At 36.3% G+C, this 144179-nt stretch overlaps 5 protein-coding genes across 11 annotated transcripts in view; 4 read left to right on the top strand and 1 right to left on the bottom strand.

Moving 5' to 3' along the window:
- The window catches only part of LOC128017328 (insulin-like growth factor 1 receptor), an 87355-nt gene extending 14933 nt beyond the window's left edge, over positions 1-72422 (top strand). The window contains exons 4-22 of one of the 3 annotated variants that reach the window (XM_052602672.1): positions 42088-42391; positions 46572-46711; positions 46807-46951; positions 51517-51725; positions 51830-51956; positions 52069-52322; positions 53204-53371; positions 53786-53990; positions 57488-57768; positions 57856-57989; positions 58572-58737; positions 58831-58930; positions 59115-59179; positions 59257-59486; positions 59606-59713; positions 59959-60118; positions 61036-61165; positions 63145-63279; positions 70829-72422. In XM_052602672.1, coding sequence (XP_052458632.1) covers positions 42088-42391; positions 46572-46711; positions 46807-46951; positions 51517-51725; positions 51830-51956; positions 52069-52322; positions 53204-53371; positions 53786-53990; positions 57488-57768; positions 57856-57989; positions 58572-58737; positions 58831-58930; positions 59115-59179; positions 59257-59486; positions 59606-59713; positions 59959-60118; positions 61036-61165; positions 63145-63279; positions 70829-71297 — 3530 coding nt within the window. In that variant the 3' untranslated portion in view covers positions 71298-72422. Of the gene's footprint in view, positions 1-42087; positions 42392-46571; positions 46712-46806; positions 46952-51516; positions 51726-51829; positions 51957-52068; positions 52323-53203; positions 53372-53785; positions 53991-57487; positions 57769-57855; positions 57990-58571; positions 58738-58830; positions 58931-59114; positions 59180-59256; positions 59487-59605; positions 59714-59958; positions 60119-61035; positions 61170-63144; positions 63280-70828 lie in introns of those variants that run through there. The other 2 variants (XM_052602673.1, XM_052602674.1) reach the window with 2 other exon arrangements.
- A 3124-nt stretch (positions 72423-75546) lies between these two features.
- Positions 75547-83776, top strand: LOC128017326 (leucine-rich repeat-containing protein 28). Of its 3 annotated transcripts, none has more exons than XM_052602670.1 (10): positions 75547-75655; positions 76124-76353; positions 76458-76498; positions 76773-76810; positions 76901-77038; positions 77979-78185; positions 78920-79022; positions 80065-80240; positions 80329-80488; positions 82546-83776. In XM_052602670.1, the coding sequence occupies exons 2-10, from the start codon at positions 76186-76188 to the stop codon at positions 82613-82615; spliced, it is 1101 nt and encodes a 366-aa protein (XP_052458630.1). In that variant the 5' UTR covers positions 75547-75655; positions 76124-76185; the 3' UTR covers positions 82616-83776. The 3 variants fall into 3 exon arrangements, with proteins under 3 accessions (XP_052458630.1, XP_052458629.1, XP_052458631.1); XM_052602669.1 differs by having other exon boundaries at positions 75555-75703; XM_052602671.1 differs by lacking the exon at positions 75547-75655 and having other exon boundaries at positions 76210-76353; positions 76462-76498.
- Positions 83777-85040: 1264 nt separating this feature from the next.
- LOC128017325 (myocyte-specific enhancer factor 2A) lies at positions 85041-108145 on the top strand. Of its 2 annotated transcripts, XM_052602667.1 has the most exons (11): positions 85041-85222; positions 93448-93632; positions 96858-97061; positions 99302-99436; positions 99708-99885; positions 103173-103223; positions 104029-104171; positions 104286-104312; positions 105147-105264; positions 105374-105500; positions 106407-108145. In XM_052602667.1, the coding sequence occupies exons 2-11, from the start codon at positions 93579-93581 to the stop codon at positions 106744-106746; spliced, it is 1377 nt and encodes a 458-aa protein (XP_052458627.1). In that variant the 5' UTR covers positions 85041-85222; positions 93448-93578; the 3' UTR covers positions 106747-108145. The 2 variants fall into 2 exon arrangements, with proteins under 2 accessions (XP_052458627.1, XP_052458628.1); XM_052602668.1 differs by lacking the exon at positions 104286-104312 and having other exon boundaries at positions 85043-85222.
- Positions 108146-109127: 982 nt separating this feature from the next.
- On the top strand, positions 109128-131445 carry LOC128017324 (multiple C2 and transmembrane domain-containing protein 2-like). Of its 2 annotated transcripts, XM_052602665.1 has the most exons (23): positions 109128-109318; positions 113469-113997; positions 115140-115202; positions 116034-116154; positions 121320-121462; positions 121561-121637; positions 121715-121826; positions 121933-121965; positions 123593-123760; positions 123917-124047; positions 125940-126126; positions 126282-126375; positions 126477-126579; positions 127281-127383; positions 127471-127572; positions 127926-128000; positions 128093-128212; positions 129024-129137; positions 129396-129437; positions 129535-129644; positions 129781-129890; positions 130021-130118; positions 130626-131445. In XM_052602665.1, the coding sequence occupies exons 2-23, from the start codon at positions 113554-113556 to the stop codon at positions 130692-130694; spliced, it is 2619 nt and encodes an 872-aa protein (XP_052458625.1). In that variant the 5' UTR covers positions 109128-109318; positions 113469-113553; the 3' UTR covers positions 130695-131445. The 2 variants fall into 2 exon arrangements, with proteins under 2 accessions (XP_052458625.1, XP_052458626.1); XM_052602666.1 differs by lacking the exon at positions 121933-121965.
- Positions 131446-137758: 6313 nt separating this feature from the next.
- LOC128017323 (reticulocalbin-1-like) lies at positions 137759-143633 on the bottom strand. Its single transcript, XM_052602664.1, has 6 exons — positions 143176-143633; positions 141737-141930; positions 141473-141651; positions 141279-141339; positions 140909-141108; positions 137759-139875 (listed from the first exon to the last, which is right to left on the bottom strand). The coding sequence occupies exons 1-6, from the start codon at positions 143394-143396 to the stop codon at positions 139768-139770; spliced, it is 963 nt and encodes a 320-aa protein (XP_052458624.1). The 5' UTR covers positions 143397-143633; the 3' UTR covers positions 137759-139767.
- Positions 143634-144179: the final 546 nt, after the last annotated feature.

Genomic DNA, 144179 nt, shown 5'->3' with positions numbered 1-144179 from the left:
AGATTCTAGGATTTTGCCCAAACACGTTAGGAATGAACTAACCTTTGGGCATAGACAATAGCTTCAGGGAAGACTTATCTTTCCTTTTGTTTGTCGCATGCCTTTTGTTTAGGATAGTGGCTGCTAGTGCTTAATAAAAGCCTATTGCACAATTTTTGTGCTTTTAAAATGCTTTTAAACACAGCATTGTTGCCAAAATATAGTGGAATTGCAAGATAAATAGAATATTCATCATAAAAAAAACCCTAAAACTAATAAAGGGCCGGAGCCATTTCTAAAGACTAGAATTTTATAGATGCTTGGAAGTGAACTTTTCTTTTTACTACAGCATAATTGGGTGGATCAGATTAGTACATCCTCTCCACCACATGAACAAGTGCAGGAAGAGGAGCAAACAGAGATCATTTGCATCCGTCTGTTTGTTCCTCTTGTGCGACTGAAGCATATGAAGGGGAAATGAGGCCTTGCGTGGAGAGAGTTTCCTGCAGATTTACAGGGGAGCAGTGATCCATCCCACACACTCAGTGTCTCATTCACAGAAACACTAGCTTGATGCTTCTTCCTGTTTCATACGCTGGATGGGTTGTAGATTACCCACAGTCAGAGTGTGATTCCAGCACCAGTGAGGTTTCACTTTTAGTTAAATTGCCTTAAAAGCTGCTGCTTTAATAGATGAATCCTCCTTTCTTTGGGTGATTTCAGATGGAATTATGTTGCCACGATTGATGAGGCATGTCAAAATATTTCTGTTCTGTTATTTTGTGCTTATTCTTGTCTGTAAGACGTTCATCTTTGCTTGTGAGTCTTGACGCTGATATGTTTGCCGTCTTGGAGCAGACAGTTAGATTCAATTCAGGGCCTCATTCCGCTTGTCAGCGCTGTCCCTAATGGCCACAGGTAGCTGGGAGCACCCTGTCGAGCTGTCTTCCTGTCTGTCTCTTCTGGAACACCCAGCCGTACTTGTCCGTAAGCTATAACGAATGATTTACAGCTTGTCACTCATTAAAGGTCGCCGGATATTTCTGTGCTGTAATTGTATGCAAGCCGCTAAAAGAAACCAACTCTGAATCTGAATAACTTGTTTTTGACCGTCTCTAATGGAGATTCATTAGACCATGTTTAAATAAAGCAATAATGATTGTACAAACAGTGATTTTTACCACAGTTTTTTTGTTTTTTAGGTATACCACATTTTATTAAAGGACGGCTGCAGCAGCAGCAGTAGGATATAACTCCTCTAAGTTCCATTATTGATCCTTTTAATCATTATAGGGTGAAATATTGGGGAAAAACACATTAAAACATTGTTTTAAAACATTGAATAACCAGTCATGCTACATGGATTTAAGTCTCACAAGGCTTGAGTACAACATAATGAAGTAACAATTTGTGGTCAATGTAGTCAGAGATTAGAAATGAGTGGCTACGTTTACATGCACACTTTTTGGTTCAGTCGGACTGAATTCAATACAATTGATTAATCTTATTGTAGTGTTTACATGCTAAATAAAGTTATCCGGTTGATGTGCGCGTTTATATGTCACAAGCTTCAAATCGGAATAGATTTTAGTTATAAAAGATCTTAGATATTTTAAAGTCATGACTCATATTTATGTTGAGGTGAAGCTAGTTCTAGAACATTACACATCATGTTTTGTAGCTGAAAACCTTTAACAAACAATAAAAAATGACTAAACTAACCTTCAAATACAAACAAACAAAAGTACAGATTAAAAAACAGAAAAAATAAATAAAAAAGTGAACAAACGCGCTCTGATGGCACAGACGTTGTCGGGACTCACCAATAACGGCGTGCTAAGCGATTAAGTTTTGTGAAGCGCTTCGTGTTTTCATTTCACCACTGAATGGGATCCTCATCTGGTGGAATACATGGCTCCAGCATAGGGGTGTCACGATTTCGATTTTAAATCGAAATCGATCGAAATTAAGTCACAGTCTCGAACTTCGAATTAAAAAATGGAATCGTCGATGCTGCCACGCCCCCATGTTGTATGACGGCAAATCAATGACAAAAATAACCGAGCATTCAACTGATGCTGGCGCGCGCGCTATATGGCTTCCGCGAGAGGAAAACTGAATCGGATGCGAAGAAACGGGAGCCCGCGAGCTATTTTCAAACTCTCGCGCGCGCGTGACATGTACTCTGCGCGCAATAAAAGCCCTCGCACGCGCATGCTCATTCCCTACATCCTCGCGCTCGATCATCTCACAATTTTATTTTTGTCAGTCGTGGGCGGGGCTTGCTGTTTTAGTTGTTATCTCAAATGTCATTGGTAATTCCCCTTTTCCTAAAGTCAGTATTCGACGCCTGTTAGAAAATGATTAATAATTCACTTGACTTGACCCATGACTTCATCAGTGGACCAGATACATGCGAGTAATCATTTCTTTTGCTTGTTTAATTTATTTTTGTCTTTAATGTAATTTAATGCATTGTTTATAGAGTAGATCTTTTGTAGATACTTGATTAACTGGAATTCTTCTGATTGCTAGTGATTGCAGTCTTGTAATAAGAGATACACATATTTTACAGACTGTAATGATATACATATACAATATACATGTGTGTGTGTGTGTGTATATATATATATATATATATATATATATATATATAAATCTAAATGAATGACAGTGAAGTGTTTAACAAGTGTTTTATCTTTAATCTTTTAAATAGATACATCGTAATATTTGAAGGTTAGTTTAGTCATTTTTTATTGTTTTTGTTTGTTTTGTTATGAACTTGAATGTCATCTTTTGTGACTGCACTTACAAAAGAGAAACTGGATGGCAGTTTATTTTAAGTTTTCAATTGACTAAAGATATAAGTTGTTACATTATGTTGTTAATAAAAGTTTTAAATTTGACAGTGTAATGTGGTACATTGCAAACAAAGGTCAGATATTATATTACATAAAAGTCTAGTTTGAAAAATGACAATCTGTGCTTTAAAGAGAATAAATGTAAAAATCGAGAATCGAATCGAACCGTGACCTTAGAATCGAAAATGCAATCGAATCGAGGATTTGGAGAATCGTGACACCCCTACTCCAGCAAGAACTGTTCCCACTCGTCTCGGCTGGACTCTCTATAATCACTAGGGATGCACCGAAATGAAAATTCTTGGCCGAAACCGAAAACCGAAAAAGAGAAAACCAAGGCCGAAAACCGAAACCGAAACACCGAAAGAAATTATGTCAATTATTAGTACCATTGCATTTATTGCTATGACCGTGTACTAACTTTACTAAAATTAAGACATTGCAATTGCATAAATTAATATTAAAGTTTCAAAGATAATTACAATTACATAACTTATTTAAAAAAAAAAAAACATAAAAATACATAATTACAAATGATGCAAATATTTATTAAGCACATTGCAACAATGCACAGTATAAAATAAAATTCAAACTAAAAATTTATCCCACTCATGTGTATATTTAATAATAATGTACAGGCCTACTGGCTTGCAGAAAGGTTTTAAAATGAACAGTTCTCTCATAAAAACAAAGTGCATTTAGGTGAAGTGCATTTGAAATTTTTCTATGTAGGACTAGAAAGTGCATTACTTCTCCAGTTGGCAAGAGGGTTGTCACTTCTGGGGATGGGGACTTCAGACAGTTAACCATCTAGCTGTTGAGCAGTTGAGCTTGTCATCTGCCTGACATTTGAGAAATATTTGAGAGAGTGTATTTAAATAGGGCCAGGGCATAAATAAACATTTTTATCAAATTAAAGCAGAAATCTAGCAGAAATATGGCTACAATCTGATATTATGTATGTATGTTTGTGTGTGTGTGTGTGTATATATAGTAGCCTAAGAACAAAATAGCCAACGTATTATTATTATTTGAGGCACTTTCTTGCAGAATTCCACTGAACATATCAGACAACGATGGTGCATGCCACTCATCTGGTGCAGAGACCAGTCTTTTTTTCTGCGCTCTGATCAGTCTCCTGCGCTTGGCGCTTCTCCGTCTCCACACGGGTTCTCCGCATACAGCGGATCATTTCTTGTGCGCGCTGCCTTATTTCCGCATCCAAGTAACGTTAATGGTCTTTATAACGCGGATCAAGCACATTCGCGATGAAGTGCAGAGGATCCGAAAAGAACTCAGTGAGACGTGTGCTAACAGACTCTATAAGACTGTACTTAATCTCTTTGTTAGGAGACGCTTTAGTGCTCCGAATAAAGGAATAGGAAGAGAGAGAATGTTCTCACTAGTGTTAAGTGAATGTCGCGTGGAGCTCGTTGTCTGCGCTATGCAGGTGCACGTGCAGGTCGCGGTTTCTGTTTGCGTCATCACAACATTTCGGCCCTGTTGTTTCGGTGATAAAAGTCTATCGGCCGAAAACCAAAAAGGCAATTTTCGGCCGAAAATTTTCGGTGGCCAAAATTTCGGTGCATCCCTAATAATCACCGCTGAAGAACTGGCTCAGCCTGTTCCGATGAGTGGGCATTGCATCCTCTTCATCGTTGGAGGCAGCGGCTGCATCCGCACCAACTCGCATCAAGGAAAATGTTCTGATAATCAAAATTCAAAAAATATTTTTTTTCTTACTTCTCTCATGTTTTCATCGAGAAACCTGAGATGGGAGGGTCTAGGGCAGACGTGAGAAGAGGAGTTTTCACTGCATTCTCCAAGTTAACGGTGTTTATTCGTTGCTTGAGAGATGCCGCAACAATGTTCTTGAATTCGGTCACTTTCTGTGATTCTCCACGGCATATTTGAAGCACTGTAGAAGACCGCAGTTCTTAGGGGACGTTCACATATTGCGTCTTTTGCTCGCTTAAGTTTGTTATTTCCAATGTAGTCACGCGGTATGCACGCTCATAATGGAAGCGACGCGGTCAAGCCTAGATGAAGGAACAGCTGATCATAGATGGATTGCCATTTTGAAATAAATTTAGTAGCAGAGCTACTGAAAGTGATTTTTTTGTGCTGCAAATCCATTTATCCTTTGCTGAACTTTTTTTTTTTTTTGCGAAATTCGAATATCATTTTTATTTTTCGAATAATTAGAGCAGAACGAATATTCTAATGTTCGACTATCTGTGCACACCCCTAGATTAAACCGTGCCAAAACGGCATTTATTGTTTGAATACTGCAATACAATGGACATAAATTGAAACCTGAGACTTTGTTTCATATTAAAAGTACCAAAGCACAATGCTTATTGCAATTTATTGGATGGGAAGTGCCCTTCAATGTTCCGTCCATTTACTGAAATCAGAGTAGACTAATCGATTCTTGGGATTTAAGAATCGATATTCCATAAAAAAGAGAATCGGTTAATATCAAGATATCAATATTTTTTTACCCAGCCCTAGTTTGTATGCACTTGTGCTCACAGCCGCATGTAGATCGCCGATCAGGGCCGATCATGCAAAAAATCGGCCGATACCGATACCTGGCCGATCGATCGGTGCATCTGGCATTCATGCTGTTTTTATTTTTTAATCACTAGCAAACCTTCCAATAAGGAGTCATTTGTTTGCTAATTCGGTTACATTGGTTTTGCTATATGTTTTTGATTCACTAAAGAACCAACTCCTGTGTCCTTTGTTTGGGATTTTGACTATGCCAGTTGAATTTATTTATTTTCATAATGAATCTTCTCATAAGGAGTCATTTGGGGAATCAGACACTGGTCATGCTGAATTTTTTTTTTTTGGTTAGCTGAAAAATAACCGTTTCATTGTATTTCTGTTTTTCCATGTTGTTTTCTCCTCATCGTTTTTGGAATCCCATTTGTGAGCGATAGCAATATGATAATCATAACATATTCTTCCACCAAGCAATATCGATTTTTAACATAAACTTGTACTCTTGTAGATTTGGGGCATTAATAAAGCATTCACTTTTAAATCTGCTATCAAATGTAGCTCATCCAGTCAGATTTTACAGTTGGAATTATCAGTTTTATATGCAAATTTCATTTCTGTTTCTTTAATCGCTTCCATCTTCCATTAAGGTTTTCTTACAGCTTTCCCAAATCTCTGTTATGCATAGGAAGCACAACCTGGCAATTAAGGCATTATGTAATTAAGAAACTGACTTGGGAAGTAGGTGAGAGGGTGGAGGAGCTGCTCCCTGCCAGGTAAATGGCCTAATGTCTGAGTCGAGATATTCCTCACATCAAAGCAAGTAATCATGGCGCTAAGACGGATATCTGAGCAGATATGGCTGCTGTCTTGCTCTAATAATGTCAGAGATTAAAAGAGGATAAGTATGAAGTGTTTCACGGTTTCATCATCAGATAATGTGGACTTAGTACGGGTTATATATAGCTGAGTAGAGCACACGATGTACCTTAACACTTATTAAAGACTGTTCCATATGAAACGAACTAGCAAGGGCAAATAGCACAGCTTACATAGGGTCACCAAATGCTAATTATTAATTGAGTATTGGTTTTAAGATTTAAATTATATATATATATATATTTTTTTTTACTTCTTGTTGATTTTCTCCTTGTATTTTTTTTAGTGCCTACTAGGGATGCGGTGACTATTGATTTCACAATTTTAAATGATTCTTGTTTTGATGAACCAGTATTGATTTTTAAAGTGCCCCATTACGCGATTTCACATATGTCCTTTCATGCAGTGTGTAATGTAGCTGTGTGTGAATGTAAACCATCTGCAAAGTTGTAAAGTCGAAAGTGCATGATAAATAAAGTTATTGTCTCCCAAAAGAAAGAATCCACTCCAAACAGTCTAAACGAGTTATCAATAATTAAGAAACAACTTGTCATGGGGTAATACATTCGCATATTGCCTGCCTATGTTCTACATTGGCCGGCAGCAAAAAGCTTGACCTGCCCTTGACACTGTAGCTTGTTTATGTGGTTAACATCATGTCGAGAAGACGCCGTGTCCTACGCTGTGAAAGTACATTTGTTTTCACTTCAGATCAGGCTGCAAAGAATCAGAGGTTAAAATTTTTTTTTTTTTGTGTTGACGCTGATACAAATTTATCATCAAAATGAAATTAATTAAAACTACCAATTTAATCAATCTTTTAAAATATTCTAAAATGACAGCAAATATAATAATAAGTGGTTGACGATAAATTTTTTTTTTGACAGCCGATGCCGATATCTAGAAAATTCATATTAAATATTAATATTTAAGAATTTTTTGATAATTTGTCAATGGATTTAAAAATAAATGTGTAAAATAAATACTTTAGATAACAAAGTATTTTTCATAAATAAATATTTAATAAATATAATTAAAAAGGAAGTAAACACTTTAACCAACAGTGCACTCAATATTCTGGTAAGTTTGTTTGCATTGGGAATCATATTTTTCAAATAAAGCAAGGGTAACACTCATTTTACATGTATAACACAGAGAAAATGACATGAATATGACAGTGGGCAAAAGCTTATCGGCTGATGCCGATATTTGAAAAATGCAAAATACCACACATCCTCTATCAGTACCTGAAGATGTGGAAGAACTCCTTTTTTCACCTGTGGAGGTAAGCAGCACCCTCGCTGACCCCTCACTCAGTATTGTTGTCTATCCAGATCATGAGTGTGTTTACTGAGTGTGTCTTTGTTTAATAGCTCAGCACCTCTCTGCTCACTCGACTGAGTTGTGGACGCAGTTGATGGAAAGTTACCGAGTTCACTGTTGCGTGCTAGTCTCTCTTTCATCTCTACAACCGGTTTGAAACTCTAGTCTCTTAACCTTGTGCCCTCAGGGCATCAATTAAACCAATGAAGACAAGAAGGGACTTTTTATGCCCCTGTTGAAGTCAGCATGAAAACAGCATTGACCCCTATTTACATTAAACAAAGTCCACTTCCGTCTAGCTCCATATCTGAAATGACATTCCTTTTAACCTTTTAGGTAGATGTCATCTATATGCCACGGTTGGCTGATGGTTGTGATATTTTACAGGGAGATAAAAAAAAAATTCCCATTGAGATAAAAATAAAAATTATTTAATTTTTTGGAATTTCAAAATGGCTTTTTTTTTAATTAAGCTTATTTTAAGTAAAACAAATACATAGTGAGTTGAGTTTTTTTTCTTCTTCTCAGTTTTATTTTCCAAATATTGTTTTCCCAAAACCACTAAAAGAACTGTTAATGTAACCATTAAAGGAAAAAGTTTGCTCCAAAATTCATTTTCTTTCATTAGATTAATTATTTATTGTAATAAAAATAATCGTTAGAGTAGTCGACTAATCGAAAAAATAATCGTTAGATTAGTGGACAGAAAAAATAATCGTTAGTTGCAGCTCTAGTCGTGTTGAACAAACACAGGCCACGTGCAGCTGTAGCAGAATATATACGGCCCATATGATGCTCTGTGTGCTCTCTTCCTCTAACTTCTTCCTCTGCAGCTCTCACAGCTGCTTCTGAGCAGGTGCTAAAGTTCCCAGACTGTTCTCTGGCATGGAAGAATTCCTGGTCGCTCTGACGTGGCAAGATATCACAGAGGCTCGGCATAACAGCGTGTACTGCATGCAGCAATAAATCACGACTTATGTGCTATTGTTTTTGCTCTCCATTGTTTTCACCTTGTGGGAGTCTAGATTTGTGTTTGCATTTACATTTGTTCATTGACCACCGCAACCAAGGTCTGATTATTCATGTCTGGCCAAACAATTCAATGCTTGTTTTTTATTGCTTCGCATCTGATGTTCTTTCATAGACATTTGAGATGGCCACTAGGTGTTTGTATTAGATAGTTAGTGAATATTCAGAGAGGGAATGTGAAACGGGGTACATTTTCGCCTTTCCTTAAACTTAAATATCACTCAAGTTCACCCAAAATCATATTATTTTCTCATAAGCCGCGTTTCCACCAAAATTACCCAGAACAATTGTACCAGAAACTTTTTTTTTGCAGGAACACTTTTCCCCCCCAGACCTGTTGCTTTCTATATTTCCACTGCGGTCTAAAGTACCATACAGATTAGGCAAATTGTCTAATAGTCTGTACAAAGTGCAAATTTCTGACTTGCATCCTCGGTAGTTCGGACTTTGTGAATTCGACGGGACGAAGACGAAGTCTGCAAACAGCAGCGTACTTGATAATGGCATTCAGCTCGCCTGGGCTACTGTAATTTTCCTCACTGTATATTTACAATAAATTTAAAATTGATACCAGACACCACTGCCTCCTTTTATTTTCATTTAACATATTAATAGATTAATTGAATAAAGACCAAAGATTAGTTGTTAGATTTACCCAAAATAAATTATATTTTATGTTTAACCACTAAAGGATCAATCATCAAGTTTAGCGCCCAAGCCCCGAAAGTTCCATACTTTAAAATAAAGCAGGGACTTTCTGAGGGGCAATTTTTTACCCGGAACTTTATTTAGCGTTCCTGCTGTGGAAAAACATGGAGTACCAGCCCAAAGTCCCTAGCTCCTGGGTAAAGTTCCAGCGGTGGAAGCGCGACTGTAGTGTACTTTGCCTCATGTTGCTCCAAAACAGTTTGGGTTTCTTTTTGTCTTGGAACTCAAAAGAGAATATTTTGAGTAATGTCTCTGTGTACACGTCTGACACATATTTGGTTACCAGTGTATAGGATTACATCACTTGTTCACCAATAAATGCTCTGCAGTGAATGGATGCCTTCAGAATGAGAGTCCAAACAGCTGATAAAAACATCACAATAATCCACTTGTAATCCTCGGCAGCCCAGTCCATCAATTAATATTTTCTGAAGCAAAAAGTTGCATGTTTGTTATAATAATATTAATAATAATAAATATATATATATATATATATTTTTTTTTACTCACTGTATAACCCTATACACAGAGTACGCAGTTTGCGTAGGGCACCAACTCCCAGGGGGTCGGCATACCAGTTGCTCCAAAAAAACATACGCCATTTGGCCTATCCGTGCTCGCGACCACTCACACCTCATGTCTGCAACTGAATGTTCATAATTGATGGATGGACATCTATGCCTGGTTAAAAGACATCAGCAATTCGGCGCAGAGAAAGGAAAACTGAAGAAAGTCAAGAAAAACAAAAACAAAACAGAAATAAAGTTGGCTTGACATTGTACGTTCGATATTCGCAAATGTCTCTAAAGTTACATGCAATATTGGTATACACTTTTCTAATGTCAATAGCATTTGAGGAGAATGACTTACAGTCATAAAACAACTGTAATTGTTCATCTAGGTGTCATCTGTAATGCATACCTTTTACTTTTATTAAAACAAAATATAAATCAGGCAACCTTTTCACAACCGAATGGTCTGAAACGCAAATTTGAAGCTCATTAGCATTTGAGGAGAAAGACTTAGTCATAAAAACAACTGCAATGTGTTCATATAGGCGTCACCTACAATGCACACCTTATAATATTTATTTAAATAAATTGTAAATCATTTAGGTAAATACGAGGCCCGTGTATCACTTTCAGGCATATCCCTGTGAAAGTTAATAACAAGTTTTAATGTCGGAAATAATTTCACCAACACCAACGCATCTAATATTCTCTCTGACTTTCCAGGTTGCCTTACGAAATTTAGCCATGGTTTTAACAATAATAACACCTAAAATCATGGTTCTTGTAGCCATAGTAACTCCAAATTAACTGTGTTTTTCAAATAATAATTTACAAAGAAGTATTAATATACTGTAGTAATATTTGTATACTGTAGTTTGTTGTTGCTATAAAAAAAGCCCTAAGCCATCAATAGCCTTGACTTAAAACGCATTATAGAAAAACATTGAGGTAATAATGATTGGTTAATAACACTGTTAAAATAAATAATGTTGGCTAATACAAAATAAACAATTTATGTACATAAAATGTTATTACAAATGCTGGCAAAGGGAGCCAAAGGCCTGGTAATTGCTGCTGTTACACTTATAGGACAATCAAATCCTTGTTTAGGCTGTTGGCCAAACATTTAATGCAAATATTCACTTAATCTTTTATTTCACTCAATCATTTTTGGCAACCTTTTTTTTATTTTTTATAGATGACACCGCCTCTATAATTTCTTCAACAAACAACATGTGGACATCACAACCCAAAATAAACCATGGTTTTATCATAGTACATCTACTTAATTTTATTTTGCATGAATGCTTGAGACTATAAAATAAATTAGAGTCATCATAAAGGTAAATGTAGAGAGCTACAATTATAGTTTGTGAATAATACAATCAAGCACCGTTTAACAGTGAAATTTTGATGTGAGAGGACAACAGTGGGATTGACTTTTTCATTGGAGGAAGCATTATTGTGGTTTATGGACTGGTATTTTGGATAGAATCAACGGTTTAAAGTTAAAATGCCTTAATGATTGATTTGTTTCTCACAAACATGCAGATTTTCACTTCACAACATAATGATTGATGGTTTGGATTGCTTGTGGATTATTGTGATGTTTTTATCAGCTATTTGGGCTCTCATTCTGACGGCACCCATTCACTGCAGACACTCTGGTGAGCAAGTGATGCAATGCTCTCCAAATCTCTTCTGATTAAGAAATAAACCCATCTATTTCTTGTATGGCCGGAGGGTGAGTAAGTTTTGAGTAGTTTTTCGTTTTTGAAAGAACTATTCCTTAACTAAGGTCTACATAAAATAAAATAAAAAATGACCCTATTTGTTGCCTTTGATTTTCTTGTTGCATTGATTTAATGAAAATGTAATTACTTAATCTATCTCTAAACTGACCTTCTTTTCTGAAGACATCGCTAAACCTTTTATTTTCTAGCCCGTTGCCTTTTATCTTGTTAAATATCCTGTAGCTTTGGAAAAACATCACATTATGTAAGGTGAATGTTTGCGAACATATTTCATGTTAAAATGTCTTAAGTGGTAGGTTGAAAGTGTAAAGGAGTAAATCTGTGTGCGTGGAGCTGGAAGTCCCCTCTTTCAGATGGTGAGGAGGTGGTACGTGGGACGGCATGATTAGCACTCGGCCGTTGAGTGACGAAACCGAGCACAATGTTTTACTGGACTGCTCGATGCAAGAGTAAACAAACTCGGGGGATTTAGTGGGGGCCGTAGTGCTGTGCCCACACCAGACAGATGACCGGTGAAACTCACTCATAGATGACCTCTTCCAGTAAACACATTTGAGTTTGCAGCTGTGGCTGGAAAAAAAAAAAAGTTATTGAGAATTACAAACATTACAGAGATGGATTGGAGGACGGTTCATCTTGTTGCTGTTGTGAATTTTACTTGGATGGAAATGGAAAATTGAGCTATTAAAGATGAAGCACAAGGGAAGGAGTATAAACCCTGTGCTGCCCTAGAGCTGATGCTGCTCCATTTTGTAAACACGTTCTTGGGAATGGCCAGAGATTCTAGTGTGGTATCAGTGGGTTTTTAGTACATCCAAGTAATTTCCCTGAGACTTTCAATTACACATCAGGCTTCTGAGTGTATTGCTTTGTTTTGTATATCTCTGTTTAAAAGATCACTTCATAGGAGCTGGTTTAAATGCACCGAATGTACAGTATATAAAACATCTACTTTTGTTCAGGTGCCCAAACTGAGAAAAAAGATGTTCTGTATGGCCAGAAAGTAAGATGAAATTCTCATTCTTGAATCTGAATTTTAATGTGAATTAGGGTAGCAAACAGGATGCAAAATTGCAATTTAAATCCAAGGAATTAAAAAGAAGTAGCAAAACAAAATAATATAATATATCTAACTAGAAAAACTAAATGTGGCCCTGGACCACAAAACCAGTCTTAAGTTAAAATTTGTGGAAATTGAGAATAAAACGTCACCTGGAAGTTGAATAAATGAGCTTTTCATTGATGTATGGTTCGTTAGGACAGGACAAAATTTGGCTGAGAAGATACAGCTATTTGAAAACCTGAAATTAGAGGATGCAAAAAAAGTTTTGATATATTTACGGTAGGAAATTTACAAAATATCTTCATGGAACATTAAGTTACTGATTGAGTTACTGATTGTATTACAAGGTAGTTTCAGAATGAAAAAAAAAATGAACATCCATGTGCGCAATCTTGTAAGTAGTAACCTCTTTTGGTTTTGGATCCAGTTTCTTTTATGAATAATATTCCTGTATGTCATATCTAATCATTTGACCTTCAGCCCAAATTCTCAGTAAACTACATTTGTAGAGTATTTCATTTGTGTTATGGTAGTACAAGAGGCTCCTAGCGCAGTGTTCCCCACTGGGACCTCATTTGAGGAATTCCTGGAATTGACTTGTGTTTGTGTAACCGGATCCATCAGCTGAGTGACAGATGATGGTCTTTATTCACTGAACTCATGTTATATGTCCTTAAATAAAGAAGCGCTTGACAGAATCTTGTAGGAGTTACTCATATTGTGGCACAGTTTTAACATGTAAGAGTTTGTACTTGATGCCCTTGAAGAAGCTATATGAGCCTTATATTATAATCCCAGAAACCCATTGTGTGCCTCATGTTTTCCGACAGCGGATGCTATAAGTCCCACAGAAAGCACCTGTCCACTGTACCCTGCTCCGGGCTGCTTTCCCATGAGAATAATGCCTATTAAAAATAGCATGTTGTCTGTTTTTAGCACCTCATATTTCTCCCCTGCAGCCATCTTGCACATTCTTTGGTTTTGCTACTTAAAAACGAACAGAATGTACTCTTGGCTGTGTGTCATTTACAGTACGTTTGTTTCAGTACATTGCAATGTGCCTTCCTCTCCTTCTGAAGGTAGTAAAGATGAATCCTTCTCGCTTCCTATCCTGTGCTGATAGTTTCTTCCTGTTCTGCTCCTGGATAAAACCTTGCATAGCACTTTAAGTTGGATTTATAGCTCTTGCCCATTCTGTAATTACCATCATGAAGCTCTCATGCTCTTTATTAAAACCCCTGTCTGAGGCTCGGGATGCCTCAGGGAAACACTTAGATTTAAGTGAAGATCCCTTTGAAGTATTTCAGGAGAACAGGGTTTATTTTCTGCTTTCTACTTACACCTGTGACTTACTGCCATCATCTGGGTTTCTACTGGTTGTCCTCAGGTTTTGATAGGTGTGTTTCAAGGTGTGTGTGTGTGTGTGTGTGTGTATATGTATATATATGTATATATATATATTTTATGGCTCTTGCTGATTTCTAGAGTGCATGGATGTCCGTTACTGATAAAATATTCAGTTTAATGATATGAAAATAAAACACATTTTAGATGTAGACTTGTTTAATATTTTTAAATACTGGTTTGTGTTAAAAATATTTTTTTGTATTTATCATAATTTGCTTTATAATGCAAAATATATTGATGTGTATAACAGCATCATATTGGTTATTGACTGATGCCTGTAATTTATTTTTATGTATTTTTTTAAATTATTTTCTTTATTTAATTTAATTGGAATTAATTTAATTGTAAAATAATGCCAATATTCAGCATCCAAACAATCCTTAGATATTAAAGTAATATAGGTTTAGAAAAAAGCCATTTTAAATAAATGAAAAATAAACAAACAAATAAATAAAACATTCTCAACAGCTCAGCTGCTCTGATATCTAGACTTCAGGGAAGCCTGTTGCTGAAATCGTGTTGATACAAATATTTCAACATAATGGTGTGAAAATAAAATTTAAAATTGCATTATTCAGTTTAATTAAGACTTATTTACTATTTTTAATATTGAGTTTTAGTAATTGTATTATTTTTGTAGGTATGCACAAATAAATATCAGCACTGTATTGGTTACTGGCTGATTAGTTTACTTTATTCATTCATTCATTCATTCATTCATTCATTCATTCACTTACTTTTATTAATATATCATTTTTATTTTTTATTTTATTTTAATTTAATTATTTTTGTTGGAAAATAATGCCAGCATTCAGCATCTGAGACATCCTTTTAATGTGATTGTAAGCACTTTTTTCTAATTTAACCTGTTAACTGTCACTCACGTTTTTGAAGATAGACTTGAATGTGCATGATACAAACCTAAATTTTTATAATTCATGACTGAAAACATTTTGTAACATGATTTTGATGAACCATTTACATGGTAATGCAATGTCTGATTTTAAAATGGGTTTTGAAGGATGAATTTTGAGATTTTATGTTTTCAAGTGATATATAACTTCTGATGATTTCTAAAAAGTGATAGAGAAAAAGGCAACGAGGAAGTCTTTTTTTTAAACAAAGGTCAAAGCTCCTTTTGTAATGTAGATTTCTGAGGGTGCACTCTTGTCATAAATTCATCTATTACTTTTCCTACATAATGTTTAACAAACAATATTGGTAAAATATATATTTGGGAGTCTTAGACCTTTCCAACGATATATAGTTTGTCAAGATTAGATTAGATTTGATTGTAATATAGTATAGTCAACGTAGGTGTCCCGTATTCGGGACGGGGTGACATTTAACAGGTTAAAGGAATTTTTGTCCATATTTGATATCGTAGATAATTTTTTCATGCCTAATAATTCACTTTATTATTTTAGTTTTCCTGTATTTTAATTATTTTTTTCGAGTAGTGTAGGTTGCTAAAATCATCCATTTATCACTTATTAGCCAGAAAAAAAATGCATACAGATTAAAAACATTATATGCAAAAATAATATGTAAACTAAATCTTTTTGTGTGCAACGGGTTTATAAATAATAGCTTCCGAAGTGAACTCTCATCAAGTTCCAGATGGAAGTGTCTTTTTTTTTGGCTTTGGTGAGGAAACAAAACAAAAGTTTTTGCAGTTTAACAGTTTAAAGTTTGTTTCTTTTATAGTTGAAGAAGTGAAAGGCATGAATGGCGACCAGGACAGACGTGTGTCTCTCCAGTGTGTCTCGACATGGCCTTTTTGTCCTCATAAAGATCTCAAAATCACATTCCTAACACATTACGGCCCTCCTCTCCCCTCCCCGTTCTGTTGGATGCTCCTAACACAGGCTTGTCTTTCTCCTGTGTCCGCTCACTGGCCTCATACAGGTATGAGCTGTTTGTAGTCGCCCTGAGGAATTTGCTAGGAGTGTGTAGTCTTGGGTTTGCCAGAGAGTGGGTGGAGGGTAGAGGTTATTTGGGTGCTTTGCCGTCTCCTTCCATTCCTCTACCCAGAAGCCCCTCACCTTGCTGCTGTGGCCTAGTTTGTCAGCACACAGGCCGAGCTGTGCGGCTTCAGCATGGAGTTCCCACAAAGACCCTGGAACTCCACTCGTTTTCCGGTCTTTTGAAAAAGCTTTTTGTGTTGGTCCTGTTCTGCCGGCCTTCTCGGTAGCCTCGCCTCGCCATCAAAACACACACACACACATACAAGTGTGGCCTCATGTCTGTGCCCCTCACCATAATTAGCAGCTAAAATATTTATGCTGCTGCATGAAAGCGCCCATGTGTGTGAATTTGTGAGTCTGTGCTCTGTACACATAGCGAAACTCTCATAACTCCTCAGGCATGCTCAAACACAACCGAAAGTCATGGGAAGTTTGTGGAAGCTTTAGTTAAAAGCGTCATCTTAAACGTGCAGGGTCAACAGGAAGGATGACCCGCTGGTGCGCAATGCATACGGTTCCCTTGGCTTTTCTTCATGTTAGTACTAGTAGCGTAAGGAATAGGCCTATGACATGAAAATTGCAAATCAGTTTTTAATGTGTTGTCCATTATTGTCCAGCTATAACAAGTTTATGAGTGTCTCGGAGTTCCTGGTTAATTACATTAATTGTATAATTCCTTGGTAGTATTACAAATTTTCTTCTAAAAGAAAACAAAACATTTGATAAAAAATAATAATAATAGAAAAATTATATATATATGTGTGTGTGTGTGTGTGTGTGTGTGTATTAGAAGTGTTATATTTACATTAAATGCATAATAAAGAAATGTGTAAAAAAAATATAAAATATGAAACTGCATGAGAATGCATGTTTGAAATTATTTAGCCTATTTTTTAAATTAAATGTTATAGTATTTTTATGTGAATATTATATTTAAAAAAATGTATGTGTATATTTAAATTATTACATTGTAATATTTTTTTGCACATTTTTTTTTGATAACGTGTATTTGTAAAATCATCAATTTAGATTATTTGTGTTTTGATCTCGAGCAAAGACATCCTATAAACTCACATTAAAGATTTAGGTATGTTCTACTTTGAGACAATATTTCAAAATATGTGCATTTATTATATTAGGTTTCTGATTTTAAATGTATACTTAAATATTGTATTGAATTAAAAAAATAGAAAATGTATATGATCATAAATTTATGAAAGAAATTAATTACATATATTAAAATAGTATTCTTTATTTTTATTAGTATTGTAATATATATATATATATTTGCCTAAAATGAGAAAGTATGAATATACATATTCAATAATTACACATTTAAATTCAAAATTATTTTCTTTTTATTTATTTTTTTTACCCAAGAAACCACCCTAAACAGCCTAGCAACCACTCATAACACTTTATCATCATCATAGCAACACCCTAGAAACCACCCCATAGTGGCGCAGAAATTGCATGATTCATGTGTCTTCAGTCGTAGTTGCATAATTTTCTTTCTTCGATCTGAAAAGGCTTTCTGGTTTTCGTATCCCACTGTCACATCTGTTTCCTGTAGGCCTTGTAAAATGTGGAGCTGATTTGGTACCATTTTACAGGTTTTGTCCTTCCTGAAATGAGGTGTAACATAAGGCCCATGCTGTTATCAAAGCATCATTGTTGAATAAGATGGAGAGGCCTTGAAAAGATTTTTAAAGGGATATGAGATTTAGGCATTCTAGGGTTTTATAATGCCGTATTCCCAGAAAAGAACATCCCCTAAACGACTGCGGGATCATTCTGTGTTTGCTTCCCCCTCCGCTCTGTCCATATATTTGACTTCAGCAGCTGTAGCGTAACAGACATTTTATGAATGAAAAGGGGGTCAGACGTGGAGTTCCAGCTTGTCACTGCAGTCGGAGTCAAAACTGATTGCCAGTCAGTACTGCTTTGCCATAATTTCTCCAGCAAATTTATCTATGAATATCTGGAGTTCCTGTTTAATAATAACTGTAAAATTCCCAGCTAATATTGCATGTCATGGAATGATGGAAAAAAAAGTATATACGGGAAAATAATAATAAAATATATCTTTAATATATAAAATAAGATATGTAATAAATATATATATTTATATTACAGACACGCACATATATAGAAGAAGAAAAGGGGATCAAACGTAAAGTTACAGTCACTGCACGTGATTTCTCTTTATGGGGAGCAATCTTTTTTGTTGTTTTCTCTATGGGAGTTTTAGTCTGCGTTTAGCGTGTAGGTAATATCCGCGTTGCTGTTCTTCAGCACAGTCGGTCTGTTGGGAGTTCATACCCTTTATCAAATCAAAATGCCATTTGAGGTTTTTTGAGAAATGTGTTTGTGTTATCCAGTGTGCTTTTCTTGCTCGTGGCATTATCAGGTTTTATTTTGAAACAGTGGAACTTGAGCTAATGCCAAGCGGAACAGAAATGTTTCCAATTTTGATCAATAAGGTTAAAAAAGGCCACAGAAGTCAATAGTCTGCTGTATTACAGACTGTGGCAATGGCATGCAAACGAATAATGCAGTTTGTCAGATCTATGCTGCATGGGTTAGTGGATGTGGTTGAGTAGGCCTGGGCGATATATCTAACGATATGATCATGCGAACCTAGTCTGTAAATCTGGTTCAGGCTAAATCACCATCACCTGATTTTAAATGGAGCAGTTTAATCAGTTTAAAATAAGTTTAAATATCAAGTTTTCAGTACATGAAAACTTTTTGGTTTTATTTTATACTACGGATATGGTGGTATCAAATTTTCATGTTGCGATAATTTGCCTATGCTTTTATCACGGTATGCGGAATTATCACGGTATTGAAATTTAGTTTAAAAAAGTGGAGTATAAAAGGTTTAGTAACTTTTGTCTTTATTATCTTTTTAGCGTTATCTTTATTAACAAACCGCATATTTGAAGTCTAAACAAGTACATTCTCGCCTGTAGTGGATTTGGGCATCTGCCATGACACTCGCTGTGAGAAAAACTGCAACAGAGTGATAGAAATAGTGAAACGGTTGGAGTTCTGTTATCACTAGAATATCACACTGCTGGAAAAGGCTCTCAGCCAATCAGATTTAATGACCAGAAAGAACTCTGTCTGTCTGTCTGTCTTGTGAAAATGTTTTCTGCCTTTTAGCAAATGCATTCAGACAGTAAACTTCAAATGATCCTCAAAAGCCCCATGTTTGGTGGCAACAGTGTGGCATTTAGTGTAACAGGAAGTGCTCCGTCTGCTCACCCTGTTGCATCTGTCCCTGTGGTGACAGCATGTGCTTCAACTGTAGTTTGTGTCGTGGATACCACGTCAGTGTGTCCCACTGCTCCGATCTGTCCGCGTGCCAAAAATGAGAATATTAATGACAGCAACGGGTGGTGTTGCGTGTGTTTTTACAAACAGCTTTTGGGGGATGACGACATCCATTCCTAATGCTCACCCCGGTGATCCACTCCTCACTGAGTCATTCTGTGTGCAATAGGAAGATTTTCAGATGAGCCACAGGCTATTGAACAGAGCTCTAGCGTTCCCAGATAGCTCAGAGACAAAAAAATTCCAGGATATTCATGATGAGAACATTAATAGCTTTATTAGTCAATAAAAGTTTTTAATTTTCCAGCTGTTGCTGCTCTACACTTGCTCTGCTATGGCTCTAATTGAGGCCAGATATCACTTTTTAAAGCTAACTGGATCTGATGTGCAAACCACGCGCATGTTGAGCATATGCATGTAGAAAAGGTAATAAATTAAATGTGCTTCGTTATTTTATATTATATATTAGATTTTTGTGTGTGTGTGTGTGTGTATGTGTATATATATATATATATATATATATATATATATATATATATATATATATATATATAATATAATATAATATAATATAATATAGTGTGTGTGTGTGTGTATATATTAGGGATGCACTGATACCACTTTTTTGGAGTACGAGTACTTGCATTTCAGTACTCACCGATACAGAGTACTTAATAAAAAAAACATGATTTCAATTTACAGGTAACAGCTTTAGTCATATAAATTTAACAAAAAAACAAGGGACTAGTTTGGAATTAAGAACATTTATTTAAAATGAAAAGCATGTTGTATGCAAAATATTACAGAATGAATAATTATAAAAAAAAAAAATTAAACGGTGACCGTGCAACTCAAGTATTTTTTTCAGTTTGTTGTAAACTCTGCTGCTTTGGACAACACAAGGGGCATTAATAAACATCTTTGCTATTTAGTGCACAATATTTGAATCAACTAACAACATCCACCAACATAGAACTGCGGCAGATAGTGCAACTGAGGTAGGTATTAACATCAAGTCTAAGACGACTCACTTAATGGAGCCTATTTAGAAGTGAGAAGTGAGTGGCAGGGTTTTTTTTAAGAAAAGTAGCTTTTCTGCAGTCTCAGCACTGTAGGATTCACTGAGGATTCATCAAACACAAAAATAAAACACAATAGCCATTTCCGAATTTGTCTGTTGTTGTGGACTTTCTCCGGCACCGTGCTGGATTTCCGGCGTGCAGCGTTTACAAAAAAAAAAAAATCTTGTTGATATCACTTTTGAGTCCATGCGTTCACCTACCAATGGTATGACATTAACTAACATTAGTAGTCAGTCAGAATGTTTTGCTTTTATTAACACGAGACGCACATAACAACTGCAGAGTCGCAGCCCTGATGAATGGAGGAACGCGACAAAAAGCTGTGAGCCGAAATGGTCAAATATATCCATCTAGCGCGTATTTACACAGGAGCTTTGTAAACAGTATGTATTTTAACAGTGGTGTTCAATAAAATCATGTAATTTCTTGGTTTTGATGTTTTATCTGAGCCAATTATTATTGCCTCATTGTTAGTTTATATATAAATAGTAATTTATATATACATTTTCTCTCGTCTTGCAAGAGTTTGCTGCAGCGTGGGTTGTGTTGGTTTAGAAGCGTGGGTAAACTCTTTGTACTCATTGTCATGTTGGGATTTTAGGTGCTTGATTAAATTACTTTAATCAAGCACCTAATTACTTGATTAAATTGTTAAATGCGCTACCTTTTGAGCCACCTCTGGACAATTCCGCTGAGCACAATTTGCAGTCCGCCTTTGTTTTGTCGTCTTCATTCACTTTGAAATAGTTTCACACGTCTGACATGTTGTCTCGCCTCGCCTTCTCCCCGCTCTGAGCTGCAGCCGGGGCGGGGCCTGGGGACGGGCACTCGGCGCCTTTGATTTACCCCTTACACGCCGCTCAAACAAAGACATTTCTCAGACCGTGGTATCGGTCCCCGGTATCGGGGGACTTTTAACGAGTACGAGTACTTTAGAAAATGTGGTATCGAGGCCGATACCAGATACCGGTATCGGTATCGGTGCATCCCCAATATATATGTATGTATGTATGTATATGTAGTCCAATAACTGTTGTCATTCATAATTTTTTATTATTAATTTGTGTATACTTATTTGTTGCTTTTTTAGCATTTTTTAATTCTCCATAATAGCATGGATATTCGAAAATGGTTGAAAATGGCCTAATTATTAACATTAAAAATATATTTATATCATGGGCTGTTATTTTGTCTTGCACCTTGCATTTGTCAAATTTGTCTGGCTTAAAAAGGATAGCCGTGTTACAGTAAATGAAGAATCCGCTACGCTTGTCCTAAGCAATAGTTAATCATGGTTTTGACTATGGGCTTTGTTCATATTTGGAAGCTGAGGTCACTGAAGTATTGCACTGGCCTTTAGTTTTTACTCAGTTTGATATCTTATCAGCTCACGCTCACATTACTGTGTCTATTCTGCCAATTCCCCTTGAGTGATAAAGAAAGCGACTCGTGTGAAAGAGACTGATTCAGTCAGTGCCTGTTAGGCCTGCTTTATTATTTCTGCAGCAGTCGGCAATATAAAAAATGTAAAGGTTATTGCCTGCTTTTGGATAATGTATTATCTGAGCTGTAAAATTATCATAATATTTATCATTAGCAAAAATCTTTATTTGAGAAGCAGAATTGTCATTGTTTTAATGGTAATTTTTGTAGAATTTTAAAGTCAAAATATTATAGTTTTGTAAAAGCACATAAATTCCTCTGTTAAAACTGTTAAAAATTCAGTCATTTTTGAGGATTTAAAAGCAGAAATGGGAAGATTATCATTTTATAGCACTTACACTTATAAGAACTTTTATGTTAAGACTTTGCTATTATTTGATCTGTAAAATTGTCTTTATTATTTTTACTGTAATTTTTTAAGGATTTAAAAGCAGAAATGGCAAAATTATTATACAATAAAGTGTTTACATAAACATTTCTGTTAAATCCTTTGTGTTTAAGCTGTAAAATAGTTTTCTAGGCATTTTTGGAAAACTTAATGCAGAGATTTTTATTAAAAAAACATTTACATTAATCTGCAAAATGTGTAAAATTATTTAATTGTTCTTATAATCTTTTATAAGTATTGGGATGTTTTAGACGTTGCATCGTCAAGGCATTGAAATTTTTAATTAGTCAAGACTACACACAGTTATCTTGTTTTCTCCCATATTAAAATATTGCCACCAATATTTTTAAGTCTTACATCTTCTATTGAAACTACAATTAATGCAAATTAAACACTACAACCTGTTAACAACACTTTTTTTCTTTAAAAAGAAAAGGGTGTCAAGTCAAAATGTTTTTGTGGAAATCAACAACTCAATTTGAACTAATCCTGGAATATTCCTTTAAGATTTGCCCAAGACTTTTAGATTATTATTGACCAAGCTGACGTTTATGAGCTATGTTTTGTTGCAGGAGAGTTCAAAGTCTGTCGGAAACTGGGTCCATTGATATAATGCAGTGAGTAGAAAGTGTTGCACAGGTGAGTTCCCACAGTTATCAGAGATGTAGGTATCAAATACTAGAGGCTGGTGACCGTAATCTGGTTACTGTAGCTGAAATATAATAGAACACCTTAGATTTCTTCTGTTCTTTGTGCTGTACTGTTCACCTCTGGGAGAAAGTCCAAAACTGATAGAGTGATCCTTCTATTCCCTTTTTGTCTCGGAAAGGTTAGTCATTTAATCTCGGAACGCCTTCTTTTTTCTGGCAGTGTAAGGTGTTCTGTTTTCCCTCAAGCATGTCTCTCAACAGAATCAACAAAGGCATGACGGTATAAAGCCTAGGAATGCATTTGAATGTGTTGCCGGTGGGTCCCAGGAGCTCCTAGATTTATTCACTCTGAAACATGAATGAAACGACGGCGGCTTTGTTGTCCCAGAAGTCCATCGATGCTTTGTAGTCATGTCCCAACAAGTAGTCACCGAGTTTTTGGTTGTTTCCTTTCTTGGAAGTCAGTGTGAAAAGCTTATTTGTTGATCAGATAAGCTTGGCTTGTATAGGACTGCTGACACTACCGTGCGCTTTTCTTTGTCTGTGACTTTAGGTTGGGGATGGTTGTTGTAGGAAATTTGAACGCTGTCAAATGTTGCTTTGCCAGCATGTGTTTTAGCATAGGGGTGAGAGAGGAAACTTTAAACAGAGAGAGGTATAGTTGTGGGACGTCAGCACGCCGGTGCTTTGACAAATCCCCAGAAGTCTTGCAAACATCGCAGTCCCCAATGAACGGCTGGAGACATGCTGAGGACGAAAACAAATCAATCCTCTGGGAAATTAAAGCACCATGTTCACACCTGCTGAGTCTGCTTAGTATCAAGCCTCAGACATCAGGGCATTTCTCCGTCACATCTTGAGAGCCCGTGCTACTGTCTAGTCAATGCATTGGGTATCAGGAGGTTTAAGGCTGGGTTTAAATGTACTTTTTTTTTTTTTTTTTTTTTTTTTGAGTTACAGGCTTTTGATTAAGGTTTGGTTTAATGCAAATCAAATATGTTTGGGCAATTGTATAAAAATTTAATTTCATATTAAATAGTATTTCATTTAGAATATAAATTTTGCATAAATATAAAATATTTTCATATAAAAAAATGTTATTAGTTTTTCAGCTACCGTATTTTCTGGACTGTAAGTCGCACCTTTTTTCATAGTTTGTCTGGTCCTGCGACTTATAGTCAGGTACGACTTATTTATCAAAGTTAATTTGACATGAACCGAGAGAAATGAACCAAGAGAAATTAACCAATAGGAAAGATCTACAGCCACGAGAGGTAGACGGTAATGTTTTCTCTTGGTTCTAAATAAATGCGACTTATAGTCCAGTGCAACTTATGTATGTTTTTTTTCCTCATCATGACGTATTTTTGGACTGATGCGACTTATACTCAGGTGCGACTTAGAGTCCGAAAATTGACGATGGTCATTTTTCAAATCGTCATATCGTCAGCCCGTAAGATCTACAATACACCATATTATCGTTCATGGGTGGAGCAAGAGAGAGACTATTTGTTCTTGTCATAGCAGAACTGTTTGGTTTACACCGTGCAGGTGTGCGAGAGAGAGTGTAACAGTAGACATATTCGAACCGAACCCTTTTTAGTGTGGGTCTTTCGGTTCGGTACGCATGTGTACCATACAGTTTATATAAGAATGCACTTGGGGTTTTTTCTCAGTAAATTCAAATAATAAATGCCATTTTGACAATCTTTGATGTGGCATGACAGATCGCTGTATAAACGCCTTGGAGAGCCACTTCTGGGACGGTTCAGAAAGGTGATGGTATAATCCCAACACAAGAATGAGTAGAGCGGCTGCATTCAGCTCCGGTTCCTGTGTCTGAGCTGTGATACCCCACAGATAAGGTAGAGTGGAGCGTGGAGTAGAGTCATTCCTTCCTTTCTCCGTACTATTAGTTTTAACATGAATAAAATTGCTCAATCATTTTGTTCTCCTTTGTACTTTTGTTATTTTTATTAAGGATGGGTGCTTTTTATTTAACTTCTCTTGGACTGAAGCACTGTAGCACCCGCCGAGTGCCATTAAAGAGCTTGAAAGATCAAAGACAATTTTTTTTTTATATATAACTCTGACTGGATTTTTTTCTGAAAGAAGAAAGTCACATAAACCTAGGATGACTTGAGGGTGAGTATTTTACGGGCTCATTTTCAATTTTTGGGTGAACTAACCTTTTTAAGATCCTTGTAATCCTTTTTCTGTTGTAACAGCCGAGGCAATTCTGTCCTTCTCGTTTACTCATAGCATTACACACTCATCATCTCGCTATCTAATGTGTTCTATCCTGTCTTGCTGTCTGGTGAAGTACAGTAAGAGCCTGTTCTGCATGTCTTTGTCCATTAGCTATCACTTAACGAGGCAGAGCAGAGGGCCAGCGCCACACCGCTGCTCTCGAAACTTGTTGGAATAGAGCAAGCATTGTCTTGTCTACTTTATTCAACCCCCGCTGACCACCCCTCCCTCCGCAGACATCATTTCACTCCTTCATAGTCTACCCGGCCAAGCTAATCCTCCAGGCCCAAAGCAGACTGCCTTACTCAGTGAGTGCAGGAACAGGACACCTGTCTGGTACAGGGATCAATCCCTATGATTCAGCCCTGCCTAAGCCTGCTGCTGTTTACTGACTGCCGCTCCATCCCTCATTATTATTCCCGTCCTCCACACGCCTGCCACGTTTGGCACCTACTAAACTCCCATCGCTGCTGCTGCTGCTAAACAAGCTGGGGAAGTGTGTCACTACCTGATTGCCATCAAGTGGAAATACCGAATAAGACTATAATCTAGTACATCTGATTCTGCTGGTGCTTCAAATGACCAAGTGGAAAGACTAGGGCTTGGCTTGATGGGTTAAGCCCACTGGCGTTGTTCATTACATCATGAATCAGTATCCAGATTTATCGTTGCACTATTTATACCGAAAACCTCAATCCCGTTTGAGCCTCTGTTTATTATTTTCATGTCTTGTGGTTTGTGATAACCATAAATCGTTGATAAAGTTCTATAATCATAATTTTAAATAGTCTTATGTTTATTTATTTATTATTATTATTGTTTCTTTTTATATATAAATAATAATATAAATTTAACCCCTGCTTTATATCCCTAGTTAGAAAACAGTCCCTCACTCCCTAGTCCAGCTCCATTTACAAATGCTACACAATCGATTTCTTATTGGTAGGCTGTCATGGTCAAATATGCCCATGCTTTAGGCTATAATAAGAACTTGCTTGAAATAGTGTGTCACTTACTGAATGTTACATCCACATCTGCTAGTGTTTCAGGGAATGACCAGCTCAATATAAGATGGATATAGCTCAAGTTTATTTAGAGAGTATTCGCTGTGGGCTGGAGTGCCACTGAGTCTTTTCCACATCATCCGATCCAACTTTTCCATCAAGCAAGTTTACACTTTTTATTGGTGTTACTGGAAATAGGTGCTAGAGAAATATTAGCACAGGAAGGTTGAACTCTGTAAGCCTAAATATACGTTTTTAATTGTTTAAATGAGTTATGTGCTACAGTATATAAAGCTGAAATGGATTGGTCAGTCCTCTCAGGACAGTTCTGTTAGTGGTGTGACTGTAATAGGGTGTAGTCCGGCTTCTTTTGGTTTGTTCCTCCAGGGTCTTGACACCCTCCAGTCTCCCAGCGTCTGGAGCAGAGCCCTGATCTCTCACCTTTCACTGACGACACTACTGGATGGGATTTCATGTTTTTGTGTAGTGCCCCTTTCCGAGGGCCCCACCGTCTACTGACCCTGTGTTTGACGTGAAAACTAGCCTTACAGTAGAGCACCAATCTTAGCGCTTTTCTCATGTAGCATGTCAAAGTGATGTTTTTAGTACTTCAGCTTTTTATTTTGGTGGAATTACTGCAAAATGGTAGCTGCTAGTGGTGGGTGATATAAGAAAAAAATATGTATAATAATTTCAGTTGCAAAAAAAATAATATCAAATACACGTTGCAAAATTGATTAAAAAAACTATAGAAACTGAAATTCCTCCGGACAGTATCCAAAATAATAAATGATAATTATATCTCTAAATTAATATCTTTTAGTGAGTTGAGCGTGAGTGTGTGCAACCTGGACGCGTGTCAGTGAATGGTGAGTTCTTTTTTTCATAAATAAAATAAATACAATTTCCTGTCAGAAAAACAGCATGAAAAGGTCTCATGTCTGTTCCATGTGTATCATCTGCAGTGAGCTTTTTTGAGGCTTTACACGTGCGCAGAAAGCCAATTTAACATTTTCTGACGTTTTTGTGTGGATGAGACACTTTTGGAAAACGCTTAAAAACGCTAATGTAGACGGAGAGCGTTTTAAAACAAAAACACCGCTTTCAAATGTATCCGGATTAAAGTAGACGTAGCCTTAGATGCAGATTCGAAGATTAAGAGGAAAAAGCTTGTCGCATACGCCAAACATATTGTGGGCTGAATGGCAATTGCATAACAGATATTAATGTCTTGTATTTAAAACAAGTCGCAGATAATAACTAGGAGAGGCAGCAAAGACCCTTCACCAAATAACAGTTCTAGAAGCTTAGGCGAGTAAAAAAACCTGTCACCACAGGATGGCCTGTACTGCCAGCACCTTTGGCCTCTGTAGAGCATGAAGACAGGGGAAAGCAAAGCAGAGGTGACTCTACAAGCCAAGCCAGCTCTCCGCTGCCAGCTAGCCGGGCATATCCGAAACATCGCAGGACCTCAAACGCCCATGAGTGTGCTGAGCCCTGTTTAACGAGGCTAAAAGACACCCACCAGTCCTTCCAGATTCAAACCGCAGACTTGTGACGGGAATAAACTTTTTTAAAAAGAGTTTCTTATTCCTGTCATTCAGATGCTGTCATTGATTTATGAGAACAGTGCCGTTGGGCTGCGGCCCCGCTTTGAGTCCTGTTTTATTACACGTACAGCACTTTGCGCAAGTTTCTTTAGAGGATTTTAAAAGTTCACAATGTTTGCGTTCTTTTTCTTTTCTTTCTTCACCCCAAACTTTTTTGGGGTGGATCACAGGCGTCAAACCATCGACATTAGTACCTTCAGGCTGTCTGGATGAGGACTCTGTTATTAGCGCTATTTGAGTCAATCTTAGTGAATACTATTCATGAAAAGGCCCCCAGAGCAAGGCAAAAACAGCCGCTCTTTTGCAAGGCTCGTGAGGAAAAAATGGCCCCTGAACACTTCATGTATTTAGGTCTAGAAATCTGGAAATTGTTAGCCAATGTTATGGTAGACTGTTACCTAGCCAACTCTCTGATTTGTAATAACCGTTCAGCCCTCCGGATCTGCAAGCTGGGATTGAGTACAGTAAATGTGAAGGTTTCAAGCTTATTAAAATGGTTTTACGGGGCCTATTATGTGAGAGCAGACAGGTCTGAGGCACTCTCTTATTCTCAGGTAAAACGGCTGTTAACTGGTTTCGCCAGATTTGAGTGGGAGCCTAATAAGGACGTTAGGGAAAATGTCAGCGTTAGTCAGCGACTTCTGACAGGCGAGAGCTCTGGACGGTTTCTCCTACTAAAGTCGAATTGATTTCGATTTCAAGTCGTTTGTGTAGTTTATTTGTTTGTCCAGCTTCAGCCGTCCCTATTTATTGCTATTCTGTTATAATGTCATCTGATCATTTTACTGCATTCACGTCACATTGGAATAACCATAACAAATTTTTGATAAGAAATTTGCAAGCCACTGTGGTCCAACAATATTGGACCCCATTGACTTTAACTGTGTGAAAACATTATTTATTTATTTTTAAATAAAATATATAATAAAAACAGTGATATTGTGAAATAGTATTTGAATTTAAAATAACTGTTTTCTATTTGAATATATTTTAAAATATAATTTATTTCTGTGATCAAAGCTGAATTTTCAGCATCATTACTCCAGTCTTCAGTGTCACATGATCCTTCAGAAGTCATTCTAATACCATGATTTGCTGTATAAGAAACTTTTATTCTCAATGTTGAAAGGCTGTGCTGCTGCTTTTTTTTTTTTTTTCTTTTTTTTTTGTGGAAACTCGTGTTTTTCCAGAATTCTTTAATGAATTAATGAAGTTCAAAAGTAATGTTTTCTAACACATTAAATGTATTTACAATGGCTTTTGGTAAGTTTAATACATCCTCTCTGATTCTATAGTGTGAGGCTGACGGATCTTGTTTTGATCAAGCCCAAGCGTGTTGCGGGTGATGTTTGCCATCTGATATGATAGTGAAACTCTATCAGGTAGCTCTCGCGAGAGCGAGAGAGAGCGCGAGAGACAGAGCGAGAGAGAGCGAGGGCGAGAGAGAGAGAGAGAGAGAGCGAGCGCCCCGGCCGTACGCTCACCGTCCTCAAACAACTTCAAACAACAAAAAGTCTTGTTCACTCTCCCTCGTGCATATTAATCAATTGACACGATGGTGTCGATATCGCAATACATTTTGCAGAAAAATTAAATATTGCAATTTTTTCCCAATATTATGCAGCCCTAATATATACCATATTTTCCATAAAATAAGTCGTACCTGACTATTCTAGTCACACCAGGTCAACATTGCGTTCAAAGAGGATAAATGCTGATGAGTTGCATCAATGTATAAGTCACATTTTATTATAACATTGATAATATGAAATACTGGTAAATAAAACAAAACATTTACAAATGTTATAAATACTAAGAAAAAAAATCTTTTAGTTCCATAACTTTACAAAAATCCTTCAAATTGAGCAATATTCAGAACAAGAATTAAAAATATATAAGTATAAAATAATTATAGTGGCATTAATTATAAAACCAATTATTCCAGGATAAACATCAAGCCCAAACAAATTAATTTAAAGCAAAACTGAAATACCAGCTTGTGAGAACTAAAAATAAACTTGAGTGCCTCTCTCATTCGCCACAAATCCAGATGTGTGTGTTTTGCACATGACATTAATTGCATTATGTAAGTCAACTTTGGAATATGATGTGTTAAGATTATGATGGATCACAGAAAAAACGAAGATTTACAGTATATTACAATAGCAAACAGTTATTTTAATTGGTTATCCTAATTGAATTTAAAGGTAATACTTTGCAGCTGATGCATTGGAAGCAGTAGCTGTGAAATAACACATGAACAGCTACCCATTAGGCGCATGCAACTCAAATGATTCTAGTGAATTAATAGATATTCATCTTGATAAATGATAGAGATGTTCCGATACCATTTTTCTCTTCCCGATACCGATTCCGATACCTGGGCTCAGGGTATCGGCCGATACCGAGTACTGATCCGATACCTGGGTGTATATCTGTATATACAGCTGTATATACTACTAGCCCTGTGTAAATTGCTAGAATTTTTTTATGGTGTGCTTCAGACAGATCCCTCAATAAAACATGAACAAATACATGGTGAACTACTGTATTTATTACAGTATTTTTATTATCTAACATGAATTTGACAGTATTATTTATTTTCTTATGCAAAAAAGAACTTCAAATGCAGCCAAAAATCTAACACCGCAAACTAAAAAAGGTATTTAAGTTTTACAATATAACTGTATAAAAAAACTGCAACAAATAAGTCTAGGAATATAAAAAAAGATCTATTAATCAGATAATCTCTAACAAGTAAAAAACAAGTAAAAAACAAGCAACCATCTAGGCATAATTATTATTATTATAGAGATGTATTATTATTACTGTAGGCTACAACAGTAGCTTTATATATTGTCAATTTACTCATGTAAACCAAACATTTATTTTAATGGGCTGCCATGAAGATCTTTGAGTGTCTGTGTTTATGATATGACAGTATTCTCAAATGAAACGGTAAATTCTCATGAAGTGACGGTTTATGCGTTCGTGTCCTCATGACACACAGCAGAGACTACAAAACAGCGAGCTCTCGCGCATCTGTGCCAGTCACCCACAGAGATGTAGATTTTGCGGGAGTAATATTTAAATAGTATTTTGCAGTTTAATATTCACAGACACTAGTATATATTCGGCTACTGTCTGGAGCCCTGCGTTTTGACTTACACGGAAGCGACTGAACGCAGTTGCCGGTACTGAATATACTCGAGAGTCTGTAACTACCGGTACTACAGAGACATACTGCTAACCACTGATCTATAATATAGTAGCGGCTTCACTGTGTTTTGGCAGTTTAGAATGTGATGAGTGATCCAGTCATATATAGATAAGGGCTGCTAACGCGTTTTCATTTCTTCTTCGCTGCTCTAAACAGGGGTTGCTTGTGGCAACACAGCACAACTTCCTGTGTTTTCAATGCATTTTGAGCAGCGAAGAAGAACCGTGCAGCGGTTAGGCAAAGCTTGCGGTCATAACTAGGTCTTTTTTAAGAAAATGGTATCGGATCGGTATATGGGTTCATGTACTCGCCGATGCCGATGCCAGAATTTGTTGTGGTATCGGAGATATTTCCGATACTAGTATCGGAATCGGAACAACTCTAATAAATGAAGAAGCTTTTCATCTTCTGTGTTTAGTTTACTACTTCTGGCCAGCTGCCATGGTGAAGCAACAGTTTTATATCTAGTTAAACATTTGGTTAAATGGAACAAATGTTTGAAGGGGAACACATTTGCCCTCTTAAGTACCAAGGTTGGCCACATTGATGCGCAAACACATTTTAGGTTCAACGAGGGCATGCACGCAAAGCACTGGCTGTGCATTTGCATGCCTGTGAAGGGTACGTTTCTGACCTTACTGATCTCAGTATCTCAGTAGTTTTGTTTGAGCAGAGCTCTGGTTTATGCTAAATCCCGCATCTCAAAGTCAGCTCATGCAATAAAACTGCACATGCACACATCAGTGATGTTCTCCAGGAAGGAGCATAATTTCATCCTCCATAAATTTTCATCACTACCGCATTTTAGACTACATGTGACCTTGAGGTATTAGATTAGATGTCTTTGAGACGTAATAATTCTTGAGACTTGGGAGCCGTACACTTCTATTGTTCTCCGACCCACTGGGGAACAAAAGGAATATTTCAGGGTGGATGTTGCACATTATTCTTCTGCGCGTTATCTGCTGCTGTCGTCGCGCAGGCTCTCACTCTATTGGAGAGCGAGAGGGAACGCACTGTTCCAGCGCATGCAACCTGGTTTTCTCAGACATGCTGGTTTGTGGCAGCCAAGATCAGCAGTGATGAAAAGACCTGAGATGAACTTGGAGAGTTTCCTGAATTAATAAGGAAGAGAGGCTGAGGTGACTAAAAATAAAAACGCCTGAGGCATCCTTTCTGTGTCTGGACTGTCAGCGCCATGATGGGGAATGCAGGGAAGGGCCGGGGCGGATATCTGAGTGGTCTTCTTTGAGAGCTGGCCTAATGTAACAGGGTTCGGCATTGTCCCTCCACCGCTGATATGGAGCAATCTTTCACATGTCAATGAAACTTTTATAAACGGCTTTTTTGTTTGTGAGATGCAAAAAATGTTAGGTAGAAATAGTGGTCGACCGATATGTGTCTTTAGACAGCCGATGCCGATATCTGGGAAAATAGAGGGGCCGATATAAAGCTGATATGATTATTTTTAATTTTATATTTGAGAAATTTGAAATCATTTGACAATGGATAAAAAAAATAAATTTGTAAAAGAATCATGTATTTTCACAAATAAAAGAAAAGTAAACACTGTTACCAGCAGGGGGACTCAGTATTCAGTAAAGTTTGTGTGCATTGGGAATCATATTTTTCAAATAAAGCCAGGGTAATCATCATTTTACATACAGCACACAGTGAAAATGACATGAATATGACAGTGGGCAAATGCATAAAGCGCAATATCATTTGAAATCCCAAGTTTATAGTTTAAAGCCAAAAAAGTCATATCAGCCGATATATCAACCGTGATCTGCCGTAGAGTCAATTGGTTGTTCTAGGAGATAGCGGGTTAACTCCGTGTCAGTGCGCGCTCTGATCGGTAAAGGGGCAGAGATTTCAGACCTCCGTTTATTAAGGAGATCTGTCACAAAACTCGTCATCCGCGCTAAAGTTTTTTGAGCAAATTTCAAAGCCGCACCCGCCCGCAATCCGCTGATTGTTTTGTGGTCTATGGACGATGCAATGCTTTGCTGATGCGAGCCGCAAAAATTCGAACGAAAAAAACGAAATTCGTTTTTAAGAAAGGTTTTCTACAAAGCAAAATTTAATGAAGTGGTAAATATCATGTCTGACGATTTACAAAACTTTATTAAGTGGTAAAAACCATGTCTCCCAATATATCGCGCATCTTATGATCCTATGAGCCGGTCTCACGGTTATATACTAACCGTCACACCCCTATATATAGATATATATTTTCATGACTATGAAAATTCATTTATTTTTGCTTAATACACATTTTGTCACCCGTATTTATTTATTTATGGAATACACTAATATTTGGCCATTTAATTGAATTTTGTTTTAATTTACTTTATTTTTTATTGTGCCACATATTTATTCAACAAATAATTTTTTTAACTATAATTGTTTTATTTTTTATTATTTTTAAGTTCTAAAAATATTTATTGGGATCAGTAATATTTTACCAAGGTTTGGAATGGCACAAGGGTTAGCAAATTATCTGAACTATCCACTCAATGTCTTTTGCATCTTCAGCATAATGCAACAAAACCGTGTAGATCAGGGGGCTCCAAATTAAAGCACACCTGAACCACCCAATCAAGGTCTTACTATAAGCTTCCAGGCAGGTGTGTTGAGGCAAGTTGGAGCTAAACTCTGCAGGACAGCGGCCCTCCAGGACCAAATTTGGAGACCTCTGATGTAGATTATGGTTTGGCCGGACAGCAAGATGTCTTGGGTTTGACAGATGTCTGCGTTTATGTGGTGAATGCAGTGCAGATGGCTTTAGCAGGACTAGCAAAAAAAAAAAAAAAAAACGTATATATGTCAACATAAATCTAAACACTGGCTGCTTTTTTACCCATTTTGCTATTCATTGTACTGTATTTTATTCAGTATTTAATTGAATTTGATAATATTTTAGCAAATACAACAATTTTACAACCTGTATTTATTTCTTAATATATATATATTTTTTACATGTTTTGAAATGTTCTAAAAATATTTATTCAGATCTGTTTAGTCATATTTTCCACTTTTCCTGTGAATATATACAAAACAGCGTGTGTTGTTGACATGGAAAACTGCACAGCTGGCTCTTTCCACAACTGCAAATCAACTTTGTTGACCAGCATGTTAGGAATCACTCCGGCTCGCTAAACGTCCCTGCAGCTGGATGCACAGAAACTATGTGAATGAACACGCTTCTGAGATTCAGATTAAGTATATCAAAAACCATGCTCAAATTGCAGTTAGCTGCTTCTTCTTTTTACTTTGTTTCTTTGGAATCACTGTTGTTGTATTCATTATGCAACTTGATACATTTATTATAGTACAAACGATTTCTGCTTCAAATAAATTATTTTCATCAGAGAATCCTAAAAAAAAATTTGTTTTGGTTTTCACTTCAATATGAAAGCAGCACAAATGTTCTCAATGATTTCTGAAGGATTACGTGATGCTGAAGAAGACTGGAGTTATGATGCTGAAAAATCAGCTTTGCATCACAGGAGTAAAATACAGTTTAAAATAAATAAAAAATAGAAAACTATGATAGTGATTAATTCAGTACAGGAAAAATATTGGTTTAGTCAAACTATTTCACACAGTCTTTATGTATAATAGTATAAAGAACTAGAAACTGATAAAGAACTGCATTAGCAACTGAAAAGCTGTTGGCTAAAGTAACTAAAAGAGCAGATCCATGAATTATTATGAATTGTGCCGTTGAGAAAACAACATGCGCTTTATAAAATAAAGTGTAAATTATCTTTTAATAATTATGCACATCCAAAAAGCACCGACTATCCTATTTTAAAAAAGTACTTCAGAGCCTGAACGTGTTGTTTTAAAGGATGCATATATAGAGCTGTCCTCTTTAACGTCCCTGACAAAGGCGCTCAGTCAAGGGTGTCTGGTCATGGTTTGTTTTTTTCCGTGTTTAGATTAACTGAGATTCCAGCATGGTGGCCTTGTGAATACTCCACCGTTAGTGTCCTTTAGCTGAAGATGGGCTACCTCAGTCAGCCAAAATGAGCTGGGTTGACTTCATTATGACCTGATGATAGCTGAAATGGTGCTTTGTGGTAACTGCAAGCAAAACAGATGGATTCAGACCTCAGTTTTCTGCGAGTTTTTAATGTTTTAAAGTAGTAGTTCAACCAATAATTGCAATTCTGTAATCATTTACTTACCCTCAAATTGACGGTAGCCATTGACCTTCGTAGTATTTTTACGGCAACTGTTTTTATTACCAACATTCTTCAGAATATATGTTGTGTTAAACAGAAGAAAGAAACTCGTACAGGTTTGGAACAACATGAGGGTGAGTAGATAATGACAGAATTTTTATATTTTAGGTGAACTGTCCCTTTAACTTAAATTTGGTTGTTTAAATGTGAACGGCCGACTCTCTTGTCAAGAATTTGCTCTTTGAACGCTGCTTGTGATCAAGAATAACTCTGTCAGATACACATTAAACTGCAGACAAGGTTTAACGTGCGTTCCCACAAAAGCGTTATCATTTAACTCTTATCAGAAGGTTTCTTTTTTTTTTTTTTTTTACACAAGCGTCCTCCAGGACGACTGTTGCATGTAAACTACACCTCGAGTGTGTTATTGCATCCAGCTTTTCTTCTCCCCTTGGCCTTGCTCGACCCTCTTTGAAAGTTTATCCGAAGACCCTCCCTAAAAACCGTCAGTCTTTTGCCGCTGTGGAAAGATAAAATTAAAATAAATAGTCTTTCTGTGGCTTTTTTGAGATATGTGATTCGTCTACCCGTGGTCTTCCAGGTTGTAGTAAGGAAAGATCGGGCAGCTGAGTTTCTCTGATCTAAATGTAGGACATTCTTGTGCTAAAGCTGGTGTTTTTCTTGCTGGTGCTCTGACCTGAATCAGTTTTTCCTCTCCCCTGTTACAATGCGCTCTTATTTAGAATGATAGCAGAGGACTCTGGTCGAATTATGCGTAGTCTCGGTCAGATAGAAGACACGGACTGGATTTGTTTGTATAGTGGGGCTGGATTTCACACTTAACGCATGCACTGTATATGCCATATATAAAAAGAGCTGACCTAGGGCTGTGCAAAGAATCGAATGAGATTTTCATGCACATCTCATCAGTAAAGACGCTCCTTTTATTAGAAGTATTATCTCCAGCACATGTGTTCAGATGAGGGTTGCCACGTTTTCATAACATATCCTGCCCTGTTGCTTCTCAAAACTAGTCCAAAACTAATCGCGATTCCAGGAGGTTCCCAGATAAAAAAAAAAAATTGCTCCCCGGGGTTAAAATATAAGTTTTTTTTTTGGCATGGTTGTCTTGGTAAAATTCACATTTTAGGGGCTAAATATCACGTTATTGGTATTGGGGTTGCTTCGAACTGCGGAGATGAAAAACAACCGCAGACTTGGCAACACTGGTTCAGGTGGAGCGGCAGTTACTACACAGAGCCGTAGTCTACAGACAACTAACACAAAATCGCTTTCAAAATCGACAAAGAATCGCCACCGATTTTAAAATCGATTTTGTGTAGATTGTCAGTGAATTACGGCTCTGTGTAGTAAATGCCAACCAATGTTGCCAAGTCTGTGGTTGTTTTTCATGTCGGCGGGTCGAAGCGACAATACCAATAACGTGATATTTAGCCCCTAAAATGCGAATTTTACCAAGGCAACCATGCCATAAAACTTACACCGGAAAGCAATTTTTATCGGGGAACCTCCTGGAAACGCGATTGGGTTAGTTTTGGGCTAGTTTTGAGAAGGAACTGGGCAGGATTTGTGTAAAAACCTGGCAACCATGATCTGAACGCAAGTGCTGGAGATATACTTCTAATTACAGGAGCGTCTTTACTGATGAGATGTGCATGAAAATCCCTTTTTTTGCACAGCCCTAAGCTGACCACAGGAAAACTCAAATGTTTTTTTTATCTGTTTCTGTGTCTGGTAGATCACAAATTCACTTTTTTCATTCAGTGGCAATAGTTGAACCATTTAACTATTTTTCAGGGGCATATAATTAACATATTGGATTTAGTTTATGTGGAAGGGTGGCAATAATTTTATCTATCTATATTTTTTCCCCCAATGTATTTATTTATTTATTTTATTTTTGAGGGAGCATTTATTAACTTATGCTACTATTTATTTAATTTTAGTTTATTATAGATTATTTAGAAGGGTGACAATAATTCACTCCAAAAATTGTTTTCAGTGGCATTTATTAACATTTATGTTGAATTTTCCCCCTTTTGATTGTTTGTTTGTCTATTTATTTATTTATTATTTGTTTTGTTTTTTTTATCTTTTTTTTATTCTGAAGGTTTGCAATTAGGGCTGGGATAAACGATTAATCTATCGATTATTTTTTCGATGCATCAATTAATCTAACTATTATTTTTTCCAGACCGATTCGATTTCCTTAACATTGCAATATATGTTTATTGCTCTTAAAATTACAATATAAAATACTGACTAAGAATGCATCACTTTGCACTTATAGAGATATATAAGAGATATAGAGATAGCATTCAATAAAACCTTGAAGCCTTGAAAACACATAGCTTACTGAAACAAGCTTACTGAACACATAGGGTCTAGCTTACTGAAAAAAACACGACCTGTTTTTTACTGAAAATAAAAACAGGTCGACGAATCGATGCACATATTTTGTATATACAGTATTGTTCAAAATAATAGCAGTACAATGTGACTAACCAGAATAATCAAGGTTTTTCGTATATTTTTTTATTGCTACGTGGCAAACAAGTTACCAGTAGGTTCAGTAGATTCTCAGAAAACAAATGAGACCCAGCATTCATGATATGCACGCGCTTAAGGCTGTGCAATTGGGCAATTAGTTGAATTAGTTGAAAGGGGTGTGTTCAAAAAAATAGCAGTGTGGCATTCAATCACTGAGGTCATCAATTTTGTGAAGAAACAGGTGTGAATCAGGTGGCCCCTATTTAAGCATGAAGCCAACACTTGTTGAACATGCATTTGAAAGCTGAGGAAAATGGGTCGTTCAAGACATTGTTCAGAAGAACAGCGTACTTTGATTAAAAAGTTGATTAGAGAGGGGAAAACCTATAAAGAGGTGCAAAAAAGGATAGGCTGTTCAGCTAAAATGATCTCCAATGCCTTAAAATGGAGAGCAAAACCAGAGAGACGTGGAAGAAAACGGAAGACAACCATCAAAATGGATAGAAGAATAACCAGAATGGCAAAGGCTCAGCCAATGATCACCTCCAGGATGATCAAAGACAGTCTGGAGTTACCTGTAAGTACTGTGACAGTTAGAAGACGTCTGTGTGAAGCTAATCTATTTTCAAGAATCCCCCGCAAAGTCCCTCTGTTAAAAAAAAGGCATGTGCAGAAGAGGTTACAATTTGCCAAAGAACACATCAACTGGCCTAAAGAGAAATGGAGGAACATTTTGTGGACTAATGAGAGTAAAATTGTTCTTTTTGGGTCCAAGGGCCACAGGCAGTTTGTGAGACGACCCCCAAACTCTGAATTCAAGCCACAGTACACAGTGAAGCATGGAGGTGCAAGCATCATGATATGGGCATGTTTCTCCTACTATGGTGTTGGGCCTATTTATCGCATACCAGGGATCATGGATCAGTTTGCATATGTTAAAATACTTGAAGAGGTCATGTTGCCCTATGCTGAAGAGGACATGCCCTTGAAATGGTTGTTTCAACAAGACAAGACTGTGGTGAAGTATGTTCCTATACATCACCGCCTTTGTGAACCTTTGTATTCTTGGGGCTGTTTGCATTAACGTTTCTTGAAGCTGGAAAGACGCTGCGGAGGTCGAGAGGAGATAGACAGTAACAGGGCAAGGACGTGTTATCACCTGACCCAGAGCTGCTTGGGCTTAAACTGCTTGGGCTTAAGCTTGGCTGTTAACCTCACAGGAAATTAACTAAATTTATTTGAGCCTGCATTTTACTTCCTGATTGTTGTAAACTAGTTAAAAAATTAGTCTTGCAAGGAGGATCTGAAAGCAGTATGAAAAGCAGATCCCATCACCTGTGTATCATTTTACACCCCACCCCCACCCCCCCTCAAAGTTCTCTTATTTTTTTATTGCAGTCACGCAATAGAAAAACTAAAGAGGTCTGGCTCAAAATTAAAATGCGATTCCGTCCGCGTTTTCTGCATCACGGAAATCATAGGGCCCTACAATTATCCCTGCAATGTATACTCCCACACTTGAACTGCTCCGGTTATAGAACACTGAAGTGATTATATAATAAAAGAGCAGCGCCGAGTCGAGGAGGACTCAACGGTATCAAACACACTCCGGGCGCATCGCGTTCAACTTGAGCAGCGCTCTAAAACAGTTTATTTATTCACTCCAGCAAGGACGAAACGCGGAAAACTATTGCCATAGATTTTTCCCGATAACCGATTGATCCAGCAATCAACTATCGGTGCCGATTAATCAGCTAAACCGAGAAATCGGTCGACCTCTAATATTTATATAATTCATATTATTTAAAATTGTATATTATATAATAAGCCTTTCGCCGAGCCCCACCCCCCTTAGTAACTGTTGCTACCTCCGACAAACAAATGGTCAAACACGACCAGCGCGACATATTGCCATGTCGGGAAGAGGTATACCAGTGCGTGTCAGTGACCTTTTTTGGAGCAATACCTCCGCGATATCATCCAGATTGAGGCAAAAGGGGTTACAGTATGCAGTGGAGGGATACAGTCAAAATATTAAAATACGCAATTAAGGAGACACGACTACTATCAAGGCTAATGTTTACCGGTCTCAAGCGAAATCTGAGAAACCCCATGACCTGTACCTCAAATGCAACCAGCACCGCCTTGTGGACCAGTCATGCCGGTCATTCTCTCTCATATGTTATGGTCTATTATTGTCTATTGCGAGTAGCGATTTTGTTCAAATACAAGGGTATTTTAGCTAGCTAAACCTACATGTGTGTCAAAGCCATTCAAAGCTAACTAACATTTCTCTGTTGTTTTGCGAATCAGGATCAGAATGTTTTATTTCCATTGTTAATGAACAGAATTCACAAATAGAGAATTGCTTTGGCTTAAAAGGTGCATAACAGATAAAATAATAAAATGAAATGCATAAAATAGAATATAAGGCTATATTAAATATAATATATAAATATAATATTAAATTATGAATTATTATTAAATTATTATTATTCTGCTTTACAATAATCCTTAAAAGAAAGCAAGAAAAGGGGTATTTTTATTTTATTTATTATTATTATTATTATTATTATTATTATTATTATTATTATTATTATTATTATAATTATTATTATTATTTGTGGGCAAATATTCAGACATTTCTTTGTGAAAAATCACTTATAAGCAGTAATGCAAACAAAAGCAAATCCTTCAGAAATGTGACCCTGGACCACAAAAACAGATATTTTTAGCAATAGCCAAAAAAAAATTATCCATTTTTATTTTATGCCAAAAGTCATTAGGTTATTAAGTAAAGATCATGTTCAATGAAGATATTTTGTAAATTTTCTACTGTAAATATATCAAAACCTAATTTTTGATTAGGTATATGCATTGCTAAGAATTTTCTCAGTATTTTGATGTTTGTGCACCCTCAGATTCCAGATTTTCAAATAGTTGTATCTCAAACAAATATTGTCCGATCCTAACAAACCATACATCAATGGAAAGCTCATTTAAAAACAGATAAAATAATAAAATGAAATGCATAAAATAGAATATAAGGCATTCAGATATCCATTTTATTTTATTATCTGTAATGTTCGACGCATTTAACTGGGAGTGGGGCCATCCACACTGTTTTATCCATTGTAGCCACCGCTCACGTTGTGTTTTCGGCTTTGGGAATGGAAAGAACACAACTCCTCCAGACAATCTCTCGGGGTATCTAGTGTCCTATTTACAAACGCTGTGGGCGCACCGCTTCACCATCTTGCTTGGAGTCAATGTTTGTCGGAGCTGCTCACATAGTAACGGTTGCTATGATGTGTGATTGGACAATAGCCGTTCTTGGGGAGGGGCCGGCGAAAGGCTAATTGTTTATTTTATTTTTTCCATTGTTGTAGTATTTGTAGTACAATATGATTAATGCTGTCCTGTCGTATTCATAATATTACATTTTAAATGCTACCATTTTTGATGTTACAAATTTTATAATAAAATAATATATATCAAAATAAATGTCATATTTAAAATGGTATATTACATAATTTTTTTATTGTGTTCTTAACTTTGTTACACATTACGATTAATTTAAAATGTATTCCTAATTTTTTTTTTAAGTTACATTGCTTAACAGTCATAAAAAAGTATTTTAAATCAAATATTAAATTATGAATTATTATTAAATTATTATTATTCTGCTTTACAATAATCCTTAAAAGAAAGCAAGAAAAGGGGTATTTTTATTTTATTTATTATTATTATTATTATTATTATAATTATTATTATTATTATTATTTGTGGGCAAATATTCAGACATTTCTTTGTGAAAAATCACTTATAAGCAGTAATGCAAACAAAAGCAAATCCTTCAGAAATGTGACCCTGGACCACAAAAACAGATATTTTTAGCAATAGCCAAAAAAAAATTATCCATTTTTATTTTATGCCAAAAGTCATTAGGTTATTAAGTAAAGATCATGTTCAATGAAGATATTTTGTAAATTTTCTACTGTAAATATATCAAAACCTAATTTTTGATTAGGTATATGCATTGCTAAGAATTTTCTCAGTATTTTGATGTTTGTGCACCCTCAGATTCCAGATTTTCAAATAGTTGTATCTCAAACAAATATTGTCCGATCCTAACAAACCATACATCAATGGAAAGCTCATTTATTCAGCTTTCATGGTATGTATACATCTTAATTTCCAGAAAGTTTTGTGGTCCAGGGTCAAATATTACAACTATCTGTGAACCCATTTCTTCCTTGGTGAAACTCTTTAGCCTAAGGATGTTTCCATTAAATATTTTTCTGCTGAAATACACTTAAAAACAGTTTTTGGTTTAGCATAGTTTTCTTGAAACAAACCCTGAAAATGTTTCACGTCAGCATTCCCCCTCCTGTGTTTTCCCTCCAGTTTGTCCGAAGTGGTGCGGACAGCGGGCGTGTACAAACTCAGGCGAGTGCTGCCACCCCCAGTGTTTGGGCAGCTGCACTGTGCCGGACAACGACAGGGCCTGTGCCGCCTGCCAGCACTACTATCACGAGGGCCGCTGCGTGGAGGACTGTCCATCCGACACGTACAAGTTTGAGGGCTGGCGCTGCATCACCAAGGACCTCTGCTCCAAAGTCCACCTGCCTGATTACGACCGTTTCGTGATCCATGGAGGAGAGTGTATGTCTGACTGTCCACCCGGATTCACACGTGATGAGAACCAGAGGTACAAACTATTAAACTTCTTTTTTTTTTTTTTTTATTGTGTGTTTCATGAATGGTAATATTTAAATCCCTGGTTTCACAGACAAGGCTTAAACCTAATCCCAGGCTAAATGCATGTCTGGACTATTTTAAACTGAAAGATACTTAAACTGATTGATCTTAAAATATGTCAGTGCCATTATTTTGTCTCAAGATGCAAACCAGTAATGTTTATTTCTAAGGCACATTTATAAAAAGTACTTAAAGGTCCTAATTGAACTATGGCCTAATCCTGGTTTAATCTAAACCCTGTCTGTGAAACCAGGCTTTAGTGAAAATTTGTGGATAAAACAGTGAAGATTCGATGTACATTTGTTTGTTTTTATTCCTGTTTTTAGATAATATTTTTTTTTTGTTCAGTTGCATTTTCATCTATTTTAGTTTGTTAAATTATGTAACATCTGTTAGAGATTGATTTGCATAAATATTTTCCCCACTGTGTGTGTGTGTGTGTGTGTGTGTGTGTGTGCGCGTGTCTACAACTCGTTTATTACTATCACTGTCTTTGTCCATTAAGCTACATTGTATTTTATTTATAATGATTTTCTATAGGAGGAAAACGTTTAATGTGTAATTTAACACACTGCGTTCTGTACTCGTCTGCTTGCCTGTACGGAGTTGATCCTTTTAAAATCACTTAATGCATTTCATAATACACGTTCATATTTGCTGGTCTGTATATACGTTGAGACAGCAACAAGACATATCGGCTAAGCCTACTGAATTGTCTTTATCATCTTAGTCTGTTATTAGGCCACATTAAGCGTTTTGTTGTATGGGAGGACTAAGTTTGCGCATTGTGTTCACAGCCATCTGCTTGCCTTGTAGTACAGTAAATAATAACTATATATCGAATTTGGTCGTTTAATTGAACTTAATGTATCTTAATACATTATGCCATATTAAGTGTTTGTTTTTTCTACAGGAGGAAAACGCTTAACGAAAGACTTTTTGTATAGTAGTAGGCCTACTAATTTAGTTTTAATCATTTAATCACCTCCACAGCGTCTTGTCTCCATTGGCAACACGCACGATTTGTGTCGATAGCAAGTGACGTCACAGATAGCGGAGAGTGCAAGTAGCGATTGCAAGTGACATTGTAATTTAGTTTCTTTTTTCTTGTCTTCACCACCTGGCTACTGTTGTAAAATGTTGAGAGATTCAAACAAAAAGTTATCAACAAATAGAAGAAAATAAATAAAAATAAAGACTGCAAGTGACGATGCTAGCAGAAGCACAAGTGTCTGAGAGTGCAAGTGCAAGTCTGGAGCCAGACCCTTCTCTTATTTTCTGATACCGTATTTTCCAGACTATAAGTCATACTTGTTTTCATAGTTTGGCTGGTCCTGCGACTTAGAGCGCCCTCTCGCGGCTGTAGACGGTAATGTTTTCTCTTGGTTCTAAATAAATGCGACTTAGTCCAGTGCAACTTATGTTTTTTTGCTCATCATGATGTATTTTTGGACTGATGTGACTTATACTCAGGTGCGACTTATAGTCCGAAAAATACGGTACTTATATCCTGTCATGTTTTTATTTTTTCGTAATAGTGCTATTGTTTTATTTGTTTGAAATTCAATTATATTTTACAGTGTTTCATTATTTATGTCATTGGTTTCACTCTGTATTTTAAAGTTGTGTGTTATCTGACAAATAGACTTTTTTGTATGGAGCCAGAAGAATCTCAATAAAGATAAATGCACACACTACATTCACATATGCACACACAGGATCCATACATGCACACACATAATTCATAAATACACACACAGGATACACAAATGCACACAAAATTCACAAATGCACACACAAAATTTAAAAAGCACAGAAGATTCACAAATGCATACAAAATTCAGAAATGCACACAAAATTCAGAAATACACACACAATTCAGAAATGCAAACAACATTTACAAATGCACTCAAGATTCACAAATGCACAGGACAAGATTCAGAAATGTATTTCTGATGCACACACACATATATCTTGATTTACAAACTGCTTGCGGTCTGTGAACTTCACTGCATTTGTGTGTGAATTTTGAGACTCCCTTGACTTGGCTCGACACACAAATGCCTTTTTTTAAACAGGGAATGATCTGCAACCAATCAGATATCTCCCTTGTTTTAGCCAATCACAAGAATGCACCCCACGTGGGGGATTGTTTACTTATAAGCCAATCAGCTAACAACTCACTTTCCTCAGCGAACGACTCACTTACCTCACACAGCCGGCGACTCACTTTGCGCAGCCAGCGACCCACTTTGCGCAGCGAGCGACTCACTTTCCTCACGAGTCACGCAGCGAACGACTCACTTTCCTCACCCAGCGAGCGACTCACTTTCCTCACGAGTCATGCAGTGAACGACTCACTTTCCTCACCCAGCGAGCGACTCACTTTCCTCACGAGTCACGCAGCGAACGACTCACTTTCCTCACGAGTCACGCAGCGAACGACTCACTTTCCTCACCCAGCGAGCGACTCACTTTCCTCAGCGAACGATTCACTTTCCTCAGGAGTCACGCAGCGAACGACTCACTTTCCTCACCCAGCGAACGATTCACTTTCCTCAGGAGTCACGCAGCGAACGACTCACTTTCCTCACCCAGCGAGCGACTCACTTTCCTCAGCGAACGATTCCTCAAGCAGCGAAGTTGAGCGAACGATTCACTTTCCTCACGCAGCGATCAACTCACTTTCCCAAGCGAACGACAGCCGCAGACCCACTTTTCGCAGCCAGAGAGCCACTTTCCTCTCGCAGCGGACCACTGACTCTCTCTTCATGTAGGGTCTGAATATTATAATTAAAGTGACTTCTATATTGCATCCAAAAGAATATTTAGATATATTTAAATATTCAAAAAGGTTTAAACATTTTTTTTTTTTACTTTCATTAAAATATTTCAATAAAATGAAATAATTGCCTATTGCAAATTTATGAATCCATGGTTAACTTTTTTTTCTGCAGTCACTGGGCTATATGTATTGAGACATTTTTTAATTTATATTTTGTAAAAAATAATAAAAAATAAACCTGAATTGTAATCTAAACATCTGTATTTTCATACAATTTAATACAATTGCTGTGTGAACACGTTCATGTGATTGGCTTATAAGTAAACAATCCCCCCACATGGGGTGCATTCTTGTGATTGGCTAAAAGAAGGCAGATATCTGATTGGTTGCTGATCATTCCCTGTTTAAAAAAAAAAGCATTTGTGTGTTGAGCCAAGTCAGGGGAGTCTCAAAATTCACACACAAATGCAGTGAAGTTCACAGACCGCAAGCAGTTTGTAAATCAAGATATATGTGTGTGTGCATCAGAAATACATTTCTGAATCTTGTCCTGTGCATTTGTGAATCTTGTTCTGTGCATTTGTGAATCTTGAGTGCATTTGTAAAGGTTGTTTGCATTTCTGAATTGTGTGTGTATTTCTGATTTTTGTGTGCATTTCTGAATTTTGTATGCATTTGTGAATCTTCTGTGCTTTTTAAATTTTGTGTGTGCATTTGTGAATTTTGTGTGCATTTGTGTATCCTGTGTGTGTATTTATGAATTATGTGTGTGCATCTATGAATCCTGTGTGTGCATATGTGACTGTAGTGTGTGCATTTATCTTTATTGAGACTCTTCTGGCTCCATATTTTTGGCATCTACATCCACAGAATTTCTTGTGAAAATCCTGTCAGTTGCACAGTTCAACACATCCTCTATCCCTTGTGTTAAACTATATTACTCGTCTATTTCACAGCTCTCTGAATACTTTACAAGTAAACCCACTCAGTTTAAAATAAAATGAGATATATTTAATGATAATGGCCTTTACTTTACTTATAAGGCCGTAGTACTCTATTTTTTAATTCACAGAAATCTGACAAAAGTGTTCAGATCCTTAACTGCAAAACAATCAGACTAACCCTATGAAAACTCACAAATCCCACTTCTGATGAACTCCGATCAAACCAATCATGTTCCTTTGTTATAAAGAGCAAAAAAAAAAAAAAACACAAAGTTGCACTCATACTCTAGCTTTCACCAAGCTGAAGGTCACATGATAAGGTGAAAGTGAGATAATTGGTTCTTCTGTGTTGGTTTTTGTGGCGTCGCATCCTGATCTTCCTTTTATCCCTGTGTGTGTAGCAGCATGTTCTGCACTGCCTGTGACGGCCTGTGTGACAAGATCTGTGATGAAAAGGTCATCGACTCGGTGGACGCGGCTCAGTCCCTCAAGGGCTGCACTGTTATCAAAGGGAACCTGCACATCAACATCCGCCGTGGCAGTGAGTACCTGCAGCACAGCAGTTCCTCAATCAGCACTGGAGCGATTGGTTCACACCTTCTCACTGACACACTCTCTTTACCTCCATCTCTCTAGCTAACATAGCATCAGAGTTGGAGAACTTCCTGGGACTCATCAAGACAGTGACAGGATACATTAAGATCCGTTCATCACACGCCCTGAGCTCTCTCTCCTTCCTCAAGAGCCTGAGACACATCCATGGAGAGGAACTATGGGAGGAGTAAGATTTGAATTTGACTCTTTGCACCATGTCTTAACAGTTTGTCTGGCCACGTTTAACACAAAGCTGCTCAAAATCAGAGCCAATCAGATGATATATGATGCTTAATGAATTCCGAATTTAACCCATGGAATCTGTATTATGAGTTGATTTTCAGTAATATTTGTTAAAATATGTGAATTTTCCATGTTAGATTTCCATATTTTATGACCTGAGAAGTAAATTGAGTATATTGAGTCTATATCTGAAAAAAGTATTTTATATATTTCTTTATTAATTTGTAAATAATAATAATAATAATAATAATAATTGTTGTAATAACTGTTGTAATAATAATAATATATTGTTATATATTTTATATCATATGAATATAACAACAAATATTAATTTATAACAACAATAATAATTAAGATTATCATTCTATCTTTATAATAATGTTATTGTTATAAACTGATCAAAAAAATAAAGGGAACACTTGTGAGTTACATTGTGTTGCCTTTATTTTTTTGAGCAGTATATGTTTATTTAAATAACAATTATTATTATTATTTTATAATGTTATTATATAATGTTACTATATAATGTCAATAGCAAAAAAATTTTATATATATATATATTTTTATTTTTTTACGTAATTTTTAGTTCATCAGTGCACTTCAATTGTTATTGTAATTAGATTTATGTGGTTATATATATTATTAATATATAACAATAACAAAAATATTGTTTTTTAATTTGTAATTTAAATAATTGTATTAATCAATACACTTCAGTTATTACCATTACTGTATATCAGTGATGTTAATGTATAACTATTTTTAATTTTACAACATATTATTTAAAGCCCCTCAATACACTTCTTCTTTTTTTTTTTTTTTGTAGTGTATTATTATTTTTATGATATTGTCTTTTTGAATGTGGAAAACAGGATTAAAAGGTAATAATCTTAATTGATCACATGCCTGTTGTTGGTTATAAGGGTGTGTGAATCAGAGAAAGTACATACAGAATTAACGTCAAACTTTTCCTTAAACGGAATGGGTCCTGTGCGTCATAGAGGAAATGTGTTATTTAATTAAATCCCTGTTTGTTTACTGTTATCCCATTTTCAGGACAGATCAAAACAGGCCTCTCTGTGCCATGTTGTTACGAAAGACTAAAGTGAGCTCAGGGAATGCTTTTGGAGACAAATATAAACAAACAAACCCTCCATCTACATATTCCACATTTATAAGTCCTTTCCGTTAACATTCCCTTAAACATGAATCACCAAACAAACGTCAAGGCTGTTATATACCTGTCTGATAAATACAACAAGTAGAACATTTGTTTTATACAGACTATCTTTAAGCCATTAAATGTAGGTGTGGGTGTAAAGTGACAAGACATGCATCAGACTAACGCTTTCAGTGTGCTGTAGGTTTAAGAGAAACACTTGCTCTTAATGCATGTGAAGTGCTTACATTCCAAACGCAGCTTTTACTGAAGCTGTTTATCTTTCATGATAATTTACGTCACTCCCAGTGAATCATCAGCGTATATATCAAGTAATGGCACAAATGTACTGCAGCTTCATAACCACAGAGTTCAGGTATTTATGAAAGTGACAGTTGCACTGAACATCTGAATTCACTCAAATTTCTGTAAATTTACATTTTGTGTACGTCACAATAATAATAATAATAGATTTTATTTGTAATACGCCTTTCTTAATACTCAAAGCGCTACAACATATACAAACAAAAAAGAACAAGTCAACCAAGACTACACATATCAAAAATAAAATCATTGTAATAGTCATAAATTAAAAGCTTCAGTAAAAAGGTATGTCTTAAGAAGTTTCTTAAAACAATCCAAGGGAAGCAGCATTCCTAATAAACACTGGTAATGCATTCCATAAATAAGGCACTTTATAGGGAAAAGCCCTCCCCACCATGGTTTTTAATTTACAATGAGGCTGATACAAGGAAGCAGAGTGGAGAGAGTGAGAAGGTGTGGAAAGAGTTACCAAGTCACAAATGTAATCTGGAGCCATCCCATGTACTGCTTTATATATTAAAATCAGAGTTTTAAAATCAATGCATGATTGAACCAGGAGCCAATGAAGTTGCTGGAGCACTGGGGTAATAATATGGCGTGAGGATGTATAAGTCAAAACCCTGAGTTTTAAATATACTGTAGTCTCTTAACAGAACTTGCTGGTAAGCCCCCGAAGAGAGAATTGCAATAATCGAGCCGATATGTGATGAAGGCAAAAATTAGCCTCTCAGCATCAGGCCTAGAAAGAAAGGGTCTAATGTGAGCAATGTTATGAAGATGGAAGAAAGCAACTTTAGTTATGTTTTTGAAGAGAGATGAGCATCTGAGCATTAAAAAAATCACACCCAAATTACAGACCTGAGCAGAAGAAATATTTAGGTATTATCAACTGAAAGTTTCAAATTACTGAACTATAATTATTGAGTGCTTATATAAATCTGGGTATCATTCATATAACGATTCCCCAGGTCATACTTTTGAATAATCTGTCCAAGAGGGAGCATGTAAATACTAAATAGAACAGGTCCCAAAACTGACCCCTGAGGGACACCCTAACACAAAGGCCTAGTCTGAGATCTATTAGTACCCAGTTAAACAAATTGAGATCGCTCTGAAAGATATGATTTAAACCAATTCAACACATTTCCAGATAGACCAATCCATCTATGTAGTCTGTCCACTAATATGCTATGACATATTGTATCGAATGCAACACTAAGATCTAACAGAACTAAAATGCCACAAGCCCAAGAATCAGCTATAACGAGGTCATTCAAGACACTAACTAAAGCAGTCTCCGTGCTATGTCCAGACCTAAACCCATATTGAAAAGTCTCTAGTAGGCTATTCATATAAAGATGAGTTTGGAGTTGGCTAACAACCACCCGCTCAAGAATTTGTCCGATAATTGGACTTCTCAGCAATATCCCTCCCAGGCTTTTTTAGATACTGGTGTAACTGCAGCCACTTTTAAAGCAGGAGAAACAATCCCTTCACAGATTGTGAGACATTTACAGTAGCGGTGATGTGGGGTACAATAACAGAAAAACAGTTTTTCAATACAGTAGTAGATAAAGTATCCAGTATACAAGTAGTTGAACAAGTAGAAAACAAGTTGATAAATAAAATCAGAATCAACAACATTGCAACTTGAGAAACCATATTCAGAGACATTTGGAAGATGCTACTCAACAAATTCAGAAGCAAGATCACTGGCAATTATAGATTTTCTCGATTTTAGGTGAAAAGTAATTGAGAAACTCATTATACTGCTAAATCGTGGAACAGTTAATGTTAACTGGAGGTTTAATAAGATAATTAACTGCTCTAAAGAGAACTCTGGGATTAGATTCGTCACTGCAAATAATTGTAGAATAATATGCCATTTCTGCAGCTTTGAGAGTATTGTGGTATTCAATCTGATGCTGATACAAAAGTATTTTATAAACTGTTCGACTTTGTTTTTTTTTTTTTGTTTTTTTTTTTTTTTTTTTGCATCTCCACTCTGCCTGCCTTTAGCTTTCATACAATACTAGCTAATGAAGAGATGAAGGTGTGTGTACTGACTATGCTCAAAAGGTAATTGGTACTGAAAATGAATACTGATTAAAAGACAGGGTTCCCGAAACATTAAAATATCAGGCAATTTTGGAAGTTGTGATTTCTAGGCCTGTAAAAGTCATGTAAATTAATGCTTAAGAAAAACTAAAGGAAGAGTTCAATAATATTTTTTTCAGGTTCTATAAATAATAGAATTTTATATTGTTTCAGATGATAATATTTTAGATTTTTTTTAATGATCATTTCTAAAATCAAATTTCTATATAAAATATATATAATGATTGAACCAACACAAAGAAATCTGTGTGTGTAAAGAGAGTGAACTTGCACAAAGCAATTTACAGCATATTAAAATATTTTAAAGCTCGGCGAGAATTAAGGTCATGGAATGTAATATTTATTTAATATTTTTTAAATGAGATTTTTTTTTCTTATATTCTTATTTTCTCATATCTTATCCTTTATTTATATTTTATTATTAAAATAGTTTTTTTATTTCTGTGTTCTAATGTTAATTTTATTTATATGTTTTTGTTTTAGTACTTTCAGTTATGTTATGTTTTAGTACTTTACGTTATGTTAAGTTATGTTATGTTTTAGTACTTTAAGTTAAACAACGGAAATGAGAAATTATTTCAATTAAAGTTTATTTTATTTGAAATAATGATTTTTTTTTTTTGCTTTTAGTTAACTAAAATAACCCTACTTGTCATCTCTGTCAGATGCTTATACGCCTCCAGTTGGTAATATTTTGATGATGAGTAAGAAGTGTTGCTGTGATTTGCTATATCAGTCATTAAGTTTCAGCCACACACAACATTAGTTTAGTGGATTCAATCCTGGATTTAAATGCATTCGTATTTAACAAACTGCAGTGTGTAGGCAGACTACTGTTGAATTATATTTTATCTGTTTTTTGTTTAGTCTTTTTGGTCACTTATTCATTGTTATTATGTTGTTTTCAGCATGTATGCTTTTGCTGCCTTGGATAACCAGCATCTCCAGCTTTTGTGGGACTGGTCCCAGCACAATCTCACCATAAGTGCTGGAAAACTCTATTTCCGCTTGAATCCCAAACTCTGCATGTCCGAGATCCGCAGAATGTGGGAGAAAACCGGAATTAAGGAGAAGTTTTTGGAAGGAGATTTCCGCAACAATGGAGACCGTGCAAGCTGTAAATATGATTTGTTCTCAATTGATGAAATTAAAAATAAGTATAGACTGTATGTACATATTAATGTTTCATTTTAATTTTTGTAAATGCGTTTTTTTTTTTAGGTGAGAGTGAAATCCTTAAGTTCATATCGAATACCACCAGTAGTAATAGAATTAAGTTGACGTGGGGTGGTTTTCGACCACCCAATTCCAGAGACCTTGTCAGTTTTATTGTATACTACAAAGAAGCGTAAGTGTTGCTTTTTATTCAATCTTTTTTTGTCTGTCTTTTGAGCAGCCTTTCTCGGTACCATTAAAATGTTCAAGCAGCTTTTGTAAATAGCCTTTATGGTCTCTCATAGGCCTTTCCAGAACCTGACAGAGTTCGATGGTCAGGACGGTTGTGGATCGGACAGCTGGAACATGGTTGACGTTGACTTACAGGAGGACCAAACCCAGAACCCAGGTGTTACACTGTCCATGCTGAAGCCCTGGACTCAGTATGCTATCTTTGTCAAAGCTGTAACGCTAGTTGTGGAGGACAGGGACAGGGACAAGGACAGACAGCGTCTTGGGGCGAAAAGTGAAGTGGTGTACATTCGGACTAAACCATCAGGTAAGGAACTAGGTTCAGGTCCGCCATGAATTTAATTGAAGTCGTTTTTTGCATGTTTCCTAGTCTGTGCACTTATTCTTTTGTTCATTAAAATAGAGAAAAAAAAAAAAAAACTTTTAATAAGCATATCAAATTGATCAAAAGGGACAGTAAAGACTTTTACGCTGTTAAAAAAAGGTTTCCACAAAAATATTACGCACCACAACAAACAACAAACAAAATATTTCTATTGTAGCAATTCAGCATATAAGAATGATTTCTGGAGGATCATGTGACATTGAAGTCTGGAGTAATGATGCTGAAAATTCTGCTTTGCATCACAGGAAAAAATTACATTTTAAAATATATTACTATTAAAAACTGTTATTTAAATGTATTTAAATATTTCACAATATTACATACTGAAAATGTATGTACGGTATACTGTCCATGTCCAGAAAGGTAATAAAAACATCTTCAAAGTAGTCCATGTGACATCAGAGGGTCAGTTAGAATTTGTTGAAGCTTCCAAAATACATTTTGGTCCAAAAATAACGACTTTATTCAGCATTGTCTTCTCTTCTGGGTCAATTTTTGGGTGAACTAACCCTTTAAAGAAAATCAAACCATCCACATCCCTAGCGTACACACATTATGCAGTTTAAACAGTGTTTTAAGAAAATTTCAATAATTTTAGTTGCTGATTAAGAATAGGATTTTTAGCAGTGTCAATTTATTCCATGTAGGGTGGATTTAAATCTAGACAAGTAACTCGGTGGTTGTAGTCTTAAACCCCAGAAGGGATGATTCATGGTTTTCCACAGGTTTCTCCAAAGGGAATTACTCTGAAGTAAACATTTGTGGTTGCTTAAAGAATAACTTTTTTTCTTCTTCTACTCCAGCACCCTCAACGCCGTTAGACATTCGTGCATACTCTAATTCTTCATCAAAGCTGGTGGTGCGGTGGTCTCCACCTGTGTCCCCCAATGGAAACCACACCTACTACCTGCTCCGCTGGAAGCAGCAGGGCGAGGACCGTGAGCTCTACCATCACAACTACTGCTCCAAAGGTCTGGTCTACATTACACCCTTAAACTGAGCACCATTTGCCCAACAGCAATTCACACATTTATCCATGAAACGGATAATAAGCATATTATTGCAAACATCTGAAGCATCCAGTGTGTAGTGGAACTAGATTCAATTCTGTTTGAATACTCTTAGTATTCAATGTCAGAATGCAAAGAGCTTTGCCATAATCAAATAATGTGCAGCATATTCAAGCCATTCAACTCTGTCTGAATAATATTAGAGCTGCTCTCAAAACCTCCCATTACTCATACTTAAATATAATTTGCTTGCTTTCTTGCTTTTCTGCAGCACTTTCCTAATTTACATTTTGAGCATATTGAAATAATACCAGATTTGATCACTAAAGGTCACTACAGGAAAAGTGTAACCATGTTTATGTTGTTTCTTGACAGAACTGAAGATCCCAGTCAGGATTTCAGCTGGTGGTTTGACAGAAATCGAGGACACCAAACCCACCAATCCTGAAACAGGGGGGCGGGACAAAGCCCCCTGTTGTAAATGTCCTAAAACAGAGGAGGATCTGAAGCGAATCGAGGAGGACATCTACTACCGCAAAGCCTTTGAGAACTTCCTCCATAATGCCATATTCACCCCCAGGTAAACTTAAGAGTTTTATTAGGAATATGATTATTACTCTCTCCATAAAGATCATAACAAATTGTCTTCTTTTTTTTTTTTACATTACCGTTTGTGGTCGTAAGAATTTTTAGATTTATTTTTATTTATCTTTTCGAAAAATCAGCAAATATTTGATCAAATATACAGTAAAACATTAATGTTGTGAAATATTATTACAATAAAATATCTGTTATTACAATATTCTTTTTCATCACACACTATATTGATTTTATTTTTTATGAAAAATATAAAGGATATACAAAAAGGAAAGAGAAATCGAATCAAATCAAATTATTTATCATAATCAAATTCATATTTTTTATTCAATAATACTTTATTATTTTTTGTTTTTGAATTATTTAATATATTTTTAGATTTATTTATAAAAATTCAAGTCATTATTTCTAACTAATTTTAATTTATTCCTTTTTCTTTTTTTTCAATGTTTGTTTGTATTACTGATTAAAAAATAATATATATCTGCAAATAATCAGTTATCATTATCAGCGCTATCCAGTATCGGTTCAATCAGTTTAAAGTGTCCTTGGTCAAACAAAGTAAAATAAAAAATAAAACATTTAAATTAAAAGTTGTACTGACCATAAAAGATGACTTTCATGATACTTTTACTATAAATTGTCATCGTACAGAAAAAGGCTCAGTAAAGAGTCTACACATAAAAATCCCAGCCTGCAGGTTTGGAATGACATAAGCATGACCTAGAGTATTAAATTAAATTGGCAACAACTTCAAAATGAATGTCAGAGTTGAAGCCCTCGTTCCTATCCATGTTTTGATGCATCAGCCAGTACAAAACATCCATTTAACTTCAAATTAAAAGCTTCAGTTATCAATAAATCCATGTTAACCTTTCATGATCTCAAAGATGAAGATTGAAAGGGACCCTTGATGTCTCTGGATGGTAGCATTTGTAATGGTTCTTTCGTTTCTTGTTCGAGAGGTTGTTTTGGAACCTTTTCAGCGTTCCCTCAGTGATTGTTTCCCTCTGTCCCTGCTGTTAGTAATCATGTGGTACGGGCTCTTGGTTCTGGATCCAAATAGCACAGGAGATGTTAAATTTTCTCTCTGATCTCAAAGGTGTAACACATTAAGTGTTCTGTGCTAAAATGAGGACCGGCATCTGTATCCTATTATCATCCATCATCATGTGTCCCGCCGACAGCGCCAAAATCGCTGTATACCTGAGCGGGCTTCTATTGAAATCAATGCATCGGTGAATTCAAGATTCAGGCAATGCAGGACATCAAAACGGCATCTGTATGCGTTATTTGGGACTAGATTACCCTGCTGTGTCTGCTCCGTTTTTTTCCTCCGCATGTTTGTCATTGCTTGGCTTACGAGGAAAGCAGCGGGGCAAGAACTATGTCAGACAGCTGAGAAGTAGCCTATGTCTGTACCCGGGCCAGCACAACCAGTTTTTATTGAAAACCGAGATATTGAGGGAAGTGCCTAGAGTTCCCCCGAAGTTCAGGATTTGGAGAGAGCGGGAGGAAGGGGGAACGAGAAGGAGAGGAAATCATATCCATTCAGTTGCCGTTCCCCCCTCAAACCGCTCGGCTGCCAGGAAATGCACAGTAATGCCATCTGGAATACCAATGAAATAAAGGGAAGTTCCCCTCCAGCCGGAGAGCACACAGATCAATGAATGCCGCTCTGCACGGAAGAAGATTGAGAGAGAATGAAAAAGAGATGTGGGAACAGAAGGCACAGAAAAGAAGAGGGAAAGTCACTGGTTTAGAGAAATGAAATGTCCAGAATGGCTTGCTAGCATATGACTTGTGCTGTTTTTAGTGACATTTTTACAAAAAAGGGGTTTGGTAATAATTTAGGTTTAGGGATTTCATTTGAAACTTTCTGAAAGACACTGAAAAATCATGTGGCTTTTTAAAAAAAAAAAAAAATTTTTTTTTTATATACATCAACAATGCATTAAATTAATCAATATTGACAGTAAGGGTATTAATAGCTTTACAAAAAAAAAAAAGGATTTAAATTGGATGCTGTTCTTATAAGTGTTAGAAATAAAATGTCTTAAAAATACATTAATCTTTTTGAATATATTTTAAAATGTAATTTATTCTTGCGATGCAATGCTGAATTTTCAGCATCATTACTCCAGTCTTCAGTGTCTTTCAGAAATCATTTTAATATGCACATTCGCTGCTTTCTTAATATTATCAATGCTAAAATTATTATTTTTGGCCTTTATTTGAAATGGAAATCTTTTGTAAAAAATAAAAGTAGCTTTTTGTATATTTAATGCATCCTTGCTGATTAAAAATAATGTATATAAAAATACTGATCTCTTTGAAAAAGTTCATCTGTATTGTAGCATGCAATAGGTTTGTATTCCATTCTTAACTTAGCCAGCGATTAGACAAGGTTGTGTTTGGGCCAGCATATCCAGTCATATACAGAGGGATGCATAGCTTCATATCACGTCTCTCTGGCCACATGCTCTCAGGCAAACTCAACCCATCTGTGGTGGAAGGATGTGTGTCTAGCAGGCAGAGGAAGGACTTGCAGCTTGTAGGGAGTTGAGGGACAAAATGCTCCAGCGTGTGAGTGTTAGCAGGCCGAGGAATAGAGACCAGCTGTGGTGTGTGTGTGTGTGTGGATGGATTCAAGGGGATGGAGTCAATGCCAGATCATCTGAGGACAGGATCCGTGATTGCTTTGGCAAGTACGAGAGTAACTTGCTCTCATGGGAGAACAGCCATGTGGTTGTTACCTCACACGTTCATAAATGGGGTTAAAAATGGTCTCCCCAATATTAAGGAAAAAAAGCTCCCTTCATGTGTCTGAACTGCTGTCGATTAGCACAGAAAATAAACTGCATTTAAAGCTAAAGTTGTCATACACAGTTGCCCCGAAAAGACATGTATAATATTAGAAGAGATCCTGAGAAATGATGCCGACCAATATTGATTCTAAATGATGATTATGTATAAACGAAAATGGATTTTATATACCATGTATTTTACAAGTTAACTGTTTTCTTTCCTCTCCTCTGTATATGTTTTAGCAATGAAAATGATTGTTTCATACAATCTAGGCAGATAGATAATAATAAAATACCTATTCTTTACTTATTTTTTCAGGTTACGTGCATATTAATGCATTTACAATGGAAGACTTTGGTGAAAGGAATTGCACTGGAATTAATGTTTAAACAGACACCGTTTCAAAATTCTAGCTGCAAAATGTAATAGTGCTTTAACTTATACATTCAACTTTCATTGAAAAAAAAAGCTAATTTTACAAACTAGGGCAAGTCACAGTTAATATCTGTGTTCAGTATTATCAGAGGTCAGTAGTGCTGATACTAAAAAATCCTTTATTATTATAATTTTTAAATGAATATTTCTGTAAATGTTTTAAATAAAGAGTTTCAGTTTCTGCACGTCCAGAAGTTGAGCTTAAAGTTGCAGTGTTACTCTTCTCTTTGGTTCCAGACCTCCCGACAGGCGACGGCGGGATCTGTTTGGTGTGGCCAACGCTACTTCCATCCACACTCTGTTGGCGGGAAACTGGAACCTGACAGAGGGTAACTTCTCTCATGACGAGTTGCCTAGACAGGAATTTTCCTTTATAGAGAAGAAGGTGAAGGAACGTAGCGCTGACATCAGTGGCTTGCAGCCCTTCACCGTTTACCGCATCGACGTGCACGCCTGCAACAAAGAGGTTTGGCATTGCAGCGCAGCCGCGTTTATCTTTTCCCGCACCAAAGCGGCAGGTAAGAGCAGGACATCAACATGCAATCGAAGGTGAGGCACTGTTTTCAAATACGTCATTGACAAATCTGATTTCTTTTTTCTTGTAGACAGAGCAGATGACATTCCTGGTCCTGTGACTTGGGAAGGTCTGGAGGGTTCAGTGTTTCTGAAGTGGCCTGAACCGCAGAAACCCAATGGCCTGATCCTGCTGTATGAGATACAGTATCGTCTCGGAACAGAGGTGACCGTTGTATTCACTCGTGTCATAATAAGTTTTTTTTTTAAGTTTGATTCATTGGTTCAAAAATTTCAAGTTGTGTAACAGTCAAGACTTTCAGGGGGAAAAAATTACCTTTATTTATTCATTGTTTGTTATTATTTAAATATTTTTTTAATAATGCTTTCTTTTCTTTTTCCTTAAAATTGTCCTTCTTTTTAATCCAACAGGACTTTTGGTAACACTTTAGTATAGGGTCCAATTCACACTAATAACTAGTTGCTTATTTGCATGTTTATTATTAGCTTATTGGATGTTTATCAATGCTTATAAAGTACATATAATGCATGATATCCATAATCCTACCCAATACCCTAAACTTAACAACTACCTTACAAACTATTAATAAGCAGCAAATAAGGAGTTAATTGAGGCTAAATTCATAGTTAATGGTTAGTTAACAGTGAGAATTGGACCCTAAAATAAAGTGTGACCGGACTTTTTTTTTCTTCATTCACAATTTCAGGGTAGTTATACCACATTGCTGACATTTTACCATAGCATTACATTTACAAGTATGTGTTTGTATTTCTTTTTCTACCACAGCCTGAGAAGCATGAGTGTGTATCCCGTCAACACTATAGAGAGCACAAAGGGGTGAAACTCTCCAACTTGGGACCTGGGAACTATTCTGCCCGTGTACGGGCTACGTCTCTGGCTGGAAACGGGTCATGGACAGACCCGATAACTTTCTATGTGATTCAAGTTGATCGTAAGTTTACTCAGAATTTCATCCCTTTCAACTTTTAAAAAGTGAGAGTTATAGATTATTGAGTTTCACACTTTCTCTTCTTATACGCTCAAGAATCAGGTTATGAGCACTACCTGTACTTCATGATCATCCCGATTTTCCTGATTTTTGCCATCATCGCTGGAGTGGCTTTCACCTATCTGAACAAGAGACGGTACCAGTTTTAACACACCTACACTCCATATAGGCTTCTGTAGACAAAACAATTTTCGGAGACACTCCATATACCGTAATAAAAAAATAAAAAGCAGGGACTTACCTTGAAATACTTCATGCTTGTTCTCTATTAAATATCTTAGTGCTGTTTATGATTAACAAATGCTATCTGGAATCCACAGAAACAGCGACAGGCTTGGAAACCTTTACACGTCTGTTAACCCAGAGTACTTCAGCGCAGCAGAAAGTGAGTATTCATTCAAGGGCAATATCGACTCAACATCATTTTTCATGAATAATTGTACCTCTTGTATTTGTTTACAGTGTATGTGCCGGATGAATGGGAAGTGGAGCGAGAGAAAATCACAATGTGCCGAGAGCTTGGACAAGGATCCTTTGGTATGGTGTATGAGGGCATCGCCAAAGGTGTTGTGAAAGATGAGCCGGAAACCAGGGTGGCTATTAAAACGGTCAACGAATCGGCTAGCTTGCACGAGCGCATCGAGTTCCTCAATGAAGCTTCTGTGATGAAGGAGTTCAACTGTCACCATGTGGTTAGTCGGAGAATGCATGGCAGATCTCACCTGATGCTTTAAAGATTGGCAGCATTGGTGTAAACTAATGTCGACTTTTAGCTGGTGGCTTCCTCTGATGTGGTTTGCTATTGGTTTAGGTGCGTCTGCTGGGCGTAGTTTCGCAGGGTCAGCCCACCCTGGTGATCATGGAGCTGATGACACGAGGAGATCTGAAGAGTTACTTGCGCTCACTTCGATCCGCTAAGGTGAATAAAGTTATGCACGATACATCTTCATGTCACTGATTTTGTTACTGCTATTCTAAATTCCTGAAAGCTAAGAATTGCCACCTGTTTAGTAGTGTAGTTGAATTTTGAGTCATAATTGAGCAATTTCCATTCATCAGAATTAGTCATCTGCGTTTGCAATGCCTCAGCATGAAATGCACAAGACTCACTGGGTTTTGGAGTAGAGCTGCAGTATCATTCTCCTCTTCCTCTTGCGTCCTCAGAACATCTCCAGCTTGCCTTTGCCACCATTGAAGAAGATGATTCAGATGGCTGGAGAGATCGCGGACGGCATGGCTTACCTCAACGCCAACAAATTTGTTCACAGAGACTTGGCAGCAAGGAATTGCATGGTGGCGGAGGATTTTGCTGTCAAAATTGGTGGTATGTGATGAAATGTATTCACTTTTATTGGCTTGTATTTGATATGTGAAATGCTTTAAAATAGGGACTAGTTATCTAACTTTTTGTTAATCTAGTTTTTTCAGGTGTATTATTTTTTAGTATCGGTGCTTTAAACAATCAATTTTGCGATAATAGGGTTTTAACCTATTTTAGTCATAAATTATCATCAATTGGTAACATTTCACAGTAAATATTGATAGTTATTAAATGTAAAAAGATTGCATTGACAAATTGCATATTTTGCACTGTTGCTCATTGTTTCGTAACAAAATTAGATACTAAAATTAAGGAGTGTGCTATATCAACACTATTAGTTAGTGTCTAGTTTTTATGTATAATAATAATATTAATAAAAAATGCTGAATGAATTGGAAATCTCTTTGTAAATGAATGTTATTCATCTGATTGTGAATGATTCATACATGCATTCAGTTCGTGCAATTTTTAATCAAAATCTCATAACCGGATCTTCTGGATAAACAATACTCCAGTCATTTTTCTGCTTAAATTCTATTGATTGCTATTGCAATCGACTGCAAGCTCCTGGATCTGTTGTTAGTACAGAAGAAAATCTCTGTTGCTGCATTGCGACTTTAAGATTTGTGTTAATTTAACCATTGTGTACTGTAGCAATAAATTAAAGGGTTTGTAGTAAATTATGGCAAACATTATGCATCTTTCATACTTTCAATAACATTTATTTTGCATTATATTCCATTAATTGTGCTTATGTTCACTTTGACTTTTTAGTGTTTAGTGTCTGTGCATCCCCAATTTTAATTCCATAATTAACAAGTAATGAATTGCTAGTATATGTTCTTTATTTTGTTTGGCTAAATCTTAAGTAAAGCTGTAGACATTTAGTAACTTCACATCATTTATCCTCAAATCTGTAGACTTTGGCATGACACGGGACATTTATGAGACTGATTACTACAGAAAAGGAGGCAAGGGACTGCTGCCTGTGCGCTGGATGTCTCCAGAGTCTCTCAAAGATGGAGTTTTCACCACCATGTCTGATGTCTGGTAAGCTTTCATGTGTTCAATAGAGAATCAGTTACAGTCATAGAGATATTAACGGAGATGTATAGTGAACCGTGTATCAGGGTACATCAGTCTAGACTTTGTAGCTGTAGAACGACATCTGCATTTGAGCAAAGACCGCCACTTTAGTGGTCACTTCAGTTTCTCCACTAGCTGAATGAGAAATGAAAAACACACTCGCACAGCTCAACACACATTTTCCATTACATGGTGCATACGTTAATGCGGTAAGCAATGAGGAGAAACATCTTTCCATATATTTCAGAAGAAGCTGGCAATCAAGCCTCATCGGCCCTCATGCTAGTCTCATTTCAATGAAAGCCTTGGGGAGTCTAGACCGCACTTTTCCGGAAACGGCAACAGCTGCGGCTGATATGAGCGGCATTCCAGAGTCTCAAGGAATCTTTAGTCCATTCGTCCTCCCGTGTCGTAATAAGTAGCTTTTTGAGCTCGCTGGGAGGTTTGCGCTTAAATCTTTTGTTAAGGATCAGAATCAAGTACTCCCTGTTCAGGAAGAGGATTGAACTTAATTACAATGCGCTCAAGTTTCCTTCCAGGTGTCCGGAGAGTCTGCCCTAACAGTTCATCTTTCTGTCCAGGGTCACCGTCAGGCCTTGATTATATGGAATGTCTGGTTAACTTCACAAAAGGATCAGATATAGAATTAGTGTTTTGCCAATAATTACAAATTTACAAATAAAAAATTCAAAGGCTGTTTAGATCAGAATCAGAATATCATGTCTGTTTATTAAAGTCTAAGTGTGCAATTTGTGGCACCAAACGGATGTAAATGAATAATTTCAGACAAATTTCTTGAACGTTCTTCTATTTGTCAGACAAACAGACCATCCAAATTCATGTCACTGGTTAAAGTGCAGAGGATGTAAGTACTGTACATATTGACTCAAAATTATATACCTTTTTATATATTTAAAATATTTATATTTATTTAGCAGCGTCATGTTTCTTTTGTGCACATGCATTGCAATTTTGCTTTGCCTTTTATTTTGTGATTTTATTTCGTTTTACTTCGTTTTGGAGCTCCAGCATCCCCTTAATGCTATGTAGGATAAGCGGTTTGGACTATGCATTGATGATTTTTTTTTAAAGGAAATTATATTGCTGTAAATGCATTATTAAATATTAATAGTATGGATAACAAAAAAATCCAAATAACCTTACTCAATATTTGAGTGGACTAAAAATATAGTCGTTAGCTAGCGACATGTTAATGTTATATTGCAATTAGTTGTGAATGTTTAATAAGCCTAGTGTGAAATCTTGTTCGTTTTTAGCACATCACATTTATGCTTCGTGTAAAAGGTGACCCCAGAATATATAGTGACGCTCAGTGAGAAAGTGAATTGCGCAAGTTCAGTACAATTAAATGTATAATTTTATCAAATACTTTATAAATTCCGTTGATTAATGTCCAGTGTGTAGCACTGAGCTGCTGTCTAATGTAAAGCGTTTTTAAATCTATGTAGGCAGTAATAAAACACAAAGCAGCTCATTAGGTTTTGGAACAGAGCCTTTGATTATTTTTATGCCGGCTTTGAAGCTCTTTTGTATCTTATTTAGATGTACAACACTTACTCGCAGGAAAATAATACAAGTAAGCCCCGAAAGAAAAAGCATTACTTGAAGGTATTTCTGTTATGTGCTTAATAGCTTTATTATCAAAAGACCACGGCACGTTATATTGTATAATTTGTCTGAGCTGCTGACTCATTATAATGACAACTTGCTCCCATTTGAAAGTTTTAGGTACACACATCACTCATTGTCAGTGAAAACATTGATATATCTTGAAAAAAACTCTTCAGGGAGCAGTTCTTTTGCGAGTGGGGAGCTTTCAACTGAACTCACTCAGAATTGAAACAGAAGATCGTCATCTTGTCGACACTTTGGTCGCTATCAATGTCGATTTATTCAAGCGTTTCTCATCTGTTGTCTTACAGGTCTTTTGGGGTGGTGTTGTGGGAAATCGCCACCCTGGCCGAGCAACCCTATCAGGGCATGTCCAATGAGCAGGTACTGCGATTTGTTATGGAGGGAGGACTGCTAGACAAACCTGACAACTGCCCTGACATGCTGTAAGTCATCTTATTCACACCTTTCACTCACTTTGTTGTTCCAAGTGCAGTGTTTAGAAACATTTCCAAACTGTTGTTTTCCATCCAGTGAAAGTAAATCGTGTCCAGAGCTGTCAGGCTCCGAAAATGAAAAAAAAAAACATTAAAATGGTCCATAGAAAAGTCTTGTGAAGCTTTATGATACTTTAGTGTGTTACATACCAAAATTCAATGTTACTTTTGCGTGCCATCTGTGCAGGATTGGTTTCATTGGTTCACAAACAAACCTGGTGCAACATCTTGATGTGGATATTTTGAAAGTTCTTTATATGAATATTCATGTTAGGTTTGGAAGGACATGATGCTGAATAAATGATGACAGAATTGACATTTTTGGGTGGACTTTGCCTTTTAAAAAGTAGAAAGTCTGCCACCTACTGTATAATTCAGGTTGTAATATCAAAAAGCTGAAAACAAGGATAGACATTAAAAATCTGGATTCGCTTGAGAATTAATGGTATTTACCCAAAACGTTTTTGACTTTGGCCATTATTTGTTTTGGATTTTAAATCTACCGAGTCTAACCCTCTACCTCTGCGGGCTGGGTCTAAATTTAAGTATAATTTGTTTATTTGTTAGAGTCTCCAAGCTATGGGTTTTCTTTGGCGCGGTTTGAGTTAGGTTGTGTCTGACTTCAGGTCTGTGTTTTATCTGAAGTGTGAGAGCTGGCAGTGACATCCAAGCACTCAATGCACTACAGGTATTCCACATTTTTAATAATATAACATTATACCAGGAGGGAGAGAGGTGGGTGTGTGTGTCTTGAGATGAAAGGGGTACAAAGACTGTGCTGGATGATGACATCACTGAAACAACAGTGAACCGACTTTAACAGAAAAACTGACTATTTTCTATTGTCCTTTTTGCGTTATCAGCAAACTTTTTTTTCTGTTTAACAATGTAAAGCTGTTTTGACACTATCTGTATTGTATAAAGTGCTATATATATTGCGGAAGAACATCGTAGCCGGAACTACTTCTCTCTGTTTATGTCTATGAAGAATCACAAAGGTACTGGGTTACTCCGCCGCGGTGCCCCCGAAGCAATCTAAAATAGTCCTAATATAAACACTTATTATAGGTGCACCCTAGTGATTCAGGACAAGCCAAAAACATGGTTTGGAAAATGGATTCATGGTGTACTTGCTTATTATATACATTTTTCTACATTTTGAACACAAACAAAGTTACGGACCGCAGCTCTGATTGGTTGTTTCTTACCGGGAGCGATGGAGTTTCTGCAAATGGCAATAGGACCACTGGGAGGAGCCAGAGGAGCTGGATTTTTTCACAGATTATCTGTCAAAAAGTTCCCTACAGCACCTTTAATGGCTGTATGTGTAAACCATATTTTATTTTTATTTTAATAATTTTTTCAGCCACAGCTTGTTTTTCATCTATTAAATGACTGTTTATCACTTTTCAGCTTAGTTGGATAAAACAGAAAATTAGTTCCATATAGAAAATAAATAAATAAAATATTTTTAATTATATAATTTATTTACAAAAAACATTTTTAATTATATAATAATTAGATTTTTTTTACAAAATCAATAAAAAAAGGAAGCCATTTTTTTTCTTAACTTATTGGTGAAACAAATGAACAATGATGTTTTGTTTCAGGACAAATGGTAGTTTGTGTTTTCTTAGTCCACTGTCCATTGACGGGAATTGCACAATGGTTTGCATTGGCCTGTGCCTTTTTTTCATTGCAAGGATGTCTGGTTCAGGGTCTTTGTTGTGGTTAGTCACCATTTTGCACCTTTTACCACTTTCTTTTTTAGAGAAGTGCTGGGAAGGATGAAGTGGTCTTTAAGGCAGCCAGAACAGGAGTGGAGGAGGGCATGTGGGAGGGATTTGGGCTGGTACTTGCTGCTTTATTACTGCGGCTGCTTCTGTCTTGTGTTTTAATGAGCCAGTGCCTGACTGCAGAGACTATAGCCCCTTTCACACTGCCATTCCGGCAAATACAGGGGTAAAGTGTTCCTGTAATTGTTCCCTGGTCGCTAGATTTGGCACTTTCACACTGCCAGTGATGACCCGGTATATGTGCGTGCTTTCTCGCACAACCCTTGAAGATCCCGTAACGACACGTGACATCAGCGCGTGACATGTAATGTACGAGTCGACAACGCTTGGCACGTTATACTTTAACTGAAGCAAGCAAACGATCTCGGCATCAGCGCGGAAAGTGAAGAACTAACTGATCTCTGCTTCATTACAGTTTGCACATATGTTTTCGTCGCGAATGTTGACCTTCCTTCAAGATTTTTTACCTTTCCGGCTGGTAAAAGAGTCGCGCGATAATGCGCGTCATCACTTCGATACGGAATTAGATCTGGCTTTTGTTCACACAGCGCTCGTTCCGGATCGATTACCGCAATGTTATTAGGTCCCCGACCCGGGTTCAATTCGGTAATCAATTCCGGGACGTGGTTGCTTTCACACAGAAGGCGACCAGGCAATGTTACGGGAATATTGCGGGTCTGACGTGCAGTGTGAAAGGGGCTTAACAGTGCCAACGGAAGTCCAGCTGTTTGATTAAAACCGGAAATTATGTGCAACTTACCAAGGAAGCCATGCATTATTATTTTTTCCCCTTCTTGTTTTCTCATTATCACGACTTTAATTTTCTCGTGATATTGACACAAACAGTTGTTTTCTCATCACAACTTAATTTTCTCGTGATCTCGACATAACCAGAGTTGTTTTCTTGTTATAACAACTTAATTTTCTCGTGATATCGACATAACCAGAGTTGTTTGTAGAACTACTTTTGTTATGTCGAGATCACGAGAAAACAACTTTAGTTATGTCCAGATCACGAGAAAATTATGTTGTTATAAAGCGAAAACAACTCTCGTTATGTCGAGATCAAAAGGTAATGCAGTCAATATAACGAGAAAACTACTCTCGTTATGTCGAGATCACGAGATAATGAAGTCATTATAACGAGAAAACTACTCTCGTTATGTCGAGATTACGAGATAATGAAGTCATTATAACGAGAAAACTACTCTCATTATGTCGAGATTACGAGATAATGAAGTCATTATAACGAGAAAACTACTCTTATGTCGAGATTATGAGATAATGAAGTCATTATAACTAGAAAACTACTCTCGTTATGTCAAGATCACGAGATAATGAAGTCATTATAACTAGAAAACTACTCTCTTTATGTCGAGATTATGAGATAATGAAGTCATTATAACTAGAAAACTACTCTCATTATGTCGAGATCACGAGATAATGAAGTCATTATAACTAGAAAACTACTCTCTTTATGTCGAGATTATGAGATAATGAAGTCATTATAACTAGAAAACTACTCTCATTATGTCGAGATCACGAGATAATGAAGTCATTATAACTAGAAAACTACTCTCTTTATGTCGAGATTATGAGATAATGAAGTCATTATAACTAGAAAACTACTCTCTTTATGTCGAGATTATGAGATAATGAAGTCATTATAACTAGAAAACTACTCTCGTTATGTCGAGATCACAAGATAATGAAGTCATTATAACGAGAAAAACTACTCTCGTTATGTCGAGATCACGAGATAATGAAGTCATTATAACTAGAAAACTACTCTCTTTATGTCGAGATTATGAGATAATGAAGTCATTATAACTAGAAAACTACTCTCGTTATGTCGAGATCACAAGATAATGAAGTCATTATAACGAGAAAACTACTCTCTTTATGTCGAGATTATGAGATAATGAAGTCATTATAACTAGAAAACTACTCGTTATGTCGAGATTACGAGATAATGAAGTCAATATAACGAGAAAACTACTCTCGTTATGTCGAGATCACAAGATAATGAAGTCATTATAACGAGAAAAACTACTCTCGTTATGTCGAGATCACGAGATAATGAAGTCATTATAACTAGAAAACTACTCTCTTTATGTCGAGATTATGAGATAATGAAGTCATTATAACTAGAAAACTACTCTCGTTATGTCGAGATCACAAGATAATGAAGTCATTATAACGAGAAAACTACTCTCTTTATGTCGAGATTATGAGATAATGAAGTCATTATAACTAGAAAACTACTCGTTATGTCGAGATTACGAGATAATGAAGTCATTATAACTAGAAAACTACTCTCGTTATGTCGAGATCACAAGATAATGAAGTCATTATAACGAGAAAAACTACTCTCGTTATGTCGAGATCACGAGATAATGAAGTCATTATAACTAGAAAACTACTCTCTTTATGTCGAGATTATGAGATAATGAAGTCATTATAACTAGAAAACTACTCTCGTTATGTCGAGATCACAAGATAATGAAGTCATTATAACGAGAAAACTACTCTCTTTATGTCGAGATTATGAGATAATGAAGTCATTATAACTAGAAAACTACTCGTTATGTCGAGATTACGAGATAATGAAGTCAATATAACGAAAAACTACTCTTGTTATGTCGAGATCACGAGATAATGAAGTCATTATAACGAGAAAACTACTCTCGTTATGTCAAGATTACGAGATAATGAAGTCATTATAACTAGAAAACTACTCTCGTTATGTCAAGATTACGAGATAATGAAGTCATTATAACCAGAAAACTACTCTCGTTATGTCAAGATCACGAGATAATGAAGTCATTATAACGAGAAAACTACTCTTGTTATGTCAAGATTACGAGATAATGAAGTCATTATAACGAGAAAAACTACTCTCGTTATGTCAAGATCACGAGATAATGAAGTCATTATAACGAGAAAAACTACTCTCGTTATGTCAAGATTACGAGATAATGAAGTCATTATAATGAGAAAACTACTCTCGTTATGTCAAGATCACGAGATAATGAAGTCATTATAACGAGAAAAACTACTCTCGTTATGTCGAGATCACGAGATAATGAAGTCATTATAACGAGAAAAACTACTCTCGTTATGTCGAGATTACGAGATAATGAAGTCATTATAACGAGAAAAACTACTCTCGTTATGTCGAGATCACGAGATAATGAAATCATTATCATGAGAAAACTACTCTTGTTATGTCGAGATTATGAGATAATGAAGTCATTAAAAACAGAAACCTACACTCGTTATGTTGAGATCATGAGATAATGAAGTCATTATAACGAGAAAAAAGTTGTGACAGAGACAACAAGAAGGGGGAAAAACATAACTTAGAACTTCCGTAGCTTACCAATTAGAAGTGGCAAATTAAAGTGGATCTTGAAATACTTTATAACTTTTTATAAAAATTAAAGAACCTGCTTTGTTGCACAGGACTGTTGCTAGTATTAATGCTATTTTGAGTTAATATTTAACTGTCCAGAGATTGTTAATGAAATTGTTTTGCACGCCAAATCAAAGTCTGTCATCTATGATTTTAATTTTTTGTTTTCATGATGAGAATCAAAAAAGAAATTAACACATGGAAAGGATCAAGGTTAAAAAAAAAGTTTGCATACCTTAAGAAAGCTTGATGATATTCATCAATAATGTTCATTATTCAGAAATATTTATTTATATGAAATGTTTCTTTGAAAAATAAAGATAAAAAGGTAATACTTAATAATAATTACTCAACTTTTCTTGAGTATATTTTTTGTTATAGCTGTAATATAATCATATTACAATTTCTAAAATACCTAAATAAATAAAAAATAAAAATGTTTATAATTAACATGAATTAAATTACTTAAAACTTCTCACTTGCATGTTGAATTAAATTTTTCAACATCGTGATCCATATTTTTCCGAAAATCCATATTTGTCCGAAAATCCATATTTTGTTCTTCCAAAGGTTAAGTCAAGTTCATATCGCACTTTTAACACTGGAGGTGCTAAAATCAGCCTGAACCTCCCCATCAATGGAAACGTCATCTAGTGCCATGCAGGAAAAACAAGCTGGAGGCTCAGAGGGCAGTGAGTCCAGTCTCTCTGTCTCACAGCTGGAGAGCCAAAAGCCTCAGAGTGTGTGTGTGTGTGTGTGTGTGAGAGAGAGAGAGACACGGTGAAAATACCACACTTGGATTTGCTGGTGTGAATGTTTATGTATGTGGTGCTCGGGTTTTTGTGACTGTCAGCTGATGTTTGCGCTAGCTGTGTGTGGGTGTGTAGCCGGCGCTGGTGTTTGTAAGACTAATGGTGTGTGTTACTCGACTAGTGTGTGAGCTGGCACAGGCATCCCAGTATTTATTTCAGCAGACTCCTCTGGTATTCTTAGCGTGTTTGTGTATAATTAAAACGGTGAACTGGAATGCTCTAGTGTCAGTTAGATCATACGCTTTTATTTATTTATTTATTTATTTATTTATTTTCCCCCTCACTGGCGCTCTCTGGCCTCCTTTACAACTCTCTCCAGCTCTGCAGTTTGATTTCATCACAGTTGTGTGTTTGCTGTGCAGTAAAGAGGTCACCGCATTCACCATGAGCTCACTGCAGCTGTGTTTGGGACGTAACCCCTGATAGCATGCATGTTTGTGTTACGGATTGGTCACACTGCCACCTGTTGTTCAGAGCTACGGCAAGTAGGCGTAGGAGGTTTGAACAAGATCTTAGGAGAAATTAGATCTTATAGTTTCAGTATATGTGACTATAATGTTAAATAGCACAATATTCAATATATAGAGTGACTATGATTAAATGATGAAGTATTTATAAATAATTTGTACATTTTTCATTTCAAGACTTTGTCTTTTAACAATGCAAATCAATAAGATAGATTTATTGATAGTTTTTTATATCAAGTAGTCTACACATGAAGATTGTAATGCTATTTTGATAAAGTATAGATATATACAGTACTATTTATAACTTTAAAATTAATAAACAAAATGGTTAATTGTGTGTGTGTGTGTGTGTGGAGTGACTTAAATTATTTAAAATGAAAAGGACTTTTTTTTTTAATGACACCAACCAAAAAGTTAAATTATTGATAATGTGTATTATAAAGAGTGCACAGTATAATTTTTTTTATGAAGTAATATATTTTGTTATTAATATTTTAATAAATACATAAAATTCATAATAAAAGGACATGTATATTTAAAAAATTATAATAATAATTAAATAAAGATTTACAAATTTAACTGACGCAATCCAGAATTAAGATTATTAATTTGTTATATGTAATAAATACTTTAATTATTGCATTATGTATGTTATGTTGATTATGATAATTACATATTAGAAATGTATTTTATAATAAATTGATTGAACAAATTTAATAAATATATATATATACAGAATATAATAATTTAACACTATTAATACAATACTATTAATAGGTGTGTGTGTGTGTGTGCGTGTGTGTGTGTGTGTGTGTGTGTCTTTTTTGTCATATTTATCTGTTGTCAGAAACTTTGTAACTGACTTTTAACTCTTCGTTTTATCAGACAAACATAATCTTAAAATGGCCAAATAGCATTCATTCGTGTGGACTGGACAACAACTAGATTTGATGTTTCTCAAGGGTCGTGTCGCTGAACTTCTCTTTGTGTGCTCTTGTGCTCTTTCAGGTTTGAACTGATGCGCATGTGCTGGCAATACAACCCCAAAATGCGGCCGTCCTTCCTGGAGATCATCAGCAGCATCAAGGACGACCTGGAAGAGGGTTTCAAGGAGACAAGCTTCTTCTACAGCGAGGAGAACAAACCCCCGGACACCGAAGAGCTGGACATGGAGAATGTGGGAACCATGGAGAACGTTCCTCTGGAGCCGTCCTCCAGCCTGCAGCCCCTCGCACCCTCTCTGGCCTCCCCTCAACAGTGCGCCCCTGCGTCCCAAGGCTCCTCCACCCCAGCCGGCCCGTCCTCACCGCCTTCCTCCCCCAGCTCCACGGACAAGCACCCGCTCCCCACGTCTGCGGCAAACGGGCCCTCAATGGTTCTCCAGAGCCCATTTGACGAGACCCAGCCTTACGCTCACATGAACGGTGGACGTAAGAACGAGCGTGCCTTGCCTCTGCCCCAGTCGTCGGCTTGCTGATCGGCGGCCCGGTCCCGTTTCAGGACATGTCCCTGTCTGTCAAGCCACTGTGTGGTCTCCTGAGAAGAAATATTAAAATAAAGAGACAAGGAGAGATGAAATGGTACAAACTGAGAGTCCAGGCAATCAATCTTTTCAGTCATACCTCAACGAACAAAGTTTGGATTTCTTTGTTTTTTGTGCATTTCGATTGAATCGTTGAATTGATTGACATGAACTCATTTGTTATTTCCTTAGACTGGATGACTGACTGAAAAACCATGACCTTCACTCTCGCACTCGATAGGCTGACTGTTTTTTGTTACGTTTTGTTACTTTTCTAAACTTCCAAAACTGGTTTGAAGGTCTATCAGAGCCAGTAGTGGTACGGTGGCATTATTACGACACGCTCTGCATATCTCGAAGCCAATCCAACAGCGAAGCACTTGCTCTTGTCTTTGTTTCCAAAGACGTGCGTCTAAATTAGAGAAAGATGTGTAAGGTTTTTCTTTTGCTTTTCTTAGAAGTTTGTTTCCCCGACCTGGGGATGGAAATCCGTGCGTTTTCTGCAAATCTTCAGGCTGTGCAACGTAGTGAAGAAGAAATTCTTTAATCTGCCAGATGTCTGTCTGTCTTTTCTTTTCTTTTTATTAATGTTGCCAAATTGTCATTTAGTTCTCCGTGCATCCATATTTCCCTGGTGATCCAAACCAACTTAAAGGAATAATTCAGATTTTCATTTTTGGATGGAATTATTCATTTAAAATCACCAAGATTCATTTAAATTCATCAAGAGTCCCACTTTTCTTTCGTCTTGCTTAGGGTTTGACGTATTTAGGATGAAATAAGGCAAGAGTCGAGCAACAGATGCAGCAGATATTACATTGCAAAGAAACTTTGGATAAAAAAAGAAGCTCAAGAGGTTTTAAGTAGTGGCTTTTTTTTTTTTGAGCAATTCTTTCTCTTGGTGGTTCAGTCGTACGTCGGACCACAGAGCATGTGCATCGTTTGTCGGTCACTTTTGTACCTTTTTTACAGTTCAGATTGATCATCTACATGTCTGTGCTAAAAAAAAAGCTGCTATTTTATTATTGTTTTTCTTTTGTGGTTGTAATATATATATATATATATATATATATATATATATATATATATATATATATATATATATATATATATATATATATATATATATATATATATATAAATATATATATATATATAAATATATAAATGTAAAAAGTTTTTCAGGTGTAATCCTTTGCCTTTCCACTAGAGTCCATTTTATGATGCTTATAGTTCTGCAAAACGAGACAAAAAATGTTCACTCTAAGAGTTAAAAAGATGTTTAATTCCTTCTGTTTTGATAGCATATCTCTCTTTAAAAGCTAAAGAATGGCAGATGAACACACTACCTTGTGTCTTCATGCCATTAACGGCGGCACCCACTGTGTCTCTCTTCACATTAATGCGCAACAAATACTCTCAGGTCAGCCTCCTAAAGGATTCGATCTCAGACCCCGATGTGTTCTTGTCTCGCTGTTCATTCCTCTTTAATCAACAAAACAAAGACTGAAAATGTGGCAAACTTTGAATTGATTTCAGTGCTTAAAGATCGACTCGTCTCATACTTTGGATTGATTGTTCAGCCTTATTTGTGACAGATCCTGCCGCCCTTCGAAGGCCCTGATCTTCAAAACTCTGCGTTTCCTTCCTTCCGAGCAGAGCCTTATAAACGATTCTACAGATACGATTGGGCATATCTCTATGCAGAAGCTGTGTTTGTAACATAGAACACTTATATGGATTTGAGATAAAGGTTTGACTATGAGTGCCAGTTTTTGGGACTTTTTTTTTTTTCACCCTGGCCTTATTATTTAAGTTATTACTCATTATTTATTTTGTCTATCTCCTTTTTTGTCTATATCCCCCACCACCACACCCAACCCCTGATTACATTTTAGATATTTTTATATGCTTTTTTCCATGGGGACTTTTTTTTCAGACATTTTATCTACCTCACTCTTTTTTTATGTACCTATATATAAAGTACATCTGACCTTTTTTCATGAAAAGGACAATATTATGCTCTCTGTATCTGGGTGAAACCTCACATAAATGCTACAAACCACAATCTCGGAGTGGAGAAATTACCGAGTTACAGACATTTTTTTATGACTAGCTGCTTTCTTTCCTATCGGATCTTGCCTAGATTTTGTTTATTATTTATTTTCTGAGATCAAAAAGGTCTGACAGTTGACTTCAAATGTGCTGGAATGTTGTTGATGTTTAATTTACCCATCTTTTAACTCGTGGGCAAAGATGGATTAGTTAGAATGGATTATTTTGTAATTTTTTCCAGTATATACTGGTTCTGCTCTCCTCTCCCTTTCATGTTTCTGAATTTCACGGTTGGCATTGTTCTGTTTTATCTTTTCATTACACATTCATTGGTGTGTTAAACTTGCATCAGAAAAACCAAATGTTAATCGAAGCAAAAACACTTTGGATATGAAGCGATTTACTTGAGTTTCGGCTGTTGTCAGGTGCATCCAATTTACATAATCATAAGTTTTTTTCCTGGTTTATATCAATATATATTTTTTTAATTATTAAAAAAACACCATGTGGAACGAACCATTTCAGTGCGATTTAAATAAAACTAAGCAGATGTGATATATAGTTGAAGAAATGTTAGCTGGTATTTACATATTTCATTCACAGCAGTTTGATGAAATATTGTTCATGCAGATATTGAGCCGATTAAACTGAAATAGTATCCAGATGCAAGATATTCTTGTAAATATCCTGAATTTTTTCGAATGACTTTATAAGGGAAATGTGAGTTTTTAGGGGGGAAAAATATCAAGCAATGATCATACAGTGCCACCAATGTTATGTTGGTCTTTTTTTTCTGCGTTTTTCGTAGTTTTTGTTAATCAGTGATTGTGCGAGACACCATCCTAATGCTCTCCTCTGACCGTCTCCGCTTACAGAGCCGCAACACGCGACCAATGGCTGATTTCTCGATTACAGATCTGTTGACTATGGGCTAGATCTTCTCAGGGCTGAAGGTTTTGAGTGGCCGTCAGAAGGACAGGAAGTGACCTGTTCCTCGGCGCTCACTGTACCCTGCTGCTGAAAACTGCTGCTCTCCATCATCTCACCAGATGCTCGTTCTGAAGTCCAGACGCGTGGTGTTGCTCTGAGAGTTACGTGAGGGTTGAGAGGGGAGCATTGGAGGTGTTTCGAGATCTGATGGCGCCATCTAGAACGTGAAGAAGGATTGTGTCATGTCTCAAGCTATTTCCTTTCACTCCTTGATGCTGGGGAGCGCAATGTTTGGTTGTTCGGTTGAGATGTGTTCGATATGTATGTGTTCGTGTCTAAAGAGGGTTGCAGATCCAAAATGGGAGGGGAGAATGGAGAACGTTTTGTGGTCCAAGTCTGTTCAAACCTGGCTGTTCTGATTAAAAAAGGCACTTATTAACTTTATTTGTGTGGTTTTCTTTTGTGTACATTTGAAAAAGGAAAAAATTAATAACGAAAGGAAGATGGAGGGATTATCATAATGGAATTATGATGGCATATTGTCAAGAGAAAATAAATATAAATAAGATATTATTGATAATAAGTACAGATAAATCATTTTGTGATTCGATTTGCATATTAAGTAGTAGGTTCGGATTATTAATCGTGAAGCAGTACTGTAAACTCAATTTTAGCTTTATAGTTAATGCATAAGAGAGCATGTTAATACATATTATAATTACATTTGAATTAAATGCATATTTTCACCTACCGATCTATTTTTGCATTTCAGTGAATTAATAAATTCATAAAATGAACATGGTTCAAGGCATTTTGTACGGTGTTTATGCATATCAGGAAGGACTGCTATATGTGCGGTATTGTAAGTGACGTCATGCATGAGCAAAATTAAATCATGCATTATTAATTCATTTTTCAATATAGCAGCAGTAGCTTTTAACAGATAAACACAATGAATTATGAGTCATTTAATGTGGTGTTTCCAGTATTTTTTCAGTGAACTTCTGAAAGCATCAAATGTGTCCAAAAGCATATTTGTATTTATTTTTAAAAAGATAAATAAAACGTAAATTGAAATTATATTATATCATATTAACGTTAGATTAGATTATTTATTAGTTATAGAACAGTGAAATGAGACGGTTCCGATTTTTTTTTTCTTTTGTTGAAATAAAAAAAACTACATTACCCATGATGCTCTCTGTCTGTATCCAGTGACGCGTTTGTTTGCAGACGGAAGAGCAGTTCGGTACACAAACAACTCATAAATAACCGCAGTGGTTTTCAACAGGGAATTATTCACATCTCATCCACGACAGGGATGCTGTGTAAGCTGCCCATTCATTCATGACATCCATCATCGTGTTTTTTATTGCGTAAGTCAGCTTTATTGCTCGCTGATTCTAAAAAGGAACACTTTGAGCTGCCGAGGAGCTGATGTTAGTCGATGATTAGATGTGTGTAACGTTAGAGACTTAATTTACATGTACGCTCGTCATTTGTTTATCAGACTGAATGACATTACAGCATCATCTTTATTTAGCATCTGACATTAAATAATTCTTTAATGCTGGTAGTAAACATGAGTTCATGAGTAACGTTAAGTTCAAGTGTTGCTGTCATTCTGTACAATACATCTCGCCTTTGTTTTTTATTGTTTTTATTATATTATTTTTTAATATTGTCCTTTATATTTTTATATCAGTTACTCTGTATATTTTGTCGTAATTCTTAATAAATACATGTATTTATATATCAATGAAATAAAAAAAAATGTCTAAAAAAATTTCTTTCAGGATGGAAAAGTAGAAGCTGAAAGAGGGCAAACTCTCTCAGCCAAAGACGGTTCTTGCAGCACATGGCGTCTGAACTCCATGAAGCCATTTTTATGGCCAAGCAAGAGCGACACAAGAATCTTTTCCTGAACTACAGAAACCTCAACAGTTTCCCCGTGGAGCTCCTCAGAGATGAAGGGATGCAGTTCCTGGAGCGTCTCTTTATGAAGAGAAACTCCCTCACTGCACTTGTAAGATCTTAGTCCCAGTGATGTTGGTTTTCATATCTGACTTAGCCCTGTATTGAAATATTATGAAAATATTTTGCATCCTCATACTGTTTTCCTCCTGTCAGCCAGACAGTCTGGCTCAGAAACTTCCCAACCTGATCGAACTGTGAGTATTAGTCATTGTTATACTGAATTTTTGGTCTTCTAACAGTGTTGTGTTAGTTATCGGTTCTGTTCTACTGTAATATTACTGTTGTCCAGTAGAGGTCCATCAATCTTTGGGACGTTTTCTTACCCACCCATAATTAATAGCTGTGTGATGTAAATGGGCCAAATCTGAGTTTTGTAAAATCTATTAATTTGTGCTACATTTGTATGACATCTGATGAAAAACAAGGTTATGACACATACTCCTGCCATCTTTCTTTCGTTTCATGTAGATATCTGCACTCAAACAATATTGCGATAATTCCTCAAGGTAATTTTATCTCATGATCACATTGTATATAGCAATATTTGGATGCCAGGTACTTTATGCATTACATGATACATTATGGTGTTTTTCCAGCAATTGGCAACCTTGTGAAGCTGCAGTCACTGGACCTGAGTGACAACGCTCTTCAAGTCATCTGTCCGGAGATTGGTCAGCTGCGCTCATTACGACATCTTCGATTGGCCAACAATCAACTGAAGTTTCTCCCGCAAGGTTATGCGCGAACATTTATCAGCATGACTCTAAAAAAACTGAGAATGGTTGCATTGCTGCTACTCAAAATAGTGATTCTCAATTCTGATGTGCACAGGAAAGTCTGATAATAAAGAATGAATTGCTGTTATATTTGGTTTTATTGCTTTTACGTGCTTAAGATCAATAAAAATAATAGTTCACTGCAAATAAATGCATGCTGCATGCATCAATTAAAATAGAACATGATTTAGATGTACATGCATTTATGAACTTATTTAACCTGAAATATTCCAAACGTTGAAGGAAGTCTGTGTGATTCGAACTGAATTATTTGCAGTAGATTGTGAAAATTGAGAGCGGAGTATAAATACAGTGCTGCCTTCCTGCCTTCTGTAACTTTTTTTTTTTATCCATGTGTAATTAAGCAGCTTTAACCGCATCAAACTATTTCAAATAGTATAAGGAGACTTTTAAACCTTGGTACACACTGCAGTAATTAACTTCATTTAGCAGAGAAACTTTGATTTTTGTGTTCAATGTGACACTTAAATGCTTCTAAGGAGTAAAACTTTATAAAGAGACTGTGGGAAAATGATTAAGCTTCTTTGACCCTCTCTTTAAATGCTTCGCTTCAAAACACACACATTGTTTTACATCAGTCTTTTTATTGCTTTTTCCCAATTTAATTAGGCAGTGTTTCATCTGAAGCCGAGACTGTTCGCGGCTTAACTTTATCATATGTCAATTATTCCAATTGTTCCAACAGTTTCAAGAGTATTTTAACTAGTGAAATGCATTGCAATGCATTAATACAAATATGGTTTCTTTTTAATGTCTTATGGTGTATATGCTCCTGTTTTTGCCAGCAGAGGGCATAACAAGAGTCTCTAGTGTTATAATATCCTGCTTTCACCTGATTGAAACTTTAACAGAGATGTATATGTGCTTGTATTGGTAGAGCTGGGAGATCTCGGAGAGCTGGAGACTCTGGACGTGTCCATGAACCTCCTGAGGACTCTTCCGGAGCGTCTGCACCGGTGTCTGTCCCTGCAGTGCCTGACGGCAGACCGCAACCAGCTGCACTGCCTTCCTCGCCAGCTCTGTCTGCTGCCCGACCTCAACGAGCTCTCCATGGCTGCCAACTGCCTGACATCACTGCCCCTGGGTGAGAAGATACGATCAAGATTACATTACATTCACAATTACACAGAAGGACGACATTTGGGGGTCAGTAAGATTTTTGTGTGTTTTGATATAAATTAATACTTTTATTCTACACAAATTCATTCAGTTGAAAGACATCTATAATGTTATAAATAAATATGTTTTTTCTATTCGTTAAAGAATCCTGAAAAAAACATTCAAAACTGGTAATAATAAGAAATGTTTCTTGAGCAAATCAGCGTATTAGACTGATTTCTGAAGGATCATGTGACACTGAAGACTGGAGGAATGATGCTGAAAATACAGCTTTGCATCGCAGTAATAAATTAAATTTTTTAAATATATTGATTATAAAAAAAGATATTTTAAAATCTAATAATATTTAACTACATTACTGTTTTTAGTGTATTTTTCATTAAATAAATGCAGCCTTGGAGAGCATAAAAATGCTACTGATCCCAGACTTTTGAAAGGGAATGTAAGCATCATAATTAATTTGTTGTCTAGTTATGCTCAGCCCAAATATAGTCCATGCCAGTTCTGTGAAACCATATGATGTTTTTTGTGAGGAACAAACCAGAAGTTATTAATATTGAGAACTACAGTTGAGGGAAGTATTCTGTTCCTTGTGCACATCTATTATATCACTTTAGATGACTTGGAATATATTGCACGAGGACCAGGTGAATTATTTGATGTTGTTGCCAATATACTGAGGTTGTATGTTTTTGTCAGATCTGGGGCGCTCCATGGAGCTGCAGTTTGTCTTTGTGGACAACAACGCTCATCTGAAGGGGCTCCCGTCGTATCTTTATAACAAAGTCATCGGCTGCAGTGGGTGAGTGAGTTTTCTCCACACTTTTGTTTTAAAAATATTTCTCTAATTAATCATGATAAATCACATCTAGCATTTTAAGATGTGTGATCATACATTTATTTTCTTTTGAATCTTTATGTGGAAATGCTAATGGTTGAAAGTTAATGTTGAAACAACACAAGCAAATGATCAATTTAACATTGTTTTTATTTGTCATTTAGTAACAATTACAGAATATTATTTAAGTGAACCTTAAACAACATTCACATAAACCAGTTAAAATAAATCTGTGCCTTTTATATAGTGTTTGGTGATGTTTTCATATGTTTTTTCTAATGAAAAATGTCAGTTCCTTTTCCCCCATTTCAAAGTTTAAATTGCAAAATTTAAAATGTTATTGTTATTTTTCTCAGATCATATATAGCCCAGAAATAAAGAATCAAATTGATTCAATAAAAGACAATTAGAGTTGATCTAATTAAATTATATATATATTTATACACACACAAATACATAATGTGTCAGTATGGGCATTTAAATCTGAAATAGTTAATTTAACATAATAATGAATCAGCGTGCAGCAATCATTGAGATTCCTGTGAGCGTCTGGACAAACGGTGCCACACAAACTCATGGAAAATGTGTGTAGAGTGAGTCTTTGGTCAGACTTTCCATCCATTTCTCAAAGTAAACAACATTGATTTTTTTTTTTCACACATGTGACTCTGCAAGAACGTACTTTCCTCAGACGAGCAACAAAACTCTTGATTATCTCTTAAAGACCCAACTAGTTTTATAAACTGTAAACTTCAACTGGACTTGTTAACTTTTAAAATGTTCTGCTGCTTTGGCTGCATATTTTCCCGAGAGCAATTCGCCGATCCCAAACAGATTCTGGGTGGATAAAATGCAAGACTATCCGGCATTATAAATCAATTACAAAAAGTATGACAGTTGCTGATTTGCCAGTGTGTATATATAGCTTTTCATGGTGGTTGATGTGGTTGTTTCCTGGCTTTTTCAACCTGTTCACTTGATGTTATGAATCTGTCTGCATGCACAGATGTGGTCTAGCTGTGCAGATCTCTGACGTGAAGCAGCTCAGTCTGACGCTGGGAGATGTGACTGTTCCTCTGCCCTCTGAAGTGAAGGCCATCGGCTCTGACACTGACCATGTGTTGCCTCTGGAAGAGCTGGCGTGCAGAGTACTACATGCAGCCTACAACAGGACCAGTAAGGGTAAGAGTCGCAAACAAACCGACAAAGCATCAGGTTCCTTCACCTTCACCAGCCTAAATCTTCTCACGTTCTCCCGTCTTGTGTGCAGATGTGAAGTTCCTGACACCATTCCTGTTGCCCAAGAGTCTGCTAGATGTAGTCCAGTGGCCTCTGGGTCATTGTCACCGCTGCAGTCAGCCCATGTTCACCGTCGTCTACCCTAAACCGTTTCCTCTCAGAGAGACCGCACTCGCAGGAGTGCACAAGAGGTACGGAAACAAAATCCCCTTTTGTTACCTCTTTGTCACTCTGTATTTAAAGTGTTTATCCACTTATATTATTCAAGAAAAACAAAACAAAATAAACAGCTGTTTTTTTTTTATTTACCATTTTCCATCTTCCAACCTTGGGGGCCATTCACACAGAACACTGTTTTCAATTTCAATGCGTTACTTTTCTATTGTTTCTCTTACGCGCTAGACGGATGTGCCTTGCGTTTTTGCCATGTCAAGTTAAAAGAACGCCAACTTTTACACGCAGCACCACCTTATCAATCTGTTTCAAAGCAGTGGACCAATCAGAAGATCCTGGAGGCGGGGCAAGCATTGTGTGTTTTTGTTTACAGTAGCAAGTTAGCATGAAAACTGTTTTATTGCACGGTAACATGGCAGAGGAGGCATCCTGCGCTGCGCTTTGTTAAAACCATTCCTGAGTGCTGCAAATACCTTTATGTAGCAAGGATCCATTCAATTTATAAAAAATGACAGTACTGACATTTATGATGTTTAATAAATAATATATCTTTATTAAAAATGTAAAAAATACAAATAAATGTGGTTCCTTTGAACTCTCTATTTGAAGAATTCTGAAAAAAAAAATGTCTACAAAAATATTAAGCAGCACAGCTGTTTTCAGCTCTGAAGGGTCATGTGACACTGGAGACTGGAGTAATGATGATGATAAATTCAGCTTTGCTTCACAGGAATAAATTGTTTTAAAATATACTCAAAGAGAAAACAGCTTATTTAACATTGTAATAATATTTCATATTTTGCTGTATTTTTAATCAAATAAATGCACCCTAGGAGAGCAATAAGAGACTTCTTTTAAAACATTATAAGCATCTTACTTGAGCGGTAGTGTAATGCATGTCCCCTTTAAATGCAGGTGCATTTTGGGATTGACTGTGCATATTCATGTACAAAAAGCATCCTCACTTCCACACATCTCAGTTTTCCTACATTCTGAAAAACTCCTTCCTTTCTTCTTCTTCTCATTCTCTCTCTTTCTCTCTCTCTCACTCTCACACTGGTTTTTCTGACCCCTGTCACTTGCTCTATCTCCTCATCTTCCTGTTCATTTGATTGGTTGAAATGATCAGTGCTTGCTCCGTTGCCGTCATGTTCCATCTGTAATGCAACGCTGTGGTTTTGGTATCAGCATCCAGCAGCGTAACCCAATCATCCTGCTCCACTGCTGCTCTCAGCTACTTCACGTGCATTAAGAGATCTAATCCACTCGCCAATTACCTCTTACCCCGAGTGTTCGGCTGATGTTTGGAGAAGAGCGGTGTGATCGACAGAAAGAGAGGGAGGCGATCTGTTTAAGGGAATTCTTTTCCATTTTTCTCTTTTACTCCCGTAAAGCTCTTCATTTTCAATCTCGGGCCGTGTGTGTGTGTGTTTGTGTATGTGTGTGTTTTGTGAAGGTATAACAGGAAGCCCTCACTGTTTCAATAGCACTTCATCGACCAGCCTTGTGAAAGCTTGCATGTTGTGGGAGTAACATGACCTCCCTTATATACGCACACATTCATCTGCACATATATTTTGTTCTCCGGTATGAAAGCTTTTTCCCTGTGCGATAGTTTCCTTTCAGCTAACCATACCAAAAATGTACTTTAGGTTTCTTTGACCACTGTCTTTTCGATGCTCCGTTATTTGGTTTTGGTAAGGCGGACATGTGTGTGTATATATGTATAATTTCTTTTTTTTTTTTTTCTTCTTTTTTTTAAAGAGGCTGCCATCATCTTAACACATTCTGAGTGATGTTAAACTTCAGTCAATACACATCAATTTATTGCATTATCTTTTATGCAAAGGTATTTTGAAAATGCATGGTCATATCAAGTATTTTCCTGTAGATATTAAGCTCAACCTCAAAATTTGCATAAAAATGGTTGGACGTAAACTTGTAACACAAAACCTGGACCAAATATAGAACTGCCTACTGTAGCAAGGAGAAAGGTTTGCATGTTTTCTGCACAAGATTTCAGGACATATTATTATAAGCTGATTTTCTTTGCTCTTTGTATTTTTTTGCACAGAACCACTGTGAGTTTTGTAGCGTACTGCTGTTCTAGCCATTGTCTGAGGACGTTTAACCTGCAGGGCTGACGTCTCCCATACGCTAACCTCACATCACTGCTCATGGTGCTTTCATCTTCACGAAAGACCTGGAGAACATCGCAAGAGACTTCCTGAAGAACTGATACCTCTCTTCACGACAGCCATTAAAGTTTGTCCTTCTTCTGTGTGTAGCATCTTTTAAGGAAAAGACTTTACATTTAGCAAAAGAATGTGACAAAATAAAATGAAACAGTGTTTTTTAGTCTATAACCCGTACAAACAATAAATAATATTGTTTGAGTTGAGTTTATTACGGTTTACTGTAACCTAAAAGGTTCAGGTTCGTTATTCAAAAACATTTGTTCTGTGTTTCAATGATTGCCAACTTAAACTAAAGAGTTTTAGGTGAGATATTAATATTTTTGTTTCCATTTGAAAGGAAAATAGAATAGTTTTTTTTTTTAGATCCCTTTAATGAAAATGTCATGTTCCTTTAAAAAGAGAACTAAAAAGGACTATTTACGAGTTTGTAGCTCTCTGTTGTTTTTAACCATGATACATTACGTTAAAAGTGGCTTTTTAAAGATAAATGTGTGTATTTTGGATCTGAGGCTCATTAACAAGTGTGTGTGCTGTGGGAATTGACCAGCACTCATTAGCTAAAAGCAAATCACTTGTGTTGATCGTATGTTATGACTTTCGTATTCAGTAAATGTGAAAAACATGCAGCTGATGGTTCTCATCGAAGGCAGCTTCAAGGGATTGTTTTAAATTTTTTGTGTGAGACCGAGTCACATTGTGGAGATTGACTGATGCCACACTACATCTGTCAGTCAGTGTGCCATAACTACAGCAAACCATCATTGTCCAGCTTTCAGTATTTAGACTATTCTCTCACTTTAATCAGACGCGAGCAAGAGAACAACTTCGGGTTAATGTGTTGATGTTACTGTTACAGCCAGGTCTTCTAGAACAAGTTCAGCTCAACTCTTTACACGTTACAATGTTCTTATAGTTTCATTAGCACTTACAACTGGATAACTGAGCTGAATGTTTGGCAATAATGATGTTTAAAACATATTTTGTTGTTATTTCTAATGTGTGCTTACGTGAAATTTAATTCATATGGAGTCATTTTGAATTAAATGTAACTTTTTTACAATGTGAAGCTGCATCTAATGCATCATAAATACACAGAATCACAACATCGTTTTGCGTTTTTTAGTTGTTTTTATTTTTTATTTTAGTGAGCTGATTGACATGCTAATCACAAAATAATAATAGTAATAAAATAATACTAGATGAAGCAGGTCAGAGCTGGCATACTGTAGTATGGCTTTCATTTGACAGAATTTGGAGACACTTTAACTACTTTAAGACTCTTTGGAACAATATTACTTGTGATATTTTTATGTATATCATCTGGAAATACTCAGACAACAGAGAGTTTAATTAAATGTCTGTTCGCTGTATCTGAGAATTGAAATAAGATCTTTTAACAGTTTATTGACTGTATTTTGCGCTTGCAATCAATTCATGCTGTGCTTGCTGAAAATGTTCAAACGACCTTTGCTTCGACTTTATGTGATAATTTATTTCAAAATAATTTTCTGTCTATATGCATTTAATTTGGACGTTGTTTAATTAGTCACTCTAATGATGTGCAAATATAGTCACATCTAATTGCTTATGCCAGTGAAATTTTAAATGTAATTTGTTTTCTATGTATTTTTATGTTATTTCTCAACTGCGAGCCGAAATAAGACAACAGTTTTGAAATATTAAAAAAAATAAATTGACAAAGCATGGCAAAAAATCAAATGTCAAGGCAGGCTGTATTACATATTTCCTTAGTATGGCTTGTCTGATTCCCAGTCAATTAATTAGATTTTTGTTCTTCAGCCTAAAAAAAAGCTCCTATCCTGCACCGTCACCGACTTCACTGATACTATAACATTCATTTATTTCATAAATCACCCTGAATGAAACATATTCATATATTTTCCTGTCTCTGACACTATATATTCCCCGTGACAGGCCAACAGATGTACTGTATCTCCTGCCTGCTGTTCTTCATCTCACTAACATTTCTAAAGATGACATTTAGTTTATCTACAGTAGAGTAGATTCATAGATTACTGTGAGGTCATTTCCTTTGGAAAGTCATTTCCTTTAACAATTTTACTATTCAAAAGCTCAAAACCTTTAACACACACACATATATTGTATATCGTTTATGTTTATGTATTATTATTTAAATGTGTGTGTGTGTGTGTGCGAATTTTATTAATTAAATTTATTAATTTAATTATTTGTTTCTTCTCAGATAGATAGATAGATAGATAGATAGATAGATAGATAGATAGATAGATAGAGTTGTTAATAGGCTGTACTGCATCAGGCGTGTAATGTGGCATGTTATTTGGTGACACAGGAGCCCGAATCAATCAGTGTATGTCTGTTGGTGAGGTGGGCTGGAAGGTCTCTGAAGGACACTGATGTAGGAGGGAGGAGCTGGGAGCTCTGGATCGTCCAGCAGCGCGTGCACGAGAGCAAGAATGACTCGGGATAACACATCAGTCCTAATGCTTGAATCCATCCGCTCGGTTTGCGCTCCTTTTGTCTTTCTCCAACTCTGAACGCGCCCGGCTGAAGGTAAGAGCTCAGCTGCTCTCTGATACAGCAATGTGGGTTAAAACCAACGATCAGTCAGATTCAGTAACGTAATTTCACAACAATTTAAGTCGCTGATTTATTCCCATTTAAATGAAGTTACGCGCAATTGTGTGACGCCCGGCGTTCACGCGCTTTTGTTATTGAAAGCATCTGTAAGTGATGTTAGGCGTGATGAAAGTAGAAAGTTGCTGCCACATTGGTTCATGAAATTGGTTTATTCAGTTGCTCTTTAATCTTATGTTGGAGCTTTATTCTTGACATTATCTATATCTTCAACACGTTTGTGTGTGTGTGTGTGTATATATATATATATATATATATATATATATATATATATATATATATATATATATATATATATATAATTTTTCTTTACATTTGCTTAAATATGTTGTTTGCAATAGCTATTTATCGGCTTGTGATATAATAGAGTACAAAAATAAAACAAATTACATTGTACAATCACAAGGAATATGTAACTCACTATGGCGCTTTTCCACTGCGTGGGTACTGTTCGGTATGATTCACTTTTTTAGGACCAGTTCGGTTGAGGTTCCAAGTTTTTTTAATTTTTTATTATTATTATTTTTTTTTTTTAATCAGATTAGAACAACCAAACTATAGCTTATATATACATACATATACATATGTAACCCCTCTCACCCGGGTCTTCTCTGACGCTCCTCGCACTCGCTCGAACCCGGGTCTTCCGGCATGGGAGGCGGACGCACTAACAAGGAGGCTAAATGGCTACAGCCACTAGCGCGTCTCTTGAGATCGGTGAGTGAGGTTTACCTGTACAGCACTACTCGCTGGCCTCCGTTACACTCACCCCCCTAAACCTCACTCCCATCCGGGTCACGGCACCAATGTAACCCCTCTCACCCGGGTCCTCTCTGACGCTCCTCACACTCGCTCCGAGCGGGGCTCGAACCCGGGTCCTCCGGCATGGGAGGCGGACGCACTAACAAGGAGGCTAAATGGCTAAAGCCGCGTCTCTTGAGATCGGGGAGTGAGGTTTACCTGCAAAATAACCAAAAAAAGTTGGGGTTCCAGGAATCCAGGTGAACCGTACCGTTAACAAAACATGACATGTAAACTCTGCCTATCACTGATTGGCCGGAGAGAATCGTCACTACTTGCGTCACTGAACTTGCGACACAAACACATCAGAACCACTATATTTAAGTCAGCACAGCCAAAAAAATGGCTGTTTTGTTGTCTGTTGAGGAGGTGCAGAGGTTCCTCTCATCAATAGCAGAGGAGCGGATCCAGCGAGAGCTTGATGGATCGGCATCGAATGAAAAAAAACGAAAGATGAATAATCCCGCCCACTCTAAAGTCAAGTCAAGTCACCTTTATTTATATAGTGCTTTAAACAAAATACATTGCGTCAAAGCAACTGAACAACATTCATTAGGAAAACAGTGTGTCAGTAATGCAAAATGATAGTTAAAAGCAGTTCATCATTAAATTCAGTGATGTCATCTCTGTTCAGTTAAATAGTGTCTGTGCATTTATTTGCAATCAAGTCAACGATATCGCTGTAGATGAAGTGACCCCAACGAAGCAAGCCAGAGGTGACAGCGGCAAGGAACCGAAACTCCATCGGTGACAGAATGAAGAAAAAAACCTTGGGAGAAACCAGGCTCAGTCGGGGGGCCAGTTCTCCTCTGACCAGACGAAACCAGTAGTTCAATTTCAGGCTGCAGCAAAGTCAGATTGTGCAGAAGAATCATCTGTTTCCTGTGGTCTTGTCCTGGTGGTCCTCTGAGACAAGGTCTTTACAGGGGATCTGTATCTGGGTCTCTAGTTGTCCTGGTCTCCACTGTCTTTCAGGGGTGTAGAGGTCCTTTCTAGGTGCTGATCCACCATCTGGTCTGGATACGTACTGGATCCAGGCGACTGCAGTGACCCTCTGATCTGGACACAGACTGGATCTGGTGGCTACAATTACCTCGGAATAAGAGAGAAACAGACTAATATTAGCGTAGATGCCATTCTTCTAATGATGTAGCTAGTACATCAGGTGGTATGGGAAGTGTTCTATGCTATGTGTAAGCTATATGTAAGCCAGGTTAAAAAGATGGGTCTTTAATCTAGATTTAAACTGCAAGAGTGTGTCTGCCTCCCGAACAATGTTAGGTAGATTATTCCATAGTTTAGGCGCCATATAGGAAAAGGATCTGCCGCCCGCAGTTGATTTTGATATTCTAGGTATTATCAAATTGCCTGAGTTTTGAGAACGTAGCGGACGTAGAGGATTATAATGTAAAAGGAGCTCATTCAAATACTGAGGTGCTAAACCATTCAGGGCTTTATAAGTACCGTATTTTTCGGACTATAAGTCGCACCTGAGTATAAGTCGCATCAGTCCAAAAAAACGTCATGATGAGGAAAAAAACATATAAGTCGAACTGGACTATGAGTCGCATTTATTTAGAACCAAGAACCAAGAGAAAACATTACCGTCTACAGCCGCGAGAGGGCGCTCTGTGTTTTCAGTGTAGACTACAGGAGCACTGAGCAGCATAGAGCGCCCTCTCGCGGCTGTAGACGGTAATGTTTTCTCTTGGTTCATTTCTCTAGGTTCATGTAAAATTAATTTTTATTAATTAGTCACACCAGACTATAAGTCGCAGGACCAGCCAAACTATGAAAAAAAGTGTGACTTATAGTCTGGAAAATACGGTAATAAGCAATATTTTAAAATCTATACGATGTTTGATAGGGAGCCAGTGCAGTCTGGACAGGAGCGGGCTAATATGGTCATACTTCCTGGTTCTAGTAAGAACTCTTGCTGCTGCATTTTGGACTAGCTGTAGTTTGTTTTTCTAAGCGTGCAGAACAACCACCCAATAAAGTCGAGCCGTGCCGTGCCGAGCTGAGTCGACATTAAGCAAGCGACATTATACAAAGAGTGTATGGGCTATGTTGTCATTTTGCAGCATTTTATGCTTTGCACTAATTGCCCCAAAATTGACTCTTAAGTAAAACTTAATGTATGATGTCATTGCATTAGATAAGAAAATATCAAATGGCATTTATGTGCATTATTATTTAATATTTTTGAAGGCATAAAGAGTAATCAAATACACCTGTCTGAACACTAAAAATCACATCAATTGAATATTTTTGCAAAATACCACTGACTGATTCCACTTTATATATTGTTATAGATTGATTTCAGGTGTGAATTAAATGTAGATCCTTTTCGGGGAGCACTGTACTGCATGCTGTAATAAATGCTGTAATAAATCTTAACTTTAGGAATTTAACTGTTTATTAAACAAATGTGTTAACATTGTTTATTTAGTACACAAATGTATCACAAGCAAATTTTATTCAAACATTTAGACTATAAAGCTGTGTTCTGCTTCCAAATGCATCAAGTCAGTTTTGACAATGTCATTGATTCTCTTTCAAGTGCACTTTGAAGGATGCATTCAACTACTTCACATTGTCAGTTTACCTAGATTGACACAGAATTTGTAATCTAGTTAGACTTTATAGTTATACTGGCCCTTTTATACTTAATGCATTACATTTAATCAGCGGCATGTCTGACCTACTGTAACATATGCATGTGTTACAATTTTTTAATTGCCTTTACTTGAGAATAAATCACTGCATGCTCACATGGGGTCAGATTCAACAACAGAGCCATAAACCTCTGGCTGCCTTCTGCCTGACCGCCGCTCCACATGTTTGAATCTAAATAGATCGACCATCTTTCAGAAATTATACTCCTTAAATACAGAAATCAAATATAATTGTCTCTAAATATTAGCTCCCCAATCTGGCTTCCTGCAGTCCCGTGAAGCTTGCTTTTGTGAAGTGTAAATAGAAACGTCTGCGCTTTGCCAAATCAAACTGTTACATTAGATTTGAGGAAGGAGCATGAGTGCGCTTTATTAAACTGACTGTTAGGATTCAGTGATCGTGGCCAAACCAGAGGACTTGAGGCTTGGCGCTGTGCCTCTGGGATTGGCCTGCCAGCTACTCCAGGCTCTATTACTCGTGAGCTGGTGTCCAGTGCTTAAAATACAGTATAATACAGGATACATTTATGTTGTGAGCCACACTGCATATTGTGTTATTGTTCAATTATATCTCGCTAAGTTTTAGAACTTTAGGGAACAGTTTATGCATTATATTTGTAGTAGCATCTTCTAATAAAAATTCTGTAAGTGGTGAAAATCAAGTTTTAACATTGTTTGCATGCCTAGCTGATGTTTGTGATATGCTTAAAGACAACCCATGTAATAATTCATCAGTCAACAACAACAATGCTGAGCATTTTCAACTAAAAACTGACAAAGAAATGCTCATAAATCCAGTTTGAAACGACTCCGGTTCCCTGTTGTCAGAAGAATGTAAATCAATCTCATTAACTTGTGGGCGTTTCCATCTAAGGATGTTGATTTTTAGAAGGTAGCTGTCTGAGATGGAGAACGTGAGTATGGTTAGTGTAACATTAGTAACACATTGTTAGCTGTTTGATAATGTAGTCAAGTCAGAGGCTAATGATATCAGTTACCGTTATGTGTTCAGCGCTGTAGAGAGTGATACATAAAATGCATTAGCATTCTGATACATGGACTTGTAGGACTTGTGACTCTTCCTCTGTGCATTCAGTTTCTGTTTCAGCCATGTATATCACTTGCCACTGTGTAGGCTTTACTTTGTGAAAGTGGAGCCGTATTCAGAGCTGGTGTGACTGAGTGGAGGTGGGGACTAATTTGCATATTCATGATACACTGTAAACTAAATGAGATAAGGGTGTAGATTTATATTCAAGCCAGGCATGAAGAAATTATTTTCATTAGTCGTTTCATTCATTTTGATTATCAAAGATGATAAACTTTCAGTTGGACAGATTTCTATTGAAATCAATTCTGTTGAAATTTGCCTGCAAAATTTGCAGAGCGACAGTGGGATTTTCCTCTATTATTACATGGCTTTTTGCAGTAGCCTACTTGACTTTGATTGGTCAGTCATGCCATTCTGCAGTTAAATCTTTCTGCATAATGACCGTTGATACCGATTTCTTAGTTTTTGGTGGTGTATTTCTTCTCATGTTATAAAATAATTTATATCCATAACAGTATTTTATGTCTATTTGATAAATGACCATCTAATAAGCATGATAATGTACAGTCAGCTGATCACAATCACAAAGCAACTGTCTTTAAGGTGATAAATGGGCTTTATTTTGTGATAATAACCAACTAACTGAGATTTAGAATCCAATTAGAATTTGGAATTTGTTCTGAATCTGACTCTTTTAAGCGCAGTTCCATTCACACGTTCACTCCACTCATATTGTTGTGTCTTTTGACATTTTTGTCCTTGTCGGTATGGAGAATCACATGAGGTTTCCTGATCTAATTGGAATTGGCTTAGTCCTTTTTTAATCCTATTCCTCAAAGCAATCCTCTCTAGATCTGTTAAGGATCTTTCGTGTGACCTTAAACTGAATTTCATGCCAGTATTTTTATGAAGGAACTGTTCTCGTAGAAGTCGCTTCTTCATAGAGTTGAGGGTCTGTCGTCTTTTGCTGTTGTAAAATGTTAGAGGTTTGTTAGGAATTCTTTCCATCCAGGGGGAATTTTCCATGATCTGGGCTTTTGTTCACTTTTTTTTTTTTGTATCTAATGTTTAGGAGTGACTGTATGAAATCTTATCTGTTTGTTCAAACAATGTAGTCAATATTTGGTATATCTACTCCAGTTGCTATTGCAATGACTAAAGACTTTCTTCTGGAACAGATCAGAGTTGTTATCAATATGTGGAAAGAGGATAGAAAACTGATCATTTTGCCACTGCTCACATTGTATGCATATGCTGTTTTTGATTTGAGGAATCAAATGGAAAATAAATAAATAAATTGGTTTCAGGTCTAGACATTCCTGAGTCTAACTAATTCAGAGTCAACGTGAGATTAGCATACATTAGTCCTCAGTGTGAGCTTTATGATATCATGAAGAAGCACAGCAGGATGGAGTCTGTCAGTATAGGTCTTACGTCCGGGACTTCTTGTTGAGCATAACAAAAATCAACCCCAAATATTTGCATGATGAATGATGAAATTTACTATAAACATTTGACTCCAAATGTACAGGAGTTCATCAGGCAGTCGTGAGTTATAACTAAACCAGTCCAGAACAAGTAGGCTACAATTAAACCCTGATTACATTTCCAAAAACTCAAGAAGCTCAGTGTTTTATAAAGCAATCTGTCTGAATATATCTACAAAAATGAATGTTTCTGGCAGTAATGTCCTAAAACAGTCTAGTTAAATTACATCATAATAGAAATAATTACTTATGCAGATCTTTTTTGAATAGCAAAAACATGGATATGTAATAAAATGTTCAACAATAAAGAAATAAGATGCAACAGGCCCCTGAAGCCAGATGTAGCTGTGTCAGTCTGCATTTATTATGGAAACAATCACACAACCCTTAATTACTAGACGAGGCCTTGTAGGTTGGATGCAGTTGTCTTCATATAAGACCACAGGGTTTAATGCTGTGTCCATGTTTTGTGTAGTGAGTTATTGTAAAAATGATTTATGTAAAGAGGCCAGACATTTACTCAGCTCCAGAGCACTACGGGAATATTATGTCATGTCTGTGTGCTGTATGACAATGCCAGTTGTGTTTCTGATGGAATTGCATTGGTCTGCTGGAAACATTCATCCGTTTTTAAGTAACTCATTGTAAGTGATGTTTTTATCTGTGGAGCAGGGCATCTTTCAGCTCCTTTTATGGGAATGTAAATTAATTAAACAGACTCTATAAGGATGGACCTCAAATTAGTGATGATTTGAATTGCAGTGATGATATACATATACTTTTTTTTATGTTTTCTTTTTTTTCAAGATGTATATGGAAACAGAATGCACTGAATGAACTGAACATGCAGCTGTTTGCATTTTAGGAAAAGTGGTGTTTTATTAACCACTGATGCAAACCCTCTTTCATTCCTACATGCATTCTCTCTCTTTTACACTAGGGAACGTACAGGTATTAACAATAAAATGGCATTAGTATCATCAATGAAATAAAAAGTAATTTGTACAAACACAATGTATTATTATTATTATTTTAAGTAATTTTAAACATGCAGTCCTGGTAAATATATAACGTATAAGTATTCGCGTAGCTCAAAGAGTATGGTGCAAGGAATGGCAAGCTCATGGGTTTGGTTTCCAGGGAATGAATACATCTGTTATAAATAATTGTATACCTTGACTGCAGATTGCATGTTGCTTTTGATAAAAGTGTCTGCCAAAAGCATAAGTGTAAGTAAGTGAGAGACAAAATGTACATTTTAATGCACAGTCCTAAATATACAAGAGACTCAGTGTAAAATTATTGCTAAAATACACAGTGTTATTTTCTCGCATTGGCTCCTTCTTTTTTCACTTAGACAGAGTTGATAGATCCTAAGTAAGGCATCTGTTGGTTGCCCTGGTAACTGTGGAGAAGAGCGGGAAGGTGTGAAAGTGCAGGAATACGGGTGTTGTTCCTTTGTCTTCATCCATCAGATCTCAAGATCTGCTCCTTCACTGGGAACACCAGGCAGGAATTCTCTAAAAACAGGTTTGGGAGGATTTGCTATTAAAAAAGGCACTTGTAGCCACTTTTTAGATCTTTTGAAATGTTTTTGATATGTTCTTATATATTTTTTGGGAGGCTTACTGAGTGAGGAGTAAATGCAAGCAAAAATAAAACCTTCATGGAATTATTTTATTTCTGTCTTTGATGTATATTACCGTTCTGGAAGGCAATGTCAGCCTGTGATGTGATGATGGATGGTTTTCTATCAGGATTGCCCAGATTACATGTCATAATATCAGATTTACATGGGATTGTGGTAGATTATGTGCAACAGTAGCTGTATGATGTGGTTTTAATTGGAAACAAGATGGCTTGAATCCATGTTAATGAGAAATGCTGTTACAGTACTTTTCTTGCCCCCATAATCCGGTGGGTTTAGCGTAATACTGATGCTGTTTACACCAGCCAGCAAATCAGACTACATGTGTGTTTGATTATGCTGCAGGTGACACTGAAACGTTGCTTGCGATTTGTTTAGTCTTCACTCACTTTTGACTTCCATCTGTGCTGTTTTTGGTATTCGTGTAAATTGAGATTTCTATAAAAGCTTTGTTTGTCTCCTTGCATCTCTCGCAGGTTCTGGTGCGGTGAAGAATGCAGAGAGGAGGCGTTTTCTTACGATGCAGTAAAACCAAAAAATAGTCTACTGTACCATAATCACTGGAAAGAAAAGAGGATTCTGATTAGCAAAGAGAAGCAAAGTGAGAATGGGGCGGAAGAAGATCCAGATTACCCGCATAATGGACGAGAGAAACAGACAGGTGAGATGAAGATGTCTGCAACATGAATCAAAACTAAAACTGCAATAGGAAAATCTATCAGTGCTTTCGGTTAAAGATAAATGTGCATTTAATCTGTCATTTGTGAAAAAATTTATATATTAAATATATACACTACAGTTTGAAAGTGTTTTATAAAGAATTTAAAACTCTTATTCAGCAGGAATGCATTCAATTGACCAATTATGATAAAGTAAAAGCATTTATAATGTTACAAGAGAGAATGAATACGCTGGAGTGTTTCTTCACTGAACCACAATTAGATTTATAGTGCATCCTTTAAAAAGTAAAGAAATACATAAATGGAATTGTAAAGCATTCAGAAAAATTTAAATCCTTATGATTTCGATTCATAATCAATGGCATCTGTTATCACTGGATACAGCCAGTTGCATTACCATTAGTTTTATGTCAGAAAACGATGACTTGTACCTGTTTAGAGGCTTTTTTTAAAGATATCTTAAACTCTAATTTGACCATTGGAGCAGAGGGAACCTCGCACACCTTCATTCCTAGCAATCATGATTTAAATCTGTTAACAAATGATTTATATATCCAAATGTTCGCTCAGGAGCGCCCCGTGTCTCTTAAGCGTGTTTAATGAATGTACCGGTCAGACTCTGGGTGTGTCGTGGTGGGACCGGGCTGACCCTCCTCCGTGCGTCTGCACACAGGAGCTCTTGTCTGGGTTCCTCAGTGCGCTGCAGTCCCTGTGCTGTGGTCGCAGTAATTAGAGCAGGTCTGGGCTCCACATCTCTCATTAGGAGACCGGTCAGACTGAGGCCTTGTACAGTGTCTCTCTCTGCCCCTGACGGCCATCACTCACAGCAAAACCACAGGGACAGGCCTGAATTTGTCCAGTCTGTACTGTGATCTAAATTTAAAATACCAACCCGCACCACAAACCCTATCTAGTCTGGGCGCTCTTGTTCAGGAGAGTATTTTTGGTACACACAGTGTTTTTGATCAGTGATTTACACTGAAGGTTTTTAGTCCGTGACATGCATATGTCGAAATACTGTAGATTCCTATATACATGAATAATCCCTCTGTACTGTATGGGGTTAGTTTACTATATAGTCTTAGTGCAATAATTCACTATTAGCCATTTTATAGAAAGCCTTGATATATTCTAAGTGATAGCATGATACATACATATATATATATATATATATATATATATATATATATATATATATATATATATATATATATATATATATATATATATATATATATATATATATATATTTATTTATTTATTTATAAAAAAACGTTAGCTGTTACCATAGTTTTTGATGTTTCTGAAAGAAGTCTCTTATGTTTACCAAGGCTGCACAAAACAATATATATTAAAAAAATATGTATTTTAAAATGTAATTTATTCCTGTGATGCAAAGCTGGAGTTTTAGCATCATTACTCGTCTTCAAAGTCACATGATCCTGAAAAATAATAGAAATCATTCTAATATGCTGATTTGAATTTACTTAGTACACAATATAGTACATCAGATGGTAATTGCATTGTATTTTATAAATTCTATGCGAGTACTGTATTCATATACAGTAGTGTGGTATTTATATTGTACTCCAAAGTGTAAAAAACATATTACCTCCATAGTAACATATCAAGAAAAACATGGTATTGTCATTCTTCACTTATTTAAAAATATGTGTCATGATTGTACAATGTGTATTCCTGGAAGTATCATCGTGTACCATGTAAGGAAATAAAAATAAAGTAAGTACCATGGTATTTTCATAGGATACCATCAATGAACATTTCTTTTTTTCAGTTTTCAAAAAACAAATGGTAGCAGTTTGTCAAAAGAATAATGGTCTTATTATGGTACCATGCCCTAAAAAAATGGTAAAACCATGGTCATTTTGATACTGTTGTCTTTCAATTCTATAGAATAGTAAATACATTTTTATATTTTTGTTGCTTTCATTCTTTCGGACCCTGATTACTCTTTATCCACATGTAAATAACGTGATTATAGTTTGGTTGAATGAACCATTATTTTCTTATCCAAAATCAATAATCCCCTCACACTCTAAATAGAACGCTGTGTTTGAGCATCTCAGATGTGATTTTACACCGTGACATTGACAACAAACATCCAACGAGTTTGTTCTCAGTGTTTGCTGTAAGAATGTGGTTCTCAGCTGTAAAGTGGCAGCAAGCTTGAGATTCCTCAGGGAGGGTGATAATTGGCAGGAAACATGAGATGATCTGGCAACCCTAACAGCTGGGTCCCATCAGACAGTCGTGAAGAATGACTTCTTCTGATACTAGTAATGAGCATACACTCAGAAAAATTACAAATAATAATAATAATAAAAACAATATAGTACCATAGTCATTCTTGATAGAGTATTAAAAAAAGAGTTGTATGTAATTTTATAAACTACCCTTTTAACGTTTGGGGTTGGTAAAAATTCTTTACGTTTTTGAAGAAATTTCGGTTGCACTTTATTTTACAGTACGTGTACTAACATGTACTTATAGTGAACTTACAGTGTATTTATCTAAGAAAGTTCTGGTAACACAGGGTAACTACATGGGGTAGGGGTAGGTTCAGGGTTAGTACCTAGTTATTATTACATAGTTATTGTAATTACTATAAGTAGTACATAGTATGTACATGAGGAACAGGACTGTAAAATAAAGTGCTACCCAAATTTCTTATGCCCACCAAAGTTGTAGCTATTATCTGATAAAATATACAGCAAAAACGGTTACACTATAAAGTATTATTACAATTGAAAATAACTGTGTTCTATTTTTTATTAAATTTTAAAATGTAATTTATTCCTCCAGTCTTCAGTGTCTCACGATCCTTCAGAAATCAATCTAATGTGCTGATTTGCTGCTCAAGAAACATTTCTTATTACTATCAATGTTGAAAACCAATTTTGACCAATTTAAAATGTCTTTGTAGAATGAAATTACTAATTTCTTTCAAAAAAAAAAAAAAAGACTTTCTGACCCCAACATTTTAAATGATAATATAAAGATTAACACTTATAATAAGTAAATGTAGGTTATACGTAAGTTATAGTTTTTCAATCTAGGCAAAACCAGTAACAAAATCCACATCAGTCAACAGATGTTAAACATATTACTGAAACTCCGTAGTTGATATCGTTGACCATAAGGATAACATATACAGCTTTCTGATATTTCTCCTGTCGTTTTCCCAGGTGACGTTCACAAAGAGGAAGTTTGGTCTGATGAAGAAGGCGTATGAGCTCAGTGTTCTGTGTGACTGTGAAATAGCCCTGATTATCTTTAACCGCTCCAATAAGCTCTTCCAGTACGCCAGCACAGACATGGACAAGGTCTTGCTCAAGTACACCGAATACAACGAGCCTCACGAGAGCAGAACCAACTCAGACATTGTAGAAGTAAGTGGCTACACATTTTTGACAACGTGGGAATTTCAAAAACAGAATAAAATCTTAATTTCTATGTGCTTGTGACATTTGACAGTAGTGATCTTGATTCATTCTGAATCTTATGACCCATATCTGATTGAATATCTCACAGAACGCCCTTGAACAGATTACACTAATGCATGTCGTAGCATCTGGAGATGCGGGGTGCATTTACTGATGCTGTAATACAGTTAGCAAACATTTGGGCCACATTTCAAGCATGCAGGCTGAAGTAATTATAGATCACTGTCTTCAGTGAGGCATGTGCTCAAATTACATATTCATTTTCACATGCATTTGCTCTATTTATAATTAACATGTGATAGTGGCCAAGGTTATTCTATTACCTTTATTATTATTTATTCCATGGTGAAAAAAAAAAACAATTACGAGATTTAAACTCAGAATTCTGAAAAAAAAAAAAAAAAAAAAAGAAGTCAGAATAGCGAAATTTAAACTAAGAATTGCGTGAAAAAAAGTCAGAATTTTGAGCTATAGAGTTGCATTTTTTTTTTTATTATTATTTCCTGCCAGAAAAGGGCTTCCATAGTTTTCTATTTGAATATATTTTGAAATGTAATTCATTCCTGTGATGCAAGTTTCTGTACAGATGCCAGATTTAAAGGAAATAGTGAATGTGTGTTCAATGTCTAGCTATCTGTAGCTAAATGCTGGTGCCGAAGTCATGTGAACAGATTGTTTTTGAGTGGTGCTAATTGGTTGTAGCTAAAAATAAGGATCCAGTCTTATCCAACATTCATACTGAGGAAACCTGAGATACTATCAGTCAAGGACGTGGAACTCTTGGCGAGAGCTGCTCTCATTGGCCTCCATGAATCACAAATCACTTATGTGTACCAGAAATACATTCTGAATAAAAAACAAATTATGTGTGCTACACACTACTGAAGTTGTGATTTGCCTACAGGAATTTTGAGCCTAGTTGCCACTTTAATTTGATAATAACTTATAATATGTATCCAAATAGAAATTCTTTTAAAGATCGATAAGGAGGGTCATCTAAGGAGAGAGAAAAGTATTAAACCTGCCTCTAAGTTACAATTAATTGTACCTCGGCGTTATAGGAAAAGTTTACCCAAATATGACAGTTTACTGAAAATGTTCTCACCCTCAGGCCTTCCGAGATATAGATGAGTTTGTTTCTTCATCAGAGCAGATTTTGGAGAACTTGCGCATTACATCACTCGCTCACAAGTGGTTTTTTTTGCTGGTGGAAGCGTTATTATGGATCATGTTTTTTTTAGCCAGAAACAGCATTGGTTTGAAATCCCTTAATTAATGATGGATTTGTTATTTTTGCTTTCTCGTACAGTATGCGTCTCCTCTACAATTTCTGAATAGATTTAGTTGAAATTTCTAAGTGAATTTTGTGTAATTTTGTATTTTTGTATTTATTTATTTTTATTGGAGTTTGACCATAGCAAATCCATTCTGCATTGATTACTGAATGACCAGGAAATTGGTCATAAAGTGCATTAACTTCTTCAACCTGGCCTTCCTGCAGCCAATGATAATGATTTGAGTGTGATAGATCTAGTCAAAAATCTTCACTGCATATCACATTTTGGTTTTGATTTCCATAATATCAACACCTACATTTGTTTATCAGATTAATTGAGAGTCACAACCTCTTATCTGAACTTTTCAACCACTATCTGAGTCACATGTAATGTAAGGCCCAGTTATAACTTTAAAGCACAGAGTTACAGCATTAAAGACGCCTGAGGATGAGATAAGCTTCTGATTTCCATTCACTTTCATAAAGGCTCTTAAACTGCTGCAAGAAGGTCCTCAGTCTACTGTCCTGCACTCACACTTTTGCTTTAGGACTGTAATGTTCAGTAATAGGTAGGAAAATATCCAAAAGAATATAAAAAAAATGTATTATACATGCAATATGATGAGGTCACATGACAACAATATAAGACTCTACTATTAGAAACATAATAATGCCCACTTTATTTACATGCTATAAAAAAATAGAAGGTAGTATTTAGTGTAGCTGAATACTGTATTTTGCTTTTGGTTTATAATTAATAAAAGTAAAATGTATTTTCAAAGAAAAATAATCAACATTTCAAGCAGACTAAGCCTTATATTTGTATTTTTTTGCATATAGACATTGAATATTATAGTGAATGTTAGAGTTTTAATGCCATCATATTGTACGTATGTGCTGTTCCCTACAGGTGCTGAACAAGAAGGAACAAAGAGGTTGTGACAGCCCAGATCCAGAAGCTTCATATGTCCTCACGACTCACGCGGAGGAGAAATATCAGAAGATTAATGAAGAGTTTGACAACATGATGAGAAATCACAAAATTGTAAGAAAAGTGTAATGTATGTTTTTCATCTTGGCATCCCTGTTACACTACACTACTTTTCAAAAGTTTAGGACCTTTTTTTGACTCTTCAATGCTCACCACACCACCTTAAAAACTACATAGCAACACCGTTACAATCACTCCAAACACTCTAGCGCCTGCACACAGTAGGTAGCAACACTCTAAAAGCATCCAAAACAGGCAACCTCTGCTATTTAATCTAACTAATCCCTTGACATCTCTCTCACATCATCTTCTCTGTCTCTATCAGCCGGCTGCTTTGGGTCAGCAGAGTTACTCGATACCGCTGACTTTGCCCATCACAAACCCCACCATCCTGTCCTACAGTACAGACAACTCTCTGGACACCCCAGTATCCCTCAGCGGGACGAATGTACTGTCTGTATCCTCCAACACTCCCCAGAGCAACAACAGCACTGCTGTCATGGGTCAGTATCTATTGTTCATCATTACCATGTGCTTTTGAATGCAATACCATCATGATGTGGTTTCCTGCACATCATACATAATAATGCTGTGGTGTACAATAGTAATTCCATGTTGTATTTTGAGGATGCTTGGAATACCATGTAAATACAGTGGTTGATATGCTAATCATTTATTTCCATGGTAAATATCTAAATATCATGGGATTGCCATTGCTTTGGTTCAGTCATAACTCCATTTATTCCAAACCTGTATGAATTTCTTTCAGCCGTTGGACACAAAAGAAGATATTTAGAAGAATGTTGGTAACCAAAAAGTTAACAGTAACCATTGACTTCCATGGTATTGTTTCCCATACTATGAAAGTCAATGGCTAGTGTCAACTGTTTGGTAGCCATTGACTTCTATAGTGTAATGTTTACATACTATGTAAGTCAATGGTACTGTCAATTGCTTGGTTAACAGTCTTCTTCAAAATATCTTCTTTCGTGTTCAATAAGTGTAGAACAGACAGTGTCAGACAATAAGTGTCAGACAGACCAGCGAACTTGCTCTGCTCAAGCAGGTCAGATAATTGGGACCCAAAGCTAGGATTGCAACCACAATGCCGCAGGACCCAGTGTAACTGAGATGTCTGTAGAAGTTAAAGGAAACTGCATGATGGAGAAGGTACCCAGTGAAAACAAGGATATTAGTCCACCAGAAGTACATACCAAAAAGCCAGTGAGGAAGCAACCAGGTTAGTTCAACAAGATCAAGTGGCCTAAGGCAAATGATTGGATTGCTTGTTAGAGGAGTCAACTGTTAGAGCTGGAGTTGCAAAGCAGTGTCAAGAAAAACCTTAACAGCCTTGGAAAGATCACCTTTGAAGAATGCACAGGGAGGTTTGGCGAGGTCAGTAGGAAGGAGCTCACAGCCCCAAGGAAAGCAAGGAGAGAAAGGGAGATTGAAAATCAGCTCTGCCGGAACTAAAGGAAAGTGGCACCCAAGGAAAAAGTTGGCCTGAAGGAGCTGTGGGACGAACTTAAACAAATCTCTGCCAAGCTGCAAAGAGTGGCTACACTGCTCGGCTCCCCAGAGTATGTACAACATCTAGCCCTACCGACAGAGCCATTTGATACATGCTCACCTTAATTACGAGAGGTGGAGGAGGTTATCAAGAAGGCATGGTCAGCATCAGCCCCCGGGACTAATGGGCTTCCATATAAGCTGTACAAGAGCTGCCCCCAGGTGGTTAAGATACTGTGGTAGCTCATGAAAAGAACTTGGAAGAAAGAGCAAGTCCCAGCAGAGTGGCAACAAGCTTTTGGTGTGTTCATTCCCAAAGAGCAGAACTCCAATACAATCAACCAGTTCTGAAACATTGCCTTGTTGAACGTGGAGGATGAGCAACTTTATCATGGGGAATGGATACATTGACGCAAGCTACCAGAAGGTCGGAATCCCAGGCTTGTCTGCATGTATCAAGCATTCTTTTGTGATTTGGGATCAAATTCAGCATGCAAAGAGGGAGAAGAGCGACCTGCATGTGGTGTGGCTAGATCTTGCCAGTGCATATGGCTCAGTGCTGCACAAGCTGCTATAATTTGCCATGGAATTATTTTATGTCCCAGGTTGTGTGCAGAACATTATCACATTATACTTCATTAACCTGCACATGTGCTTTACTCTGGAAGGCTAATCAACAGGATGGCAATGGCTGGAATGCGGGATTGCCATGGGGTGTGCCATATCCCCCATCCTATTTTTTTTAGCCTTCGAGGTAATCCTCAGAGGAGCCAGGCAAGTAGTCAGGGGTATCAAGCTACCATCAGGCGGGAGGCTTCCACCATTGAAGAGCTACATGGATGATGTAACAGGCACCCTTCGGATGGCTCCATACGCCTAACCTGATTTTACCAAGTGAGACATGTTCCTGGGACAACATCGTTGTTGACCCTGGAACAACATTGTGATTAACCAATCAGATTTGAAGAACCAGTTTATAGATTTTGTGAAGTTTATGCTTAAAATCAGTGTTTGGTGCTTGTACATCAGTGTCATTCATCTATCATTTCCTCTGATTTTAGGGATTACTCATGGTTAAGGTTAGGTTTAGGTGTAGGGATATGGTTAAGAATATATTTTTGGAGTAAAATGTTGTTCCAGGGTCAACAAAATATGTTGACCTAGGAACACATAGGACTTGGCAAAATCAGGACGTGCGCTCCATACATGACCAGGCTCCTCAAGCGCTTTGACGAGCTGCTTAAATGGACAAGAATGAAGAGCAAGGCTGAAAAATCAAGAAGTCTCTCGATAAGGAAAGGTGTGCTGTATGTCAGGACCATCTTCGTTGTTGGAACCATTGAGAAGCTTGGTAATGCAGTACACCACAGATTTATCTGACATGCAGATGGGGAAGCTAGCCAGGCAACAACTTGCAGTGGGCTTGTCAAGAATTGAGCAAAGCCATCTGCCTGGGAAGCACAAAGTGTGGTGCTACCAGCACGCATTAAACCAGCGTGTGCTGTGGCCTCTAAAGGTCTGTAAAATTATTACTATTCCGGAGGTTAGCAGGATGGACAGCCTTGCCAATAGCTACATTCAAAATTGGTTGGGATTGAAAGTCTCTTTAGCCGGAATATGCTGGAGCTCCCCATCAAATCCATCAGCCTAGGGTACAAGTAAGAGCTAGATTGTTCTGGAGCTAAAGGACTAGGAAATCAAGAGGTGATGGGGTTAGTCCAGACCGGTCAGGGTAGCCTAGGCTGGGGAGACGCACAGCAGCTCTGGTCTAAAGCCACCAAGAGGCAGCAGGAGACCTGGAAATTACCAGGCTGGAGCAGGAGTAAAGGCCATATCCAATGGCAGTCAAGGAGCCTGGACGCAATGGGACGTGACTGTGAACAGGCGCATTACCTGGGCAGTTAACTGGAGTACGCGGCAGTCAAGGCTCAGCTTCTGTTAAAGGCGACCTTTGACACCATCCCATGCCCCTGGAACCTCACCCAGTGGTTTGGAGACAAGGTAGGCTGCCCGCTGTGTGGCAACATAAAGACAAGCATCCAGCATATCTTATCAGGGTGCAAAGTGGCATTGATCCAGGGACACTTCAGGAGGCAAAGCCAAAGCCAAAGCAGAAACAACATCTCACCTGTTTAATCATCCAAAAGAAAAAATAAATTCATACAGGTTAGGAACAATTTAAGGGTGAGTAAATGATAACAAAGTTTCATTTTGGGGTGAACTATCACTTTAAACAGTCATACAACGGTTTTGTTTGTTTAATTAATATCCATATGTTTAGATGGGATGCAAGGCGCCACTCTTCCAAATGGTGTGCACTCCAGTTATGTGGGTAGGTACTTCCTTTTTTGGTTAACTTATACAATGTGTCCGAATGTAATGATAAAGTTCAATTAAGGTGCCAGTCTATTTAAAGAACAGACATTAAACATGTGATTTACTTCCCTGCATGCTGTGCAATTCTGTTTAAATGAAAGATAAAATTACAAACCATTCACAAATCATGCGAATGTTTTTAAAAGGTTGGATGTGTATATAGTTTACTGTAATTTACTGTATTATGGGTATGAAGCCATCAACTTGAAACTATACTGTACTGCACTTATATGTAGCATATAAATGAAAGTAGCTGAGAATGTGGCAGATCCTGTATGTGTATATTACAGTACGTGTTAATCACGGATGTTGATTGTTGTGGTCAGGACGCGAAGTCGTGACCTCATGCATGAAAAATTGATTTCCTTATCCACCACTTGTCCTTTCTGCGTTCCTGATTTGTCAGTTAATGAAATGCTCCAGGTTATAAATAATGTTTTTTTTTTTTTTTATAATATTATATAATATATATTTTATATTACTATTATATTATAGTAATAATATTTCAAAATATTACAGTTTTTATTGTAGTTTTGATCAAATAAATGCAGCCTTGATGCAACACAAGAGACTTCTTCAAAGAACATTAAAAAATTTTAGTGTGCCTTAGAATGCCAATAATATTAATCATTTTTTTTAATTATTATTTTGTTCTTACTGATCCTCCCCACCTAAGTTGTAAGTTTTTGATATAAGCACACACTTTTAACCTATACCTCACCCAAATTGTAATAATATCCCTTTTGTTGTGCCTCATTCAGCCAATGGATTTGTTGGCAGTTCAGAAGGAAACCGTATGGGAAGAGTTGTTTCGGCAAAATCTCAAGCGTCGTCAGCAGGGGGCCATAAACCTGATCTCAGAGTGCTCATTCCTCCTGTGTGCAAGCGCACTGTCTCTTCACTGGTGAGAGTTTGTTTTGTGTGCCATCAACAACATATCTACAGTGTGCCAGAGAAACATCCTGACAATAAGAAAGTATTGATGTCTGAAACTGTCCTTAAATCTATTTCTTGCAAGCCGCAAGAGGAAGGAAAGAAACATTTGGTAAGGGGAATTTGATTATATTTAATTCAGAAAAGCTTTTTTAAAATGACTCATTAACTAGGTCATAAGAAATGCAAGAAAATCAGTATTGTTACAGCTGCCTTTTGTTTAACAGTTACATGCTAGTTACAGGCAATCTAGTGGTTCAGAGAAACATTAAAATCACTGAAACCTTTATACACTGCTCAGTTTTTAGTTAAAACAATATTTAACAGAAAATCTAGTCCCAAATATGATTAAGACATTTAAGACAAATCTGTGTACATAATTTATTATATTTTTGCTTTGTTCTTCTTTGTTTTGTTGTTTGTTCTTTTTTAAACTTGTTTTTGATTTGCTTTGTTTTGTTCTGTTTCGATTCCTCTTGTTGTTGTTGTTGTTGTTGTTTGTTTGTTTTTTTGCATTCATTCATTTATTTTTGTTTTATTTTTGCATTGCTTTGTTGTGTTTGTTTTAATTTGTCTGCTTTTTCTGTTAGTTTTGTTTATTTTATTGTGTTATTTTGTTTTGCTCTGTTTGTTCTGTTCTGTTCTGTGTTTTTTTTTTTTTTTTTCATTTAATATAGTGAGATTCAGTCATCTTAAGTTTGGCTAAAGTGCCCAGATTTTTTGGTGTTTTTTATGTTAGCTAATTAGCTGCACCTATTCATAATATCAGCTCCAACTTTAAGTGATGTATGGTAGTCTGATTACACTGTCAACACTGATCATTTTGAAGAGAAAACATAAAAATTAATTAATAATACAGTGTTATGGTTGTCTGTAAGCATCTTATTCCTTCACACAAATCAACCCCTGTTGTTTCCACTGTGTTCTTTGTTTATTTAAACATCAGCAAATAGACAACTCTCAGTCCAGCCAATCACTGACTACGCCTGTGATATCCGTGGCAACCCCCAGTCTGCATCCTCAGGGCCTTGTATACTCAGCCATGACCTCGTCATTCAGTACAGGTATATATAATTGACCTATACATAATAAATCATCTAATAATACTAGATTCTGGACCTCATGACACTACTGAATGACTATTGTACTTTTTAACTCTTTCGTTTCTTATAGATTTTGCCCTGAGCAGTACAGAGCCCAGTTCTTCACACAGCTTCAGTTCCCCAGATGCTGTCACATCAGCATCAGGGTCTTCATGGAAACACAGTCAACATGGTCAGCCAGGCTTCAGTGCTCAGAGGTTAGACTGTGGGATTGAGGTCTGATGCCACAATATGGCATGCATTTCCTTCATTCACCCATGTGTTAGAGTGTTAAACTGCAGACGGATTTTATACCTGATTTGAAAAAAAGTGAAACAATTTATTAGGTCAGAGTAAGTTTGACTAGCTGGAAAAGCACATTTACGAAACTACGATGAAGTAAGGTAAAAGGTAACCTTTACCTAATCCATACCAGTTTTCTATAATAGGTTAGTGGATCAGGCTCTTTTTTGTTGGTTCAAATAGCTCAGGGAAGTCCCACCTAGCTCAGCTCGTCAACTACCTAAACCAGCATTCATAAACCATTTTACTTTTATTTATTTATTATTTTATTTTTAAAAAACTTTTGTTTTGTTTCAGAGACAGTTACATTTATTATTTTTTATTCCTGTGAAGCAAAACTGTATTTTCTTTTCAGCATACTTCCTCCGTGTCACATGATCCTCCAGAAATCATTCTGATACGCTGATTTCCTGCTCAACAATTATTATTTTCAATGCTGAAACTAGTTGAGCTGCTTAACATTTTTGTGTAAATTATGATAATTATATATATTGTTTTGATGAGTTCTTATATAAATACAAAGTTATAATAATAATTATCATAGAAACTGATAAATATAAAGTTATTATAATAACATTATAAAGAAACTGATAAATAGGAATTGATAAATAAATTTTGGGATGATTTCTTTGATAAATAGAAAGTTTAAAAGAACAGCATTACACATTAAGTTATTACTGTCACCTTTGATAAATTATTTATTTTTAAACAAAATTATATTTATTTCTTTCAAAACGTTGTCTTAGTGACTCCAGACCTTTAAACCGTAGTGTAAATAACATAGTACTAATAACCATCTTAGTTGTCTTGTTTCTTTCCAGAACCACACAACCTCAAGTTCAGGCCTCGGACTCTTCCAGCAACTCCATCAGCATCAAATCAGAGCCCATCTCCCCTCCAAGAGAGCATGCCGGCCCCTCGCTGTACCACACCATCCACCCCAGGCCTCGGCCCAACTCCAGACAAGAAGTGGGCCGCTCTCCTGCTGAGAGCTTCAGCTCTTCTGGTAGTTCATATGAGGGCAGTGACCGTGAGGACCAGCGGCTGGACTCTCACACAGTTGCAGCATCATCAGGACAAAGCAGTCGATCATCACCAGAGACCGAGAACCAGGAAGATCCCTCAGTCAAACGCATGCGCACAGAGAGCTGGGTAACTTAGGATGGCTTTTTTAAATAACATTTCAGATATGCAGACTGCTGCTGTAGTGCAACAAACACAAAGTGCTGCTTTAAAAGAGTCTCTGAAAGGTAAAAACACAAAGACAGTTATTGTGAATGGGTGTGTTCTGTTGTTTGTATTGTTTTAGGATTAACAAAGTTACGAAGTGTCTGACTCTTTGTTTTTCTCCATAGAGGGTTAGCTTTGCTGCATTATTTGCAGTATATTATTTTTTGCGAGCCAAATGTGTTATTTTACCTTTTGTATGTTTATCTGAATCCTCGTTCAAAGCCATATAAATATTGATAGGGATTTACTATTTGCTGTCATTTAGTGCAATTAAAATTTTTAAAAGACATTTCATTTTGTTTCATTTTTGTGCTACAGAAAAAAAAAAACAAAGAAAAAAACCCCCTATTTGAAATGGCAAACTTAATCTTCTGTGGAGTGTTGACTTGTCGGTTGCACTTTATTTTACAGTACGTGTACTAACATGTACTTATAGTGAACTTACAGTGTATTTATCTAAGAAAGTTCTGGTAATACAAGGTAACTACATGGGGTAGGGTTAGGTTTAGGGGTAGGTTCAGGGTTAGTACCTAGTTATTACATAGTTATTGTAATTACTATAATAAGTACATAGTATGTACATGAGGAACAGGACTGTAAAATAAAGTGCTACCGACTTGTCTGTCAAGTTTTAGATGAACCTCAGGTATCTGCATTTCAATCATCAACTGGCAGCCAAATAACACTTTCAGTTCTTTCAAGATTTGTGGTGGATAGATGATAAAATGGCCCAAAAATCATTGATTAATTAGATTTATTAATATAACCACCTAGCAACGCCTTTGTGGATGATAAAATGATCTAATCATAATTTGAATTTTTTTTTTTTTTTTTTCTTAAAACTACAATCCTTCTATAAGAGAACACATTATAAACATGTCATATTCATAATCAAATATCTAAACATCTGTGAATTAGATGTTTAATATACACAATGTAAATAACTGTCTGCCTGATTACACAAGCATTTAAAAAACATATGAAAAGTATTTAAATGTCTTTTATGGTGTTTTTATCCTTTATTCTGATTCTGCTGAATGTGACGGGGATGCTGTAAAGGTACAGTCGAGTTTATAGCCAATTTCTAGATGTTTTGTGAGGTTTCTGATGAGACGTTCAGGCATTTTGCTGCTAATACCAGGTTTTATTTGACAGCTTTCCTCTTTCCTGACACAATATGTTCATTAGGCCAATGCCCTCAAAATCTTCCTTCATGACATATAAAATCATTTTACACTGATGCCAATACATTCTATGGAACTCTGTTAGTTGTTTTTTTCTCAAATCCAGGTGACCCCTTTATTGTTTGTTATTCTAATAAATGGCAATAAACATCACATGATTCACTTCTGTCGCTGCCTGTGTGATTTAACTGCTTTAGAGCTAGAAATGTTTCATATATATAATAATTAACTAGGTCACTGACTTTTGTGGAAGGCTATATCACAGGATGTGTATTCTTTGATGATGCTTGAAGTTTTTTCCTCATCACCTCAGCATGCATAGATGACATTGTTCCCACCATTTCCACATTTGTCTTGCACTGAACACTACTCAACTTAAAACCATACCTTCACTAGTTTAAAGTTTAGTTAAAGGGATTTTTTTGAGTGATCGGAACTCTTTGCATAATGCTTTGAATTACGTTAAACATTCATTCGGTGCTTTATTGCACCAGTTGCAAAGAAAATACAGTAAAACGTATTTAGCTGATTCAAGAGATGTAGATCTGGACCAACCTGGGCTGACAAAAAAATGTGATAGAATTTATATAAATGTGTAGTTAAACCTGTAACCTTGTAGTCACTTGATCCTTTAACCACTAGATGACAGCATCACATAGAACAAGAACTTACTGCACCAAAACAATCTAAACATAATTTGTCCAGAACTTATTATTCTTCCTCGAGACTTATCTTCAAATGGCCAAAGAACGAACTCCCTGGGCAACAAATCTATTTTGGGACAATGCGTGTCTTTCTCCAGGGGGCGCCGGGTGGCTCCCGTTCATAGCTCAGTGGCAGCTTTCAGTTTCACTTTTGGCTTCACAAATGAAAATGCATCCCGTCAATCTTCATAAACCTATATAGCTGGTTATCTCAAACAACGGTGAACGGTGCATCCTTAACAGCGCTGAGAAAAGTAACAAGTGTCACGTGACAGCGCTGCACGCGTGAGAGTTTCACAGCGATCTAGACATTAAATTTACAACTTAAAGAATTGCACTGAAAAAAATTTATATGGATTAAATAGTCAATTCATAGTTGAATCAGCACATTTGGTTTTTAGACCTAGCCTACCTGACCAATTAAGGGCATATTCCGGGCCAGTAATATTTGCTCATGAATCATGCTAATCGCTTTTCTGATCACTTGTTGAGTTCTGTCGCTCATCTGAAGTCTGGCTCATGTAACTAGAATAGGAAGTTAGTGAAAGCACTGCTGTGAACACATGGGATGTTTTCTCTTTGGTTTAAAGGAAATGGATTAAACCCTGAGCCCAGGTATGAATACTCCTGATACAAGTGATTTATTCAAATGAATGTCTATATATTCAAATAAATGAACACGAAATGTTTCAGCGTTGAATCATCTACCTGTCCCACAAGTAAATGTGCATGCCGTGCTTTTAATACATTTTTGTGATATTTGCAATGCGTCTTGCCATTTTTCTTTACCTTGTTTTGTTAAGACGCCTCTCTAATTGTAAATGCTGCGACAAATACTGTCATAAATAATTAATCATAATGCATGTGCTTCAAGTTAACTGATTCATAACTGCTGCATTTTTCACATTTTTAGTTGTCACTTTGCAGACAGTGATAGGTCCTTCTTTGTCACTTTGCAGACAGTGTTAGATCCTTCTTAGTGGAAGGGAATGTTGTTTCATTGTTTGTGTTGTGGGAGGAACAGTGTGTTATTTTGTGTTCAGTAGGAAAAGATAATAGTGATGATATGTTCCTTTGTGAGCTAAAAACTAAATTCTTTTGCTTGGAATTATCTTATACATTACCTTCTTTTAACAGAGCATTAGAACAGGTTTCACATGAAAAATAATTGGTCAGAATGTGTGGGAACCAGACACATCCTGTACTATATTTGAAAACGCACACCGGTTGATCCTTTTGGCCTGAATTCAGAAGAAATTCTTTCACTTTATATTATCATTAGTGTCTTAACATAGCAACCATGCATGGAGGAAACTGAACAAACTCAGGTATGCAGATGGATTGTAAATATCATATGGCATTGCTCTGACAGCTGCATTTGTCTTGAGACTCACTCACAGCTGGGACAGAGCCTGACTGTATGTAAGACTGTAAGTAAATGAAGTGATAATATTGGACCGAACAGACAGAGGAAGTGTGTTTGAAGCATTATAAGAGCCGCTTGGATGCCATTTGGACCGCATCACATTAACGGTTAGCTCAAACCCAACTTTTACGACCAGCTTATTTGCTTAAAAGTTAATGATTAAATGCAGTTTGAGTAAGTGGTTGTATCTCATGCCTAATTTTCTTGATGTTGGTGTGTCTGTTGTGCTCCAACAACAGATCTTCTTTTATTGGTTGCCATTTGAAAGGTTTTCAATGTTATGTAACATTTAGGATTTTTGAACACTGATTTCTTAGAATTAGCATTTGTACAGAGAGATTTGTTTATGATGTTATGTTATTGCTAACTGCAAAGTGAAAGTGTTTATGAAATGTGATGCAATTTCGGGTATTTTTTTCTGAAAATTGATTGGAAAATATTGCCGTTATTATGACATTTACTTATAGTTCCTCAAGTAATTGTAAAAGTTTTATGTTAGTTCCTCCAAGTGTCGTCTCAAATAATTAATTGTGCAAGTATTGAATCTTCTTGTTCATCTTAATCAAACTATTTAGTGTGATAAGTAATTTCGACACTGATCAAGAATTATCTGTGGTTCCTCAAAAACCACTATTGTGGTTAAATATTGATTTTTATACGTATAGGTAATATTTACCCTGCAATTTCCTCAAAATGGTTAGTTGGCTGTAATCCACTATATTAGACTGTATTTGGAGATGCATCACAGACAACTTTAGTTTTTGAGTAAGATTTGTAGTCCCGCATAGTGCAATTAAGGCAGATTTTGAGAATATTTCAAATTTGTCATGTAAGCATGATATCCTGAAACTTTAAACCACAGGTTCATGTTCACGGTATTTAAATCCATAAAAGGATTATGCAGCTATTGCATTTTAAAAATATGTTATATATATCTCTTTACTACATGTATGGCATTACTCCATAAGTAGGAACTTTAATAATAAGTGCAGATTAAAGGATTAGTTTTCAACATGTTATACTTTCTAGTTCCCAAGTGTTTGTGCATTTGAAATATTCTGGTATGGTATTATTATAATTTTTTTCTCTTCCTGGACTACAAGAATTGCTACTGTAAGTGGTTATAGGGTGTTGTGTGTGCTCGCTTACAAACCCAAGTCAAGAAAGCCCCTCCCAACTTCTTTCTGTCAACATTTGACAGGCAACATTTGTGACGCGGGTGACTTTGAAGCATAATAGCAGATCAGTCACTCATCATTTGCATCATTCAGTTTAATACTTCCTTGGGGCAGGTTTGTTTAAATGCCTAACCGTATGAGCAATAATAATAGTGACGCTTGCCTTAGTAAACACGTGGGTCTCTTCTCCATTTTCACTGATGTGTGAACAAAACCCTTGATGTGTACCTGTAAAGTCAAATTATGCTTCCACACAATGACAGAGGCTTGAATTACAGCCACAACATGTTAGACTTACAATATTTATGTATATTACTGTATATATGTGAGTGTGTGTATGTGTTTAAGTAATACAATGTTCTGCATTTTAGATCACCAAACACTAATATAAGGTACAATTTATAAAAACAAATAAATCTTTATTGGGTTTTATGAAATGGTAATACTCTATAACACAGATGTCATATCTTGCATAGCAGCTGTTTTAGGCAATTTTCTGTCAGCAACATAAAAAAACTCAGACATTTTGTTTTTGTTATTTATTTAAAATTTGGGTCGATTAAATACTTTTGGAAAGTTAGATATATAATAACCTGTCTAAAAATACTTTATATTGATTATGCATGCAGCTTTAATGAAATCCTGTATGTTTGTATGAATTGAAAGACCACATGAAATGTTTGTACTTAAAAAAAAAAAAAAAATTATTGGTCAACCACAGGAGCATTTTAAAGAAACTAGTAAAAGAAAAGTTGTTCAGACGGGGATTAAAACTCATAAGCAATGGTAAAGAGTTACAGGATCTAAGACTAACACAATTAAACTAATTTAAAATCAATTTGTATGAAAGTGTAGAAAATGTTTGGTTTAAATGGTTGAATAAGTTACATAAATGAACATACACATTGACACGTGTCAGTTTAAACAAGGTTTATTGACATGACAGTCTGCTGATATTAACAGTGTTTAAGGTCATCTGACGCAACCATTTTTCCTCAGGTGAAAGCAAGCATCTTTTTCATATTCAGTTGACTTAACCTGTTAATACTAGCAAGCCAGTGCATGTAAACCTGTTAGTTTTTTACTTGGCAGGTGCTTTTATTCAAAGGGGAATCCATTTGGGGAATACAACAAGTGATGTACGATAAGATGTAAGTAATACACTTGGTTGAAAACAGTGCGTTCAAGTGATTTTGTCTAGTGTAGGTTTTTAAGCAGTGGGGTTACCCGAGCCTGCTTGAATGCAGTGGGAAATTCCATGTGAGAAGAGAGTTGTTGATGATGTGTGTGAAGTGCAGGGGAAATAGCTTGTATAGGAGATGTGAGGGGATCGGGACTAGAGGACAGGTGCTAGCGTAGTTTGCTCAACTCTTCATCTTCTGTAAGAGGAGAGAAGATGGTCAGCTCAGCTGTGCGAGTGTTCGATGTGAGTTCCTGGGTGAGTGGAGCCGAGAACTGACTTCTGATGGGTGTGGTTTTGTTTGTGAAGTAATTAGCAAAATTGTCAGCAATTGAAACCTTGGGGTTCATCTAAATGAAACTAGCAGATGGGTTGGTGGTGCGGAGGAAGGAAATGATTCTAGACATGCAAGAATTTGACCAAGATGTTATCTGTGATGCACATGCGTGTAAAGAAAGATGAGGTCGAGTTGGTTGCCTGATTTATGGGTGCCTGTGGTCAGCTGCAAGTGGCTTCTCAAGGTGAAATAGTATTTTTTGGGGGGGGGGGGGGGGGGTGATACTTCCATGCCAGTGAAACGACTCCACTTGAATACACAGCTTAAGCCACTTGAATGAATACAGCTGCTACACCTTAATAGTAATTAGACCAGCAAAGCTAGCACGCAATTGGCTTGAGATCAAAACTATGCAGTATGGTTTGCCACTAAAGTGCAAATTAAATGGTATCATAAAAGTAGCTTCTTTAGCTCAGATCACTAGCCTTTCATTCCTACTCCCACTAATACCAGTTCTCTTGTTCATTTATCTGTGATTGATCAATCTCCTCCACTTTTACTGCCATTGTAAGACTAGGAACACGTGCTATGAAAATAGTTTTTTGTGTTGACTTTAAGCTGGATTTGCAAATGCAGATGCCCACTTTAATCATGCCATTGCAACAATCTTGTGTTTAATGTACGTTCTCGTATTGTCCTTGCAGGTCTTGGTCACAAGCCAGCTCTAGTGTGTGAGAGAGAGGCCTTTACGACCAACTAGTGAAATTCACACAATCCAACACCCTTCTCATGGAGGACAAAAAGTCTGTGGTGGACAGTTTGCGCCAAAGAGCCAAACACTTTCGTTACTCGCGGGTTGGCAGCGACAAAAGCCCCGACAAGCCAGAGGTGAGCGAAGAGCGTTTGTTGGACCAGCGGATGAGCACATCTGTCATGGACGTCCTGCAGAGGAGTCGGATGTCCTCCCTAAAAAGCCCCACCCACCAACAGCCAGCTGATCTCGGAACATCCCCTGGCTGCAACAGTAGCCCAGACTCCCCCTTCAGCTTTACTCTGCGAAACAAAGAGGGCAGCCCCAGCCTCTCCGATTCACTAGACTCGACCGGCTGGCTGTCGCAGGAGTCAGTCACTGATGCCCCATGTGAATACAACTTCTCCAAGTCCACAGATGAGATGGATCAGGTGCTGCGTTTGAGGGACACGCAGCTTCCTTCATCAGAGAGCTTGGCTGAGGTAAAACGTGCCAGGGATCAAGATCTTTCGGTTGGGTTAATCATCAAGGGAGGGAGGAAGTTTTCTGCAACTCTCGCTTTTTATGGGCACCATCTAGCAAGATTGTGTTACACGAACCAGTTTGCATTTGATGCTTTAGGTGAACTTAGTACTTCCTTATGTTCATTTCATTTTTATTAACTGCATGTTTCATAAAGGTCACTAAGAAAACTAAAGTTTTTTGTGGAATGGATTGCAGTTGCATGCTTTTCAGGTAGCTTTCACTGCATTGGCATGCTATTAGTATTCTAATTTAAATGGCACATATTTTAGGTTAGACAAGGGAAATTTTTTCACCTTGTTCTGTTTTGCCTACTCGCCTGCAAAGCGCCACAATATTGTGTAATGCACTTCCTCTGAACATGAGAGATTGATCACTGCAGGAACGTGCCATGTAATTTCAAAGCCCAAGAATGTGGTATCACTCATTTAGAGCGGACTGGTGGTTCTCCATTTGTTTAATATGCAAATGACCAGCCGGGAAGTGTCATGCTACCTGTTTGTATGGCACCAAAAATAAACACACAAGCGGAGATCTCTCGTGGTCAGGTGGAGGTAGATGCTTTGTTAGTTATGCAATTCTGTTGCATTGGTCATCTTTCACATAGTAGAGGTATCATAGTGTTTTTGATGCTGGGTAGCATGCGAGAATATTTGCTTTTACAGGTGAGTCAGCTACTCATTTTTCAAGGTGATTCAGTTTGCAATATTTTAAACACTGAATCACCTGATGTTGAAAAATTTTTCAGTAAGCAAGGAAAACCCTAAACTTTGCTTTGTTTTTAAAAGAACATGATCTTTGAAATGATTTTAGAGTAAGCTCATTTACAGGTGTATTATACCTAAGTAACTAATGTTTCCTAGCAGTGGAAACTTTAATTCCACAAGTTCTTTGTTAATATGGCTTAGCATTCATTCTCTCTCTGGGGTTAAGGAATTTTTAATAAAGATATTAAGAAAGATGATCTTCAGTGTTATTCTAGAAATATGTGACATTGAATCAGGAGTCGCCAAGACAAAATAAAACAGTTTTTGAATACTAGAGACCGACTTTGGATAAATGAGGAAATCTCTTTACACCATTGTTTGTGTTTGGGAAACAGAAGCCGCATTTCAACCGAAATGATTCAGATATGTTCTCCATACATGACAACGAGCACAATAATGTAAGTATTAACATGTTTGCTTTGTGCATGTTTGTGTTATTTTGTTGTGTTGCATGCAGCGGATGTTTTACTTTAAATTGCCCCAATGGTGTTCTTTTCCAAAGCTTACATAGAAGGCTCAAGGTTTGCTTACTGAACATGGGAAAGTTAAATAAAACAGCATTTTACCATGATAGTTCATGGTGCTCCCTAATACTAGTACTTTTTATTTGGCAAGTTAACAAATACTTACAACACAAAACAATAGCAGTGCATTTGAGGTTGCAAATTAATAGTTGCTGTTGCATGTTGTTGTTCTGTGTAAAGGAAATGCTGCTGTACTGTTTTATGAAAGCCATGCTATCAGCATGCATCAAAAATGTAATATGAAACTAATAATGCAGTTTGGTATGCAATCAGTGTACGCTACTTTGCAAATGTTCTTTTTTTTTTCAGAAGTAGATACTTTAACAAGGATAAATTAAATTGATCAAAGGTGGCAGAAGCATTGATCCCGCATATTCCATCGCATTTTTTAAGAAAACCTACCACAAAATCAAGGATTTTTGCCCGCAACAATCACAAAAATAATCTGCGTTTTTCTGGAGGGACTGAAAAAGAAAGTGCATGTGTTATGATGTAACCGGCCAACACTTCTAGATTTTTTCACTACTTTTAGGTTTTTATGAGTTCACAACTGACAATTTTTTTAAAAAAAAAAGTTTTAATTATAGCATGTCACACTGCTGTCACTGCTCGACATGTCAAGTCAACTACCCAGTTATAATGTCCAAATGACCCGTATAAAAGCTTCTGTTATTGTTCTCTGATTTGTTTTATTTTGTAAATCAGATTCTGGACATGAAGACAGAATCAGCTGGAGTGAATGAGCATCAGAGGCAAGCTCAGAGAACGTATCTGCTCACTATATGCCTGAAGGAGGGCCGTGGACTGGTCATTCGAGACCGCTGTGGTAAGTGTCAAATATCTGCGAATAAACACAATACACCCTGAAACACTACACACATCCTCCATTTTTAATAACAATCAGTGGTTTTTGTATTAGTGCTTATTTGTTAAAGGTGTACCCATCGCTGGGAGTTAACGCAGCCCGGTAAAATGTGATCCACTGCATGATTATAGTGTGTTTTTGCCAATATCAAAATACTTCCTTCCTGAGTTTACTGTGTGGAGACAAATGTAAATAAGCTTTCAAAACATTGCTCCGTTTGTTTGAGCGACCTAACATGTCCACTAGCGAATTATCCAGTAGCAGGGGTTTAGGGCAGGACTATTAATTATAACCCATTTAGCAGGGAATTGACTAATTTTTTCTAATGAACAGAGGGTGGAAGCACTTTGTTCTAATCTTTATTTTTGCAATTTTGTTCAGTACCAGTAGTGGCATAGAGATTAAATAGCACACTTCACCTTTATTTATATTAATTCATTCATTGATTTCTTTATTTAACCAGTTTAAGAACTTATTGAGATTAAAATCTCTTTTGCAAGAGTGACCTGGCCAAGAAAGCAGAAAGAAATAACATAGTATCTACAAGTTTACATCATAACACAAAACACAAATCAAAGATCACAACAGCAATTCACCAAAAACACACAGCTTGTTAAAAGTTGCTTAAATCCATTTAATGATGGAAACACGGTTTAGGATGCTTTGCAGTTTATTCTAAGCCAAAGTAGTCGTTTGAACGAAGATTGTAGCATATCTCTGATTTAGAAAAACTCAGAGACGAATAAGATGGAGTTATATTTATATTTTATATCAAATATGAATAAAAAATTAGAATATGAAACTATGAATGCTAGCAAACATTTCAACTGGCTTTGATCATGTGTTACTAGCCTTTAAATAAATTTTATCACTCTTTAAATGGGTCATATGACATTGCTCAAAATAACATTATTTGGTGTATTTGGTGTAATGCAATGTGTTTATGTGGTTTACAGTAAAAAACAAAACAAAACAAAAAACATTATTTTCTACATGCTGTACATTACTGTTTTTCCTCTATGCCCTGCCTTCTGAAACGCGTCGATTTTTACAAAACTCATTGGGCTGAAAATCGAGATGTACAATGATTGGCCAGTTATCCAGTGCATTGTGATTGGCTGAATACCTCAAGTGTGTGACGGAAATGTTACAAACCTTAACATACTGTGATGCAGTCTCCCAGCATGACGAGACAAAACCAATAAAACCCATTACAAACAAGGCAATTGTTGCATCCAGTGAGGACATAATTACTGATTTTAATTACTTATATTGTAATTTTACACGTTGCGTTTTATTGTATTGTATTATTATTGTTTTATTGTATTGTATTATTGTGTTGTATTGTATTGTTGTATTGTATTGCACAACATAAACATAAAACCATGTCTGCATTTGTGATCGGAGCAATGACACACAACAAGCTCTACTCTTCACTGCTCAAAACTCATGTTTGAATCATCAGTGGCAAATTCTTTAAATATGAAGACGTACTTACAGGCTGTGAATCAGAAGCGCCAGACTGTCCTTGAAAAGTTGGAATTGCCCCACTTTATAGAAACAGCCTTTGTGCACAGACGGCATTGTAGGCTACTCTTCCAGGATCGGGAAACAGTCCTCTGTAAAATGCGCTGTACACATCTGAATATTTGGGTTGAACTGTTCTGGAACAGTTTTGTAAATACAACTTAACCACTGATTTCTAGTTGTGTTCTCTTATGGAAGACCAAACAAAGTAGTTTCGCATTCACAACGAAACACAGCGGCATCACAACATGGGGGCGGCGCCAACAATACTACAGCGAGAATCAAAGTTACGCCTTCTTTCTTTGCGTGAACATTTGGGTGGCATTATGCTAATCTTCCCACACAGTGACATTTGGAGGTGTGTTTAAATGAGGCATTTTAGGAGGGCGTGGACTAAACAAAAGAATATCTCTTTGGGTTTGAGACTTTTTTCAACTTTAGGGATCTTATCTATGCACAAACAGCTTGTAACACTCCAAAGAGAAAGGAAAACTTGCATCATGTGACCCCTTTAATCACTCAGCTTTGCTCTGGTTGACTGCATTAACACCGGAACATGTGCATTACTTTCATACTTTCCTCAACATTCCTCCCAGCACATTCAATCCTGTCTGCAGCCACACCTGCATAGATGCAAGAAACACGTTTAACCTTCAAGCACACTATTGACTTTACCGGCACATGAGGCACTCGTCTAAGACATGGAAAAACACAGACAGGTGGAGACTAGGATATGCATTGGCATACTTCCTCTTCCCCAGTTTATTTACTGCTTTTTATTGTGTCTGTATTGCGTCATTGCTACGTGGCTCATTAAACAGTCTTTTTTCCTGTTTATAAGTCTGTGTATTTTGCTGTAACTTCGTGACGTTTTCTCAAGAAGGTGACACCAATCTTAATTGTTTTTCCTTTAGAAAAAGAATGTTGGAAACATTATCATTCTGTTACTGACATTTTTCCTCTTTGTTTATTGGGTATTTTCAAAGGTGTGTCTATTATATATTAGAGCAGCTTGAGACATTACAGTCAGCATATGCATATTATATTCAGTGTTTGCACACATGCCTTTATTGTAGATGATATTTGCACATATCATATTGCAGCGTGAGTTCACAAGTCAACGTGAATTGCTGATTGCAACTCATTTTACTTTTGTAATGGATATCAATAAACAGGATATTCAAATATATACTACAGTACAAAGGTTTGTTTTGCCATCAGTGTTTTTGAAATAAGTCTGTTGTGCTCAACATGGTAGAATTTATTTGATCAAAAATACAATGAAAACAATAATATGGTGTATTATTATTATTACAGTTTAAAACTACTTGTAATAATTTTTCTTCCTGTGATCCAAAGCTAAATTTCCTATAGCCATTACTCCACTCACTGTAATAAATAAAATTTGATTTCAGATGTAATACACATTTATAACAGGTACTGATAAATTAAGCAAGTATTTAGAGTTGCTTTTGAATTTTGTTGCTTTTAAAGTAATAGTTCACCAAATAAAGGGAAAATTCTGTCATCATTCAAACCTGTATGAGTTTCTTTCGTCTGTTGAACACACAAAAAAACGTATTTTGAAGATTGAAACTCATACAGGTTTTACAACAACTTTAAAGGAGTAAGTTGATATGATTCATTAGGGTCTTAATGAAAAGTCTGTAACATAGTTTGGTTAAAATTTCTCAGTGGTAGTGTAAAACTCTTTTCAGAGCAAGCTGATTTGTAGTATTTTCCTTTAAATGTTAATTAGCTCTGCTGACCCCGCCCCTCTATTCCACCACTCTTTAGGGACAATTTACTTTATCTTTTACTTTAGGTGAAGCCGGATTGCGAATCATTTGTGTGAATGTAGTCACATTTAGGTAGATCGAGGTGCAGTCCCTTCAAAACCAAATGTAATCCACTGCGTCTTCAGCGTCTCAGATGCCGGGAGTAAATGACGACTGCTGTGTTCATTATTACATCCAATAACAAAACACCTCAATCGCTTAGGAGTCATTCTTGTCTACAGCAGGGAAACAATGGCGGACTGATGACGGCTCACTCAGGGCGGGTCTAAGTTGAGACATCAGTCCAGTCTGTGCTGAAACGCTACTGTCAATCAAACTATTGTAGGAGGGGCCTGTCTGTGTGACGTCTCAAAGACATATGATTAAATGAGATTTCAAAATAAAAACACTGGGTGGATTTTTATCATCATAGGGTGGTTGAGTACACACACTGCCAACACACACTTCAGTTCAAACAACTTGTAAAAGTGCATGTAGCATCCGATGACCGAATCTTCATTTTTTTGGGTGTGCTATCCCTTTAAGTGTGGTGGCTGAAGGGGCAAACCAGGCAGTAACTGAAGACAGGACTTGTCCAGACTTACTACATGCTGCCCTCTACTGCTGCAACAGGGTTATTTTCCAAGCTGTAGATAGCAAGGTCAGGTTTTTTAGTATCACCTTTACAACATTGTTAAAGGCCCATTTTTATAGCAGTGGACTCTAACAGAAGTAGTAGCATGTTGCAGCTTTTCTTTCTCTTTCACAATGATAGTCTTCTCCGGAAACTGGCTGGTTTTGTCTCATGCACTGATGTTGCACTCAAGTATCAACCACATCCTTGACAGAGGCAAACCCACACACATGGCTAAACTAACTGATCAAAGGGAAAAGGATAGGGACTGCACTTGTTTGCAAGTTTTTATAGTTCACTGAAAGGTTATGAAAGATGTTATCTTGAAGGAATACCATGTTTATTTGACAGTGACAAATGAATATATCGGAAATGACAAATGTTTCAAAATCTTGTTTAGATACAAATTTTCCAAGTTTGCTATCTTTGGTTTATACGCTTTTGACATGTTTTTGATTAGTAACTTAAGTGTCGATGGTCATACATTTCATGTGATCTAACATTCAAGTAAAATGTTTTATCATATTTTGTTTGCACATTGAGTGTAGGAGTCTTAATCATTATTTTTATGCATGTTTTCAAACGTGAAGACAGATTTTTATATGATTTTTGAGTTATTATTTAGTATACATTTTGATATTTCCTTGGGGTTATTCCTTTTGACATTTCAAGCTGAACTAACTTATTGTGCCACAAAAGGTCAAAATGTATTCTCCTCGTGTAGGTCTATGGGGATCCTTTCTGTGATGTCATTTCCTGTTTTATAGTTTTGTTATGTAACAAAATGGCCTGCTAGTTTGGTGCACGTTTGTTAAAATATTAATAATATTTTAAAGCAAAGGGTTCTTTCTTTAAGAACCATTGTTCATTTTTTATAAAAAAATCTAAAATATGACTTGCTTATGCTCACCAAAGCTGCATTTATTTGATACCGTAAAACAGTTATATTGTGGAATATTATTACAATTTAAAATAACTGTTTTCTATTTGAATATATTTTAAAATATGATTTTTGCTGAATTTTCAGTCTTCAGTGTCACATGACCCTTCAGAAATCATTCTAGTATGCTGATTTGCTGATTTGCTGATCAAGAAACATTTTTTATTACTATCAATGCTGGAAACTGTTTTCCATGTTTTCCAAGCAAATTCGCAGATGGTCAGTAAAAAAACTGCTTTCTCCATAGGCACAAGTGATCCGTATGTGAAATTCAAGCTGGATGGGAAGACCTTGTACAAAAGCAAAGTGGTGTATAAGAATCTTAACCCTGTCTGGAATGAGTCCTTCACCTTCCCGATCCGTAACCTGGACCAGAGACTTTTCATCAAGGTACAAGTTTACTTTGCTGTGGCATACATGCATTAGCTTTCACATCACGCCGAGATACCTGCAGGTAGATGAAACACTCCCATTCATTGATTGTTCAGGTTTATGATCGAGATCTGACAACGGATGACTTCATGGGGTCCTGCGGTGTTGAGCTGAACAAACTGGAACTTGAAATGTAGGTCAATTTGAAATGTTTGTAATAAAGGTCAAACCAGAAGTGTTGTTTCTGATGCTTTCATTCTGTCTGTTCAGGAACAGCGAGATGGTGCTTGCATTAGACGACCCCAACAGCCTGGAGGACGACATGGGTGTCATAGTCATCGATATCTGCTTATCTGTGAGGGACAGTAAATACAAAAAACACGTAAGCAACTTTATGAGTTTAAAGAGTTGGTTAGTCCAAACTAACTAACTCAACTAACTAAATGTTTGTTGCTTATGTATTCACATTATTTATTTCTATTGCGAAGAAATGGGCCCAAAGGACAAAAAGGAGCCTCATGGTGAGATGGATTAGATTTAAACTGTCTAATTCATGAATTTATCCTGTAACAATATATTCGAAGCAAATGATCCATAAAACAATGATCCTGCTGTTTCATCTGGGGCCAGTCTGTATGTTGATCTGCATGCAAATAACACAATGACATTCAAAACTAACCTAATTCACAATCAATATAACAGTGGTTCTCAACTTTTTTTTTGCACATCAAATGTTGACCAAAAAGTTTTTGTATTTTGATGGTTTCCTGCACTTGGCAGCCAATAGTTCACCACAGAAAGCACACTGTGGTTGGCACAAACCATGTTTGTTTTCATTGCAAGCAACTTTTAATTATTATTATTAGTCTGGGTCATGGCTTCTTGCGTAATGTTTTTCATGTTTTTTGTGAATGATACCATGACTCACAAACTGTCCGTGCTGGCATCAGCCTAAAATGACTTGCTTTTACCAAGTGACTATAGAGTATAATTGGATTCATGACCTTTGACATCATCAAAAAAGTTAAAGGGTTAGTTCATCCAAAAATGGAAAAGAAACCATAAATTACTCACCCTGAAGTCATCCTAGGTTTAAATGACTTTATTCTTTCAGACAAATTCAGTTGGAGTAATTTTAAAAATTGTCTTTGATCTTTCAAGTCGTTTGATGGAACTCAAGGGGTGCTGAACTGTATCGGTCCATGAGAAGTTTAATAAAAAGCGCTCCACACGGCTCCGGGGGTTGAACAATGGCCTTCTTTAGTGAATCGTTGCATTTTTTTAAACATGTATCCATATTCAAAACATAATAATCACTTTAATCTAGCTTGAGCTCACAGTTGTAAAGAAGCAGTTCCGGGGGAATGACTTTGGGGAGGTCAGCTTTGTATATGCGAAACTCAGAAGTGATGCACATAGAAACTCAGCGGAGAGATCAAAGCAAAACGGCGGTCACTAATTAGAAGCACAAAACGAGGATTTGTAAATAAGAATGTCGGAGGATTTCAATATAAGCCAAGAGGAGACTTGTTTTCCTTTGCTAAAGTAAGGAAACTTGGCTTCCTTTGCTCTTGTTAACAAACATTGGTTTTCATGAGACTCACCGGTGCATGCACAGCGCTGACCTCATACATCATTCCCCCAGAACTGCTTCTGTTTTACAACAGTGAGCGCAAGCTAGATTAAAGTGATTATTATGTTTTGAATAAGGATATTTTTCTTTGAAAAAACTTATCGATTCACTACAGAAGACCTTTGTTCATCCTCCGGAGCTGAGTGAGACACTTTTTATTAACCTTCTCATTGACCAATGCAGTGCATCAAACAGCTTGAATGATGAAAGACAATTTTTTAAATAACTCTGATTAACTCTTATGAAAGAAAAAAGTCATATGCAACTAGGATGACTTCAAGGTGAGTCATTTCTGGGCTAATATTTTGGGTGAACTAACCCTTTAACTTATTTAGCTGGGTAACTATGCTTGAATATATCATGCATTTTATTATTTGCACTTACTATTTTTCTTTCCCTGCTGTCTGAACAGAACTGCAACCCACTAAAGATAGTTGAGTACCACTGTAATATAATCCAGAAACTTAACATAAGAGTTCTCGATATCACATTGCAGTATTCTTATTGATCCTCAGGGAAGTTCAACAGAACATAACAAACGTCTCACGGAGTCTATGAAGAAGAGTCAACTCTGGACCGGCGTATTTACCATCACTCTGGTGGAGGGGCAGGGCTTACCACTGGAAGGACAGGGGGACGTGTTTGTTCGCTTTAAACTCGGAGATCAGAAATATAAAAGCAAGGTTTTTACTGAAGCATCAAGTTGACCTGTTTATCTCTTCACTGATGTAGTTATAAAGTCCTTAACTTAATTTAAACATTAGAATTTCGAGATTAAAAAGGAGCAGAAATGCAGCTTTTCTGCAGCAAATGCTGTAAGTTTGTCTTCATCTTCACAGAGTCAAGGGAAGAAGGTCAACACACAGTGGAGAGAAAGATTTGACTTCTTCCAGTTCCCTGATGCGTCCAGCCTTCTAGAGGTCGAAGTGATGGGAAAAGAGGGCCGGAGAAATGAGGAGTGTTACGGACAGTGAGTTTATGAGCTTTTTGAATGACTTCGAGAATGTCTAACATAAGTTTTATTTACAGAAGTTGTCGTAATATAAATTACTTCTGAAAATGAATCTTATTTCACAGTTTACAGTAAGGTGCTGGAAGTGAAAGCAACGGCAAATGAATAAGTGTTAAAAATAAAGTATCACTAGAAGACTTTATACTGTACCTTGTGGCAGGAGACTAGTTTTATAGAATCCCTGTAAAACTTTCCGAAGTTATACAGTATCAAATATTTCAACTCCTGCCATGAACAAATAAAACCAGTAAAGACACATTGCAAGGATACTAGGATATTTATTAGTTTGACTCAGCAAAGATTCATTAAATTGATCAAAAGTGACAATAAAGACTTTATAAAGTTGCAAACAAATATATTTTAAATAAATCGTCAAAGTATCCAGAAATTTTTTTTTTACGCAGAAATGTTAAGCAGCACAATTGTTTTCAGCAATGCTAATAATATTTACAAAAAAAAACTTATGGGTCATATATATATATATATATATGTATGTGTGTGTGTGTGTGTGTGTGTGTGTGTGTGTGTGTGATATATAAATATTAAATATATATATATATATATATGTGTGTGTGTGTGTGTGAATGTTTTTTTGTTTTTTCAGCAAGGATGCATTATTTATAAACTGAAAATAGATTTATGTTTATGGCATGTTTATTAGACAAATGCTGTTCTTTTAAACTTTATCAAAAACTTCTGGAGAAAAAAACAAAGGTTTCATCTGTTTTCAGCATTGACAATAATCAGTTTCTTTTTAAGTCTTTTTAAGGTATATTTGTAGCAATAACCAAAAATACATTGTATGTGTCAAAATTATAGATTTTTTATTTTATGCCAAAAACCATTAGGATATTAAGTGAATATCATGTTCCATGAAGATATTTTGTAAATTTCCTACTGTAAATATATTAAAACTTAATTTTTTATTTTATTCCAGATTTTCAAATAGTTGTATCTCGGCCAAATATTGTCCGATCCTAATTAAACCATGCATCAATGGAAAGATTATTTATTCAGCTTTCAGATGTTGTATACATCTAAATCTCAAAACATTTAATCTTATGACTGGTTTTGTGGTCCAGGGTCACATATTACTTTGTTGTGAGCATAAGAGACTTCTTTCAAAAACATTTCCATCTCTAGACATTTTTAAAAGTAGGTCCACAGCAAAACTTCATGAATTTCACAGATCAAATATTTACAAATTATATTTTTAGTAATTAATATGAGGTTTATCAGAAACACAAATACTGTATTTTCCGTACTATAAGTTGCACTTTTTCCATAGTTTGGCTAGTCCTGCAACTTATAATCAGGTGCGACTTATTTATCAAAATTAATTTGACATGAACCAGGAGAAATGAACCAAGAGAAAACATTACCGTCTACAGCCGCGAGAGGGCGCTCTATGCTGCTCAGTTCTCCTGTAGCCTACACTGAAAACACAGAGCGCCCTCTCGTGGCTGGAGACGGTAATGTTTTCTGTTGGTTCTTGGTTCTAAATAAATGCGACTTATAGTTCGGTGCGACTTATATATGTTTTTTTCCTCATCGTGGCGTATTTTTGGACTGATGCGACTTATACTCAGGTGCGACTTATAGTCCGAAAAATATGGTACATGTTTGCTTGTAAATGTTCAGATTGTGTAAACCTGTGTACATTGTAATTATGTTTTATTTGAAATGATAGTAAACAATACCATGCCCCAAATGCTGTCAATAGAGCTTAACTGAATCAAACCTGGAATATCTAACTCAAAAAGACTTTCTCAGGGAAAGAATGTCCTGTTTGTAAAGATGTCTTGCTGGTTTTGTGTTCAAGGCCTTGTGTGTCTTTGTGCACATTACAGGTGTGAGATCGACTTGTTTGGGTTGCCATCTAATAAATCCACACTGTTTACACCTGAGCTGGTCCCGGGCCGAGGCAGGGTGGTGTTCCTGGTCACTCCCACTCCCTGCACTGGAGCTTCCATCACGGATCTCATCGCCCCTCCGCTGGAAGAGCCTCATGAGAGAGACAATATGCTGGTTAAATATGTATGTTAAACTGATGACTCCACCACAGTGCTTCCTCATGCATGCTACAGAGTGCAAACTGCACACTATGGAATAAAAAAGAAAAGAATGTGTATAAAACAGTATTAAGTAATAACTAAATGAAGTCTTGATCTCTCCTTTTTTTATCTCGGCAGAGTTTCAGGAACTCGTTGAAGGACTTGAGAGATATTGGTTTTCTTCAGGTTAAAGTGATCAAGGCCACGGACCTCTTGGCGGCTGATCTAAACGGTATTAGATGTTATTTGTTGATTACACAATAAACTTTTTAGCCGTGAGCATGGGAGTGAGCATCAACAACCACATTAACTGGATCTTCTGTATATTTTTAGGAAAGAGTGACCCATTTTGTGTCCTGGAATTGGGAAACAACAGGCTGCAGACACACACCATTTACAAAACCCTCAATCCTGAGTGGAATAAAGTCTTTACATTGTCAGTATCACCATAACTTTATTAATGTAGGCTACTGTTCAAAACTTTAGGGTCAGTAAGATTAATATACTTTTTTTTTTTTTTTTAACCAATACCAAAAAAGCGCTAAGTTGTTGGTCACAGTAAAAACATTTATAATTTATAAAATAAACTGGTTTATTTTAAATTCTTAAAATGAATGGTTTAATGTAAAATTTAATTTAAATAATTTAAAATGTAATGGTTTATAAAATGAAATAAATGTATTTATTTATTTTTATTTTTATTTAAATAAACACTGTTCTTTTGAACTATATATGCATCAAGGAATCTTGAAAAAAAATGTATCGTCATATCCAGAATTTTTTTTGGGTCTACTATGATGATGATAATATTTCTTAAGCATCAAATCAGCATATCTGAATGATTTCTGAAGGATAACGTGACACAGAAGATTGAAAATTCAGCTTCATCATCAAATGAATAAAGTACATTTTAAAATGTATTAAAATAGAAAACCAATTTGTTTTAAAATGTAATATTTTTCAAAAATATTACTGTTCTTACTGTAAAAAAATGGAGCCTTGGTGAGCATAAGAGACTTTCAAATTTTTTTTTTTTAAAAATCATACAAACCCCAAACTTTTGAACAGTGATCAATGTGGACTGTGTATTTATTTGAAATGAATAGCGAGATGTATTTAATTTGTCTTGATGAGCAGCCCAGTAAAAGACATTCATGAGGTTCTGGAAGTGACCGTGTTTGATGAAGATGGAGACAAAGCCCCAGATTTCTTGGGGAAGGTGGCCCTTCCTTTACTCTCAGTAAGTGCGGAAAATTGACATCCTAATTGAATTGGAATTGATATATTAATATGTTTGCATTTTGTTTAATATTTTATATTTCAACAGATACGTAACGGTCAGCAGGTTGCTTGTCCTCTAAAGAAAGAGAATTTGGGAGGACTGTCTAAAGGAGCCATAGTACTGGAGCTGGAAGTCATTTACAATTCTGTGAGTCTTGTCTGATGACAACTAAGAGATTATGTTTTTATTCAATACTTTAATATTATCAGCCAAGCAGAATATGACAATAGCCAAGTCACATTTCATTATATAGCAAGTTATACAATAAACAGCTTCACATTCACATACATATATAAATATCAAATAGAAAAAATTGTGTTCATGTTGATATGAAACAAATTTAATTTCAGCAATAAAGCAGCACTACAGAAGAAAATAGTGTATACATTATTTTGTATACTGCATTTTCAGCACCTGATATACTGTACATTATTTGTAAAATATTTCATATGCTGAGATACTAGATGTTTAATAGTTTGTTTGTTCAATGCCTCGCCCAGATCAAAGCAAGCATCAAGACCTTCACGCCGAGAGAACAGAAGTTTATGGAGGAGGATGCCAAGTTTTCTAAGAAGGTATGACGTTGAGTTGGGAAACATCCACACAGAAAAAAAATTGTTAGAAAAAGTAGGAGCTACTAACTATCTATCAAACTACCTACCAAAAGGTTCTTGCCAGGAATGTGGTTCGCGTGAGGAACATTTATCGTGCCGTGTGTCACGTTCACCAGTTCATCAAGAGCTGTTTCCAGTGGGAAAGTGTCCAGAGGAGCGTCATAGCGTTTCTGGTGAGACCCATTTTTCATTCATTCATTCATTCAGTAAGTCAATGAATGATTGTTTAATTTAATTTGGAAAGCTATACAGATGCTGGGTTACTTTTATAGCAGCTTACCTTACAAATAAGACTCATGGTGCTAGATGGTGTCCAACGGCAATAACTCAATACTGTGGCTTTATTATATTCAAACAATCTGGTATTTGCACAGTGTTCGTAAAACGTGGGCCTGTTTCAGAGAATACTATGTTCAGTACAAAATGTACCGTTTTTTTTTTTTTGAGTATAAGTCGCATCAGTCCAAAAATACGTCATGCTGAGGAAAAAAACATATATAAGTCGCACTGGACTATAAATCGCATTTATTTAGAACCAAGAACCAAGAGAAAACATTACCGTCTCCAGCCACGAGAGGGCGCGCTATGTCTTCAGTGTAGACTACAGGAGCACTGAGCAGCATAGAGCTCCCTCTCGTGGCTGTAGACGGTAATGTTTTCTATTGGTTCATGTCTCTTAGTTCATTTCTCTCGGTTCATGTCAAATTAATTTTGATAAATAAGTCGCACCTGACTATAAGTCGCAGGAAATAGCCAAACTGTGAAAAAAGTGTGACTTATAGTCCGGAAAATACGGCAAATACTTTTAAGTACCCTTTTTTAATCTAGTGAAACTTTTTATAGTTAGTCATGTAACTTTACTCACATCTGCATTCTTGAGCTGTTAAGAGAATCATTGGGATAATGCAACTGCATGACACATATGTCACCCTTCATTAGTCTCAGTCTCCACGAAGCCTAAATCCTGCACGTGTTTTCCTTCAGGTCTTTGTTGTTACAGTGTGGTACTGGGATTTCTACATGCTGCCCCTGTTCATGATCCTTTTCTTCGTATGGAACTATCTCCAGATCGCCTCTGAGAGAGCCACCAGAGACCTAGTGGGTGAATTTTGGATAAACTGCACATTTTAGTAAAACTTGTGTTGCCTTTGATTGCTGAATATGAACCCAAGCAAGGATTCTAGTTTCAGTGATTTGATACTGACTAAATGAGACATACTGACATAAATTAGCAAAGACTGCATATTTATGATATGTGTTGTTATCTCAAGATATAATTTAATGACCTTAATTTTTTAATGTTATGTTAACTTTCATTTTAAGATGATGTTTAAAAATAAAGCCTTTCCTTTGCAGGACACCGTGGAGTTAAATGAAGAGGAAGATGAAGATGAAAAGGTTTAATTCTTTCCTATTCAGAACATCACTCGCATTCATTTATTCCAGTAAATAAGCATCTCATGTTCCTGGTCTTTTGAAATGTTTCTTCTTGTAGGAATCTGAAAGGAAAGGTCTGATGGAGAAAATTCACATGGTTCAGGAGATTGTCATTATGGTCCAGAACCTTCTGGAGGAGATTGCATCCTTTGGTGAAAGAATAAAGAAGTATGTGTTGTTTTCAAATGAATGCATGCACATTCCCACTGATGCACAGGATTTGAACGGATAAACTTTATGGAAAGATGACAATGACTCACTGTAAAACTGCAGCATCTTTTTTTTTCTTTTTCTTTCTCCGTAGTACATTCAACTGGTCAGTGCCGTTCTTGTCTAATCTGGCCTTCGTGGTTCTCATCATGGCTACGGTGATCACTTACTTTATTCCAGTACGCTACATTGTTTTATTATGGGGTAAGACAACAGCTCTGTTACTCTCTAACAATGGAATATGTTTTTCTTTTTTCAAATCAGAAAAATGTTGAACTCGAAGCAAATTCTAGACCAATACTGAAGTTCCTTGACATTATGTTCATTTTTTTAGGAATACATAAGTTCACAAAGAAACTGCGCAATCCATATGCCATTGAAAACAATGAGGTGATGGATTTCCTCTCCAGAGTGCCTTCAGATGTCCAAATGGTAATTACCACAGAGTTTAATTTAATTTAATTTTTGTAGTGTCAGGTAAAGTTTCCGGAATGGTCTATAAACTTTTCAGCTTTTTTTTTATATATAAAATCCTGTAATGTAATATTTTTTTCTGTATGAATGAGTCTATTGGATAAATTTATATACAATTAAATTTAAATTTAGTTTTTTGTCTGTTTAATTTGCTCAGTTATACCAATATAATTTGAAGTTCAGCATACAAGTTTTTTGTCAATTTTAAAATGAGATTGCACACATGAAAAAAATAATTGAAGTTCTTTTATTCTACATACTAATATTTGACACAATAATGAAAACTTCTCTTACTTACCTCAGACTTTGCAATGCAGTGGTTTAAGAAGTTGAATAAGGTGAAAATTCGGTGCACCTAAAAACATTTGATGTGTCTGAAATTGGATGACTAAATGCTCTGTCTTTTCTCAGTTTGCTCATTTGTCTGCAAGCCTTTCATGTCTTGAATTCTTCTTGTTTGTTCAGGCACAGTACACTGAACTGAGCACCTGTAGTTCTCACAGTCCTAACAAGAGAAGAAGAGCGTCTCCATAGACACTACACAATGAAAAGGCTGGTTTCCTCAGAACATTCTGTGAAGAGCCTTTGAAGGTGCCAGGACTCGACGGCCAGGGAATGATTTCAACATGTACTTAAGAAGGTGAATTGCAGTTGATCTGCTTATTTTATTTGAGCGAACAGAAATCATTCCCATCAGATGGTCCGGTCTTACTGCTGGGTCGTGCTGAAGCACTGTGCTTAATAACACAGAGACATATAACTTTCCGTACAGCTGCAGATCTGTTGCATTGAGGGATGAAGAAATGTATGGTTCCAGTATATATCTACAGATGCAATGGCTAAACGACACATCATGTACAGTATGAGTGCAATACAGTGTAATGGCTTGCTATTTTATACTTGATGCAGTTCTTTATTTTGTCTTGTCAGACTAGTAAAAATATGTTTTTGTAAAGTCTTATTCTATACAAGCCACTTGAACTTAACTACACTATGTAATACACTATGTAAAAAACATAATGTAACATAAATATTGTGGTTTACTTTTATTTTGTACATAGATTGTTTTAATCTGTCATTTACGTATTAATTATTGCATCTGGGAAAAAATCACAATGCATAAAACTGAATATATTTTAAAGTGCATTTGACAAACTCTAGGTGTAAAAAAAAAAATACATTCTCCTGTAAAGTTTGCCTTTATGTGCAATATAAGGTTCTGGTCATGGCTTTGTTGCTTAAGAGTGGTAATTGTAGATTAAAAAATAAATAAATAGCAAATACACTTCCGATTCATTTTTTACAGATTTATTTAGTACACAAGTTTCACAATTTGAGTTGAATTACTAAAATAAATGAACTTTTACATGACATTCTAATTTATTGAGATGCACCTGTATAAAGAAGAATGTAGAGGAAGCAATGTAACCCTTTAGATTCCTCACACAATGGTTGTTTGAGAATATTCAGCCACATAGTGGCAGTGTTTTCCTTTAATGGGATCCCATCATGCAATTCAGTCTTTGCACTACTGATATATCCGGCTATTCAAGAAAAACATAAAGGCAAATGAAAATCATAGAGTGCTGAAAGGGTGAAATATATCTGCAGGCCAAAAGACTGAAATGCTGGAACTTCTGGTTCCATTGTTCCCAAGTTAATTCAAGTTTTATTCTATGATATAAAATACAGTAATATTAACACAGTCATCCCTACATTACTCATTAGCTTCAAAATATCTTCTTTTGTACTCCACAGAAAAGAGAAACTCTTACAGGTTTAAAACAACATGAGGGTGAGTAAATGATGACAGATTTTTCATTTTTAGATGAATAGACAGCATTGAGTCTCAGCATTATGTTGTCTATCGCACTGCAGTTTGAATCCTGAATGTAGCTCATACACTTCTATTGAAAATACACTGAATACTAGTACACCCATTCACATTTTCAGTGAAAATCGGTCTCTCAACACCATGTAATTGGCCCATCTTAGAACTATTTTGGGTTTGAAACACTCCCATTCTGTTTGGATAATTACAGGGCATCTGTGTAAGAGCTGAAGAGCTAAGAACGACAGTCTAAAACAGTCATTCCTCACTACAGATATGTGTAGTGATGTACAAATAAACTGGACACAATAGACTGGTCAGAAACCCTTATTTTCACCCTTTCGGAAATCTGGAAATCCTTTTAGAAAACCACCCTTTATAAGATCCTGTGAGCATTTAACCATTAGCAGATGAAGAAAACCTCATATCTGGCCTCAAAAATGGATCACCAAAGATCAAAATGATATACACGGTGACAAAATCATAACTATCATGCCTGTAGACACACTCCAGTGTTTAGCTTGAGCAGTTGTCTGAAACAACACGGTTAATCATGAGGAACAGCAGGATATTGTTATACCAGGCAGATAGAGGAGTAAAAAACAATATTAACAAATTATATATACAAATAATATTAATAATGATGTAAACATGTTAATATACTAATATTAATTGAAATAAATGATCATTAAAAGGTTATTTATAACACCATTAAGGTCCTATATAGAATTTTCAAAGCATGGTTCTTTATGGAACCCTATAAAAAAGGGTTCTATTTAGCACTCTTTTTTTTCATGGCCACTGAATATTTTTTTATTTTTTTTTTTGAAAAAAGTAAAAAAAAAAAAGTCTGGATAACCAAACAAGTTCCTTCAGTCTACTAGGTATTCATCTTGAAATATTACTTTTTTTTATGAGACTTCACTATTAATGTGAAAAACAATAGCAACTGAAGATGTGGATTGGCATAGCAAAATATCTGAAGTGGCGTTTTTTTGCTCTTTGTCTAAAGCCTGACAAGTAAAGACATTGAAAATAAAACATTAACTAGGGAAAGATTCCATCTGCGGTCTTGTGTATGAAGGGAGCTCCAAAGCGGCCCCTAAAGAGCCCAGGAACAGCCTCCTTTCCCTCGGTTTCCTCACAGGACACACTGGGTAGCAGATGGGGCTTGATTCCCCGAGGAGGAAATAACGGAGGAGAGGATGATGGGGAAAGGAGGGGTCCAAACACCTACAGCATTCCCCTCTCCTCTGCTTTTCTCCAAGATAAAGGAATCTAGGCCAGACACGTGGAAGAAAGAGAGAGAAAGAGAGAGAGAGAGCAATGGACAAGACCTTTTCAGGGCATTGTGGGAATAAATCTATTACGCCAGAGGCTGACGGAACTTTCCAGGTCGACTTAAGACAGTGATCCAGATCTAATTGTATTTGACGATCAGTGATTCTGTTGAACTCTACCTGAAAACTGTACCAACTGATAGAGCAGAACAGTAACCAAGCTTTATGAAGTTGAATACATTAGTATGTCCGACTTTATCCGACATAGTAAATCACAACCGCTTCATTGCTTGTGTTATCGCTCCCGGATCTAACGCAGACGGAGATATGGAGATATTTTGATTTTATATAACTTATAATCTTTTTTTTCCCCAAAGAACATTCAGACTTCTTCAGAATTGTGAGATATAAAGATAGTATCAAAAGACAAAGTCAGAATTCCGAGATAAAAACTCTAAATAAATAGTCCAAATTGTGAGATAAAATGTCACAATTATCTTTTTTTTTTTTTTTTTTACAAAGTGGAAGTTCACATTAGGTTGACAATAAACACGCACAAACACCTCATTCACTGTGCTGCAAAATGATGGAGACCCACGCATGCCAACTATCCTGAACATCTCCTCCTTTTCAAACCTCCTCCTGACTTCATTCCACTTACATTTCCTTGCAGGACACTGATAGCAGTTAAACTCTGAGAGGATTAGCCTTAACCCCTTTAGCTCCAGGCCAGTGAGCAAACATTTGAAGTGGCGTGTTCTTGCATTTGTGCGTTTAATGTTTGACGGGGCGTTCCCGTGATGTGTTCTGGGCCTCAGACACAGATAATCCTGCGCACTTTAATTATAAAGCGCCAGCCTTTGGTCTCTGCTGCTGAGTGAAGATGGGTAAGACCAGAAACAGCTCCAGAAGGACAGTGTTGTGTCCTTGTTTGCTCACAGATCTAAATCAATGAACTCCATCGCTGTTTACTGCTCTAAGTGGTTTGGACAAACCTACAGTTTCAGTACCTAAACAACTTACAATTGGATATACTGTGCTGGTAGCTGGGGATACAAATTCAAGGTTGCTAACAAAAAATGGATAATAATTAATTTAATAATGAACTGATGCACTCAAAGTGAAGTGTAATAATTTTTTTATTATTGTTTGAATTTAAGTAAAATTCTGCGATACAATTTGTGAAATTCCATAATTCCAATGGGATCCTGACATGGATAAAAAAATAAAATAAAATAATAATATAATAATTGCAACTTTTTATTTATTTTTCCTTACAGTTCTGAAAATTCAGAATTGTGAAATGTAAACTTAATATCTAAACGTAATTTTATTCTGACACCTCACAATTGAGTTTTTTTTTCCACCTTGAAAAAAAAATCTGGCTTTTTTATCTTGTAATTGCATGTTTAAATCTCACAATTATTTTGAACGAAAGCTGTTGTACAGTGTGTCTTGCTAGATGACAGTGGACCTTTTGAGCCTGTGAAATTTCCCTGTGTGACAGCACATAATTCATAAATAATTCGTTATATATATATATATATATATATATATATATATATATATATACACACAAACTGTAGATTTGGACTCCTCTGTGACAGAAAGATGTAAAACACGTGAACAACTGAAATAAGTGAAGAAATCAAAGATGAAATACATCCAAGTTCAAAACCCCATATTACTTTAATGAAGGCAGCTCATCAGTTTACTCGTATCATTATAATTGTATGAGTTCACAAGAAATGCTAACAAACTGTCTGAAATGTCACGATTGATGTGGCAGTCAAAATCCTGACAACAAAAGGTTGGAGGATGGAGGTCTTAACAGTGTCTTTAATGCCATTGAAGCGTAGGGACAGTTCGTACCCTTCACACCCCTTCATTAGCCCAGTGTGCCCTCATTTCTGCAGAGATTGTCCCTATGGTTTGGCACAGAGTCATGGATAGATGAGGTCATGTTGCACTCATTTTCACACAAATGTATACGGAGAGCCAAATTATGCTCGGATTTAATGTTTTTGAAATAAGGCTGTTCAGCAAAGCTGCATGTATTTGATCAAAAGTACAGTAAAAACAGTAACAATGAGAAATACAATTACTGTACATTTTTTTAAAAGTGTTAATTAAATTTTTATGCAAAGCTGTATTTTCAGCATCATTATTCTTCAGTGTCACACGGTCCTTCAGAAATCATGATAATATGCTGATTTGCTGCTCAAGAAACAATTATTACTATTATTATTTTTGCTGAATATAAAGTAAATATTAAAAAAAAACATTTTTTTAATAAATCTTTTGTTCATAAGTATATTTTATTATAAATATATTTACTCTCCCTTTGGATCAATTTTATGAAACCTTGCTTATATTGAAAATGTGGTTAAGAAAAGTTAGGTCTAGGATAAACTAATATCATTTGTTTGCTGATGCTGATTACAATGAAATTCAGACAATTTTTGTGTGACTTAAGTCTTTTATTTTTATATAGTATATACATTTTTCTTTAAATATTCCTTATAGTTTACAATAAAAGTATCACCCATATTAGCTTGCATTGGACAAGAATTTTCATTTTTGGTGGACTATTCCTTTAATTTAGATTGTTAACATCTTTATACTGTATGTCATCTGCAGCTACAGAAGGAAATATCTCAATATTCATAGAATGCCTCAGAGAGAGGGCACCTTTTTTATGTGACTGTGCCCTCCGGTGTCCTGAGAGGCTGTGGAAATACACCTTAATGCCTGGGGGCCACAGGGACATCGGGGCTTCTGGCAGCTGGAGCTGAGAGACATCAGATGTAGTCGCTGTGGGACAAGAGACTGAGAAGCCAGAGCGATGAAACAAGGGTAAGACACCCTGAGAGGAAGAGAGCAGCCAGAGTATTCCCCAGACACACAGACAAACATATTGAAAGACAGATGCATTTGTGATAGAAACATATGGATGTACGGTGTTTACATGATGTAGATGTAAGTATAGAGTGACCCATATTAAGAAGTGGACAGGGAAAAATAATGCAAATATTTCAAATAAGATCCAAAAAGACCCAAAATAAAACAAAATAATAAAACAACACACTAAACTGGGGTACTTGGGTTTCTGAACAAAAATAACCATAAAAATATAGCTTTCTGACCCCCTTTTTTTCTTATAGTATCTCATTATTATTTACCAGATAAAATTCAGGTGCAATCCCTCTTTTCTTGGTCATTTTTGGATATGATAGCCCCAGTCCCCATCCACATTCAGATAAATAATTCATTCAGAATATATGCATGGCATTATAACACGTTTACATTTGTTAACTTTATTTGAGTTTGGATCAGAAGATGCAAGGTCTTCCGGGAGGATCTGATTCCACCCTCTTTGGGTCTCTTTTATAAGTCTTTATAACTCACAATTGCGAGTTTATTTGTAACAGAAAAAAGTCAGAATTGTAAGATTTAAAAAAAATAGTTAGTTACCTTTCTCTCTTTTTTTATTCACTGGCGGAAACAGGCTTCAATGGATAGCTTAACATTTTCTTTCTAAAAGATCATTAATTACTTCTGAGAAATTGCACAACTTTATATAGGCTCATTTCTTATGAATCAGCCACTAGAGGAAGGAAAATACTTCATTCAGTAACACACAAACACATATTTCATTACAATACATTTTAGTTATAGTTACAATACATTATATTATATTGTATGCCAATGCAAGCCTTTAAGACAAAAGTCTTGCCTACTAACTATTTTCAGGCCAAATACACATTTATGTAAAATCTGGCCTACTGAAGAGGAGGAAAACATGAAAACAGAGGTAATTTCTGCTCAAGGCTCAAAACCTGAGACACGTAAAAAAATATGCTGGAAGGGGAGAAGACGACAAACTGTATTCTCAACCTTTAGGCAGTGGTTCAGAAGGCCCAGAAATCCTAACATTAATAACCTTACTCGCTTTGACAATGTTTTATCTTCATGAAATGATGTGATTGCCTTCTGCTGGGCATCTTACTTGATGTACGCTTGGGCTGCAGATATGCATTAGGACATCTGATAGTACAGTATCTACATTAAAAATCACCGGAGGTAAACAGATGGAGCTGCAGTTTTGCCTGAGGTATTAGATGCCAAGTTGAATTTACTTCCCTCTTTTGCATTATATAATGCAAACCCAGCTAGTAAATGTGAAAAAGTAGACCAAATAGTTATAAAAATGCTGAAATACTGATTTCAAATGTCATATCACTCTTACTTGGTTATTTTGGAGTTGGAGTTATTTTGAAGCAATTTAGGCCTGGTTTTTGTGATTGTCTTAGAATGATTAAACAGACAAAAAAAATAATAAGAATAATAAGCAAGCAAGAAGGGCACTGTTAGTCACAACGTGAAATAAATAAAATACAAAAATCAAAACCAACTTGAAAATTTTATGAAAGATATGTACTTTTTTGTAAAGTATCACTGAGAAAAAGAAAATATCGTCTCAAATGAAAAGGGTTTGTTGCATTTTATTGGCAGACAGTTGGAGGATGTTTCGCCTCCTTTATTACTCCAGCAGGTTTTTAACAACATGGCATAATTTCGTAAATTAAATTAAAATAAAAGCATTTTCACAAGATAAACAAATTCATGCAAACCCCTGTGGCAAAAAAAAAAAAAAATTACAACAATAAAAAAAAAAAAAAAGAAACAATGGAAATAGACTCTTGGTGATAGAAATCTACTATTACATTACATAAAGATGAAAACTAGGGGAAAATTTGTAGTCATCTGAGTTTTTGTTGAATGTCTGGTAAAATTAAGTGAGAAATAACTTGAAAATGTTTGAGGTAAGAGTACACAGGTCTCACACACTCGCCTTTTTTGTTTTTACTAAGTAAGAAAATACCAGAGAGCGCTACATCAACAGATGGCAGCGTGTGTGTCGGGGGGTATAAAACAAGTATAAAGGCAGTGATATCGGTCATAACTTCTGGAGAGAAATAGCGCAGACACTGGATGAAGATGATCGGCTGTATGCATTCACTGTAAGCTGCTTCAGAAAGTGCGCCAGTAGCGCTTCAAAGGAAAAAAAACCCCACACAATTATGTAAAAATGAGCAATTTTGGCGAGTGACCACGGTCTTAATAGTCTTATAAAGTCCTAAATGATCAAGAGACAGCACTAATGTTAACCTTCTATAGATGTTGGTAATATTAGTTCATTTTACTTTTGAATTTGCATTTCGCTTTAATTTCTAATTGTATAGCCCCCCTCCGGAAAGATATCAGGATGGCCCCCCAACCCCCTTTAATTTTTAAATGGGATAATCCGTCCTCAAATGAAGCTAATTGAATAGCCCTGATGTAGACCGTTAAAACAGGTCATACATGGCAGTATACACTACTATTCAATTGTTTGGGGTCGGTAAGAAGATTTAAAATCTCTGATGATTACCAAGGCTACATTTATTTGATCAAAAATACAGTAAAAATAATTTTGTGAAACTTATCACAATTTAAAAAAGTAGTTTTATATTTGTATTTAATGTCTTCCTTCTGACTTGGGACAATTTAATGCATCCTTGGCAAATAAAAGCATTCATTTCTTGACCTCAAACTTTTGAACAGTAGTGTATACACAAACACACTTCATACACTATAAGCCCTTTCACACACACAGACTTTTCCGAAAAATTACCGGTAAATTGCTGTGAAGAGATCATGTGTATACAGGATCTTTTAAAAAATACCGGTAAAGTCGTTCTGGTAATTTTATGGCAATTTACTGGTATTACTGTGTGAAAGGGGCTTGTGTGTCATCAAATCTAATCTCATAAAATAAGACAGAGTTATAATTACTGTCTGAGTAGGGCTGAATTTTACCAGACATTTGCAAAAACACGTGTGCAAATGTAAAAAGACAGGAAAATAATGCATCAGATGCAGCTGTGTTTAGAACATGTAGAGTTTGACAAAACATAAGACATATGGAAATACGGTCAGTCAGCAATGGGAACTCTGTGATAATCTACAAGATAATTACATGTCTAGTGTACTGTATGTATAACTGTATATCAACACTAACTTGTAGTGCTTTCTGTAGTAACAGAGTTGTATTATCAAAACATGAAATGCAGTTAAAATTCTAAATAAATAGAATGTTTGTTCCAATATATCCTCACCAGACAAAAATAGGCACAGGCTTCGTCCTATGATTGCTTTAGAAAAGAAAAAAAAAGGCTCAGCTTCAGCTGAAGAAATCTGTAGCAGCTCAATCAACCAGGACAGAAGAGTTCCTTGACCACACACAAAAAGAACATAGAGTGAAAGAGGAAAGCCTAAGTGTGTGTTAGGGAGCACAGCCATCGGTCAGTGATTCCTCTATGTCCAGTCTGTGAGGTAGAGCTGCAGTACATCAGTCAGTTCGTCAGTCACTGGCATGGCTTTATGGATGCCATGGAGGTTCAGTCCTCAGTTCAGTACCTGGGTCCTCAGGTAGAGTTCTACACCCTCGGGTTCAAAGCTCATCGTGGTTCCTAGTAAGGTCTTCGCCATAGTTGGTGGCCTGGCTGCCTACAAACATGTTCCAGTTCTCAAGAATCTCTTCTTTGGTCAGCATCTGGTCCTACAAAAAAAAAAAATTCCACCCACATGACAATGTGTTTTGCTGGTTGTATTCCTCATTTTTAAAACACAGTGTCTGCTAAATAAATAGATGTGAATGTAATGAGTATTTGCAATATTTCTAGTCCTTTAGTCCTTTATTGAACTCATGACAAAGCTGCTAAGAGAAATTGGCACCTCTGATACGGATTATAAACATTTTTTATTCTGTGTGTTCACACAAAACATGTTAGCTTTTCTATTAAAGGTAGCACATTAATTATTTACATGAGCAACAGACACACACAACCACCAAAATGTGGAAATTACCTTTAAATGACTGGAAATATACAAGTCCACAGTTATTTTAAAGCATTGTAGCTGTATGCACAATGTGAACAACTAAATATAATATCTAATATCACAAATGTCTTGCAACATTAAAATACAAGAATTATTCAAACTAATTGTCCTTAAAATGACTAATCAATTAACTGTAAAACTGTGAAATATTATAACAATTTAAAATAACGGTTTTCTGTTGCAATATATTTTGAGATGTAATTTATTCCTGTGATCAAAGCTGAATTTTCAGCATCATTACAACAAATCTTCAGTGTCACACGATTCTTCAGAAAATCAGTCTAATATGCTGAATTTCAAAAATCAATGTTGAAAAAGTTGTGCTGCTTAATAATTTGTGGAAACTGCTTTTTCGGGGTTTTCTGATGAACAGACAAAACCACATTTATTTTACATCTTTCTTGTATTACAGTATAAATGTCTTTACTGTAACTTTTGACCAAAATAATGTGTCACTCCTGATTAAAAATGTTAAGTTCTTTAAGAATGCAAAAATTGCACTGATAACGAACTTTGGTAATGGTAGTCTGCAGCAAATAAATTTCTATATTTAAATAAATGAATTCTAATGGTATTTTTCACCTATTTAATTTTTAGTATGCATTTAATTGTTTAACATACCATTAATGTATTATAACATCACTACTACAGTTCTGGAGATATTTGTGGACAGCATCACAGTAGGTTCTCACCTTGTCCGTGTCCGACTCGTACACCAGATGCCGGGCCTCTGCCTGCGCGTGATCATAGTCCTGCGGCAGGATCCAGTGACGAATCTCTTCTAAATCCATCTTCCCATCTTTATTCAGATCTCTGAAATCTGAAAACTGGTCTCTCTCTGTTCTAACCCAGTCGGGCTCTGGGCCGCCATCTTCATGAGCAAACATGTCGGCTGGAAAAATACCAAAAGGTCTAAAACATTTTTCCCTTGGATACAGAATATTAAAAGGATATTTCATCCCCAAAAATGTTGATTTTGTCAAGAGTTTCATTGTCTAAAACTCACAAAAATGTGACCTGTAATACTTCATCTTTCATACAAAAATACATATATAAACCTACAAATGTATTCGTCCTCATCTACATGACCGTCTCCATTCTTGTCAATGTCCTCCAGAGTCTCCTGGCAGAATAAAGAAAATAGGAACGAGATGAATCATTTACTTTATGAAATAACAGCATGATGGTCATTTTCAATAGTATTCGTAATTAATCTGACAGTAAGTACCACCGTCTAAAACTCAACCGACACTCACAAGAACCACAATTTCCTGCATGTGCTCAAACTCCTCTGGGTGGAGGAAAGCAGTGAACTCCTCTCGCTCTGCAGCTAAATCACCATTGAGATCTGCAGCCTTAAACCTACGTTCATCTCGCGGAAGCATCTTCTTGAAGCTGAACTGATCGGTTGCATCCTCAAACTCCTCTGGATTGGCTGGGAGAAGAGTAGATGGTGGATCTCATGTAAAACATTTCATCAGTATTAAAATTTTCAATAGTTTCAGAAACGGGCGACTCACCAAGGTAGTAACCGTACGTTGCTTGCTTATATTCATCCCACGAGATCTTGTTGTCTTTGTTCAGGTCATAGTCAGACCAGACCTTTGCGACGTTCTCATAGACGTAGCGCTTCTGAACTCTCTTGATCCAGGACTTGAGTTCATCAACAGTGATATATCCATCCGCGTTGCTGTCAATACGATCTACTATTTTCCTAAGGAATTAAGAGAAAGAAAGAAAGAAAGGAGGGAATTAAGTGGAAACTTACAGACAATAAATATTAGAATGAGTTTTCTGAAACATGTTCCTAGCTTTTCACCTCAGACATGGTAGATTGATCCAATTCCTATGAAAATAGAGAGATACTGCACCCCATAAATTGAAGGAAAAAAATAAATTCAAGAATTTTGAGTGAGTGCATGTATGTGTGTGTGTGTGTGTGTGTGTGTTTAATATAACCTCATATTGAATAGTATTATTATTAGTGACCGATTAATTTCCAGCGAAAGGTCAAGATATTTAAACAGATATTTGCTATGGATGTTTTATTTTTTATATATAAATTGCATTATTGAGGTGTTTATAACTCAGTGGTGACTATCATTATTGCAATATTACCTTGATAACATCTCATATAAAATGTAATATATATATATATATATATATACACACACATATACATACACATATACATATATATACACATATACACATATACACATATATATATATATATATATATATATATATATATATATATATATATATATATATATATATATATATATACACACACACACACACACATATATATATATATATAACATTTTAAAACGTTATAAAAATACTATTTTATGCTAAACATATTTGTAAAATTATTTCTTTATATTTGCATTTCATTTTCTACTTATTTCTTGAAATTCGTATCTCTTTACACTTATTTTCGATTGAAATACGACCCAGAAATGTTCTTGACAGAAACTAGACTCCAAGTGACTAGCACACTGTCAACAGCACATTATTTTTATCTTGGATGCCACGTTGTGATGTTCAGGGAGTCCTCCCACTTCCAGGACTGGAGAGGGTTCATGCCTATACACCCTTACTTGTTAACACTGGCAAGATAAAACGAGATAAACCCTGATATCCAACATCAAACTGTTAACAAGACAGTGTCCCAACCACCATACAGGAGGAATTCTGTCACGTGACAGGAAAACCAAAATAGACTCTCTTAGAGGTCATACATACATATGCATGCATGTAGGAAAAGGTGTAAAATAATAATTTTTACAAATGTATGACCAAATATGAATAGAAATATTTAATTTATAAGAATTTAACACGTTTTAATCTAGATTATCAAACGATTTATAATTTTCTCATCTTGATCTGTCATTGCTCAACATATATAAAGAAATGCATCATGCTAAAGAAGGTCTTTTGAACGAAACCTTACCCTAATCTGGCTTTGCTTTCCTCTGGGGTGAGCTGATCGAATGTGGTGGCCTCCTCTTTGCCCAGAAAGGCCTCGTGGTCGTACTGATAGCTCTGGTTATCTTCGTGGGGCTCTCTGCTCAGTTCAGGCTCGTGAAGAACTCTTTCTTTCCTGAGAGTGGGTTTTCCGTGCGCCAGACACGTGCAAATGGATAAAAACCAGAAGCACGTCGAGACATCCATGCCTAAAGGACGCAATGAAAGAGTTTAAAACTGGCACAAAGTTAAACTAAACGTTCTAAACGAACACTGTGGAAATCGCAGAAGATGCGGTTGCCAGGGAGACGCGTTCCAATTGTTATCGATTCAGAACGAAACAATCCAACTCATTCGAACACAAGCCAGTTCTTTTCATTTTCGATTCAAACATCCCCGGCGGACCACTGAAGGTTACAACCAAACCCAGAATGGGTGCGTGTCAACAGACAGCCAATCAAAACACGGTTAGCATGAACGCGGAATGTTAGGAGCTCTGCTATTGGCCAACCGGCTGTCTTTAACTCGAGATGGGCGTCGACGCCACGTTGCAAGACGACACGCAGAAGCTCCTGCTTCTTATTTTAAGAATGCCGTATTAAGAAAATACGGAGCCCCGCACATGACATGCAGGAAAAAATATAATGCTAAATCGTGTGTACGATTTACTAATTAGTTCCCTCAATGTACTAAAGCCTGGCATACACTGTGCGATTTTCATCCGATTTTGAGCCGAATTCTGACTCTGACTCTTTTTCGGGTCGGGCCGATTTTCAGCATTGTCGTGCGTCGTTTGTCGTGCAGTGTTCGTTCAGTGTACAAGGGGAAACGAGACGCGATTAACCTCTTCCGACCGGCAATGGGTTGGTCTGATGTATTTCTGACATGTCAGAAATTTTGGTCGCCAAACCGTTTTCCACGTTTCCCTCACTGGGCAAGCGCAAGCGCGAAATCATAAACGAAACCATGGCGACACAGCGTGTAGTGTGG

This window comes from Carassius gibelio, chromosome A7, assembly GCF_023724105.1.
Source record: "Carassius gibelio isolate Cgi1373 ecotype wild population from Czech Republic chromosome A7, carGib1.2-hapl.c, whole genome shotgun sequence".
Taxonomy (NCBI): Eukaryota; Metazoa; Chordata; class Actinopteri; order Cypriniformes; family Cyprinidae; genus Carassius; species Carassius gibelio.
This window is presented reverse-complemented; position numbering and strand designations above follow the sequence as displayed.

Bases quoted from the DNA above. Each gene is read 5' to 3' on its own strand.
- LOC128017326 (XM_052602670.1), top strand. From the start codon at position 76,186: ATGGCGTCTGAACTCCATGAAGCCATTTTTATGGCCAAGCAAGAGCGA. The intron at 76,811-76,900 runs GTAATTTTATCT...GTGTTTTTCCAG, and splicing joins TATTGCGATAATTCCTCAAG to CAATTGGCAACCTTGTGAAG. The intron at 78,186-78,919 runs GTGAGAAGATAC...TGTTTTTGTCAG, and splicing joins CCTGACATCACTGCCCCTGG to ATCTGGGGCGCTCCATGGAG.
- LOC128017325 (XM_052602667.1), top strand. From the start codon at position 93,579: ATGGGGCGGAAGAAGATCCAGATTACCCGCATAATGGACGAGAGAAAC. The intron at 97,062-99,301 runs GTAAGTGGCTAC...TGTTCCCTACAG, and splicing joins CCAACTCAGACATTGTAGAA to GTGCTGAACAAGAAGGAACA. The intron at 99,437-99,707 runs GTAAGAAAAGTG...TGTCTCTATCAG, and splicing joins TGATGAGAAATCACAAAATT to CCGGCTGCTTTGGGTCAGCA.
- LOC128017324 (XM_052602665.1), top strand. From the start codon at position 113,554: ATGGAGGACAAAAAGTCTGTGGTGGACAGTTTGCGCCAAAGAGCCAAA. The intron at 121,827-121,932 runs GTAAGCAACTTT...TCTATTGCGAAG, and splicing joins ACAGTAAATACAAAAAACAC to AAATGGGCCCAAAGGACAAA. The intron at 129,891-130,020 runs GTAAGACAACAG...TCATTTTTTTAG, and splicing joins CTACATTGTTTTATTATGGG to GAATACATAAGTTCACAAAG.
- LOC128017323 (XM_052602664.1), bottom strand. From the start codon at position 143,396: ATGGATGTCTCGACGTGCTTCTGGTTTTTATCCATTTGCACGTGTCTG. The intron at 141,931-143,175 runs GTAAGGTTTCGT...TTAATTCCTTAG, and splicing joins GAAAGCAAAGCCAGATTAGG to GAAAATAGTAGATCGTATTG. The intron at 139,876-140,908 runs GTGAGAACCTAC...TTTTTTTTGTAG, and splicing joins ACGAGTCGGACACGGACAAG to GACCAGATGCTGACCAAAGA.